We start from the raw sequence: 125835 nt of genomic DNA on the forward strand, positions 1-125835 counted from the left end.
AAATCAGCAAATGGTCAAAGCTCATTAAAGGGTCTTAGTTTTCTTCACCAGGGTCTCATGTTTTTACCTTGTGAGGACTCAGCCGTTTTTTACCTGGTGAGGTCGTACTGTTTCTACCATGCAGGGTCATAAATGATGTACCTGGTTTGGTTTTACTTTCTCCTGGGTCAGAAGATGTATTTTTACAGTGTTCTCCACAGGATCTGATTTAAAAGGGGCGGATTTAAGCCCGCATTTCTGACCATGGACGCACCGATGCTCTGAGATGCGATTTCAGCTATTTAGGCATAAAATTCATTGAAATCGAGCCCATTTATTACGCAGACAAATTTCCAAAGTTTCGTCGGGACGGAACTTGAGCATAATGATTCTTAGCTACGTGAAGTGGTACCGTAAGCGCCTGTTAATGTCAGAGATGTCAAATCTCCGGAAAGTTCGGTCCTGAGATTCGTGCAGATATGCAATAAGAATCATAGGGGGTTGCGTTAGGTTTTCGGTCCTTCTTTGGAGCTTCCTGCCCGCATCCCGCCCTTCGTTCTAAGCCCGATCGCCTGCCAGAAACCATCCCGCCAACGAAACCGCTACACGACCCGGTCGCATGTCGCACTAGAAAATCAATACTGGTAATTTATGCGTAGCTCTGGCAATACATTCCCGCGCTTCGGTTTGATTGGAGGCCATTGCGCTGTTGCATTAATTACACTGCGTGGTCCTGCATACGGAATGCGGTGATCGGTAACCAAGCTACGGGATTGATCGTCAGTTCGCTGCTGTTCCGTTTATTGTTGTTGCCGGCCCATGATACGCAAAAGAACGTTGTCGGGACAATTTTAAAGGGGCGGAAGGAAAATTCAAGAGGGGCGGGATGGTTTAAGAGGGGCGGGCCGCCCTTTTTTTAATGGTGTGGAGAACTGATGGGTAAGTCAACTTATACCAATATTTCAAAGATGTTGCGAACATATGGAGCTAATCATCCGAGGTCTTGGTTAGAGGTGGGGACAGCCACATCGCAAGTTTAAATGCCCGCAACTGCTTGTCACGATCCAAATAAATAAATCGCTGCTGAATTTAATCCAAAATATAAGACAAATCAACCACTTCTCTCGATCCCGCGCGCGCGCTCATTCACCATTAGCAGATCGCCTGGTGAAAGACTTTGCCTACTTCACAAAACCAGAGTCTTTATATAAAAGGACATCATGACTTGATTTCATTGTTTGTTATGACCATGCGTATCCTTCATCCTAAGATCAGGCTTTTTTACTCCTATGTCGTATACAAAACCCTGAGAAAAAGCAGTACAATCCTCTGGGAAGGGTGGCTGTTCCGATTACTTTACACACCTTGTGTAGTTTATGTTCAGATTTGCGATATATTACAATTAGACAGGTCTTTATAAAATCTAAGAAGTTCCTGATGTTTTGATCCTTTAAGCCACATCGATTTCATGGTACTAAACATTCTAGATTTGTTGTAGTGTTTTTATGTCTTTAGTACGAAATAAAATAAACTTGCAGCGAGAACGTGCGATTCGGCAATTCAAGCTTAAAAGCGGATTTCGCATGACTAGCGATTCAGCCTGCTATTTACTATTTCCCGGGAGATAAAAATGTGCCTTCTTATTTCCTGTTCAAAGGTCTGGCCCAGATCAGTTACTCTAAGGACTATTAAATGATGATCATGTTGACAATAGGGCTCATAATTGGCTAACACTCAGAAAGTCACGTTTGACTTGATAATGCATCAAGAAATGCATTGTGTTGCTCGTGCGAATTCGCTTTAATACAGAGCTACGCTTGGATTGGATACTTTTTTTCTACCGCTTCAATCTGTCTAAAGGGTGTGGATTTCACCAGGCGTTTGAAATATAGAGTATATTGAAAACAACTGGTGCCAGGATTCGTATCATCCAGTGTGGCACTATCAATCGTCCTGACTGCATCTGGAGTTGATCGTATTACATGTACTTCCACAGGCCAGACAGTTTATTTGATGGGGAGCATCCTAAAATTCCAAGATGTCTATGCAAAGATAGTCCAAGAGAGACAGTCAAAGAGAGGATAATCATACCAAAGACAGACCACAGGGGACTGAATGTTTAGGCCTACAGTAATTCTCCATGTCTTTATATCCCCCCCCCCCCATAGATACTGTTGGCCCGATGTCAGCTTGCCCATGGGGAGACGGTCCCATGCCCTGCTATTTGGTGATGGATAGAATGGTTCAGTGCTATAAAGAATCCAGACTTTCAATACCCTAGAGATTGAAAGAGCATGATATACTGTAATCGGACTTAAAGCTGAACTACATGCACAAAACCAGAGCACCCAATGCGGCAATAGTAAGAAATTCAAACGACCGAAAGGCCCTTCTGAATACGGCCTGAAACATGATAGACCTCCAATGCTTCGATGCGCTTGATTTCACAAACCAGCAAGCCGTGGGACGATGCGGACCTTCGCAGAAAATTCTGGAAGGAAAAAATAAAAAGGTCCTCTCATCGAGACTCGAACTCGAGACCTCTGGTTTTATTTTATCCTCAAGGCCACTGGGCTATTTGAAATGCCTGGCGTTTTATACGGCTTTATAGAATGTGCAAACATTTGTGTGTAATCTTTGTTCAACATCTTTGAGCGGTTTCCACTGGGCAACTGCAGGAAGAAAGTAATTTTTTCTTTGCTGTGCGTGATAATGTATGCGGAGTCTACGTTTTCTCTTAGCAATGTTCACCTTTGTCTTGGTATCTTCTTCTATGTACTTGAGAACATTTCTGGTTCATCTCTCAAAAATAAAGCATAATCGCCATTCATATAAGATATATTTGCTGGCAGCAGTTCACAAGAAAGCCTCCCTAACTCAGACGGTTAGAGCGTTCGTATTCTGAGCCCGAGTTCCCGGGTCCCGGGTTTTTTTCTGTTCCATAATTCTCCGAGACTGTCCGCATCGTCCTGTTGCTTGCTGGTTTGTGAAATCAAGCGCATCGAAGCATTGGAGGTCTATCATGTTTCAGGCCGTATTCAGAAGGACCTTTCGATCGTTTAAATTTCTTACTATTGCCGCATGGGACGCTCTGGTTTTGTGCATGCAGTTCAGCTTTAAGACATCACTTCTGTAGAATAGCCCACTTCATTACTATGACGGTGACATGGCTGCACATCAATAATCTGTAATACATGTACTATCTGCTTTCTGATTGGTTTACCAACGCAAATAGGCCCAGTGGTTATTGGCTTTGAACTTTATAGAACTGACATCAGTAATGTGACATTGGAAGTAGGCCTATTGTGAAATTATTGAGAAGAGAAAACCAGCTCTGACCATTTCTGAATTTCAAGGTCGCGCACAAAAACTTGTACAGGTTGTCCCAATAAAAAAAAACTTCGAAGACCAATTTTGATTTATTTTTCACTGAATTGGGTTTTGCTAATTACACATCACTTTCTTGGATGTCAAAAATGGTGGGTCCACGAGTCTGTAGGGTTGTTCTATAGGAATCCAACACAGATCGGGGAAGATTAAAGTTAGCTGTTAGCCACAGTTTTGAAGGTTCATAACATTCTGATCATGCTAAACTTCCACTTCGTCCGCGTGAAGATATCGGAATTCTCTGCCATCCTCTTCAGTATTATATCTCCATCGACGACTGGAAGTGGCCCAGCATCAACATGACCAGGACGAAATGCCGCTTCAAATCCAATGATGATGACCTGTGGACTACGCCAGCCTCACATGCAACATTTACAACGCGTATCACATCTGAAAGTCCAATCATTCAGCATCCGCCCTGCTCATCAGTATTTGCTGTTTTACATGCCTTTCATGCCTTCCATGCCTTCCGCGCGTTAGACTTAAACGACTTCATCACCGTAAGGTCTAACGGCTGCCGCAGGTATGTGCAGCCCACTGGAACCAACTGCAGAATTCCCCACATCTCAGTAATCCGCATCCAAAATGTTCTGTCCTGTTCGTGGGGTCGAAAATGGTCAACTATCAAGAAGTAATTCCTCTCCTTCCACGAATGGTTGCAGAACCTCAGGAACCCAGTGGTCAAGTATAGGGTTTCCTTCCTCATCCACCCTGTTTGTTAAGACGTGTACTTCACATTCTCCGGCAACTTCTCATTTTCCAAGGCGTCTATTTGGCGTATAATCATATAAGATTCCGCAAATTCTTTCAATGAGGTGACAACGCCATTTACCAAAGCTTCTTCGAAGTCGCGTAAGTACTTGATTTTCTCCGACACGAGCCTTTTCTGGCATTTGGGATTCATCTTGCAGAATAGAAGGTGTGAGAAAACGAAGCCTGCTAAACCAAGCATTTCATAGGCCTAAACTTTCAACACCCAACAAATCCTTAGATGAAAAACAGCTTTCATAAAGCACTAAATACAATAAATTTTTCTTTTGTGACACCCGTTATATAAAACTGGTCAATTCTGGTATGACACAAACTCCTTTTATGAAAAGTAATAACAATTAGGCCTACATGATCATGTCCATCCAAGGCCCAGTCAAGTCAATAAACTAAACCTAAATCTGTTTATGCTTGTGTAACGGAGTTAACAGAAGAGGCCCTTTTCAAATTCACATGTTTCGTCAGTTCGTTCGGGAAACGGTAGATGGCAGCAGGAGCCGGGCGCGCCGCCGGGTTCGCGCATGCGCAGGGGAATCGCGCGCGGGATTCGATCGCGTTCGTATGCTAATAAATTCCCGTTCTTCGGAACTTTGGTGTTTTGCTCCGTACTTAAATGCGAACTCCCGTTGTGTCTTTCAGGTATGTACCTTGGTATTACCTGTATTCTATGCCTAAAGACCCCTAGAATATGTGTATCACGACGAGCCAAGTGTTTCAAGTGTTTTAAGAGAGTTTTCGATGATTTTGTTGGGCGTCGAGTGCGCAGCGCGCGCAGAATTCAGAGTACCGTCAGAGCGCAAAGGTCGAGCCAGGTTTTTGGCTTCATAAGAATGTTTTGGCTCTTTAACGATATAGTAATGGGTGTTGTAGTTGGTAACAATAGCCCGTAGGTTTAGTAAAGTGTATTTAGAGTGCAGAATGTCTTGTTGTTGAGCCGTATAAGCCGCACTTACACCACCTGAAAATGGACCACCAATCTTGGTTCGGGAACCAATGCCGCACCATCGAAAATCCACCAAGCGCTTACACCAGCGCTGCAGCTAGTTATAAAATCCGGCTACAGATGGCGCGCAAACAATAAGCAGAAAGCGCCATTTCGAAAACGCCACCTGGAGCCGAACCATCTAACTAGCTAATTGCCGATCCATTTGCGCTTACACCACGACAAAGCCGAGCTTTCAACAAGCCGGGCGAATTTGGACCATCAAGCTTGGTGGGACAAATTCGCTCGGCAATTTGTATCGGCAATGGATTGCCGAACCAATTTGTCGCGGCAATGTGGTGGTGTAAGTGCAATTGGTCCACCAATATTTCGTGGTGTAAGCGCAGCTATAGTCGGGTTGAATGCGGGCCGATGGGGCCAAAACTGGTCACGTCGTAGTTAGTCAGTTTGGTCAATAGAGGGCGCGCAGCAGGGCGCGCAGCAGGTATTAATCCGTTGTCGTTGAGATTGGGTCACGTGTTACTGACGCTTTTATTCAGGCTTACTGAAGTCATGTTTAGGGTTATGTTCAACGTCTAGAGCTGAGTTTATCATTAGTTTTAGGGGGGATTACTATTATAAGCAACTGCTGTGGGTTTTATGGACCAAGACCCCGTGCAGTTGAGTAAATCCTTCCCCGGTTGTTTGTGTGGTTTTTAGCTGTTTCATTAGGGAGGCAGTAGTTAAATACTGATGTATTTCAGGAATGTATAAAGACCATGTTTGGTCTAAGATGTTGTGGCAACCGGGGTTGCCATGGTTACCAATTTATATCAAATTGTAATTTGATATTTATCTTTGTTCGTCTGCTAATAAATTCCCGTTCTTCGGAACTTTGGCGTTTTGCGCCGTACTTAAATGCGAACTCCGGTTGTGTCTTTCAGGCAGTACCGCCTCACATCCCATTAACCCCGGTAACACTGGGTCTTGAACAATGATTGGAGAAACCATGCATATACAATAGACTAACCAACCCACCTTGCCAAAGTGGGTTGGACATCCTGATACCCAGAAGTGATTCTTAAGTCAGATTTTACAGTAATTGCTTTTTACTTACGACACCTCGATCAGGACGGTTTGCTCCGTCATCCACTTGTGTCGGCCATTTGGTAAAATAGACCTAGTAAAAGTTATTAATGTGAGGAAGTGAGCGAAAACGTACGCAAATCTTAAGACACTGGTTTGACAATATTTTCACGGCCCAAAAAATATGGCACTTCACGTACCATACTATATCTGTAAAGGCTCAACAAATTCGTTGAGTACCATCACTTAAGATGGTGTCTTAAAAGACTGCTATCGTAATAAAGGCAAGGGTTGCTATACATGGCAACTGTCGATATCTAAGGTGCTCACTATTCTGTTCCAATCATGCCCATAGAAGAGGAAGACAGAAAGTACTTAGATTCGAAAGAAAAGGCATTCTTTATTGATATACGGCTTTTTCGAATGGTTTACAGTGGAGGTCGTTGCTACTATCTATCGTCAAAGTAGTTACTAGTAAGTCATATGAACGGGCGCGTTACATACTGGCACTTTACTATTATTTCACACGATCATTCTAAATACATTTTTTAGTGATGACCTCGATATTTCTCGCCTCAAACAATTATCATTATCGGTGGCGGGTGATAATGGAACTGTAAAAGCGATGGAGCTACGAGAGCAGAGGAAATTAGCTGGCGAACGTATGGTCCAAGAATATAGGAAAGTTTAGGCAGGGCTAGAAAGCAGTCATTGCAGATACACAGGAGTACATGTGTACCTGACCAAAAAATGGTCCGAAGCACCACTGTGAAGGTTGCAGAAAAGGTTGCTCTGAACGATTTGAAATTAAGCGGCATTTTGAAATAAAGCACACACAATCCAAAAAAACGTACTGCGCGAGTCTAAGCGTAACACAATTCGCAAGCAAGTCAAAGTACACCTTGCTGCGTACAGTGACAGTGACAGTAAGAGGCCAATACCCCAGGGAAGTACTGTTTTGTAGATTTCATTTCCCCTTTTTAGCATAACAAGTCGATGCTACAGCGAGCTTGGGAAGACACGCCCTACAAGAATAACTGACTAGATGTGTGCGTGATATATGTGTGGGAAAGTCCAAATAAACTGCTTTCATCAATAGTTGTACGACTCACTTTCAGAGTGCAGCACTGTGTACTGCTGCTTGCAAGAACGTTAACTCTCAATCGCATTAAAATCCATTAGTCCTTATGCCCTCTGGTATTCAAGATATTCAATGCGCTAATACCAGACCTGCTTAAACCGATCCCGGTTTGACGTTACCCTGCTATCCGTTCCTGTCTTTGAAAAATCATGTACGAAGGCTATTAGATAAAGACATAAAGACGGTAAAGGGTAAGGAGGACGTCGAACTAAAATCATGAAGGAAGGCACAAAGAAAGGTAAAGGTACAGGGTAATTAAGGAGAACGAAGAACTACCGGGTACTTCTGTAAAATGGGTCCGGTAATAATATGTTAACTTATATAGTCCGTGTTTTAAATTCATAACAACCATTTTCATTATGAATGAATAAATGAGACAGAAAACTTGTGAGTGAATATATGAATTTATTCATTTAGTAACGAAACGATACTGCTTGTTTAATGTGTACATATGATAAACTACAACACATGTGGAGTTTATGACTGACATATGCACCCCATATACTAGTAATTGACAGGGCATCTTGACCATCACTGTATTGACATTATACAGCTTTACAGACAACGCACGTCTTCACGAAAAGTAAAGCGTGCACTTTTGTATGCAATCTTTTTGGGTATAGTAGTGCTAATTGTCCGTCGTTTGGTTTGGTTCGGAAATTTCCGATGATTGCCGAAGTCACCTTGTGAGGGTTTAGTCATTGACCAATGAGAGGGTTTCTTTTCATTTACATCAAGCACGTGGCCTAGAAAGTACGTGTTCGGCAATCAAGTTGTAATTGAATCAAGTTTTATGAAGCGAGAAGACACAGCAGGTTGCCCCCTCCAACGACCCCAAAAACCGGTGTCTAAATTGAGATCCCGGATAATAAGACAGTTGAAGTTACTTGCCCCTAATGCAGTAATAAAAAGGGAAGTGACTACTTGGCAAGCCCGGCTTAATACCAAACAGCGACTTTTTCTTGTCCTGAATGGAGAGCCGAACTCATTAATATTAAAGTAAAGTCTCCAGCTTGCCAAACAGGGTAGATTTTTTACCTGTTTGGCAAGCCCGGCTGGCCGAACAGGGTGGCTTTTTAGTGCTGTTTGGCAAGCGGCTCTCCAAACAGGACAAAAAAAGATGCCTGTTCGGCGAGCGGCTTGCCAAATAGACCCGGCCAACAAAAAGATAATACGTCCTTTAAACCTCCAGCAGTTACTGAGCTAAGAAAACCCCATTACGGCGGCAGTAGTGCCTCTTTGGATAGGCTGAGTACCGGAAGTGCTCAGTCTAACCAATCCGACGGTAATTTCCAGCAACCGAGCTACCAGCAGCGTCGAGATAGGAGAGCTGAGGCCCGGAGAAGAAAGGTAATCGAGGGAAAGGCAAATCACACCTCATCTGGCGGTAGTTCGTTCAAGGGCACCCCAGAACCCAATAGACATCTGTTCATCTCTCGCGTTCATCCTGCCACGCATACCGACCATGTGAGAACATTACTAGAAGAAAACAAGTTCGAGGTGAGAGAACTTCACCAGGTGTCGAAGGCTGAGGCCAAGTTCAAGTCCTTTAAATTAACCATTCCCATGTCACAATTCAAAGACTTGTTCACTGATGAACTGTGGCCCGAAGGGGTACGAGTGAGAAAATATGTCGTGCCACGCGACGCCACGCGTGACTCTTTCCCAAAGTCAGACTCAGTTCATGACAAGTAGGTTTTCGAATATAAACCTCATCTTTACTGCTTGCGCACTGATGTCCTCGCTTCCTTCAACAGTAACGGATCCGGAATGGACCGCATTGATTACATGAAAGAACTCTTATCTAATGCCGTGGTCACACTGGGGTTTTAACACGAATTGAATTCGAATTAAAACGTTGATACGTATTGGGGCGATCTTTTGTTGATTCAGGAACACTTGCTTTTCAATGATCAAATTCCGCAGTACAGCAACATGTTTGGAGCGGACTACAGGGTTATTGGACAATCGGGTATGGACGATAACGTACCATTACGAGGCAGGCCGTATGGTGGCACTGCAATCGCCTGGAAGGCGAACTCAAGAGCCAAGATAGAGCCGATAGCTTGGAATTCCAAGCGGTTATGTGTGGCCAGGGTCCAGTATGAGGAATTAGGCACTGACATCTTGCCACATGCCTACAATACATGCCTACAGATCAAGGGGGGCAGGAGAATGTTAGAGAATTCTCCGCCGTCCTTCAAGAATTATCGGTCATTATCGAATCGAACCCGTCGAGGTATGTGGCTATATGAGGGGACCTCAACACAGATACTTCTAGAGTAAATTCAGCTCATACTCGCATTCTGGGCCAATTTCTTTAAACAGAGAACCTCAAACTTGCAATGACGCATAGGAAAAATACTGTTGATTATACATATGAAAGCAAGATCAATGGGGAACGCTCACTCATCGATCACTTCATTGTGTCTGATAATCTATTCGAACTAATAGGTTCTTATAACGTGGAACACAAAGGTAACAATCTATCTGATCATTCAGGTCTTTTCATGACGGCAAACCTCCCTGCCCCTCTACTGATGGAAGAGGAGAGAGCAAAAAGAGTGAAACTTAACTGGGATAAAAGTGGAGTTGATGATCTGTCTAACTACCGTGAAAACCTAACCACGAGACTCAAAAACTTAACCGCTCCATTTGACGCGTTGGCTTGTCAAAACCTATTTGTGTCTGGAGCACAGGCTCGAAATTGAAACGTTTCACAATGATATCATAAACGCGTGTATCTCAGCTAGCGAGGAGACAATACCTATAAGTAACAACGTTAGGCCAAGGGGAAGAGCTGGGTGGAATAACGAAACGAATGTAGTGAAGGAACGAGCAATCATGTGGCACAACATTTGGAAAGACAATGGGAGGCCGAGAGTTGATAGCCGATATTAGACGACGAACTAGGGCGCAATATCATTATGAGATAAGAAAGATCAAAAACGATCAAAAGAGAATCTCGGCCAATAAGTTGGCCAGCAAGGAGTCAGTTTGGAAGGAAGTACCTAATGTCATGGATAATATAGTGGGTAGCACTGACATCGGCAATGTATTCGCTGAAAAATTTCGGACCCTGTACAACAGTGTCTCTCATGACAAAAAAGAAATGGATGTCTTGATGAAAGACATCGACAACGAAGTCAGGAACAAATCGTCGATGTTTTGTCGAAGTGGCGAATCGGCATTTTTGTCACTTTTGAGAAAATGTCGTTTGAAATGTTCGCCTGCCAAGTTCCGTATTTACTTCCTGTTATAAAAGATACAGGAATCTTTTCGCATGTCTTTAATTGAGGTTTTTAGTAAATCCTTTTCACTAGTGTTGTTACTCACACTGTGACCGGAAGCTGTGCAAAACCAACCGGAAGTTGGTATACGTCGATTCGTCATTTTGAGAGAAAAATCCATGAGAGATTGGGTCTGATTCGCCACCGATTCGTCACTTTGAGAGAAAGGAATGTTGGGGCTAGACCGGATTCGCCATCGATTCGTCGCTTAGAGAAAACGCTTCATAACGTTATTGGGCTATTCGCCAGACCATACATTAGCGAGGTAATGTATTCTGTTGGCCTATACCGTGTTTTGGGAACCTGGACCATCTACCATCATGCACTGAGGTAATGGAGTACCATTCGATAAAGATTCCTTGCATTTAGACCGAATTCAGAATTTATATATTCTTCACTTTGTATTTACCTTAATTAACCACAAAACTTCGTTATGTAACAAAGAGGACAGCGCGTCTGATGTCTCATGAATAAATGATGGAAATTACCAAACACACAGAGTCATTTGCACTCATTTTGCCTAGAGTGACCACAGTTGAACGCAGGACGTAGTAAATACGATTAATAACCAGGTAAACAAAATTAAAACGAGTACTGTGACCTTGGATGAGACTATTCGCCACTTCGAAAGAAAAAAAACACCGTCCAAGTATCAATATCACTTCTGTCGAAGTGACGAATCGACGATTCGCCACTACGCCACTACGATTCGCCACTACGTTCGCCACAACAATTGTTTCGAAAATTACAGAGCAAAGGTCTGTGTCCGGTGATTGCCAGATTTCTAGTGTACTTATACACCAATCAAAAAATGTCGGTCAGATGGGCAAACTACGATTCTCCTAGTTTTAAAACCTCAAATGGGGTCAAACCAGGAGGGGTCCTCTCACCAATCCTTTTCAACCTATATCTTGATGAATTGATCACTAATATGTCCAATTCTGGAGTTGGGTGTCGGATCGGACACATCTATGCCGGTATACTTGCCTACGCTGACGACGTTGTCATACTTGCTCCTACTATCTATTCATTGAACAAGATGCTAAAAATTGCGAAGAGCTACTCGGTAGACAACTACATATCTTTTAACGCAAGAAAAAGTAAATTCATGATCTTCCCTCTCAATAGAAATATGCCTATGTTTGAGTTCATTACATTTGATGGCAACCAACTTTTTCGAGTTGAATCAGAATTACACCTAGGTATCTTACTTGGACCAAAGGTTGAGAGAAGTCGTATTGATATAGGGGCAAACGAGCTGTACAAAAAGACTAATATGATCATGGCATATTTTAGACATGCCGATTCATTTGTACGGTACTCACTATTCAAGAGTTTTGCGATGAGTTTGTACGGTTCAATTATCAGTAGAAATCTAACATATCTAGCTGGTAAATACGGGTTTAATAGACATAACGTAAGGAATTTCAACGTGGCAAACTGGACTGCGGGAATTCAAGTTGTAGAAGAAACTATGAGAACTGCACAGCAGATACGGGAACTGATTGAAATGAGGGACTTTGCCTTCGACAATATACTAAATAAGGAAGAGATAGGAGTAATCATAGAAATGTTGTGCACTACCTAAGTTGCTGTATACTTATTCCTGGTATAATCATGTTATTTCGTGGCACAGTGTGTGCTGTATAATATTGCACCTCCTGTTAAAAAGATATTTTGAAATTTATCTCTGCACTCTATTAACTCTGTACTGTGGTTGTACGACAATAAACATATATATAGGACAGTACATAACAATGACACGTGTTTCTTCACTGGTACGGGCGGAGGTAACAGAGGCAATACCACTGGAAGTTCAGTATTTCAGATGAAATTTTTGCACGCGAATCGTATACGCCGATGCACAGCACAGATCGATTTTCTTATTCCAAAACAATGCAGCGGGACCGATAATTTTTACGCAGAGTAGCCGCTGTTCGGTTTGAGATTTCGTCAGAACAGGGGCGAATCAAAGTGTGACGATACCCTGGTGCGAGACGAAATGCATTGAACAACAATCTGCATCGCTGCCAGAGATTATTTTTCTCTTTCCGCGAAGAAATCGTGCTTTGAACTGGCAAAAGGCCGCAAAAAATTTCGAGTCTGCTAACTTTTCCGTAGTACGCATCCGCACCAACATGATCGGTCCGGGGCTGCCCGTTTCGACGACTATTTCGTCAATGTCATCGGGAGTGGGAGGATGTCGACGATCTGGTCCCATTCATATGGAATAATCTTGAAAGTTCATTGGTCTCAATGTTTATTTCCCCGTTTCCATGACAAAATCCTATCGTGAAACCTGAAACCACTCGTCCACAACACAAGCCATTTCAAATTTCCGTAGAAAGCGCATGCGCACTAACTCAAACGCACGCGCTACCCTCAAACTATTCACGCTTAACATTGTGTGCTAGCCAACTGCTTCTTCGGTCAACTGCCATGATGGCATCATCCTAACTATATACCCCCCCCCCCCCCCCCCGAAGACACTTTAAGGAGGACTGTATGTTTTTCTGGGGTACCATTGGTTTTGCAGATCTTCTGATTTTTTCTAAAGAATAATCAATATTCGCTAGCAGGCTTTCTATGCTCCCAGATATGAAGAGGTTTCTATGTTCCTCCGGTTCTTTGTTCATCAGTCTGGTGTTCCTCAACAGTCAAGTGTCTTCCAGTCTCTTGGCCTGCAAAAACCCTTTCCAACCAATTTTTTATGCATTAACCATTCGGGAACATGTTGGTGGGGGAAAAACCTGATCCCTGACCCCTTGAATTGGTTGCCCAGGTACAACCACAAGCATTTGTCTCAAGGAAGCCACAAGTGTCTACCATGTCTTGGCAGCCTAGCCAATATCATGCCAGTGAAAAGGAAGGGTTATGATTTTTGAGGGTTGGGGTTAGGGTACCATCAAAGGAGTACCTCTTCCTCGCTACGGGTTAAACGTGTCACAGGACTGTACCATCATTGTTTGGAGGAGAAGCCATCTTGGATTGTGATCTCGTGAGAGAAGGGGAGATGTAAACACTCCAAAATTTGCATATATAATTGTTTAACCATATCTACCTTCTTTTACGATTGGGAGGAATCAAGTCTTTTAAGTTGGGGAAACTCAATGTATTTACATTTACCTGGTTGGGGATATGTTTGATCTTTAGGAATCTTCAAGTATAACATCTTTGTATAATAGATTGGGTCATGTGTGGTGTACCCCGCCACCTGACTAATCTATATTTCGAAAACACATGTTCTCTGGTCAAATCATTGTGTTATTCGTTGGCACTGTGCCACTTTTGCCTGAGGGGCAGGAACTACCCAGGGGATGGTGATTTTAATCACTAAGTCATGATATAACCCTTAAGCTATTTTAAAATACCATGTGGGGGAGAGTGCTAGGAGAAGTGAACGAGAGAAGCTACAGAGAAGATTAGAGAAGTTAACAGATGTAGAGAGAAGAGAATAAAGATAACAGAGAAGTAAGAACAGAGAAGCGATATACTAACAGAGAAGTGCAGTTAGAGAGAGAAGAAAAGGATTTAAGAAGAGAAGATAAAGGGAGATTACGAAAGGGGTTTTTAGGTTAAAGGGAAGGGCCCGCCAAAAAATGGGGAGTTTTGGACGGCCCGGTCAAAACCTTAGGCGGGAATAGGTTTCATTGATAAATATAAGGAGTTTCAAGGCCCCCAAATTACTTGTAAGGTTCAATAGATACTGGCCTTTCATTAGTTTACCGTTTGCGTATCATTTACATACTCTCATCTTGAAAAATATGACAATATTTACGATCACGTTATTGATTTTTGCAACATTTTCGGTAACGCGCCCCTTGCGGATCTGTAAGGTACCATTCGGATGCTTGAAAAATGTTAGTGGCGTGGCTCCATCTGCTACAGCTGTCACCGCGCCGGTGTTAGTCTCACGTCTTGGCGTCTGCACCACCCTTTGGGAACACCTCAATGCCGTTGGCGTACTGACGAGACCAGCGTCTCTGGAGGCTCCGACATTCGCCATGAGCAGTGACAGGTCACTTGGCTGGAATGGCCCCATCTCCTCTTGACTCATGTTCATTGCCGGCAATTCTGGCAAATATCTTGAGTCGTCATGGTTGTCAAACAAGTCTTGGATAATATGCTGCTCCATTTCTTCTGTACTGTTCGGATCAGGGGCCTCGCTCTCCACCGGCCCAGAAGCCACCGGCGACTCGAAATCCATACTACTATTCTCTCCATTTTCCATTTTCTCCTCTCTCCAACTCACTACTATCGTTATTGATTGCGTAACATACACTAACATTCTTTCGCTAGTGGAAACACCTGACAGCGCCGCCCGGCATGATACACGTGCTACTGGCATATTTATAACTCGTAGTAAATAAGGTTGTAAAAATATGCAAATGAGATGCCGCATATGGAAACCATGACGTCACTAAGCAGTTCTTATTTCTGCTACGGGTGGCGAGGTTGCTTGCTTCTTTAAGTGTGTAAGCACATGTCAGTGGTATTATACGCCATCTTGGCATGTACTTATGTATGCGATATTGCATGTGGTGAGGACCACTACTGGTAGAAGTCAAGTGAGAGCAATAAACCTAATTAGCAAGAATTTCTCTTCTAGTCAGTATATTGTTGAGGCTGTCATTCTAAAAGAAATCAAGATCAGAGGCACTAGGTCCCTGCAATATCATTCCTGGTATATTGGCTGACCATTTTAGCATTTCGATCCAGGGATAAGTTTTATTTTGGTTCCATATGATGGACGGAGGCATTTTACAAACTTTAATGAAGTAATCAGGGTGGTGAATAATTATGTTTTGTTGATAAATACTAAAATTTCAAAGAATTACTGAACAAAAGTTCACTTTTCACAGAAATTGACTCCAGAGACGTATACAAGAAGCAATATGTCAAGTTGTGGTATATTGGCATCAATCGCTTTTTCGCGTTGATTACCTTTCAAAGTGACTCAAGATCAGTAATGCCAATGTGACATTCAAGTGGTTGCTCCCCATATTTCATTGTTTCCAAACAATACATGACTTTTCAAGAGGGAACATAAAGATCAATCAGCGCTCCGAGACAATCAGGGGAAAGATTTAGAAACGGAAAGACTCAAACCATTTCACCGATGCCTACTGGTTCTAATTTAGGGGGGCGGGAAGTTGAGAAGCACTGAGAATAGGTTGCATCTCTTGCTTTAAGACACTGAGGCGAAGTATCCAAGTTATTCTTTTAAAGGAATCGGCGGCTTTTTACTGCAGTATGTGTGTTCTTCTTCTGGTTCATCAGTACACTATATTTCTTAATGTGTTTGATGATTTTCCAATTTTTTTTCAACTTTTAGATCGTAGAAGAACGTGTTATTCGTCATTTTTAGTACGCACAAGTCCTGGTACAAAATACCTTTCCCGCCACGTGAGTGCGCGCCGAGATCTGAGTTCACGTCACCCCGCTATATGATGCAACGTCATTCCATTATCGTCGCAGTAGCGGGGCAATCAAACGCCATCAGCCTAGGGTAGATCAATGTACATGTATAGTGCATTGTTCCACGAAAAGACACGTGGAGAGCTAACTCAGAGTCAACATCGGAAACGTATGATAATTCAGTCAGATTTTTTTTTGAATTCTTCCTTTTTGTGCACTCTGTTAATGGAAACTACCTGTGTTTTAATGTAGGATGTAACTGGGCAGCCGACAGCTTGGTTACATTGGCCCTAATAAAACCATTGGTCCTTCAAAGAGTCAAAACCTAGACCTGCTGATAATGACTATAGGTTCTGACCATTATGCCAGGAATTTTTCTCAGCACTGTCTTGGTACAAAAATACCCAGATTTATGTCAATGACTTCAAAAGGGCATGTCCCATTTACAATAAAATTATATTTGTCGGCAAAAGAGGCGCTTCCTCCACATCGTTCTTGCGGCGATACGTCGTGTAGCATATCCTCTATACTTTTGGGTAAATATTCCTGTTTTTAGCCATGGCCTGCCTACACACGACAAATCAGCAATAGTCAATGCTCACCAATGAGCCTTAAGTTTTCTTCACCAAGGTCACATGTATTACCCTTGTGGGTTCTCGGCTCTTTTTACCTGGTAAGGTCGTGGTGTTTTAACCCGAGATATAGTTTTGTACCTGCTGGGGGCTTTACTTTAACCTGAGCTCTAAGTATTTAACTGTTAATATCTTATTTTGTTAAGTATCATTAGGTCCCTAAATCTTCACACACCTTGTTTAGAACACCCGTCGACACAATATTATGTCATACATCGTGTACCAGAAGATCCGGTGATCATATTCATATCCCATGACAATTGTTCCCACAATTTGATGCTCAATATCATATGACTTGTGTGATATCAAATATTGCGCTGTTGGCAACCAGTTAATTTGACGCCAGTAACATGGCGGCACGTCTTGCAAAATCGTCGTCACCGACGGGAAAATCAGTCGTGTTTGCAGAAAGAAGATGGATAAGTCAAGCAATATTTCAAGGATGTTGCGAACATGTGTGGTTAATCATCTGAGGCCTTGGTTCGAGGTTGGGACAGCCACATCGCAAGTTAGATGGCCCGCAACTGCTTGTCACGATCCACATTTTTTAAAGGAATAAATCGCTGCTGAATTCTATCAAAAATATCAGACCAATCAACCACTTTAGCTAATCTGTTCACTCGATCCCGCTCATTCACCATTAGCAGATCACCTGACAATAGACTTTGCCTACTTCACAAAATGAGTGTCTTTATAAAAAGGACTTCATGACTTGATTTTATTTATTGGTTATGGCCACGCGTATCCTCTCTCCTGAGATCCGGCTTTTTTACTCCTATGCCATAAACAAAACCCTGAGAAAAAGAGAGGGGTGGTTGTTCCGCTTACTTTACACACCTTGTGTAGTTTCTGTCCAGATTTGCCGGCGATATATTACAAATTAAACAGGTCTTAATAAAATCTAAGAAGTGCCTGGTGTTTTGATATTTTAAGCTACAACGATTTTATGCTGCTAGACATTCTGTTGTAGTGTTTTTGTGTCTTTATTACGAAATAAAATAAACTTGCAGCGGGCAACGCGCGATTCAGCAAAGAGACTTCGAAAATTTAAGCTTAATAGCGGATTTCGCACGACTAGCGATTCAGCCTACTATTTACTATTTCCCAGGAGGTAAAAATGTACCTTCTTATTTTCTGTTCAAAAGTGTGGCCGAGATCAGTAAGGTCTATGAAATGATGAACATGTCGACAATATGGCCCAAAATTGGCTAACACTCAAACTCACGTATGATGTGATAATGAATCAATAGCTTTGATAATGATTTTGCCGCGGGATTGTGTTGCTCGTGCGAATTTGCTTTTAATAAAGAGCGACGCTTTGATTGGGCACTTTTTTCTACCGCTACAATCCGTCTGAAGGGTATGGATTTCACCAGGCGTTTGAAATATCGAGGGGCGGGGTATATTGAAAACAACTGGTGCTTGGATGCGTATCATCCTGTGAGGCACCTTCAATCGTCCTGACTTGATCTGGAGGTTCTGTTATGATTTCAACAGGTCAGACAGTCTTTTTTGATGGATGAGCATCCTAAAATTCCAAAATTTCCACGCAAAGATGGTTCTGTCAAGGATGATGTATAATCATATACCAAAGACGGGACACGGGCACTTAAGGCTTAGGCCCACAACAACTTTCAATATACTGTCTTCTCCCACTTAACCGAGCGCCAGGAAAATGGCTCGAAAATGACTAAGTCCAGAAACTTGGCAGTCTGTAGTTTTTTACGGGTGGGCTGCAAACATTCAATATGACAGCCCATTATATTGATCAATGGATATAGGAAGACAACCTTGTAAATGTTGTCAATTCAATAACGCCTAGTCGCGGCCAGGGCCAGTAATCCCTGCAGTTAGGGTGGTGATTATTGAAGTTACGTAAGTCTATTACAAGTCCATGCAAATGGTTGACCGATCCAGAGTCTTTCAAATGAATTTATTTTATCTGATCGATTATGGAATCGTTTTCTTGTGGGGGAAATCCAATGAAGGGAACTTTCGTGTCAAATGTCATGGTTGTTGACTACCATCTTGCTTTGACCACGTTCTTCTGGTAAGATGCACGCAATCCGATGGATTTTGTGGGTAGGCCTAGCAGGCACCCTGATGATCTTAACGTATGGAATTGAGCATGGAGATGATGTTGACATCCCTGACCTTGATACCACTACTGATGATGATGATGATGATGATAATGATGATGATGTTGATGATGATGATGATGATGATGTAGATGATGCTAACCAAGCTGTATCGGGTGCACGTAGGCACCAGAAAAGCTACAGTCTCAATCAGAAGATTGACCTTATCGAGACATACCAATTGGAGCATGCTATAGGATTACATCATGCTGAAACTGCGACATCCTTTGCTAGACACCACCGCATAGCACCGCAGACATTTAGACGTTGGATAAGCACACATGATGACTTGTTTGCCCTCAGAGATAGATCAACTCAAGACCATAGAAGACGGAGGAGACAATGGCAACACGGCACTGATGCACAAGGTAGTGTTTCTACAAGCATTCTATTCCTCGCTAAATGAATTTCCTTCTTTGTTGGCCTATACTGACTGGAATAAGTCCGTTCTGTGTCATGGACGGAAGAATAAGTCGCATGATACATCAAAGCGACTGACCCTGACCATGCCTCTAACAATATCAGTATGATTGTTCCTGGGACCCTTATTCCTAGGACTAACATTTCGTTCATACCTGTGGTCATCACCAATCAATATTTCCTAAGATGTTAAATGTGTTAGCTTTTTTATTTCAGCATACTCGCCCGAAATGGAAAACAATTTGAACACCTGGTTCCTTGAGCGCCGAAGACTTGGTTTCCCTGTTTCCGGTGAGGATATTAAAGGGCAAGCTGGAAGAGAATTTCGACAGTGGTGGGCAGAGCTTCCGAACGAAACAAAGGCCGAAAGACAAGAATAGAGACCCCTGCGATACCTTTTCCATGCATCTGCACATTGGCTTAGCAACTTTATGGAAAGGTGAGCTTTATTCCTCTGTTGCATAGATCGGCCTTAACGTACGGAATGGATTGTATTCGGTGAATTTTAATAATATGCAAATTCCATTTCAGGAAACAAATCAGCTATCGAAGGAAGACCAAAGATTCAAGGGGGTTACCTGACAACGCCCAGGCTTTGGTTGCCGACTACCGGGGAGAGTTTGCCGACCTCATCAGAGACGCTGATTTTGATGTCATCATGAACATGATCATGAACATTTGATATGGTGCCAAGATCAACAATGGAAGCGACTGGGTATCAGAATGTTGACATTAGATCATCCCAAGGCAACCCGAAACTTGGATGCACGGTGACTCTAGTAGTTACGACAGATGGACGAAAAGGACGAGCCGAGGTATACTTCAGAGGCTTGGCACCAGATGGTGACGTCATTCGGCAGCTTCAGGCGGATGCTCCTGACAATGTGCGAGTGAGTATTGGCATAGAATACAAGTCCGTGGTTGTAGTACACGACATGTACAAGACGTCATCAGTGTTGTCATTGACGATCAGACATTCTAGTTAATGGAAGTATTTTTTAGGAAAATCAGAACTTCCATGACTAAAATTGTTGTAGGTTTGTCATGGATGCAACCAAAACATTGTGCGTGTCTGACTGTTCAGAAAAGTAATGTAAATGTTCATACCTGTTGTTTGCTTTTCCAGGTAACTGGTAGTCCACAGGGTTGGGCCCGACATCAATCGCTAATCAAGTGGTTGCAGGCCCTGATTGTGCCATTTGCAGCAGGGGCCACGTTCCTGTTACTTTTAGACAGGTATCCGGCGCATCGAAATCAGCAGTTTCGTGATGCAATCACCGCAGAGAATGGGACAGACACTTTTATCCCAGGACAATGTACTTCGCTGCTGCAGCCCTTGGACTTGACCGTAAACAGGAGCTTCAAGTGTCACTTGAGGACCATTTGGCAAGTGTGGAAAATCGGCCACATCGATGATCAAGGACAGTGTGAGCGGATCAACAGGCGGGAAGTGGTCAGGATGATCAGCCTCGGCTGGGAAAGGGTCACACAACAGACGATTATGAACGGTTGGAGAGCCAGTGGCCTAGTTCCTGAGGACAATGACGAAGTCGGGGAGGGGGTAGATGATGTTATTGATGATGACGTGTAAACCCCGTTTGGATAATAAAATTGATTGGTAAATTGATAAGTAAATCTGTGATCTTCTTTAATTTATTCGTTGACAACAAGACTTCTTTATTGGGACATTCTGCAGACCTATTGAGCTGGCTTTATCATAGACCCCATATTAGACATTTCTAGTCAACCAACACTTTAGGCATAAAATGAGGACGCTAGTTGTATTGTATTCATTCATTCAGTACAGGACTACCCCATGTCAATGTTCATGTCTTTTATCCACTCACGTGGAAGGCAATGGCATTGCTCACGAAAAGGGAGTCAATTATCAGCTGTGGCTGTTCTTTCTAATGTTCGCCTGCCACCAGTCAAATCGGCCTATTCATTTGGACTTAGTCATTTTACGATTCAGCCACGCTCGGTTAAGTGGGAGAAGACAGTATTCATTCCCCTCATAAATGCTGTTGGCCTTCTGTGAAAACCCTGATCTCGGCTTGTCCCTGGAAGGACTGTCCCATACCCTGTTATTTTGGTGATAGATAAAGGGTTTAGATCAATAGAGACTACAGACCTTCAAAACCACAGAGATTGAGCGTGCATGATACAATTCCCTTTTATTTGTGATACCTCAGGACGGTTGGAGGTCATTCATGCTTTGCCCAGCCGCTTTGCCGGCCATCTGGTAATAAAGACTTAGTACAAGTGATAAGTTAGGAAGTGAGTTACACTGAGACTCTAAGACTAAGGCCAGGGAATTAATAAAACTAAGTGACCCCCACTGACAGAAACCAATGTATCTCAGTGACATTGTTTACTTCGAATACGTGTATTGTATAGTATCTAAGTGTCTCACTGACTCAGAAACGTTGTTGTGCGACCACCCCTAGTTGTTATCTACAGTGTTTATTGTTTGTCCCTCCAATAAGATTTGATATAATCGAAATCCCTGCTGTGAAATTCACTATTTTTGCCTAATTGAATGTTGGGGGCTAGGAGCCAAAAGTAATCTTTTAATTTTAATAAAACGAATCTTTTGTATCCCCCTTTATGGCTTTAAACCAGACTTGCTGATCTTTATTGAAATTTCTCTAAATTCACAGGCAATCCAGAATATCTACAGAGTCCTGATAAATGAAAGCTTCGAGGAATAAAGGGCTTTCATATACCAGTGTGAATATCTGCCTGATTTTGGTGATGGAACAGTGTGTCCTGCTTGTCCAATGGTAAGACTATCTGAGAATTATTATTATTTGCTGTCCATTGTGTATATGCACTGTTACTGCTACTGTAGAGTTGAGGTTGACTCTTCAGCCAACAGCGTGATAATGGTTCCAATGGTGGTCCTTTAAAGACTCTATTATGGGGGCATGTTTATTGGTCAAAGATTGAATATGTTCTGGTGGCCCACCTGAACAAAATTGGCTGCAGACAAAAGATATTCAACAGAAATGACAAGGAGGGGTGTCACTATGGGCCTTTGCTGACCTTTGCTGATGGGAATTTAGGTTAACAACTTGTTTCTAATGGCCGCTGTACACGGTCAATCATTTTCATCAAACTTTTTCATCAATCTTTTTGGTCAAATTTGTATGTAGAGGGTCCCGCCATACACGGTCAATCATTTTCATCCAATCATTCACAAAATGGCTCCCGTGCAGTCAAGACTGCTTGTGGCCGTTGCTGCGTCAGCTGCCGTTGCTGCTATGGCAATAGCCATGGCCGCATTGAAGAAGAAACGACGACGACGACGCCGATATTGGACACGGCCATGGATCCTTCGAAGAGCATCCAAAGGGGCATATGCCATGCTAAACGAGGAGCTCAGGCTGGAAGACCCCGCTTCTTACAAAAACTATCTGCGTATGGATGAAGAGATATTTGCTGATCGTTAAGAAAGAGCAGCTTCTGGAACCACCATACGGTTGGCTTGTGCACATCCTTTGCCGCAGCACCACTTCTTTTGGTCTTGTTTATCTTCTCCATTTCCCTAGCAAAGTTGCTACGTAGCCCGTTCATTTTTTTCTTCACGTCATCAACCGTGCAGTCACTCTTTTCCTTGCAGACATCCTCAAGTACCTCTTGGTAGGCCAGTTCCTTCTTAACGCGATTGTGGTACAGGGCATCTTTGGTGTTGTATAGGATTGGGTGGGCCCTATACGACTCTATCATGATTTCCACTGCCCTCTGCGTCCAGCCCATGTTGTCGTCTATGAGAGGCAAACTGTGGAATCTAGGCCTTGCATTACAAATTGCATAACCACCGTCATCATGAAGGAGGAATGGACGATCATTGATTTCGGTGAACCCACGAACAATTCAATTCAATAGGGTTAATTGTTCAATAAATATCCATGCCCGCTGTACACGGTCAAATTTTATCAATTCGTCATTCAAAAATAGGACCGGCTCTATTTCATCAATCTTTGATTGATGGAAAATATTTCATCCAATTTCCCACCATACACGATCAATCTTTTCGGTCAAATTTTTTTCATCCAATTTTGAGGGATCGTGTACAGCGGGCATACGTGTAGGATTGTGATTGCAAGAAGTGTTTATAAAAAATGTTGTGTCTGTTTGACTAAATCATATAAGTGTCAATTTTGATAAAGTATGTTTTTGTTTTTTTTTTACTGCAGGAAGATGATTATCCAGTGATAATTTCAATGGATGGTAACTTTGGGCTTGTGCGGAAAAAGTCGTCTGGTGTCAGTTTTTCCGAGCCGAAGCATGCGGGTCACTTCTTTTCTAATCAGAGTGAGGTTGATGAGTTTGTTCAAAAACATAACGGAAACATGAAGAAAGCTGGCTACGTAAGATCGTGTTAATCAACCTTTCAATTGTCAGCATCATTTTGAATGCCTTAGAAACTTATTCTCAATGTATTTGTTCGTACAATGCGCTTTCAAATAAATTACTGGCACTTAATGTTCTGATTTTATCCATTTTCATGATTCCACTTGTTAAATAGATTATGAAGTTTGCAGTTTTTTTATGTGCCACATTTATTTTCATTGTGGTTTAAAATTAGCATTTATTGAATGATAACCATTGTTTTCCATTGTACTGTTATTGCATTTTTAATCTTCAGGCTTGCAGCAATTTCAAGGGTGGAAATACTTTGAGGACAAATAGTCCATACGAAAAATTGGATGAGACAGCAGTTTTTGGCTCAGCATGTCGTCATGAAGTGCCCGTCATTATGTTTAGCCTAAAACATGGAGAGAGGTAACGGTTTGATTTGCTGTTTTCCTCAGTCAATATGACTAAGATGTGTTGTATCAAAGTGATATTTCAAAAATATTGTCATACATGTGACTGTTCGGAAATGTTTTGCATTGTGATTTTCAAGTACGGTTTAGCTGAAAGAGTGTTTGATGTGCAACTATTTTCCCTTTATCTAATTGGCGCATAACCGTAGTGTCACGTATAAATGATCATCCTGCCTTGGAGGAGGAATACTCCCTGGAGAAAATCACCTCCAAGTGCAGAGCAAACACTGAAGAAGAAGATATTTTGACACCAATCCCTATTGACTGTTCAACCTTTAACCTTTAATAACCCAATCACTAAAACTGAAAAGTTGCTGCCTGCTGCACACGCTGTGGGTTTGTTTTGTTGCAGATAGTTGCTGTAAGAATTTCAGTAAATATTCAGTTGCAGATCATGCCCCTGGCATAGGCCTTCTTATCATATTCATAATGATCTAACTAGTTTGGCTGGCATCTATTTCAGTAATCAGTTGCTGCCTTTTTCTGTATGGTGTTTTGATAAAGCTTTATGAAGATACATCTAGTCGCAGATCAAAAACCCATTCTTCGATACAATATTTGGATAAGAATTAGCTTCTTGATTTTTGGCTCACCGTAAGGGGAGTCTATATGATAGCGCTGTGTCTGTCGTCGTCGTCGTATCCTAACAGTGGCACGTTTCTTAACTGCTAGGGCTATGAACTTGAAACTTTGTACACAGAATTCCCTAGGTCAGCTCACCTCTGACACTGATTTTCGGTCCGATCTGATTCTCTGTTTGGCCACCAGGGGGCCAAATGTCGATATCTAAAAAGTGTGATATCTCGCTTATTAGTGACTTGTTTTCGATAAAACTTTTGTTGTAGGTACTCATAGCAAATATACATTTTATATTTTACGGGTTTTTAATTTGACCTTGTTTTCAAGGTCACAGAGGTCATATGGCGTAAATTGGCCATTAGAGTGTAAACTATGGCACGTTTCTTAACCACTAAAGCTATGAACTTGAAACTTGGTACATATAACCCCCTATATCACATAGCCTCTGGTGCTGAATTTTGGTTCGATCTGATTCCTAACTTTGCCACCAGGGGGCCAAAAGTGGAAATCTAAAAAGTGTGATATCTCGCTTATAAGTGACTTGTTTTCGATAAAACTTTTGTTGTAGGTACTCATAGCAAATATACATTTTATATTGTACGGGTTTTTAATTTGACTTTGTTTTCAAGGTCACAGAGGTCATATGGCGTAAATTGGCCATTAGAGTGTAAACTATGGCACGTTTCTTAACCACTAAAGCTATGAACTTGAAACTTGGTACATATAACCCCCTATATCACATAGCCTCTGGTGCTGAATTTTGGTTCGATCTGATTCCTAACTTTGGGGCCACCAGGGGGCCAAAAGTGGAAATCTAAAAAGTGTGATATCTCGCTTATTAGTGATTTGTTTTTGATGAAATGTTTATGGTAGGTTTTCCTAGCAAGGGTATATCACATATCATAGGTGTTTTTAATTTGGCCCTACTTTTCAAGGTCACAGAGGTCAAATGGCGTAAATTTGCCGTTTGAGTGTAACTGGGGCACGTTTCTTAACCAATAAAGCTATGAACTTGAAATTTGGTGCACCTGATTCCCTACATCATTTAACCTCTGACACCGAATTTCAGTCTGATCTGATTCTCGACTTGGCCACCAGGGGGCCAAAACTAAAAAAAGTAAAAAGTGCAATATCTCGCTTAATAGTGACTTGTTTTCGATTCTATTTTAATGGTAGGTACTCAGAGCAAGGATACATCACATATCCTACGGTTTTTGATTTGACCTTATTTTCAAGGTCACAGAGGTCAAATGGTGTGAATTGGCCGTTTGTGTGTAACGGTGGCACGTTTCTTAACCACTAAAGCTATGAACTTTAAACCTGGTACACATGACTCCCTAGGTCAGATGACCTGTGACACTGATTTTCGGTCTGGTCTGATTCTTAACTGGGCCACCAGGGGGCCAAAACAAAAAATTTGAATAATGCCATATCTCGCTTATTACGGATTAGTTTTTGGTAAAAATGTTATGGTAGATACTCTTAGCAAGGATACGTCACATATGATACGGGTTTTTGATTTGACGTTCTTGTCAAGGTCACAGAGGTCAAACGGCTTAAATTGGCCATTTTAGCGTAACTGTGGCACGTTTGTTAACCCCTAAGGCTATGAACTTGAGACTTTGTACAAAGGACCCTCTAGGTCAGCTGACCTCTGACCCTGAATTTCAGTCTGGTTTGATTCTCGACTTGGCCACCAGGGGGCCAAAAGTGAAAACCTAGAAAGTGTGATATCTCGCTTATTAGTGATTCGTTTTCAATAATATTTTTATGGTAGGTTCTCCTAGCAGGGATACATCACATATCATATGAGATTGGTCGTTTTTAGTGTAACTATGGCACGTTTCTTAACCGCTATAGCTATGAACTTGAAATTTGGTGCACATGACTCCCTACGTCATGTCACCTTGGACACCGAATTTCGATCTGATCTGGTACTCAACTTGGCCACCAAGAGGCCAAAACTAAAATTGGTAAAAAGTGCAATATCTTGTTTATTAGTGACTTGTTTTTGATGATATTCTTATGGTTACCATAATGGTACTTATTCCAAGCAACGATACATCACATGTCATACCGACTTTGGTTTGACCTATATACTATACATGTACAATGTTTCTTAACCTGGATGAATTCCAAAGCACCAAATATCTATACGGTGAGCACAATGGCCCCTGGCCGTTTCATTAAGGTTTGCATACAAATTATATCAACTCTTTAACTTGGAATCAAAAGGTGTTCCCATCACAGGCTAGAGATGGTTGGATCAGCCTGCATTCATGTTAGTTTGACAATTTCCTACCCTAATAATAATCATTGTCCTTTTCAGAGTTCAGGTTCTGGTAGTCTTTTAGATAGGTTGAAGCTGACAATTCCAATATTTCACTGCTATGGCCACAAGTTACCTAAAGGTAGGTGGTTTCACACAGTATATTTTTTTGGAAAGTGACCATCCTTGGTCACTCAGTATGGAAAATCATCCTGGTTAGTTAATATTTCGCATGTATCATAACAAACACACGCTCCACTGTATTTGCATTTGGCTTTGGAAGGAGTAAGTCAAGTGACATCACCCCAGCTGTGTTGTTTCAGAGTTCATCATTCTTTTACATGTGCAGACTGATTACTGAATGGGCTTTGGATCAACACCTTCAACTGACACTGCTCTTTGATTTCTTTATAGGTTAAGTACAGTCCTCGGCGAGTTGTTGGTGTTGGGTTAACAGTCGGTGAGACACTGTAATGTCTGTGGTCCTTTTTGCGGAGTTTCTCGAAGATAACGAAAGAAATGACCCCAGTCACAGGATAGATGTTCTTACTGATGCTATGATCTATTACACAAACAAGAAGGTCTCAAAGATCGGTATCTTTTAAACAGTTACACAGAGTGGTATTCAGGTGGCGTTGATGGCATTTAGCCTCAATCAGAATGGGAACTTTTAGGCTGTTTTGTGGTCAGGCCATATCTAATTGGATGCATAACTGTTGACCTTTAGCTTAGCTGATAGTATAAACTTCTTCTTGGCACTGACAAGACAAAGTAATGTGCTTATCCTTCTTCATGTAGCAGTATTCAATCACTTTTCAATTGCATTGTTGAGTACTTGATTCCTCAAAATGAAAATTTGTGGTGTTATTTGTATCCTTCTGAATACCCAAAAATATCTGTGATCTACCATCAGGTACTACAAGCATGTTATTTAAATTCAAAGTATGTGCTTGGAATATATCTGTTATGATTTCCAGGTCCGTATCTGGCGTTAAAGCTGACGAAAGCTGAGGATGTAATGTCAACAACAAAAAAAGGAATTGAAAGCTCTCCTTGATCAACTCAAAGGTATGTGCATTTCTCTCTTATTCCAGTAGCTGCAACACACTAAACACCAGTTGCAGCATATTACAAGCCTGACTCCTTAGATCAGTTCTCAGCAGTCAATCATCTCGGGATAATTCAAGCTTGGCATCAGCGAAACATGTAAAAGTTGATAAAGAGGGTCATATCATCTTTTCTCATCCCTGGCAGTTCAATCATTCATGACTGTTAAAGTTCAGACTTTGTGTTGTGTTTGTGGATCATTATGATCAACCAAAGATAACATTCAGTAATAGAGAATTTCTTTTTTCCTGGGCTTATGTCTGAAGCCTTGTTTTTGCCGATGCAGTGATATGCATGCTGATGCAAAATTCATTTTATGAGGGTAACTGTGAGTATTTACCAAGTGCATGCCATTACACAATCCAGACACATTGAAGCACATTTTCAGTCACAAATAGTAATGGCATGTCTGTGCACTTATTTTGTTCCAATAACAGTGTATCCTTATCTCTTTTAGTGTCAGAAAGTCAGGTAGAACTCTGGCTTGCAGAGGCACAGAATCCTGCTAGTTGTCAGCGACTGAGACGAGGTAAGACCCATTATCAATATCATTATCATCATCATCATCATTATTATAAGGAAATAGCATCAGTGGGCCAGTAAAAAGTTTGGTGGAAATCGGTGCATAAGTTTGGTTGCAATTTACCCTTTTGCTATAGTATGACTTTTTGTGAATTATTTTGTAGCTCCAGTTGCTCACTGGTATCAACAAGGCCAAACAACCAAGGATGAGATATTTCAAAGCACAAGGTCATCAGATTAAAAGTCAGTCCATTGGCAAACTGGCATCCACTGAGATGAACTATCAAGTGTGGTGGAAATTGGTTTCGTAATTCAAAACTTCCAAAACCGTAACCTCTGCAAATATACTTAAATTTCAGATCTGTCCAGCAAGGCCAGTATCTTACATTCTGTCAACAAACACAGTGTTGAGAGGGCTGCATCTTGAAATGGTAAAGAAATAATTATGCCAGTACATAGACTAGAAACATCCATTTAACCTTTTTGTTGTCTCGCCAGTTGATGAGGCGATAAACTAGTGCATTGTCTGTTGTTTTCTTTATCTTATATCATAAACAGTGGCAAGTTTGCAGGGAATCACTTCCCTTCTGAATGTTGTAATAAACACAAAGACTGATGACCTTTGACTGGAAATCTAATTTCAAAGATGGGACTCTTGGTGTTATTTTACATTGTTAGCTTTGGACCCCATGTTGAATTCCTGGTCCTGAGTGATGAAAATTCAGCTGGTTCAATTTTGGCTTTCATTTCAATGTCCATTCTTCAATCTATAGATGAATTTATAGAATTAATCTCGAATCCTTCATACCCTCACAGTACAGATGGCCAGGCTATTGCAATTAAACTGCAGAAAAACATCAACAGAACCAATCGGCATATTAAGAAGATGGCGGAAATCTTCAACACAAAGGACATGGATGAGAGTTTACCAGAGTCACTTGTTTACGAAGATGCGTTGAAGGGACATTACTTAGGCAGGAAGAAGCACCAATTGTAGGTCCTAATGATAGTGTGCCATTCTACCTTAAAGAACAAGCTGTTGACTTGTTTTGCCACCACTCCCGAGTTTTTGAGGAATGGTGCTTGTTGTTGGAGAAGATGGTCAATGTTGACCGCGTCTTTCGGAAGCAACACCAAGTTTTGTTGGCCTGTGCAACATCGGATTATCTCTCACAGGGCCAGATGGCAATGGTAGTTGCTGAGGCAATTTCTAAAGAAGAACTTCACAATGAATTATATGAGGCATGCAAGGGCAATGTGGAATTGCCATTTCCTGAGCAGACATTTATTGCATCTGTCATTAACAATCATCAAAGCATCACCACTAGTGAACTTGGCCTTCCTGAGGAAGAGGTCAGTGACTTCCTTGAAAGGGTGCAGTGTTTGGAGGAAGAGCAGGAGCAGCATGGTGATGATGGGGACGGATCATGAGATTATAAGACGGATCAAGTGCAGTTCAGGAGAGTGATTACTTGGATCTGATTGATTTGTAGCTACAATTTTTGAGGTCTTCATGTTTAAGGTAAAAAAAAATGTATATAAGGTAAAATGGGGTATTTGCAGCCCAGGTCTAATTGTAGCCCCTGGCAATGTTTTTTTATTCATATTCCGGTAACCGTGGAATTATTCAGCCAACACAAGCATGGATATGAAAGAGGTGACTCTTGAGTATCACAACATAAATAGTTTTGGATTATGCGACATGTTATGTAAGAGCTTTGGCTATAAGAAGTAAACAAATCAGACACATGCACAAAAAAAGTTGGGATCGAACTTTTTACAGGTCTGAATTTTCCACACTTACAGAGCATTGATATATTTGAAACTTGGTTCAGGTGATCAGTGTTGAGTGTAGAGAATGTTGTATGCGGCATTTATTGTCATTATTACAGGTAAATTTTCAGAGACACTTCTGACCAAGGTGTATTTGTAGCCCTTTGGTTCGGGGTATTTGTAGCCCCATACAAATAGCTCAATATATCCTGTCATAAATCATGAAAATGCTAGGTTTTTTTATTTTCATACCCGAATTATATTATTTGATCATAAATTTATCCAAATTAGATACAATGTTAACCCTTCACGTATCAACAATGATACATTTGAGGTTCCATACTAGTTAATCTGAAATGTTTTTCGAAATAATGTTAATATTTTCAAAGTTGTCTCTAGTTAAAGCCACACCATTGACTAGATGGCAGCTCATTTCTCATGGTACTTGTACATTGTATTACGATTTAGTGGTGCCAGCTATAATTGGGGTTGATACATGACTCATAACTGAAACTAAAGTTTTTAATGGCGCATGACAAGACCGTCAGCCAATTCAGAATGTCACAAGCTGTTGTCTGACACAAGGTGTAATGTACAACAGAGGTGATAAATAGAACTTTTACCCCAGTTTAAAATCAGTCTGATTTGAGACGATTAAAATTATTGGTAAATGATTGCATCGAAAAATCACTTGCATGTTCAATAAATATTGTTTTATTCCAGCAAAATCTCGTCGTCAACCTAGATTTTAATAATATTGAAAGCTTAAATTAAAATGTATAAGTAAAAAGTATAAATGGCAACTGCTTAATTGATTGATTCCTCCCTTTCCTAGAGGGTCGGTCCCTCCCTTCTCCTAGGACAGAAAAGAAAAAGAGGTTACGAAAGAACAAACAGATGAGAAAAAAGGCTCAATTAGTTGAAGTAAGAATCAATGATTTTTTTGAGGGAACTTATTCCTTTCCTTGTCCTTACTTGTATTCCCCTTTACTCTCATACAGTGATGCTTAATTTCTTTGACTAGATTATACCACCAATCGCTTTTGTTTCAATGCCAATTCTTTTAATCGATGGAGGTTTATTCAGTTGAACAAGAGATCCAGTTATGGTAGTGGTAGGTCATGGTAATCAATCTTTTTGTCTTTTTGCACTACAGGATCAAGTTGCTAGCTGTTCTTTTCAAGATGGCAGCCTTCTGGACAATGAAAGTACTCGGAAACCTATTGTGAGTATCTGTATTTTCAAAAGCTAGTAAATGTTGTGGCCATACTCTGCTGCTAAGGTTTTTTTTAAATCAGGTTAGATTTATAAATTTTCAAATGAATGAAGGAACCACTAATGTAGATCTTTATTATAGTAAAAAAAACCCTAAAATTCAGAATTTTTTGTGCACATTGAAACATGGAAAACATGGATTGCAAAGATTTCCGAAAGGTGTGGATTTCCTTATGCTCTGTTGACCTACCAAACTCAATTAGTCAGTTCATCAAAAGTGTTGACATGATATATGAATTAATAAGAGCATGTTGATATATGCTTTTAGGCACCTGTTGCTGATTCTTCTCATCAGGATGACTGCAGACAAGATACTGAAACACAGGAACAGTTAAATGTAAGTGTAAATTTCTTAGAATGAAAGACTTGGTAATAATCAGGGGCCTGATTCACAAAGCACTCTTAGATTTCCGATCTTAGATCACTCTAAGAGCACTCATAGGGTGAACTTACGTGAAAGGTTAGGGAACCCTAAGTGTTATTCATGAAGCTATCTAAGAATTATCTAAGCAATTGCTTACGCAAAGTGAATGAATAAGTCCTGAGTGAACACACGTAGCTTGCTATAGCAAACTTTAAAACGTCTCTCGTAATGAAAGGGTAAGGTATTTTAGCTCATTGCATTGCATGTTTATACACAATCGTGACAGATGGCCTAAGGGTTTGCATGGCAGTACAGAAGACTTCTACGTGGCATTCCAACGGCGTTTCCCAATTACAATGGCCTAAAAACGACCTAGAAAAACCAATTTCTCTCCGAAAGAAATAGACAAACTCACTGACCTGGTGCAACAGCATAACGAAGTGATTTCAAGCAAATTCAGATTTGGTTACTTTGTGTTACATGAACTTTGGTGTGTTATGAAACTTAAAATACCGCGCGCCCAGGGAGCACAGGGAGAGCAGACTTGAGAGTGACGCCGAGAAAGCAGAACGTGATTGAGAGCAAACGAAAAAGCTCGCAACGTTGAGACGGAGCCCCGGAGTTAGGCTGGGTACAAGGAAGCCAGCTCAGTGCTGAGGCCGAGTGCCGCCAACGGTTGAAACGAAATAGTATGCTGTACGAGAAAGAATGGTTCGGGAGTGTCACGAGACGTCCACGAGGGAACCGAATGTAGCTGCACGTGCACGAATGATTCTGGAATCTACGAGGCGTGTCTAGCCTGTATACTGATGTTACTCAATATTCTGAACTTAGTGCCGAAATCTAGCTAGTATCGAAGTCTGCTCCCTTTCGCGAAACGCAATAATGTCGACACGCGCTGAAACTCATTCTGAAGTGACTCTTGAATAGAATTCCTGTACATATTTTGTATCAAACTTATATTTTTTTACACTTAAAACCAGTCTTGTTCAGTTTCTTCATTCACAGAAGTGTCGCATCTTGCATAGAACCAACAACCCACTTGAACTCACAGGGGGAGTTCGTAACAATTACAAGAAGATATGTTCTATTGCACCATGCATCCGGACGAGAGAAGGAGTGGAAGGACTTGAAGCAAAAGGCAAAAAAAAGGGGTATGACGAAATGAAAAAGAGGCAGGTGACAGGAAATGTTCCATTTTCTGATGACGGCGAGAATGGTGGTGATGAGAATGCTAATGGTTTAAACGATACAGAAGAAAAAATCATTGGCTTGCTGAGTGTAGATCTTGTGTGTGGCCTTGAAGGTGGGGTAGATACTGCGGGTAAAAATGCTACTACCGAAAACACAGGGAAAATACGTAAAGTAAGTAAGCGTGTTCATACATACGTCAATAGGCCTATGAAAAGGCTTTGGCTATTCTTTATCATTACCAAGAGCAATAAATGGTCTGGCTCTGAAGGCTAGCTAAATATTTTTTTCCGAGAATATGAGGGCGGCGTGAATTTGATATGTTGCTTGGTTCATCATGGGGGAGGGAGTTGGGTCCGCCCGATAAAAAATACTAACATTAAGTTTGACATGTGTTGATTATTCTGCGTCGCTCGCTGTAGAAACTCTCAATAATACGTTCCTGGGCATCCGGCTGAGGGAATGAAACGAATTGCTGTGCCTTTCTCACCAGTGCCGAAAACAACCCTTGAGACATTAAGTTGGCTGATGTGACTGGCATCACCGTTACATCACCGATACATCCTGTACCGTTTGAACAAATCGACATCGTCATATTCATCAAGAGGGTGCAACCGATCCCGAAAACCCGTTCCCGACGGAGAGGTCGTCTGACGTCTTCTTCAGCAAATATTACAGCCGCCATTCTAGCGCGCGTTGCCTTACCAAATGCCCTAAGTGTACACTAAGATGGGTCCGGTACCTCACGTAGAGTTACGATTACACTATGTATTTGCGTAATTTTAAGGGTCTTTTGTGAATACCACTTAACTCCTTAAGTGTTATCTAAGGGTATGTTACGGGCCCGTAAGTCCTTAAGAGTGCTTTGTGAATCAGGCCCCAGGACAGAGATGTCCTTGACATAACGGTTTATGAACTGTATGAAAATCTGAACAATTGCCAAACATTATTACATCTACAAACTAATGACGATGATCGCATTTTCAGGGAGCTGTAGTGTCAACAAGTTCACCAAATAAGAGTCATTGTGCTGCTAGCGCATATACACAAGCATGGATATCAAAATTTGCCGTAAGTACATGTATTTTTATCAAGAAAGCATGTAACTAGATGAAATTCAATTTGAGGTCGTTAGAGTAAATAACAACTTAAAGTGGTGTATGTCTCCTTCAATAACTAAGATGATGGCATTGACGAGTTCGACGCCAATAATAGATGCAATGATGATGAGGTTTTGCTGTTCAAACAAATTTGTTGTGGCATTTAGTACATGAAATATGGTATTTAAATCCCGAAAAACATAGAGGCCAAATGAAACATTTGGTGAAGACAACGATCAAAGTTCTGGCTAAGTTATGTATGACATGAACACAATTGTTCTCATGAGTATCTTCTTTTATTACAGTCACACGGTGCGCCTACTGGTAGTTCAACTCTTACAAAAGAAGCCATAACTGTTCAAACAAGGAAGTTATGTCTGCAAAGTTCCACAGAGAGAAGGTCACCAGAAAAATGTCCGTCACAAGAAGTAAGTTCACAGAGTTGGCCTTGTTAAAAAAAACTTGAGTTTAAACACAGCGTTATAACAACTTCCCACAAATCAGTATAGATTCAAATGCAAGATGCATTTATTACTATTTGCACATCATCAGGCTGGACCAGTTACAGTGCTGTGGCCTAAGTGGGGATTAGCAGGTTGAAACCTCACCATACAGGAGCACCCCTAATACTTTACATGTATGTCTGCTTTGGGCAATGCTAGAGAGATTTTGGACACTGGTTGAGCAGAGCCTGGGTGTTGTGGTTACAGCTGCTCCTTTGCCTTTTCAGAGTTCCAAATTAAGACATCTGAGAAGTGACTACGAAAAGCTTGAAGACAAGTGTGAATGGCTAAAAGATGAACTTGTGAAGACAGACAGGCGCTATAAATACTTTTATGACATCATAAGAATGACCAAGACAACACAGATATAGTATATCAATTTGGCCAAATTTTTATTTGACAGATACCGGAAAGAAAAGGGGGGCGTAACCCCAAAATACATACATTTAATTAATTCAGCAGGGAAACCAGAAAATAAACAGTCACGTGACCCCATCTAGTCTGCATGACGCAATTCAGGTGGAGAAAAGGTCACGTGACCTAAGTGGTGTGTGACCTGCTGAGCCGCGAGAAAAGAGTGACGTAACGTCACCTGACCAGCGAGGGGTGCCCCAAACAAGTGGCAAAGCCACACCCCGGAGTTGGGAAGGAAGACTTTGGATGTGAACAAGGAATCTGTCAAATAAGCCCAAATACAAAAATTTTGACCAAATTGGATTGAGTATAGCTTACATGTAGCAGTACATGGTGTTGATGGCAAATTGCCAATTTACTACATACGTAATTGTATCTAGTGTACATGAATTCTTACTTGAGCAAGGTTTTAGTTGACTGACTATAAGGGAATAAAAATACATATAAAAGAATTTGATATGAAACGTTGACTGGAAGTTACCTAAGTAACTGACTGGAAGATACCAACAAGGCCCTGAAAAGGCCTAGGTAAGGTGGGCCAGAATGGTCCTCCTGCAAGTGGTACTGCCTGAGACAGATACCCCTTGTTAGAAGACCATACTGCCCCTATAAAAATAAGTATGCAAAATATAATATGGAATTGATAGATTTGGGATTTAAATAGATCAAATTGCATGGACCCGTTTGGGACCACGTTAAAATGGATACGAGACCCTGTGGTCCCTGATAAAAGTGGTGTAAGTTTAAGTTACATACATATGTGCAGGTGTGGTGTATCCTCTCTCACTCCTAGTCCCGCGTGAGATGGAGACAAAGGATACGAAAGGAAGAACATCACTTACATAGAGAAAATTGAAATTTAAAGAGATGGATGTACCAATTAGGAGTACAACTTTGAACAGAAAAAACCCAGATTACATTGGCTGGCTGCCTGATACACACACATAAGTGGTAGTGTCGCGAGCCCCTGCATGAGACAGAGGGCCCGACACAAAAGTTGCGGTATATCAATTAATACGAATGTATTTACGAAAGGCGTCAGAAGACCATCGACCTAGCAGACGTATTTGAGTGTCTGACTTGCCTTGCCGTGCTGCTTCGCTACTAGCACCGATCCTAAATGAATGGCCTTTGAACCTACTCGAGTCCAGGCCGCAGAAAGCCAATACAAGTTTCAACATGCGGTCAAAGTCCCTCCTGAGGAGGGGTGCACCGGACGGAGCCAAAAAGAGAGGCCCTGGAGTAGTCCCCCTAAGTGACAAATAATCTGTTAATGCTGCAATAGGGCAGGGTGCTGAACCTGAAGCGAGGTGTATAAACTGCGGTCCTTGAGTCCTGCTGGACTTGAACCTCAAGACGGAAATGGTGGCCTCGCCCCGTGCAACGGTGACATCGCCCAGCTGAATACAAGTGGAACTATATAACGGGTTACAGGTTTTAGGTACCATTTCCCCGATCCTAAGGCATGCATGGAAAGCGGTAGAAAACATGGCGCGCACTAAAAGTTGTTGGTACCTAAGGGGGAATACCCGAGGAACTGCAGCGAGCAACCTGACCAGAATAGGTTTTGTTATAGGGAGACGAATGTCGGAACTCCCCTTCAAATTCTGGGCAGCGCCCAGCAGTTTCTTGACTAGAAAGGATGAAGAAGGGTCTGGATACCCATGCCACTTCATAGTGAAGCAGACGGCCGACAGGTAGCTCGCTATAGTTGCTGGCGCATAATTCTTAGAATATAGATAAGCTACAAACAAGGTACAATCAGAGACCGATAATGGCAAAGAACAATCACAGTGTAACACGTATGTACAAAAATTTAGATATATTGTCCAGGCTCTATTGTAACTTTGCTTTGCTGACTCGCTCAGCACCCCTCCTACCAACACGTTCAAGGAATCAGCAACCCCCTGGGGGATATATCTTCCGGAAGCAGTGACGGGTCTTGGTCCAACCATGGGGCCAACTGGCGTGCCGCATTGACCTGAAACCGGGAAATCATATCCGGTAAGGTGTTAAGCTTCCCAGGGACGTGCTCGGCCCTGAAGCGGATATTAAGTTGTAAACAACGCAAAACAAGCTTACGAACCAAACACATAACCCGTTTATCCTTGGACGATTGCTTATTGATAATGTGGACAACGGCTTGGTTATCCGAGAGAAACACAATGCATTGGTTCTTCCAAAGGTGGCCCCATACAAACAGAGCGGCTACAATAGGGTAGAATTCTAGAAAGGTGATGTGAAATGATTTCCACCGTGAGGGCCAAGCTCCAAATAACCAGTGGGAGCCAAAAATCGCCCCAAAACCCAGACTCCCAGCAGAGTCGGTATGTAGTTTGAGCTTAGTGCTAGAAACCCAGATATCACCATGAAAAAAGGAAACACCGTTGAAATTAGCAAGAAATGCGTTCCAAACAGACAAGTCGGCTTTTGCTTCAGAATTCAAGCGGATATGATGAAATGGGCGGGAAAACCCGATGGTGAGGTCGATAAGGCGCCGGAGGAAGGCGCGACCAGGCAGGACGACGGAGCAGGCAAAGTTGAGAAGCCCAATGACCGACTGTAATTCCCGCAGGGTAACCGACGACCTGTTGAGAAGAAATGAGATTTGGGACCGACATTTTGCCAACTTGTCAGCGGGGAGGCGGGCTTGAAAAATAATTGTATCGAGTTCGATGCCCACAAACGGCATGACCTGCTCTGGGCCGAAAGTTTTGTTAAGAACAAGTGGAATGCCCACTACAATACATAACTTTTTGAACAGATCTAACTTCTGAGCACATCGAACTCGTCCATGAATAATGAGTAAAAAGTCATCTAAAATATGTACCATAGCAGAAATACCTAGTTTGTTTACTGCTATCCATTGAACAGCAGTACTCAGGGCTTCAAAGATGGAGCAACTGCTGCCACACCCCATGGGCAACACCTTGTCATAATAATATTTGCCCTCCCAGGTAAAACCGAGCAAGTGATAATCGGAAGGGTGAATAGGTATGATACGAAAAGCCGACTTGATGTCGGTTTTTGCAAGGAAAACTGGATTTGTAAGTGATTTAATTTTGTTAATGGCCTCCCAAATAGAGGCATAATTTACATGTTTGGATTCAAAGGGGATGCCATCATTGACGGAAGATCCTTCAGGAAATGAGAGATGGTGAATCATCCTGAACTCCCCCGGAGTCTTTTTAGGGACTACCCCTAAAGGGGAAACATGAAAATTGGGAAAAGGAGGGTTAGTGAAAGGACCAGCTATTCTCCCTGCCGCTAGCTCTTTTTGAATTTTGGAGGATACAATATCATGATGAATTTTTGAGGAGGTCAAATTATCACAAACTAATGAGCCAGGACTACCCTGGTAATTTAACCTAAAACCAACAGAGAAACCGTTCTTAAGATAATTAGTCTTAACAGGGTCATAGCCGTTAAGATAGGAGCACAGGATCTCACCTTTGACTGGGGAGGGGAGAGGCGTTTTCAAGGAGGGTAGGTGATTATTTTTGGGACTGTTGTTTGGAATCTGAAGGCTTGGCGCTGTCCTTTTTGAAAGTGGGGGTGTGTCTACACTGGAAGCTGGGGTGAGAACCCTGGCACTTGGTGCAAGTGTGGGGGAAGGCGCATTTGTCGCCTTTGACACACTTCCCGTGTTTCTGGAAGCGCCAGCATGACCCTCTGGGGAAGGAGGCAGAGGACTGGCCGGGACGAAAGGACTGAGCATGTGATTTTTTGACGGAAGATCCCTTCCTGTCAGAGTCTTTATACTCCGGCCGTCCCCGAGAATGTGCCTTGTACAAAAGTACATGGGCAATTTCGGACCACTCTAGGGGTTCCTCCTCCCGCCATCGCCTAAAACTTTCATCGTAAAAACGCCAATCCCCTCCGTCGTCGCAAATTTCTTTAATAAGGGCGGAGTAGCGCATAAGCCTCTGTGCATCTCCCGGCGTCTTCATACAGTGTACCGACGCGAATATGTCAAAACATGACAACCACTGGAAGATGGACAGAGGCTTATCCTTCCTCTCCCTTCCAATAGATAGAGTAATAGGCTCCCCGTCGCCATCTGTTGATATAATGGTGGACCTGGGCCTCTGAGGCTTGTCGTATGATGGGGTTTGGAAGTCGTGGAAATCCACGTACTTCCCCGCCCAAACCCTCTCCTTTACCTTGTCGGGCACACCATAATAGAGAGGCCTAGCAGCCGATATCATAGACCCATTTCGGTCTCTGGCAGAATACGACGGCGAGCCTACGGGGTAAACTGCATTAGCCACAGCTGTACCTGTTACCTGCCCCAGAAGGGGCCCGTTAAGGTGAATTGCAGTAGCGTTACAATGTTCCATGTTTCCAGGTTGTTGCACATGTAGATTCATCGACGGGCTGGCTGCTGTGGGGTCGCCCAAATTGGAAGCCGGCTGTACCGAATGTGACGACTGTATTGGGTTGTACGGATGGATAGTTGAGCTGAGTCCATGACCTGGCTGCATCGTAACAACACTCCCGTGGGGTTGCGCCACTGCATTAATGCCCCCTCCAACTCCGACGTTTGGGCCGTCATTGCGGACGTTATGCTGTCCTGCTATAAGGGTAACCATGGTTGACATCATGGTTTTCATTTCAGCAAACATGTCCGCTACTGATGGTACGCTTTGGGTACTGCTAGCATTGTCCGCCAACGAGGGGCCGTCTTGGCTACCAGATGACATGGCGAGGGCATCGCTGGAGCCAGCGGCTGCTGGTATATTTCTTCTCCTCCTAGCAGGCCTGGGCGCCTGGTTTCCTGTTGCAGGCATAGGGGCCGCCCGTTTCTTGCCCTTGGCTCTGGTGCCTTGCGGTTGCGCCGCCATACCTGAAACGAGGGAGCGGAATCCAGAACCTTGCATAAAATAGAGGTGAAAACTCTTTGATGTGACATACATGTAGGTATGCAAAACAAAGAGCATAAATGCCTGAGAAGGCCAATAGGACCCAGGCTAAAGTATAATGTAAGATGTCCATGGTGACAAAGAGCCACAAGAACGAAAAACGCCGCATGTTACAGCCGTGCAACAGAAAGTTAGCTCAGGGTGTTCAGGGGCAGGATATGCCAAGAACACAAGAGCGCAATAAAAGATTATTGCTCCGGGTGTCCAGGGGCAAAATATGCCAAGAACACAAGAGCGCAAAATTTTTATTGATTAATCCGACAGTGCATCCAAGGACCGAAGAAGCCAAGGATGTTACCATAAAAGGGATTAATAAATTGTTGGCTCAGGGTGTCCAGGGGCTCCAAAGAACCAAGGACACAAGAGCCTAAGGTAATTTGAGACGAGGCAAGGGAAAATTAAACCATGCCAAGTGAGGGGGGGTGCCTGAGGCGCCCTCTAATGTACGATAGATTGAGCAAAACCAGAGTAGCTCATGAGACGCATACCCCAAAAGGCTACGCAGCTGTAACTGGCCTACATGTATATTCCTAGCCGCGGGCTCCTACGGCACAAGATCTGACAGCACCGCGAATGCTCCTGTAGAGTTTAAGATGACCCAGGTCATTGAGGTGGGTCCCGTCAATATGATGGACATGCTGTGTCGACCGTGATAGACCCTTGTGGCGCCAGAAGATGACCGGCACTGTACCATTGGGGTTACAGAAATTACGGACGTATCCATTGGTCTGATGTATCCTGGCGTTGTAATCAGACACTGAAAGATGTCTGGTACGGGTCCTTAGTCGTTGGATGAGTTGGCCGACAAAAACCTTAGATAAGCCAGGTAATTCCCTGACATATTCATCAACCAACTCGGACACAGCATATGCCACATGCATGGGCTGAGCACCCCAACCCATCCCATCCAAGTCATTAGATCCAATCTGTAGGAACAGAATGTTAGGCTGGAAAGCTCGTAAATTGCGCCATACAGCCTGATTCTTGGACAGAGATGAGACGGTGCCCCCACTGATGTGATGCCAACGGATGGCACAGTCATCCAGATCAAACAAGTTGGGCCGAGGTTGGGCTGGGTGCACATCAACAAAAGCCTCTTTTGACGCGAAATCGCGTGAAAATTCCATCAAACGCCTCACGTAGCTATGTCCCACTACAGATACGCGAGTCTGAGGTCTTCGTTGGTAGTTACCAACGCCGGCAGCATGCACAAGATGGGCCGCCATAGCGCCAACTGAAGACAAAGGAAAAGTACGTGAGGGGATGGAATGCACTGCAAATGTACACGGAATACCGAGCAGTGGAAAAAGTCGGTAGAAAAAAGTCGATAATAGGCACTTAAGCAGGTGACACGTCCACCCTAAGTGGCTGTACCTGAAATGTACCCCTAACAAGATCGACAGAATATATAAATATTATACTACCGAGTGAAACGATTCCAGAAATTAGCGAAAAATCACAGAAGTTGTCTTGCTAATCTGAAGCAAGTTCCTGGAATGGCGGGTTCGCGCGAGATTCATCCGCGTGGGTAAATAGGCCGGGGAAAGACGGCCCCCTGATTGGCTGAAAGATCCCGCCGATTCCCAGAATCTGCACCGCTGCCCCTGATGATAACATGCAGAGTCAGCACAGTTATAAATAGAAATTAGTCACTCTTGCTTCAATCATAAAATCAATTATGCCTGGACTGGTTCGTCCGCATAATGGGCCTATATGAACAGTACAACAACGTGCAATTCATGGCCTCAGTGCGGAATGAACGATGAATTTGTACCCACTTTCGAATGGCGGAGCAAGTGTCGTCATATGCTGTCAAGCAGGTTGAAGAGAGTGTTTTTAGCAACGTATTTTTCAATACAGACTGTGACATAGACAACGTCATTGTTCCTATCATCAATGTAAAGCTGATGAAAGTATTAAAGTTGGAGACACTTGCCAAATATACAAAGCCGCCTGCCACACTGTCAATAGGTTCGCTGCTAAGCAATACAGTGATGAGAACTATGCATCCGTTGTCAACCGAGAGTTTCGGGTGCTGTCCTGTATCAATGCCACATTTACCCCATTCCCAATTGGAGTATATTATAAGGATAACAAACCGGCATTGGTGACTTCATTCCACCACCCTACGGACTGTTTTTTGGATTTTCCTTCCCATTTAAGTGGGAGGGGATGGGTGAAAGCAACGGTCACATTTGGCTTTCACCTCAGTCACCTCTTCATAAGACGGTTTTTGCATAACAACTTGAAGGCTGATAATGTTGTGCTGGATGCAAATGAGAAGGGCATAGATGTCATTCTGTGCAGTTGGAAAAATTCTTGTAGAATCGAATCTGCCCGAATTCTCACAGAGAAGCAAACAAAAAAGCTTGCAGACAATATTGTTGTCCCAGAGGTTTTGCGCAGAGAGAAGCCATTTTCAATTGCAAGTAACATTTATGCATTCGGTTGTCTTGGAATCTTGGTTGTGAAATATTGTAGGGCATATGAAATCACAGATTACAATTTACCAGCTCTGGAAAGATTCTGTCTGAAATGTGTGAGTCCAAGATCTGCAGCAAGGCCAGATGTTGAGCTGTTTGACGAAGACCTCGAATCATTTGACATATAATAATGTGTGACTCTAACTGAAAAGACAGTACATGTATCCCTCTGACATTGGCGTATGGTATTTTGGAGAACTTTGTTTTCCACCTGGAGGATCTTGACTGAGAATACTTGGCCTGTAAGGTCACATACAATTTACAAACTGTATGACGAGTTTGGGTCTTAACCCTTTAGCTCCTGCGAGTCTACAAATTTTTTTCCAGCATCTCCCTGTAGATTTCCAGGTATTCCTATAGTGTATAGACTTTTGGCAAAAGAGATACAAAAAGTTGAGAATGAAGTACTACAAGTTATTTTGAAGCTAACAATCATACCTACAATATGATATCATAAATTTTTCATTTTAACCCCCTGGTATCGACAGGATTAACCCTCTCAGCAATTTAGTGAAAATTCATAAAAAGGCCCTGTAGTAAACAACAGAATCATAAGAAGTTCCTACCTAATCAACAAAATCCATAAAGAAACCCAAATGTACGATAATCCAACCTAATATCGATCGAAAAACACAACCCGGCAGTCTCCTGTACATGAATACATGAATGGGTTGATATGAAGTTATGGTTTGCACATGTCACATTTGTTGGTCAAGTTGGACCATGAGAATTGCGAAATTAAAACACCTACAAAAATTTCCAGGGTGTGGTTTTATTGCTGAATTGACATGTAGACGATGGATATCTTTTTACCAATGAATACTAGTTGTATGTTGTTATTATCAATATGTCTGGCCTTCCTAGTTGGTCACAAGTTGTCATAGTGACTTGTCTAGTTCAAAGTGTTCTGTTCAATAAAAACACTTGAATTCACTTGAGTCATATGTTGTGTTTTCCTTTGAATTTTATTACACAGTGGCGAGTATTGATACTTTCAATTATAGCCTACAGTGGAAACCAACACAGACCAGAGCTACAAGGAGAATGGCATGCCAAATCAAAGAAGAGAATCTTTCTGTGTTCACTTGCTACCACACTGTGACCAAAAACCGGAAATTACAACAGATTTTTTAGGTGACAATGTGCATTTTGGAGGACAATCGGGACAAGGTTGAGACTAGTCCACAGTCTGTCTGGCTTTGGAAGAAGTCTTCTACTTCCGAAACATTGTACCAATTATTTGGCAAATTACACTGTAAATTTTGTCTCCAGTCAGCTTGTGGAAAATTTTACAGAGGAGGGTGTGTCTGTAGGAGAAAAGCCTAGATGTGCACAAGTGATGCATCTACACAAGTGGATTTTAGTGGAAACACCCTCAACTGACACTTTCACATTGGCACCTGCTCATGTGAAATATTTTGACAGCAATGAGCAAAAAAGCTGTTAAAATGTAGTGAAGTCCGAGTTGCTTTGAATATGGAGAGCCCTAGACCAATCACAAACATTGACTGTAGACAGTGGCAGACAGTATTCAGCACTGTTTGATTTTGGTTCTTACATTGCACCAGGAGTCTAAACAGACCTTAAATGTACACACAGGTATCCTTTTCCTGACAAGGAAATTATTTCATGTTGTGACGCTCTCCCATGAACTGTAAGTTGAGCGAACTATTTCAAAGTTGTGCACTAAAAGCTCTTTTCTCCACTGACAGTTGCCTCAAGTACAGCAATGCATACATAAAATTGTAATCAATGTTGACAGAGACCATGACAAAAATATCACGAAGAAATCATTGAAAAATAAATCTTGCTTTATTTACAGAAAACAACATTACATGTATTCATGTCACAAATGATTTTGAAAAGCGATTTTGTGCAGTAACATTGTCGCATAATTAAACAACTCATCATGTCTGCATGTCTACTGGCTTATTTGGCACTTGAAGAAGTCCGATAATCTCTCAGCATGGCTTGTGAGTGTTCACTCGTGAGGTGGCGGAGTGGTTCCCATGTATCATCTTGTGGACCGTCATAGCCAACCCACTTCACTCGATATTCGAGAACACCCTTATTTTTTCGGTGCTTGTAGATCTTCTCGACTATACCTGAAATATGTTTGGAAAAAGTTGTTAAGAGATACCAGAACAAAAATTGCATTCATTGACATTTAATGATGAGTTCTGCTGTATTTGCCAAATCCCCTAAGACCTTTCTTGCAGCAACCACAACAATATGTTTTTGCTACAATATTGAAGCTGCCTGTATATCACTATTTCATTGAAGGAATTCATAATTCTTTGTCATATATTGTACCGGTAAAATGACTTTTGATGCTTATTATTGCAAAAAAAGGGATAATTTTTTAGGCCAAATATGTGATTTAAACCATTTCACAAACACTTCGTCCATACTGGATTAAGATTGGATGCATGGAATAATCTACCATTGGTTGGACTCTAGGAATAAGAATCCTAAAATGTACCTTGGTTCGAAGCTGTAAGTTTGGCTACATCTTCGCTTAATTGCTCATCCGCATCCTAGAAGAGTGAATAGAAATGGTTTGAATAAAATGTTTCAATGTTTGTAGTGAGGTTAGAAAGAATAGCAACAAATTGCGATCAATATAATGTAGCTATTTAATGAAGAGATTTAAAACAATGATCAAATCAATGTTTTAAACATGAATAAGGATAATTTAGAAAACACTTCTGCTCCTACCAGTTTCGCTGACTTCTTCTTTCTCATGCCAACCCTGGATTTTGTGTTCTTCATCCGAACTCCCAATTCCTCCTCCCTGCTGACTCCTAAAGATTAGAAAAATAATGATGAGCACAATAATGGTTACTTCACATGGTAAAAGTGCTATTCAAAAGTTGCCTTTATCATGAAAATAACTGTTGGCCAGTGCCAATCATGTTACCACTGTACCTAAACTAATAGATGTCTCTCACCACTTAATATATATAATCATCTTTATTCATGTAAATTAAATTACATTACAAATGTGCAAAAGTGCAAGTGCAACAAAAGTACAAAAAGTGATGACAAAGAAATGAAAGACCCTCCCAATCCCTACATATAAGGCATAGACATTTACAGGGCTACCCAGTACAGAGTACCCCAAGAATTACATTCATATTATCGATATCTATCCTCGAAAGTGTGTCTCCATACATTAAAAAATCTCTGATAACAGCAGCAGTTTGCTGCAGTCTATAAAACTCCGCCTTTAAAGGTACCTTGAAAGTTGGAGGAACGTGGTTCCTGGGTATATCTAACTCACTAGCCAAGTGTGAGGGTGTATTTGATACATTGGAGCCACTGCCATTCAAAGAAAGCGAACTCGCAAGATTAACATAGATATTGGAATTGTTTACAGCCTTACGATAAAAGTTTAAAAATCTGTTTTGTAACAATGTTTTTATTGAACAGGTATCTCATATTAGTGGCAAAAGGGCACAATGAGTCCGAGGGTGAAGTCTGCATAATTTCCGCACCGCTTTTCTCCATGCTGTATATAATACGCCTACTACTTTATTATTTAAATCCTTCAGGACTGTACCATAGAGTGACATGCAATATGAGTAAAAAAGTTTGATTTTTGTTTCAAAATTGCAAACATAAATCTTTGATATGAGGACATTTACCCGCCTATTGAAATCTGATACTGTTTTATGTATGTCTTGATTATTTACCCTCAGTCCAATTAAGTTTCCTAAATGGAGAGCAGTAGCTTCAGCAGTTACAGGAATACCCTGAAAAGTGATAACTATTGGTATAAGATTTCCACCACCTGGTTCCAGACAGAAATATAACAACTGACAAGTTTAGAAGGGGCAGTGTTGTAGTTTTCTGCGGCATCTCGCTTGATGAAAACAAATAAAGGAAACAATGTTAATATTTTCCCACACAGCACATTGTACTTACTTGGGTTCACCGACTTCTTGAACGCACTGCCCTTGTTATCCTGAAAGACATTGTAAAATGATCGGTATATCAGTATGTAAACAAAAGTATCTTCGAAGTATGCTGCATTTTGTGAATTGCCCAAAGTACAATTTCAATGGTTCACCAAGACTCTGATTGCATTGAACAGATTATGAAGATGAATTGTGTCTTTTTCTAGATGAAGGTTATTAAAAAACAGTGCAAGAAAAACAGAACAGGCCATAGTTAATTCTTCTACTTCCAGATTATGCGAAAACACAAAAGTGCACATGTACATGTATGAATGAATGAGGAAATGACACACAGGGTAGGTCATATTGTCACAGGTAATCAGACAAAAAATGAAAATATGTTACAGTATGAGACCAATGGATCTTTTTTCAAAATTGCTCTTGGTGATAATATGTTGTAAAGGTACAGATAATATACTTACTCGAATGGAAGATTTCTTTGAAAATACTGCTGGTCGTGGCATAGGCAAGGGTAAAACTGGAGCAACTCCAAGCCCACCTCCCGCAAGGTAATTGAGCATGGCTGGATAAAAACAAGTAAGAAAGAATTAATTGCACCGCAATGATTGAGGAATATCTCTAACAATAATCGTAAGCAATGCTCTGACGTAACTGGGACGGCGGAGTGGTGACCATTGCACTACAAAACCTAACGTTTTCAAATAACACCTCAATATAAATGCTTACCTGTAGCACTGCCACTGGGTTGAACTTCACTGGTGTTTGTCAATGGTAGAGATTCTTCTTCATCTATGCTGAGGGTGTCTTCATCATCCATCACCGGTACCTGTGGCATACTGCAAATGTAACACAGTGTCATTGTTTTACATAAATGCACGAACCAAGTACTTCAACCCTTAATGAACAAGAGGCTAATAAGCAAAGATGTCAAATGTCGCATGATACCAGCTTAAAATCATTTTTGGGCAAATATTTGTGCCCATTTTCTCAGTTTTTGTAGTAAATACATGTTTACTGGCCTCGAATTTAACAAAGGGCACCGCAATAAGGTGGACATTGCCCATTTAATGACATTTGTGTTATGATATTTATCACATTGACCGAAGTATCTGTCACCATTGAAGATCAGGTCAGTGTGATGATGCTTCTACTACTAGCAAATGTAGTTAACAGGGACCCTCACCTAGAGGTCATAACGAAAGACCAACGACAACGACAGCTCATCAAGTTGATCTCAGCTCTTGTTTATTGTCTCTCTGTCTCTTTAGTCATGTAAACTGAAAATACAAACGTTACAACGTGTACTACTAGTACTAGTGCAATAGGGAAAGGTTATAAAATAAATTGTCACATTCAAGTCACATCCACTGTCTTCAGACGTTTTCGTTTTGAACAGATGGTGCTGCCATCTACACTTAGCTGGCCCAGTTATAGTATGACAGGTATTTCTTCAAATTATAGGCCTCCAACACACTTACAAGTTAGCCAACACATTCAGTACTGAGAATATGGTATGATGATACAAAATAGGCCTGTCTTACAAGGTTTAGTTATAAACAGGATGAAAACGATCAAGACTTCAACCCTGTACATCACGTGACCATGCCAAACTGAGTCCTGGACCACACCTTACTTTCAAAGTAATTATTTATAATACTACATGAGTCAATAGGTTTTCTAAACCACACTTATAGAATGATTTAACTTAACTCTTACCTCCTATATATGGACTGTAAGTAGCAGTTAGCTGTTCAAAATTACAAGCTTTGTCCATACAAAAACTATTCTGTGTCAATTTCTCCAAGAAGCCAATGGTTGGTGACCACCAAAACCAGTGACGCCATAAACAACCCCTAAAACAAAAGAGCACTCAAGGTGCCAAATATAAAAATGACTGCTGGTCGTTACAGAGGTGTCGGATGACATTTCTTCAGCAGCATAATGTGGTTGTTCAGGTAAGGTACTAGATATGAAGAGTGCATGTAAAAGCACAGAGGTACATCGGTTGCTTAGTTTTTTGGTAATTAAAGCCCAAGGATCCAGCAATGGTCTCGCACACAACCACGCCTTGTGAAAGTTCCTCAAAACTGACATGACTTTGGAAAATTGAACTTACATGTTTAACACAAACTTTAAATACGTAATCACTGCCAGGAGTTCTGCCATCTTTGCCTTCCCCGTGCTCCCCATAGAGCGTAGTATTTGCAGTCCATCGGGTAGGCCATGAACAGTGACCACCCCTTTGTGGTGATCGCTGTAAGGGAAACGAGCCCTACCAGTGGAAGCGCCTGTCCAGTTATACAAAATATATGAATTAAAATTGACAATGAATAGGATTCAACAAGTGATGCAAATCAATTCATCTTTGATTCAATTTGTCACTGATGACATCGTTACAACCAAAATATCAAAGGTAGTGACAAGCAATCTTTACCAATTTACCTAGGTACTTAGCTTTTTTATGAAATAAATTACCGGAATTCACATAAAATTCACAATGGAAGATTTTTTTATAAAATAAATAGAAATGTGACATACTTTGGGAAAAATACACATACTGAAGTAGCATGAACATGGTGCGTCAATATGCAATATAAGGGCCTCTCGAACCTTCTTTTCAAGGTCTTCAGTTTCACCCAAAGTGCTGGTTCCAACTGCAGCCTGGGTATACAATACATCTGAAAGTTAAGGACGACAATAATTTGTAAGATTTTAGAATATGGCAGCAATAAAACTTAAAAAGACAAACCATAAGCTTTAAAAATAGGAATAAACTGATAGGTTCAAGACCTAGTTAGCATGTGTGCCTGAACACAATCATTGTGCAATAAGGTTAATAAGTACCATACGAGCTCCTCTACACAAAGCAAACCATTTCCTTTTCAATGACGCATAGGTGCAATTAGAAATCGACTAGCAATGATTAGTGAACAAACTTTAGACAGTGCTTACCAGATCTATAGTTGAGACGGAAATTTGTCACATTACTGGGGCACTCTCCCAGGAAGACTTTTCCTTTCCCATTGCCCAGGGCCACATCTTTCCCCGACTTCACGTCTCAACTAAGGAGGAAGACATCCGTTCCGTAAGTCCCCAGTTCTTGACACTTCAAAATTGAAAACAGCCAGGATTGAGAAATAAAAGAAAAAGCTCTGAAAAGAAGCAGGGTAGAACTTAAACAGGTCATGTAAACTTTTCACAGTATGCCTAATTGTTCATGCAACTGAGTATTTTAGACAATCTGAGAATATTTTTGGGTTTCAGAATTATGCAATAATATTAATAAATATTGTTCACTGACTGCAACAGAGAGATCAGGAGCAGAAATCTGATGGCACACAAAGGTTGTGGCATAAGGCTGCATTAAGTTGCATTGAGAGCACTGCCACCAATATCTTACTCACAATTTCAATGGTGAACACATCAACACATCTTAAAGTACTACACAATTGGGTGTCATACTGGGTAAGCAATTTGCTTAAAATGTATTTGAAGTAAAATAGCAGTACTTACAGCTTCATCCAATTTTCTCCAAAGAAATTCTACCCTGGCCATCCTCTCCCTTTCATTCGTTGGTCGTACGTCCAATAGTTCCCTTTTATCTTGGTAGCCTTTTTTGGCCGTGGCAGAAAGGGCATTCCACTCCTTGGCCCAAGTCCGAAATTGTTCACCAGGAGAGGTTTACCTGATGGATAGAAGATTGACAGGTTCACAAGTTATCCTACGTCTTTTCCAGCACCAGAAAACTGTTGCTGGTCATGGAATACTACTTTTAAACTATTGAACACTAATTTTCTGAAATGAGGAGAAATATTCACCTTTCATGGTTTTATTTTATCTTTAATAAATATGTTGTATGCGCTTGGTTTTCTCTTCTATATCGTGCCGAGGCGAACAGGTGTCTTTGAAGTGAAGGTGAAGTACTGAAATTGATAAAATGAAACAAATCATTGTGCATGTTATTCTGCAGTCTGCAATTGTACCATCCTCTTTTAAAAACTCACATTGAAAAGTGTACAATTGCAGATTTCTGGTAAAGGCATTGTTTTTGTAGTTAAGGCAATCATCAACAATATATGGTTATCATATTTAAACGGTGCCAAGAGTATCATTGAGAGTGGTGATTAGATATCCAGATGAAAAAGAATGTCAAATGTTTCTAGGACAAACAGGTCTCAGCAATCCCACAGAAGTGATATTTTCAGAGACAGCTGTCACATTATTTGGATTTAACTAAATCCTAAAACTTCAAAAACTATTCTGATTTAATATGAAACATACCTTCACATTCTTGTACATCAAACCCAATTCTTTCGCAACCTCTTCAATTTTGCTATGATTATACTTTTGGTAGTTTTCAAACCATCTTTGTAGTACTGAATTAATTACTTTCGCTGATGATCTGTGAATTTTACTCGAGATCAGGAAGAAATATGCTGAAATGAAGAAGTGTGTAGCGGTAAAGGGCTTATATATTTGTCACCGTATAAACGTCGCAACTCTGAACTCAAACCGGAACCCAAAGACTAAACCAACTAAGATATCTTTTTACATTATTTATTACCCACGTCACTCTAACTTCTTATCTTCAACCGACACTGAAACATTATAAAATTATGTGCACAACAAAGTATCAACAAGAGTTGATATGAAAGAATCTTACCACACTATGAGACCAAGGGTGAAGGCAACTAATCGTGATCTAAAATGCTCTGGCACTTTTCAAGAGAACGTCTTGTTTAGCTACAGAGTGCGGAGGATGGATTTCTGGATCTGCCAGGACTCACTCAAAACATCTAAACATCATCATTTATACTTAATTACACACACCCCTAATGGGTAAATAGCCCAGCCCAAATATCAGGCTCTGAGCCAACTAGCACTCAATATTTAAAGAAACAACCAATCAGCACACAGCTGTATCAATACAAGATTACTAGACAGGGCCTAGGGCAGGGGCCTAGTAACCAGCTGCTCATCAGGAAGTTCATAAAAGGGGTCAAACAGCTTAACAGAGAGAGATTACAAAACAATGGAAATGAGCAATTAAGAAGAAAGGTGTTGTAACTTATAATGGTTAACGATACTGGGTGTCTGGGTTCACCAGGGCCTGGGAAGAACACAGAAATAATAATTATAGCTAGGTTTAGTAGGCAATTCCTAATATTAATAATAATAATAATAATACGAGTCTTATATAGCGCAGTATCCAACCATTAACTGGCCGCTCAAAGCGCTTGATAGGCCTCTTTAAAAAGCAAATGTTTCAGTTGTCCCTTGAAAGATAACAGAGAGCTGCAGTTCCTAACAGTTGAAGGAAGTTTGTTCCACAGCTGAGGGGCTCCAATTGAAAATGCTCTACCACCGACTGACATGACATTGGTCTTTGGGATAGACAGAAGAACGGCCGATGAAGAGCGCAGAGTTCGAGAAACGGTATGAACGGAGAGAAGTTCTGAAAGGTATTGGGGAGCAAGTTGGTGAAGACACTTGTAAGTAAGAAGGAGAACCTTGTACTTGACGCGCTGTTGCACAGGAAGCCAATGTAGAGACCTGAGTACTGGGGAAATGGAAGATCGTTTCTTGGTCTTGGTAATTAGGCGAGCGGCAGAATTTTGTGCCTTCTGTAGGGGTATAATTGTTGAATTGGGACAACCAAGGAAAAGGGAATTACAGAAATCCAGGCGAGATATTACAAGAGCCTGGACATATAACCTGGTGGTATTGGAGTTAGATATTTTCTGATTTTACGAATGTGAAAATTGGTGGCCCGTACACATGTGTTAATGTGTTCTTTGAAATTGAAATCACGGTCCAAGATCACACCCAAATCTCTTGCAGAAACAGAAGAATATACATTTGCATCAATGATACGGATGGCGGGGAGATTAATAGTGCTGCTGAACCTGCGGGAACAGATTAGCAGAATCTCGGTCTTGTCGCCATTACAGCTAAGAAAGTTGTCACAAAACGGATCTTGGAAGTTGACTGAAGGCTACCGCAGCTGTTGGCAATGATTTTTGGTACTTAAATGCATGATCGAACATGTTCAGGGGGATAACGTTATTCCCTCTTAACATGTTATAGCCTATATATATTTCATTTTAAACTGCTTAAGTTTGAAGAAACCAAGAAAATCAAGAGTCATGACATGACATAATATAGCCTAGAGTGTATATAGAGGGCGTCTCCCTCACAAAATGCCGCATCTCCTTGGCCTACCATGCAGAGCAAATAGGCCTAGGCTATGCGACCTAACTTCACGACAATTTTTAGGCAATGTCAACTCTTCGGTATCTTTGATCAATAGAATCCTTCCTGGCAAAGAGGATGCGTTGGGATGCCTTATATGGTGGGCGGTCAACAGTACACACAACACACACGTGCACATACTACTGTACAATTATAACCTGTACGCTAGCGCTACCAGTGTACCACGTGGACCAATATGTCACAGTCATTCCGTTCTACAGATCGAAACGAACTTTTGAACATTTTGGTTACTTTAGTAATAGGCCAAGACTTATGGAATAAAAACTTACGAAGTAGAGTGCAGGAGTAAAAACACAGGTAAATACACGGTAAAAAAGCGGGATTTGCGAAAAGCACTGAAGAATAAACCTCGTTTACGGTTTGTTGATTTTGGTATTGCGCAACCCGCTAGTGCGCGATGATCAGGAAGGTTATCCACGTGCTCGAAAATAATCAAAGAAGGAATTATTACCATAAAAATGAATTGGAAGTATACAATCTTTAAAACCAAACTCGCAAAGAATACTGCCAAAATTCAAGGAATGAAATCAGTGACTTACGAAACTATGCCTCACATTCAAGAGACATTTAACATATAAAATATTTCCGTTCATTCGCCAGGAGGTTTGCAGAAAATATGTGGTATCTTCTTCAATAGAAATTGTACATCGTTGTTACAGTCGGGTCGGTAAACGTACCCGGACGCCCCGGACGAAGTGCTCAATCGCACCCCAAATCACCCACAGTCAACACCATTCTTCTTGTGTTGTCAGTGGGCGGGAGGGGGGGAGATGTCAGGCTATTGAGGGCTGTTGAGCTCTTATCAACTACACGTGCTTGTGGTCAACGTAACTAGCTTTCGGGGGAGGGGTGGCCAAGGTGGTATCCAGTAACGGGAAGGAGCAGATGTGATACAAGACCACTTTCCCTACCACTACCACCCCCCCCCCCCCCCGCCCCATCACTCCTCACCTACAGCCCCGTTCCGGAGGGTTCGTATATCTGGCCTATAATGGATCAGGGTGCGGCTGTATACGTATGATCGGGGTGGTGATTCCGGTTTGTCTAAGGACACAATATAAGGGTTGAAGCCGGGCAAAAGACCAGCAAGTCCATGGAGCGTTCCATCTGTTACTGGAATAAATAATTGATTATTGACGCTACTACTAAGGGGTAGCGCCAGGTCAACAGCGGCAACACACACTGAAAAGGCTAGTAGGGGGCGGAGGCGGGGATGGGGGTGGCGGGGGCAGGGGCTGGCGGCATTAGCCTTGATCCCGATGCCTATGTAGGACATGGGCAATGCAGAAACTAATTTTATATTCCGGGTTAAAAACAGGGCCGTATTTACTAGATAGGGGGTGGGTGACTGACCTCAGGCATCGCCGACCGAGAAACGTGTTTGTCCTGAAGATTAATGGTTTTGTCTTGGTGTCTCAACCGCTCCAAGAGATCATGCCCTAGTCCCATGACAAAAATATGACAAAAAATATGGACCCGAATGATGGGAGGACCACGCATCGCCCAGTGGTCCACCATGCAGTCAATAAAAATCATGACGAGATATGGCGAGACGGTTTAAGAGCTAACAATATATCTCCGCGGCCGAGATATACGCAGGCGCATACATTCATGTAGTGGATCATCGTTAACAAATGTTCAACAAAATATCTTGGAATATGAAGATACGTATCCTGAGCGCTTCATACAGAGAGACGAACCCTTACAGAAAACGCTTCGTTACGATTAACATATCCTGAATCGGGTGCATCCACGGTGATCTCAAATAATAAAGTGAGGATAGATTCCAAGAACGGTTGCCAAAAGTGGGTGTCATGATTAATATTATCATATAGGCGAGCTCTGCAAATCGGCAAAATGGTTCATGTGCACGAACTTCTGTATTAAGAAACTTCGCGGTTGAACACCGCATAAACCAAAGATAGACGGATGTGTGACCATAGCAAATCGAGTCATGCAGACCATTGCATTATGAAGTAGGCATAGTTTTCCACTAGGCGATCGGCTAACGGCGAAACAATGGGTTCGGGAGCACAAAGAAGCTGATACAAATGGCTGATTTGTCCGATTTTTTAAACGGAATTCCGCGGCCAGTTAATTACATGTACGTGGATCGCAACTTACATCTGCGAGCATTCAAACCGGTGATCTGGCTGTTCCCACCTCCAACCAAGACATGAGTTGATTAGCCAGACAGGTTCGCCATATCATGGATGTGGTATTGGTAAGTTGACTGGTCCATTTAGTTTTTCACGTTGATCATCAATTTCTCCATCAGGGGATGAAGATTTTGCACGTTGTGCCGCTCATAGTGGTTGCCAACAGCGCATTATTTGATATCCCACAAAGTATATGATATTGATCACACGGGCTGGTCATGGGTACGAAATTCTAACACAAGGACGATGTTCCGAAATATTTCGAAGTTAAACACGACCATGAGGTATATATTTTTGAAAATAATTGACTGGACTGGACGAGTATATGTATAGTGTTTGTCAAAGAGTTTAAAAGGTAAATATTGTCCGTTTGTTATTGCATTTCAACTCTTAACAAAGGTTTGGTTTTTCAAACTTGGAGGGAGGGTATTTGCAATCTGCTGTTTTATTTTTTTCTCCGGTGAACTCATCGTTGACAGTTTAAATCACTTTTGAATTCACTTCAACTACGATCCATGATTGCTTGCACCGTGAGTTCAGGCCTTATACATCAAAGTAATTTTTATGTTCATGGTACACCTAGTATATCGGACACCAGTGCATTCATTATTTATTGAATTATTTTTATTTTTCATTCCGGGAACCATTACCAACTGTAATGTTTACTAACATTTCCAATGAGACCATACATACTCTGTGGTTTTATGACAACGATTATAGTGATCATGAAAACGCCTTTCACTAAGAAAATGATCTCTGAATCCTGTTACAAAGCTGTATGCTGTTTCCTTACCACTAGAATCATCTGAAAGAGTAAGAAGCGGGAGTTATAACATGTGAAGCCAATACTAACACATTGCAAGGACACTTATTACACTAGTCGACTGCCAAACCATGTGATGACAAATATACGCACATGTAAAACGTGTGAATACGAGTAATAATATCGGATTACTTCAAAATGCTTTGAACGTCACCCATGAAAGTAAACAAATGATATTTATTTGACCATTTTAGAAATGCACCAGTTTCGAAATAAGTAGAAGGTAAGCCTGTTGGCTCATCACGGTGCCGCTTACTTGATGAATCTTAATATTTTAAATTGTAAGCTATGTATCATGCAGTTTTTTATTGCAACATTGTTGAAATGTTCATGGTAACGCCTTCCACTTAATAAGTACAATCGAAGATTGCTGTCGTGGTGTGTATAAGTAACCCTGTATTCGTCAAATTCGCGTTAGTTTCTGACTAAACCGCACTTTTTCGAAAGAAATATCAATGATGGCATTGCATTGTTGCCAAATCCTCGAAGGCATTTTTGAAATTCCTTAAGTGGGTTGTGTGAGTATTTCGAAGCCTTTTGTAAACCAAGTAGACCGTTGCGTACATGCCAAAATAACCCAACTAAACACGAAAAGTTAATAGAGGTGAGTTTTTCATGAATCATTTCTTCTCATCATTGCTTCTATACGATTTTCATCACAAGCATGGTGGCTGAAGGTATCGGTTTGACCAAGGATAATACATTCTTACTCAGAGAGGAAATGACGATAAAAATGAAATACACAAAAGGTTAGTTCATTTTGAGGGGCGTAAGGCCCGCGCCTATTATTTTTATCTGATTGTACCCCTCCGACACTGTAATTGGAGGGCCTTGTTTCTATTGTGTTGCAAAGGTAAACCAATACCTTACCCGCCATGATAAAGTTAATCCAGAGTTTTTCAACTAAAGAGTCAGGCAACTAGGGACCGTACGGAGCAAATTCCGCACAACTGGACTTTGAACAATTACGATCAGCTGAACATGGCCGGTACAAACACCCCGTTTTAAAGCAAACACCTGCTTCAAAGTCACTCATCTCTATAAAACTATTTAGATATAATGTCAACGATAACATTTATATCAAAAACGATATGTTTCGCATTTTGCTTTTCAACTGTTGATGAGAAGTGATGGCACTGGTTTGAGAATACTTTTCGAAATACGTTTTTCTACTGCACATCATCACATATTTTTGTGGTTAGCAGTTTAGTATATTCATATCTTATTAATTTTGACCGTCTACAACTAGTTTTATAGCAGGTTTAATTTCGCGTTCGCGGTAAAAAACGAGAAAAAAAACATGAAAAAATGCAAAACGTCTCGTTTTTTGTGGTTAGATGTTCACAAGTTTAGAAATCCCATTTCATGTCAATTAATTGTTTTCTAATTTAATATAACTGTTATTTAATGGGATCTTTGATAGTCTTGCAATTTTGAAGCCCAGTGTCTAGTTTATTGAGCTTGTTTTGGCACATATAAGCACAAAGTGGTGTGAGGTATACCGTTCCAATATTATTGAACAGGCACTTTGGCTGAGACCTTACAAACATTTATGATGGGTACATCAATTTTTGAGTCACCTCATCAGAAACAATTTACAGTATAAAAATATGTTGCCATAGATTACAACCTAATTATCTAAAAAAAAACGAATTGCAAAGAGATGAGAGTGCATGTAGCTTAATTGTGGTTTGATTATTGTTATCTTTGGCAATTAGCAGCTGATCGACACATCTGCCAAATATTTAAGATCGTTCTCATCAATTAAATAAAATTTGTATGAATTTGTAACCCGATAAAGTATATGTGTACCTCAGGTGCAGAGTAAACACTTTTCGTGGAATTGTGGTTGTTCCATCATTGTTTTGCACCTCAGCTCAGTTTTTATAGCTGAATTGAAATGGACTTCATGATCATCATGGCTTCCAGTTAGTTGCCCGAGAGAGCTGTGGGATCAAGGAAACTGGCCGTGACCCGATCGCGACTCTTTATTTGAAAGACTCTGGTTAATCTAAATACAGTATCGTCTAAAACAAAACGCTAGGTTTTGTATTAATATTAAGGTCCTGTTATATTTACGTCGAATTTTTCTCGGAAATCCTCCATCCTTGGAACTTCAGAAGCTTCTTTGGCAATCTGTGCGTACTTCAGCGGTTTATCAATCTGAAGTAGATCAATCGGTAATAAGAAAATAATGTGATCTGAAAATAGGGTGAGAGTGAGGATACCATGATTATCTCTGCACATTTGTAGCATAGTGAGTAGCTTGATAAGTATTCTTTAACTGGTGCATACAACAAGCTCTAGAAAACAGTTCATATTTTAGTTGGTGATGTATGAAACACGCACTTGATGTAGGAATACGCTCAAGTCGTAATCGTCATCTTGAAGCAACTGGCCTGATCGTACAGAATGTATTTCTTCAACAGCAGCCCTGCAGCGAATGATCAGCGTCTCTTTGATCAAGTATGCACGCTATAGACGATTGGTGCCGTTACGCAAAGCAGCCTTCGGAGATCCCCCCCCCCCCCCGACCACAGATGACCATCCCTCTCGAAGACGAATTTGGGTAAACTTCTAGCATGTCTTGATCAGAGAGACCCACGGCGCTTACGACACCAGAGATTAATAATGTGACCGATTGTCAGAACACCCCTCCCCCTATCTCTTATCTATATGACAGGAATAACAGAGGCATGTTAGATGAAAACTAAACCATATAATTATTACGCCATGTCCGTCTGAAGTAGACGGGAATGAGGACGTTAGTTGGAATACATGCGTTCATCATTTGTTGTGCCTAATTAAGCCTGATCATGAATAAGTCCTGTCAAACTCATACCGTTATCAGGGCAAATAATTGCTGTACATTTTTTCATGCTATCAAGCCAGGGAGCATCCAGGGAGGTGTAGTAGTCAACTTCATTTTTATTCAGTTTGACAGCAACCTCGTCGGCATAACGTAACGTTCATTTTGTTTTAGACCGGTATTATTTACCCGACCGTCGGATCTACATTGAAGGAAATCGGTCTTGTTGACCCGATCGTCAGATCTCGAGTGAAGAAAATCGGTCCTGTGTACACGACGGTCGGGTGATCAATACTGAAATTCTTCACTCCAGACCTGACGCCGTCGTATCTCGAGTGAAGGAATTTGGTACTATTCACCCGGCCGTCCGGCGCAAGTCTGCTGACAAGGTTACCCAACTCTCCGCTAGGGGCATGATACTGCCCCTTAGGGGAAACAATGGCGGCGGATGTAGGTTAAGCGGGCCTGTCGGTTGGACAAAAATTCACCAATTTTGCCCAATTTCAATCAAAATTATATTGTTGTCGGGCCAATAGCGCGGAGAATCTTTTAATCTTGACTCGAGACACGACTGTTGACCAGCAAATACATCATATTCTAGTCGGGTCAATAGCGCAGAAAATCTTCAGTCAAGACACGACAGTCGGGCGAATAATAATTTTCTTTGTTTTATGTATGTCCACTGAATCTTGACAGGTGTAAAAGGAATGGACGTCCTAGGAATGCAGATCCCCATACAATAGCTGTGTATTGTCAACGAATGTGGTTAATGGATTGGTTAGGGTTAGCTACATAATCTTCAACAGAGGAATTCGGCGACTCTATTCACTTTAACAGAAGGACCAGACTTAGATTCCGGGGGGACTTCCATTTCTTTTACACCGGTGTGAGTATAATGCCTATTTAGTGAGTCCGACCGAGCTGGTGCAATGAAAAGATGAATCCGATACGAATCCTGTTTTCTTCAAGGTAAATAAGGGCGTGTGCTTGAAGGGGTATGGCTTCAATGTTCTTATTGACGGGTCACTCTATCATATCACATCATCATTTAATTTACCAGGGTCGTAAACCTGTTGGATTTTTGGCATTGTTTTGGAGTCCCCTATTGACTACAGTCCACCTATATGTAGGATATATTACCTGTCCTGGCATACATTAGACACTTTAGTACAAGAGACCACAACATTTAGTCCTATCCGACAGACTCTCAAGTATTTTATGCATTGTACGTGTTGTGAAGAGCCTGGAATTTCAGTTCCTATAAAGCCAGTCAGGTTTATCAAGGAAGTGAATCCTAGGTTCTCGATCCCCGGGATCGACCCACCCTGTGCCTTATTGCGTGATAGCCAGCAGTGTTAACCACAATGCTTTGAGGCTCCTTTATCACAGGATAGATTTTCGTTTTTCACCGGGTGATCAGAAATAATTCTGATCATATCCTATTGCAATGGTTGATTATTTCCCCTCTCAGTAAAGTATACCTCTCGCCAGGATACTTTGTACTTGTTTTATCACGTGCTCTTCACATACCAATTGATGTCGCCACATAGCAATTTGATCCGATTCATCGGGCATATATTACCGGCATCCGAAAATAACAAACTGCTGTGTATAAATAATCTTACAATTAATTCCATAACAATTTCCTATATTCCATTATTTCCAAATTTTAATTTTGATGGAAACTGTAAGGCGACCATGTTGTGTTTCTCTTCCGACATGTAAACATGCATCTTTCTTTCGTTGACGTTTACATAATACCAGAACAAAAAGTATTTAATCTTATTTTTGCTGAGCCATGTAGCTTTAACATGCTTAATGAGCTATCCCGAATCGCGTGTGTGCAAAAATCATCACTTATCACTTTTTTAAAACTTCACCCAACAAACGAGTTGACTCTGGTGACATTGTGGTTTAGAAATAGTAGGCATGTGATGTAGAATGTGTGTACCATTATTTATTGATATTGTAGATGTCGACACCATTAGCTCAAATGTCATATCTTCAATATTGAACGCCCTAGGGTTTTTAATAAACAAATGTTAATCACGACATTAGAATTCGAAATGAAAAACATCCAAACTTGGGGCGCCCATGCCGAAGTGTCAAACGACTGGTTGTTTCATCACGGTTTAGTCGTTAAAAGGTATCGGGTTTATCGACAGAGGAAATGGAACACACAACGCATACACACAACGTCATAATAGAAATCAACAGGGGCGAATGGCCGTGCAGAACGTATGCCCCCCCCCCCCCTCATTATATTTCGTTCCCCATTGACAAGGATTCATGTTGATTCTTATGTTCCTTCAAGATCGTCCTGTTTCATTGTGATCAGACGTCGAATAATCATTCAGAGGCCAAGTAGCAATGCGAAATATGTCTCTCTAACAAGAAGAGATAGCGGCCCATCAACGGAACAGCTATTTCCTCATTGTCAGAAGCTGAGTTTGGTGTTTAATGACATTCGATTGGGAACAGACATTACTAATTTTAAGGACCATCTTGAAAAAGATAAGAAATAACCCGAATCCTTGTCAAAGAGAAAGGTATTACAAACGCTCTCATGCCAGGTCGAAATAACACTAGAGTCACGCTTCCACTCACTCCTGCACAACTTGACATTTCCATGTCAACTGTGCCCACACCAGAAAATACTCATGCCGGGGTGGCAAAAAGGACGATCTCTCTTCTTTGTCCATAAAATACTCCAATGCCCTACGAATGCAGCTTACAGTCAGACTCCAAAACATGGGCGATTAAACTAGCTATACGTTGCAGTAGCTAGCCTAGATGAAGGATAATCTGACTTCACACCGGCTCAGACGGTGGATCTACATGAGGCAGCCCTTCCCAACGGCCGGACGTCGTTAGGCCAACCACCTCTCGCAGCCCAAACAATAATAGTTCGAAACCAACAGCAGAGTAAAGTGTCGTAAAAAAGAATGACCAGACACCTGCCCGTTTAACTCTGGTGACACCAATTACGAGGTACAAATTGCTTTTCAAGCTATGGCTGCCAACATCTATAGGTCTACTATAAATGGTCATTATCAGGATACTACGAATGTTTTCGTTTCTTGCACTTTCAACCTCTTCATCTGTAGACTACTTCAAACAAATTTAAAATGGCCGTGCGTAGCCCCTGGAAACATATTTACACCATCGCCTACAGCGATCACATGTGGGCAATTATGACACGACTCATGTATTTGGTCGTTACATGCCCCTACTGTTTCTACATGACACCAGATTTTGTGGCTCATCAAATTATTGCAAAATTGAGTATACCTCTCTCAGGGTACGCAAAGATACGAGACAATTCCACCAATGAATATTCATAGGTCCAAACCTATAAATTAGACGCGAGGATGTTTTTAACTATCAAGTACGGTAGGTGATAAAGCTTGGAACCAGTGAAACCTTGAAACCAGTGATAAACCTTGGAATCAGTCCTAAAAATGCATAAAAACATGAAATAATGCCATTTGAACCTAAGGTGGTTACGAATCAATACTTGGAGCTTATTTTTACATGATCAGATCGGAATTTGACGGTGATCATACAGGGTGATACAGAGAAGATTGACTACATCATGCAGTACCGGCTGGCACTTATCCGCAGAAACGTAGATGAAGGTTTATTACCGAAGGTTTTAGCCGGGTTTGGAGATGAAAAATGTGAATAAATTCCTTCGCTGTGAGCGATTTCGTACATATTCATGTACACATCGAGGGATGTAGTGATATTTTCGTGATGTAACCAGTTCTAAGCGGACACATTTTTTAGTGATTCCCGTGTGCATGTTTGTCATATCTACTGAGCTTTATCAGAGCATTATGTATACAAATGATTCTTCTAATAAAAACGTTTTATTTTAGTATATGGAATACAAAACAATCACAAAAGCTTACTTTTGCTTTCATCGAAGAGCAATAATTATATAAGCATAACCCGTGTAGTGGGCATAATTCGGGTGGTAGCTAGAGTTGAAAGGCAGGCCTATATTATCATAGGTTGTGCCACTGACCGTGTTTTGTTTGTCATCCGTTCAGTATGTACACACATTTTTCCAATTTGTTAGATACCCCCCCCCCCCCCCCCCCGTGTACGCATAGGTGATACAAAGTAATGTACAGCAAATTAATGTATTGGAGTACGCAAAATGGCCCCTATATCGTGACCATGGTTACTGAAATATAAAAACCAAACTTTGAAGAAATCGGCCCGGTAGTTTCTGGAGTCACCCAAAAGGCCAGGTGTGGGGGCGTTGCCGGACACGCATTTATTTCTTTATTGACTTTTGTCTTTTGCATGATAGGACCCAGCCGGCTACCACCACCCTCGGCTAGGCCTATGAATATGATTATGATAGGAACTTGTCGGCGCGGCGGTGGGTCGATCAGATATTCCGGCATGCAGTCATTATTTGTGGGAAATTTCCTTTTTAGAACGACAAAATTGCACTCGCCTTGCTCAACACGCAGTCAACAAATTCAACTTGGACAATCTCGCAAATTCGCACGAACGGTGTGATTCTCTCTGTGATGACGTCATTAGCAACGCGTAGAGAAACTTCCAGCGAAATCGCAAATGAGTGCTTTAGCAAGTGAGTTCTTGCGTTTTCCTGACAAATGCAAGAATAAATTGGCCGCTGACTTTGACAAATGGTGCCGAGGAAGCAAGTTTAAAAATGCATGTCGAATCGTATAGTCGAATCGAGGGCTTAAAAAGAAGTTGCAAAATGGTCGATCTTCAAAAATTTACTGACACTTGCTGCGAAAACATGGCGGTCGGAGTAAGACTGAGACGGGGAAAAATCTATATAAAATCTTTAAATTTTAATACTTTTCATGTATGATTAGCGATTTGAACTATACGTTGCATCAGGAGAGTATATTCCAAACAACCATGCCGAATTTCGAGGCAAAACAATATCGGCAAGTGTGAGTTTATTCGTCCCCCTTCCAGTATTATTATATAGATTTGCAAATGGCGGCCCGTCATGAATATAAGTTTATTTTTTAACGACAACAACACATTTCCAATGCATTCCATGATGACGTCATCCTCCACAAAAAGGTTGATTCTGGAACTACTGGCAAATTGCTAATATGTAAAGTCAAGAACTTAGTGAGCCCCCCTTTAGGTCGGGGGAGCTCCCCCGAACCCCCCTACGAGCATATGTTAAGTGCAAGCTCTAACAACTACAGCTGTTACAATGGGGGGACACCCCCCAAACCCCCCTCCGTCGACATAGGTTTTTACCAGTGCGTTGGGGGGAAGCTCCCCCCAAACCCCCCCGGTGGACAGTCAACTAGCCCTTCTGTGTCATACTGCTGGAGGGGGGGTGCGATGGGACCATCCATATAGTTCCTTCCGACACATTTTTGTTTTGGTAATGTAATACATTGTGATTGACCTTATTCACGGGAATCGGGCGTTTCCAGTGATATACGACACAAATGGGTTGTCCTCATGCATTCACTTTCGAAACGCATTTTAAAATAGATGTTACGTCCTGTTAATGGGGCACGTCATCATCGCGTACATTTGGGAAAAACTCCCTAACGAGACCGGAGCAGACGGCTGAAAGTAGTTTATTTATTGGCCGCTAGGGTACAGAATGTACGTCGCTCACCCGAATTTTTCACGCAACTATAGCTAAATAGAGCTAGTTCTAGTTTGTGATTCAATTTGATACTTCAGATTTGGGCAGTAGACCAATATAACTTAGTCGTCAGTGTGGTTTTAAGCTGGAAAAACGTATTTGTTTTTCTTAAAGTGCCTTTTTTGGACGGGTGTGTGCGATTGTTTTGTTTTTATGTCACGTGACCTCGATAATGTCGACACAAAATTGAAATAAACCACCATTTTCTGTCATTATTTAGGACGGATATTTCTCTGATAAAAATATTAATATAATTGGCCAATTTCTTAGGCATATGATGTAGCGAATTCCCATGAAGATTTAAATAAATTTCAACCAATGGGATAGCAACCACCACCGGAAGATCGCGGAGAAATCGGTAAACTCAACGGAGTTAATTCAGAAAAATACCAAAAAAAATTGTTTGTAGGATATACAATATTTACTCTCTTTATTTCTCATCAAATCAGTATATACTCCCACACACACGTGTATCTTAAGAGCCCCTCCTAAAGGGGGGCTTATCAATAAAGTCAGCTGGGACGAGATTGGCAGTTGGGAGGGTATAAATCGTGGAAGGAACGCGCCCGATTTCACGCGGTACTTGCACAGTGATTCCACGGTTACTGACTATTCCAAGGTTTATCACTGGTTACATGGTTTCACTGATTCCAAGCTTTATCAACTACCAAGTACATATTTGGACTTGGAGAGGTATTGAAAAAATATTTGCTGTGGCAAGTCTACATACAGATATAAAGAAATTATTCGATGAAAAGATTAATTTTAAATTCTGCTAATTCGGCAATAGGGGGCGTGTTTTGAGATTGTTCTGCCAGTTGGCTGAAAAGAGTGGAAATATCAATGTCTGTCCAATTTGTCGATTATCAAAAAATTTCCGTTGTCAACTACCAGTTTACTTTTCACCATTTACTTGCCCGACTGTCTGGAATATCATATCAAAATTTCAGATTCACAACCCCACGCAGTATTTGATGCGTCGCGGTTAAACATTGACAATTGAACTGCTAAAAGGCTTAAAAAATCAATGGTGGTCTTGTCTCATACCAGACACGACAATCCAAACATACCGTCTTTGGTCAAATATTTTTTCACCAGGTAAAAAAGTACATGTGTCACTATATTAAAAATCCACGAAGCTTTCATCCATAATCAATCCCGGTGAATTTTTCCTAGCCCAGCCGGAAGAGTGAATTAATACCTTCTAAGCCAGAGGTCCTGGGTTCAATCCCTGGAATGACCTGTTACATTTGGCGCCAATCGTGGTTGAATGGTAATAATAATCTATTTCCTCGATGCTGGGCATGAATTGGCTGATAAATTAACTCTTTGAATCTCGGAAGAAGAACACGATTATGAAGACACAACTTTCCCGAACGGGGGAGTATTTAGTGGTGGCATAGTATATAGCCCTGGCTAGTGGGAATTTCCCTTTGGCCCAGTCGGTAGATGGAGTGATAACTTATTAACCAGAGATCATGGGTCCAATCCCCGGCATGACCCAGGTGCTTTTCGTCTGTTACAATAATCATGCAACAAATAGTGAGTATTTATCATTGTTATGAGTGTAAGTGCTGTGAGAACATTACGATGTAGTTTATAGTATATTTACCGCATTATCGGATTTCTTCTTCTTTTATCTCATTGACATTATTCGGACATCGTCAACGGCAAGAATATTCATTGATGTTATTATCAACTAAGCAGACAACCATTTTTAGGTGGCAACATGGGGTTGAAAGAAAATAAGACTAGAATGTGCTATTTAATAAGATCTAATTTAGTGATCACTCTTTGAGACAACAAGAAGAGCGAAACGTGGATTTATAGATGATCCCGGTGATAATGAAATAATTGCGAACTTACACCTGCAGGCGTGCTGAAACTAATAAACGCACCGAAGAACATTATAGCTCAATGTAAAAAATATTTCAGACGCAAACAAGTTGCTTTTCCATTCCCATGCTTTCTGCTCATTTAGAAAGAGGGATCACTAAATTAGCTCTCAATATAAAGAGCCTGTTAGTTTCTCTCTTACTTCTTTAGATAGTGCTGTATTAAGTAGAGGAGTGCAATAATGACCCTGAAAAGGGATCGGAGGCATGTGCCAGTCGAAGATGACGTTTTATGATCAATCAGGGGTCAGCACTGTGTATGGCCTCGATTTAAACATTCGTTCTGGGCATGGGGTGTGGTTTTTAAAATGTAGTGAATCTAAAATCGTCCATTTTACCTAATTGTGAACAAAAGAGCATCTTGGCCTACAGATTTTCTTTCTAAGATATAGCAAGACGTGTTCACCCGGTTTACGAAACTGTTATCATATGCGTCAAATTCTTTTCGGCTGATTTATGCCTGTGAAGTTGGCAAGCTGTGAAACAATTAGGCGTGATGAATGGCGATCACAAAAGGGCATCCGAAATTTGGGTAGTAAGCGGTAGTGCCCCCTATCATCACCTAGGTCATTCAAATGCCGCCACCACTGTATTGTTTGTCAGCATCACTCCGAAAACACGAAACACGAAAATGTTTGGCCTTGTGAATCATATTAGCCTCGGAGACCAAAACGAGAGCGTACACGCACATTAACTACACTCCGTCATGCCACATGATACAGAAAAGTCAATCAGCGTTGTGAATCATCGGGATCCGCTTAAAAAAATCCAGAAAATATCAGGCTTCGCTTCCCCCTGCGAGACACACCGATGAACTCAGAATGATATAAATTAAGGAATTGAACCCGAGGCGGAGGACCTTGGTTGAGTTACCAAGACACTCGAGGGTGGAGCTAAAATACAGTCCAAACCCGAGCCGATAGGCGAGGGTTTGGACGAAATTTTAGCTCCACCCGAGAGTGTCTTGGTAACTCAACCAAGGTCCGAAGCCGAGGGTTCAATTTCTATTCTAAAATACCTCAAACTTAAAAAGATAGGCCACGAAAATAACTTGAATATGTGCGAATTTGGCAAATTCCATCCATCGCCTGCCCGGAGCGCCGGTAGCGCCGTTGTTTACATTATGTTACGGCAGCGTGCATAGGAAGTCCGCATCGGCTCGCTCAAGTGATGCTAAAATCCGCGCAAATGGGCTATTTGGAGCGTTTTTCTCAGCAAATATGTGTAGTGCTCATTAAAAAACTTAGGGTGGTTGATGCTTCCTTGGCTGATTTGTGTTTGAAGCAGTGTTTTGAGAGCCTAAAACTTCTGAAGTGAGCTGTGTGCATGGTTTCAACATTTTAGTGCAACCCGAGGGAACTTTGGTAGAGCATCTTGGTTGCGTGTCCAAAACACTCCACTCTCAGAACGAGGCTTATGCATTTTCCATTTAAAAGTTGACTTTACGGTACCAAGGTATTTTAGAATGCATCTTCAAGTGATTTCTCGCCAAAACATCGATAAAGTTAGCGGACTGTCCCGAAGGTTTCCGAATGAGCACATGGAATATCTGACAAACATAAACAAAGATGGTGATTGGTTGAAGCCAAAAGCACGTGTTTAAAATCTCGTGCAAATAAAAATGTCGCGTCCGGGATGGGCAATGTCATTCTTGTAACACTTCAAAATACATGAACTGCATGAATTGTTTACTACTTGTTCATGGTCGGGTCGTCCCTATATGTCCAGGGTTCTATGTGTTCAGCATGATGAGGTTCTATGCAACTTGACTAACTTTATTTTTTCACGATAAACGTAATGGTGTCATTGTTGTTACCGTTGTCGACAAAGATGCAATCTACAGGCTTAGAGATGCGCTGCACTTTCCTATCTTGAAGTGCAAAAATGGGACATTAGTTGAAAGCCAGGAAGCATTGTGCAATTTATTAGTGTATACACACAGAAGGTGCATAATCATTGGCCTGTAATGATCTTCTGAACCGATCATTGAAACGGCAGGCGATGTGTGGAGGATGACGTCATTGTCTTTACCGTTGTCGTTTATCGTTCGAGTTCTTAACCTCGCTGCTATCCCCCGAAAATAAAAATTATCGAATTTTAAAGAGATAAGAGTTTTAGATAGATATCTGTATCAGTATTAAAAACGACAGGGTCATGTTACGGCTTTTTGCTACATACAGAATCCATATCGGATCTCGGATCTCGGATTTCGGATTTTGGATTTCGGATCTCGGATGATCCTTCCCGTCTTTCGTAGAACACAGCTCTGGAGCGCATTCCAACCACCTGCGAGCAGGAGATCATGAAGGAAACCTTATTTGGTAACCAAGGCATTCCGAGCTGATGGCGGTATATAAACCCAGGGCAAGCCTGGGAAAGACATTCAATTCATTCAATTCAATTCAATTCAATTCATTCATTCAATTTTATTCTCGACTTGTATGGATTATTACTTCTCCAATATATGAGCTGCTTCAATCTTGTGGTTATTCAATCTGCTTCTTCTTTCAACCTTCTACAGTGTACATTGTACTTGAAACATTTACATACTAGTACAGAAGGGTACTAGAACAGCTGGACGTGCTGCACACTGTTCCACATTGATGGATTTAAGACCATTCAAGCACAGACCCGGATTTACCGTCATTTAGCTCTCCGTAACAATACGATATTTAGAAACAAGGAAACTATTACCCAAAAGGCATTAATAGTCTATTACAGAATAAACGATTTTGCGCGGTGGGGCAAGATTAGCGGTGAGCGTTATTGACTTCGCCAGGCGCCAACATGCTGACTTCAATAAAGTTAGCGTTAGTGTTTATCGTAGGACTTCTTAACCTCTCTAAAGTTAGCGTTAGTGTTTATCGTATGACTTCTTAACCTCTCTAAAGTTAGCGTTAGCGTTTATCGTATGACTTCTTAACCTCTCTAAAGTTAGCGTTAGCGTTTATCGTATGACTTCTTAACCTCTCTTATGTCAAAATATATTTCTACTATATTTCTTTGTTGATTTCGAATTTGGTGCATATAAACACTGAATAGCTACATAAAGAATACATTGATTTGGTAGATTCTGTAGAAATATGTTCGCTTTTTATAAAATTGGCACATAGTAGAAGCGTTTTTCTGGGTTCTTATTCATATGGAAATGGTATATTTCCATGTGGTTTTATCTACGTGGTGTTGCTGATATCTGTTCATCGACGTATATATGGCGTAAATCCGATTGTCTCAGCCAGTATACGTCGATGGTGCATTCGACTATAGATCAAAACCAGTTTACAAGCGTTAAAAGTTCAAGAAATGCCTCTCTCTCAGAAAGCAGGCAAGTGACTGGTTTGCTGAGGCGAAGAGTCCTGTGTTGGTGAACAACCAGGATGTCGGGGAAGAAGAGAAGGAGTAAGGTGATGAGGGACTCAGTGCCGAGGAATCTGAGAAAATTGTTGCAAATTCAGATTTTAAACTTCGAAGCCGAGGCCGAGCAAGAAAAATAAGCAGTCGCCACAGAAGAATTTAGACTTGCTCAATTGGCGGAGGAGAAAGCGTTTATGAGCTTTAACGGCAAAGGCGAAACGATGATTTGGAGGCTAAAAGTGAAAATCTCCACTGGCAAAGCAGAACTGTTGGCTAGATTTGTGGTCCCTGTTGGAAAACATATAGGTCAAAATCAAGTTGTGCGTTTCTGAATCCGAGGGCAGTGTCAGTAGGATCCTACTAGAATTGTCCTCCGAAGAGAACAGTTCTAAAATTTCAAAATCCCAGGTCAAGGTATGACATAATCATAACGTAAGTCATGTAATAGGTCTTGTCAACATGATATAAGAAATTTTCTGATTACAAGGGGTAAAAGTTATAGGTGATGTCATTTTCACTGCTGTTTTAGATTTTACCAGAGAGAGGCCTACAAAGTATTAAATCCTAAATTCAGTTGAAAACAATTCATTTAGGAAACATTTAAGTAATAATTTCAAAAAAATTGCAAAGGGGCTCTCCCTTAGCAGTAGAGGCTCTATGATGTATAAACGAGGCAAATTATTAAACGGATGGAAGATTTCCCCAGTTAGATGACAGACGAGTCGGATGATGGTGAAGCGAGAGAGCGTGTCAACGAGGTCAGGACACTTAGCACTTTCGCCAACATCTTTTCATCAGGAGACCTCTTGACCCCCTATCCTCGAATATCAGGGTCTGTCGTGTGCTCTTCTCCCACACACATAAATCAAAAACTTGGTAATTTATAGGTGCCAAGTGAAAAGCCCTGAAGTTCAGGATGCTTTTGAGTTTTAACTGCAAAAGCAAAAAAAAATGATTAAATTGAAAATCTCCACCGCCAAAGCAGAACTGATGGCTAGATTTGAGATCTCTGTTGGAAAACCCGTTAGTAATACGTCAAAATCAAGTAGCGCGTTTCTGAATCCGAGAGCAGTGTCAGTGGGATCCTACTAGAATTGTCCTCCGAAGAGAACAGTTCTAAAATGTCAAAATCCCAGGTCAATGTATGACATAATCATAAAGTAAGTCATGTAATAGGTCTTGTCAACATGATAGAAGCAATTGCCTCATTACAAGGGGCAAAAGTGATTGATGATGTTATTTTCACTGCGGTTTTAAATTTTACCAGAGATAGAAACACAAATTCGAAGTATTAAATCCAAAATTCAGAGGAAAACAACTAATTTAGGAAAAAAATATAAATTTTGGTTGAGTCTGTCTGCAGTTTGGCAAAATGAATATCCCAGTCACGTTGGCCATGGGCTGTGCAGTCGAGATCATCCGACGTGACAATTTTGATTGCTGCTCTGGTTGTTGGAGATGATTCAGTTTGGGCCATTTAGAGTTGAATAATCAGATGCCCATCAACCATCTTCCATCCGACGTTTGCGTGAGGGGTGAGGGCAGCAATCCCTCAACGAAGGACTCCAAACCTCGTAGGATCGTGCCGAAGTCGACAAAGGCTGCTTCATGAGCCCAAGTCCCTTCGAACGTCATTTGATCATTCCTCCCAGCCATTGGGTTGGATGTGGACTGGAATAGTTCCAGAACTGTTCAGACCTAGAACTGTTCAACTGTACCGATAGATCTGAACAGTTCCAACAATACAATAGAAGGGAATGTTCTGTCACTGTTTCAACCAACACCACATTTCAATGGTTAGCGAGGTCTAGCCTAAATAAACAGAAAGATCACTGTCATGATCAATTATAAAATGACACACATTTATCAATAGGATTATCCACCGAATACAAAATTAAATCGTGCCTATTTCACTGATTACCTCACCTGCCTATTTCAATTATGCAACCTGCCCTGGTACTCAGGATTTTAGAACTGTTCTCTTCAGAGGACAACTCTACTTTGAGTATTTAGATAGAGATTCGCATAAACCTAGGGTGCAAATTACTGACATGAGTACCTTGGTTCGCGGATGTCAACGGCAATGGAAGCCTTCCAGGACATTATCAGAAAACAGAATGAAATAACCGAGTCGCTCGCTGGTAAAAGAAAATTTGAAAACGTCGTTGCCAGCACGAACCATTCTGTACAGTCTTTTCAGGCGACCCAATGCAGTTTAGGTTCCTTGTGCGAGCATTTGAGCATGGCGTTATCAGCAGGACTGATAGCCCCAAGGATCGCATTTACTACCTCGAGCAATACACTTCTAGGGAGCCTCAAGAGTTGGTGAGAAGTTGCATCCACATTGATCCGGCAAAGGGCTACAAAAGGGCTATGGCGCTCTTGAGGTCAAACTTTGATGATGATTACTGCATTTCTAATTCCTACGTTGAGCGATCAGAGCAATAAAATGGCCAAATATCAAAGCAGATGATGCAGTAGGAATAAAGAAAGTACCTTGTTTTTGCTTGGTTGCTTTATAAAATGAAAGACATAGAATACATGAGGGAACTCGATCGACCACCCCAAAAACATGAAGTAACTAAATTCTAAACTTCCGTTCAAAATGAGACCTCAATGGCAGAGCCGCGCTCTATTAGACATTTCCGATGACAACAAAAGGGCGAAATTCTAAGACTTTGTCAGGTTCGTTGACAGATAGAAAAATGAACCCGTGTTTGGGTTAATCGTTGACAGTAAAGACGTCTCCCAGGAGAAAACCAAGCTGAAGTTTAGGAATAATTATCCGGCAAAGAGTAGCTTTGCAACTTCGTATAAGTGTAGTTAGGCCAAATTCTGATTCGAATAGTGACAGAAGTGATGTTTGAAAAGCAGATAGTGAATCCACTACCATGCCTGTACTACAAACATGGCAAAGGTGTTCATGGCTTGGATGTTTGCAAACGCTTACAAAGCAAGTCAAACGATGACAAGATCAACTTTCTTAGATCGCACAGGCTGTGTTAATGGTCATGTGGACATAAACTGTACTGATATGTGAGGTAGATCCAAAAATTGGACACTACCATATCGGAGGTGAGAAACTGTTGCACGTCTAGGCTCGTTTTGGAATATGCAATGCCAATCGTGCCAGTCACAGTCAGGGCTGTGAACAGTAACAAGAAGGTTGTCAGGTACGCCTTTCTCGATTCAGGGAGTTCGGCCTCCTGTTGTACCAAAAAGATTAATGCGAAATCTTAAACTTCGAGGACGTAAGGTCAGAGTAAATCTATCAACATTGTCTGTAAGTCTAAGTCCACTATGAGTTACTTGATGAGAGGCGTAGAAGTTAGTCGGCTAGGATCTGGAGTCTTCGCTAATTTAACTCCCCGCGTTGTTTACTCAGTCTGAGTTACCCACCAGTTAGGACGACATACCTAATATAAGCAAGAGGGCATTGACAAATAACCCTACTTGAGAGAAGTGATCATCCCAGAAATTGATGCAGACGTTGACTTGCTGCTTGGTTATAACGTACCAATGGCCATGGAACCTTGTGAGAGTATTAAAAGTCGAGACAATGGTATGCATGCAGTTAGAACTGTCTTATGTTAAACCAGGCAATGAGGCAGGAAACATCAATAGTTTTCGCGTCTCTGTGAATAAGTTGTGCTTTGAAGATGAGCAGTTAGATCAGAAAGTTAATCGTCGAACATTTGGCCACTGGTATATATGAATTGTCACAAGGTGATAACCAAGTTTTGGAATCAGCTTGAATTGGCAGGTCTGATTGCACTATGAGTGATCGCTGTGCTCTCAGTCGGCGTCAACACGAAAATACATGATTGTTTGGGTCACGTTTTTCCGTGATTCACGAACACCCATCATACCAGCAACATTTTCGTTTCATCCTTCGGTTCTATTTGTGTCCGATCAAAAGTCGAGGTTCCTCAATGAGCAATGACGTCGGCGGAATCCCCAGACACAACAATAAACAATAGTGGCCACGTGAGATGTGTGAATTTGCCCACGAAATTTGCCCACCGTTATGCCGATTGCGACCCTCATGAAAAGTGAATTCAAGTATTTTTCAACCCCCAACAACAACGGCGGGAAGGGACTAAACCAAATGTTTGTAGCTGTGTAAATGTCAGTTGTGCGGATATTTTTGTTTTCATGCGGAAGTTTTCTGAAACCATGCTTGTTTTCGAGTCGAGGGTCATCCAATCACGGTTTTCATTGATTCGGTTTACATGATTGAACATACCCGTTTTTTCTTGATTTGGCAAATACAGTTTTATCGTGATCTATATATTCTTAATGAATCACGCTTTGTGCTGATTTACTGCTATCATGATTTTTCCAGATTTGTTTATTGGGATTTGATGGGAACTCGATGCCGAAAGGCCTTAAGAGATCACCATTTGCTCTGCCTAACCAGAACGACGCTAGCTCATCATTATAATTAATTCAGAAATCTCATCCTGTTTCCAAAATACAATAGATAATACAGAAATATATGATTGATTCATCATCTTATGTCAAATAAATAGTATATAAATTTAAAATCAACTATCAAACTGCCAAAGGAGAGCTCCTCAAAGATAATTTGTGAGGAGCTTCCCATCATTGTACAAAAACCAAACGTTAGGACTGGGAGGTAGCCACGTGATTTATCTGCATAATTAATTCATAATACCCCAACCGTATTCTCAGTTGAACAGCTGAGTTCAGGGGATGCTTGGAACAGCCTGTACCAGCACACGTGCTTAACCTACCGGTATCTATTCACACCAGTCATGGTGTTTACCTTCTCTGGCTCCTGCATCAACAATTATTAAAACAAGGTGTTTTTTGTTGAATGGATTGAATATTGGGAACACCAAGGATGACCAGACTGTGTATTATGTGTAGGAAAATACACCTGGGGACCATTGCACTCGTTGTGCATCGTTGCTTTCTTTGCGCAAAGTCCAGTAAGACATCTAAATGTGCCCATGTGATATTATGCGTTGCGCCCGGTACCCATTAGGCGAATTGATTTCACCAGGATCGAATGAAATGTATCCCAACATGAAGCGATCACAGTCCGCCAAAAGCTGCTTTTGATGAGCACGTTCAGAAACTTAAAACATGAACAAATCAATTCCTGACAACAATAGACCTGGAAGATGCAACAGACCTGAGAACGTGAACATTCAGCGGTAAAAGACATACACGTAGGCTCTAAAGTCGTCGGATGTCGTTTATCGTTGCTCCCATCGCGACTTAGGGACATACATTACTTAGAAGATGATCTGCAAAGAAGAGTCCTCTAAACTAACAATCAGGTTACATTGCCATTGCAATTGCCCCCCCCCCCCCTCCCATATTCTCTAGTCATCTTTTCCATCTCTTCAAACAAGTACTTATCCACGGGTCAATTTCTAGTTAATTTATAATACCCCAACCGTATTCCCAAAACAAGAGGCTTTGTTCGGTCCATCTGAGTGTACATATAATTTCATATAATGAGTGCGATTACAAGTTGAAGGTTGTTACAGAGAGTAAATCTTACTCGCTGCGATGGGTCATTCGACAGACTCAACCCAGTAGACAACCAGTAACTACTGCAATCTGGACCTTTATATCAATCCGTTGAAGTTTAGTTTGAGACAAACCAGTCCATTAGATGCAAGGTCACAACCTAGGACAACTAGTAAATGCAGTCTGGACCTTTGTATCAATTCCTTTGAAGTACAGGTTGTGAAAAACCAGTCCAGTCGATGCATGGTCACAACCTTGGGGCAAACAGTTGAGGCAGTAGAGACCTTTACATCAAATTATATCAAGTGCATTTTGAGACAAACCAGCTCAGTATCAAAATGCATGGTCACAACCTTGGGGCAAGTTGTAAAGGCAATCTGGACCGTTACATCAATTCCTTTGAAGTGTAGGTTAGTTGTGACAAACTAGTCCATCAAACATGGTCCAGCCTAAGCCGGTACAGCCATGCAGTAAGTGCCGTCGGCTTTACATCAGGGACAACCAACCACTTTCAAGGCGAGGATCAAGTCCAAGGGGTATGATTTTCTTAGCCCGCATTGATAGCGAGTCAAAACTTAACAGATACACTGATTTTCTTGCAAACCAACTGCTACATATTGTTTTTTTTTATTCAATCTTTTTTGAGTTTTAAAAGTATTAAAGTGAAAATTTAATTTTTAAAGAAATCTTCCCCTAATGACTTCCACTGGACCGCGACAAATTCAGCGTTCAATTACCCAAATCGTCTGTCGGTTATCGAGCGGAAACGGAATTCAAGATGGCCTCCGTGGCGGCCAAATTCCCCTAGTATTAGTCACATGACTCCTACGTCATTGGCGCAGGTAAAAGTAAACACGACCGACATGGCGTGAGTTGTCTAAGTCAGAGAAGAAGGGTAGGTTTTATGGCAGTTGATAATGAATGCGACCAAAACCACTGAGATTTGGAGGCATATATGTCCGTGACAGGACTGACACAAAATCAACTGGAAATTGACAAAGATCAGGGATAAATGGCGTTGTAGTTCTACCCGCTGCAGATGGGTAACCTCCAGACAGAAGTTAGGAAGAAAGTACCTTTAAGTTATAGCATAGTCAAAATGTACGAGAATACAACTAGACTGGCACTGGGAGTGCAGTGGGACCCCCCCCCCCCCCCCATAATCCCCTACCCGCATCACGCTCCAGACCAGAAAATTATTAGACATCAATGACTTGGCCCTGATGTGTCATGATTATGTGATCTCCGTCATGAATGCATCTGCTGAGAAATAAGTTTCAACAAATAGCACGTGGTAATATTTACTGCAGCCTAAATATAGAAACAGACAATGACAGTTGGTATTTCTACTCATGAGGGATCGATCGTAAACAATGCCATGTTTTATTTCAGCGCATGTGCAGTACATCGATTCGGATCGTTGATGATCTAGCCTCTCCCACCAACAACCCCCCCCCCCCCCCCACACACACACCCGGACCGCTGAAGCGAGAGAGGTCTCTCTGATAATTGACGGAACAAGTGGAAAGTTAACGGACGATCGACGACACTCACATCCACGCACGGGCCACGGCATAATGCCCCCGATTTCTGTCGGGGGCATAACAAAGATTTAGTAATTTTTAACACCATGGGTTTGCTCTATATAAAAGAAGATGAGCCGTGATCAGCCATACCAAAGTTGTATGCATAGTGTTCAATGATTCCTTAACAGATCGAGGCTCTTTTCCCCAGTCAAAGACTTCCAGTGGCCCCACTGGCGTACTTATATACTCTCAATGGATATTAAAATGATTTTGGATGGTTGGTTATGACTTCGAAACAAATTAGTGGTAATTACTTTTATCATATACCCTAAACCTAAGTGAAGTGATCCGGCAGACAAGACCATGAAAACCTCCCAAAAATGTCCCAAAAATGCATTCAAATTCAACCAAAATTACGGACAGTGCTCCAGGGACCGGCTTCTGCATGTATAAGACAATACAAACCCCACTGCTCTTCATAACTTTGCAGACTTTATTTTGAGAGAAATGTGCGCAAGATGCATGAAACATTTATCGCATGACATGAGCGTGCAATACAAACGTTCAATAAAAAATATTTTATTGAACGAGAATGCTCGAGATCATTTCTCGTGCAATCCAGACTCTGACTGTTGAAAGACAGTCGACTTTTAAGTCATTTTCATTGTCGTCCTTTTTCTACATTATTGCGTTGGAATTCAGCCATGTCGCGAAGTCACGACGATGTCATGAGGTTGTGACGTCGTCAACTCAGGTCTCAGTAGGGAGGGTTTTTTTTGTATTCATGCGCGGTCAACTCCTAACCGTAATTCCTAAAAAATCATTGATTTCTTGGTCCTCATAGTATGCCAGTGTTGATTTAGCAGTTGTTTTGGCAAGGACATGGTTTTTTTGAGTTTTCCGAAAGCTAGAGCGCTACTCAATAGGCGGTAAACAAGAAACTACGCATTATACTGTTGTTGCCGACGTATGTGTACACTGAACTTGGGATGTGCGTCGGCCCCGTGTTGAAATGACGTCCAGTGTCAGTTGGTGCGTTTTTCGCTGATTTGTGCAAAATTCAACATATCTCAAAAGTTCAATGGTTGACCCTCGATTTTTTTTGATTTTTGTGTTGCGTAAGCAACTGTCTTTCACGGGAGGATGGTCACAGTAAGAATTATTTTGGAAGAAATGTATAATATCTGGGGTTTTCCGTGATTGTCCGGCCGAATTGGCAATATTGCCCGAAAGCTCTCGACCTGCGGTCTCGAGTTTTCCGGTCGTAGAAAATCATCTCGTGCAATCTGGCTACCCGGATCAGCCACTCGTGTGGTTTTCTTATTGTATCGAATCGATAATTAAATCCACTCGAATCATTAATGAACAAACCACAGACTTAATACCAATATGAAAACTAGAGGCATCTACAAGTAAAGTAATTTGTTCCACTAACAATAAAATAAGACGATCCATGGCCATTTTAAAGCTGCATTCGTTATGTGATGATTCTTAACACAGCTGGTCTTCATACAGTCAAAACGGTCACAATTCAGATTTTGGCACAATCACTTCCAGTGAGGCTATCGATGGAAATGGATTGTGGATGCTGGTTGCCAGTGGATTGACAACGGTATCAAATCAATAAGAGGAGATTCCGTACAAAGGGAATTTATCCATTAGTAACACCCATAAAGGAACATTTTACCACAAACATGAACATTGGAAGCAGTTACAAACACACAGATCAATGGTTTGAAATTAATCACAATAGTGGCTCCACACAACGTCTATATGGGGAACTTCCATTTTTGCGGAAAAGCGACACCAAACGTCTATTTGAGTTATTAACAAAAAGCTGAAAACACGACAATATATGTTTATTTGAGATACGAGCGCCACCAAACGTCTATTTGAGTGTATGTCTATTTGAGATACGACACAATATGTTTATTTCAGGTACGTCTCCGTTAAAACGAGCGCCACCAAACGTCAATTCGAGTCATAACACAACATAAAATGTCTATTTGAGACAACCTCTATTTATGCGGAAATAACCGCCCCTGTTGTCAAAAAAACGATCAAAGTTATTCGGGAAGAAAGTTTTCAAGAAACTGCACACAAAGGCCAAGGGCACAAAGAAAGCTAAAGAAATTCGCCATGGTTTGACTAGTTGCGGGGGGCTTCAAACGGGGAAGAAATAGTTACAACAAGCCCTTTCAGAACGGACCCACGTCCTAAGTTAAAAAGTTGCATCTCTCAAAGGACCGACACATAAATTCTATATGTAAGTCAGCCTATTTCCAAATTCACAATATTGGTCTTACCAGAAAAATCCTTACAGTTGATGCCACAAAAACCCTTGTTCATGCCCTTGTCACCTCTAGATTGGATGGTCTGAACGCACTGCTACTTGGCCTGCATCCAGAGAGTTCAAAATAGTGCTGCTCGTGTCATCACTGGTGTTTGCAGGTCAGATCATATTACTCCAGTGTTGAACGACCTCCACTGGCTCCGTATCTGCGACAGGATAAAGTATAAGATTCTACTCCTTGTATTTAAGTGCTTAAACAATTTAGCCCAAAATTACATATCCTCCCTCATAGAAGTCTACCAACCTAGACGCAGTCTCCGTTCCTCATCTGTTGGCCCACTGTTGGTGCGACCAAGGAGTAGGTTGATAACGTTTGGCGACCGAGCCTTCTCCACTGCAGCCCCAAGGCTCTGGAATCAACTTCAGAATGTGCCAGCATCTCGGTCTTCAAATCGCATCTTAAATCCTATCTCTTAGGTCGCTACCACTCTTTTGTAAAGTGTCACCGATCATTCTGAGTGGATTCTGGCACTATAAATCATTTCAATATTAGTATTACTATTATCACGTACAGACGGCGGGGGTCAGAGGAACACAAGTTACCAGTACAACGCCAGAGGTACCGCTACATCAAGCAACGTCAGAAGAGGTCGTGGCAGAGGAACCAAGACAAGAGGCCAAAAAAGGTATGTTGCAGTCAAAGTCAGTAGCCTCATCGGCACCAAACCGATTATCACTTCCAGGGTAATTCGCAAACATTTCTGTGGAGACAGTGGCGATGGAAATAAGGTCTTTAGGACTTTGCCATCCGCCTCCTACAGACGGACCTGTAGGGGGTCGTCTAAAAGAATGTCTAGAAAATTGGAAAAAAGTCACAAACGACCCGACAGTTCTGGACGTGGTAGGCGGTTATCAGATTCCATTGTGGAATACCCCAAAACAAAACAGACAACCCTTCAGTCCCAGATTTTCCACAGCAGAGACAGAACAAATAGACATAGAGAAAAGGGCCATCACAGAAGTAATGAACCCAAGCACGGACTTATTTCTGAGTCACATCTTCCTTCGGCAGAAGAAAGATGGAACTTACAGACCGGTTTTCAATTTGAAGAATCTAAGTGCATTCATCCCATAAGAACACTTCAAAATGGAAATCATCCCAATGCTGAAAAACCTCGTGCAGCCAGGGGATTGGATGGTAAAAATAGACCTAAAAGATGCATACTTTTGCGTCCCAATGGCAAAAAACACAAGAAAGTTTCTTTGCTTCCAATGGAGGGGCAAGACATACATGTATCGGGTTCTTCCATTTGGCTTAGGCCCAGCACCACGGGTTTTCACCAAAATCTTGAAGGCCCCAATAGGCCTATTGAGAAGACTGGGCTTCAGGCTAATGATATTCCTGGACGATCTCATTCTGCTACACCAAGACCCATTGGTACTACAGCAGCAACTCCAGACCTGTCTTTGCTTACTTCAGGCACTAGGCTTCATAATAAATTGGACCAAGTCAATCCTGAATCCAGACCAAGTGATGAATTCTTACCTAGGTTTTGCAGTAGACTCCGTACGAATGCAACTACAGTTACCGGAGGACAAGATTGCGAAGATACAAGCTAAATGCAAAGACATGGCGGCGCAAGACCAGACAACAGTCCGAGAGCTGGCACAACTAATAGGGAAATTAGCGGCGACAACGAAGGCGATTCTCCCCGGGCCCCTGCACTACAGGAACCTGCAGATGCTGAAGAGCGCAGGCCTTCGTTTGAAGAGTCAATGTTACGAGACCACAGTGACGCTCAACCCCGACTGCAAAGCAGACTTAAAGTGGTTGATAGAACAGCTTCGAAACCACAATGGGAAGGCAACAATATCGACCAAGCCAACGGGTGATTTCACAATCCAGTGTGTGTTAGGTGTTGGGTGTTAGTGTTATTGATCTGTAACAGATCTGTTAACAGATTCGCTAATCTGGGCTCCTCAAACGGTGCTCAGATTCAACAGGCTGTTAACAGGGTGTTAACACGGTGTTAACTGGGTGTTGAGAAAAAAGGTTTTTTTAGATTACCTGGTAATCATTCAATGAAACTGCATGTGTACAAATCACTGCTAAGGTGGCATCACAACTTTTTCCATTGCGACCACAAAAATAAGCATTTCCTGCATGGTCCGGCCTTTGAATGCGAATGATGACCCCATCAATAAACAGAATCACACGTCTAACGCGACCCTCAACATCCTCAAGATCCTGAGCAAGTTCATCGAATTCATCTGGTCCTGGTAGAGATATGTGCTGCGGGGCGATGTCCATGAAGAATGATACAACCTGTCGAATATCGGCAAATGATGTGGAGGTTGCACGACGAAATGCAAGTCCGACCAGCCTGTAGTACCCCCCAGACGACACATAATGCAAAAATGTCTCTATCATTTTTCTGGATACGTCATGGCGAGCCTGTCCTCGGTCTCTCCAGGCATGAAATTCATCAGCCAGCTCCTCCACTTGGGGCTCTGTTAGCCTCATGTGTTTCTCTGTAGGCTCTGTGCTGGTAGCTGCTGTCCTCACATGATTTTCTTCCCTGTTGATGGCTATGGCTTGGAGAAATGGCTCGAACATCATTTTGACAAAGAAAGCAAATTTCTTCACTTCTAAAGAAAATGGCCGCTAACAGAACACCGAGTTGTGAAATCATGACGGTGTTACACCTCCTTAACCTCTAGAGGTTAGTGTTGAAAGATTTTCCTAAAGTTTGTATTGGTCAAGTAAAGTGCAAGGTACTCATCTACATTGAAACATAGTGATTCTCTGAAAACATTAAATGAGAGATAATGAAATTATCTTAAGAAATATTGAAATTAGAAGAAAAACTCGCTGAACAGATTTCAGGTTGCTGAGATTAAGTCAAGACCTCATGTTACATATCTGTGAGGTGTTCGTGTTAGTGTGACAACTCTGTTGAAATTTTGCTATTTTCAACAGATCTGTCACACTAACATGACACTAACACTAGTGTGACACCGGTGTTTGTATCGATTTCAGAACCCAGTGTTAGTGTAACAGATCAACACCTAACACACACTGGATTGTGAAATCACCCATTGACATTTACAACAGATGCCTCGTTGACGGGATGGGGCGCGGTCATAGAAACATCGAAGGATGTAGCGCAGGGACGATGGACCAAAGAAGAGACAAGACTCCATATCAACGTGTTAGGGTTGAAAGTAGTGGAGATTGCCCTGAAATCATTAGCACGACAGGCAAAAAATTGCCACAGACACTTCAGGCTGGACAACTCGTCAGCCGTTGCCCAGATCAACAAATTAGGAGGGAACAAGATCCCGAGACCTGCTGAAGATCACCCAAGAAGTATGGGACTATTGTATTCAGAGAAACATCTCATTGACAGCAGAGCACCTCCCAGGGGTGAAGAATGTGGAAGCAGACCAAGCTTCCAGAGTATTCAGCGACTCCAGCGACTGGCACCTGAACCAGAAAATCTTCCGAGAAATCGAGAAAGTTCTAGGCTAGCAGACCACCTGTTTGCCAGCCGACACAACAGACAGAAACAGCAATATGTCAGCTGGAAACCAGACCCAAGAGCGATAACATTCAACGCGTTTGCACTAGATTGGGGAAGGTTGGAGGCATATGCATTTCCACCATTTTGCCTGATCGGACGATGCTTGGCAAAAGTCAAGGAGGACAAAGCGAACATGATCTTTACGCAAGGGCCCAAAGCGCCGCATAGCGGCAAAAAAGCGAAGCTGGCGAAACATTATAACGGGTCACCGTCACTTATTATTGGACTTATAGCGCATTTACGGGGTTGCAACTATTTTGCTTTATAGTGTCACCAGGAAAGAAAAGCATGCGACCTAACGCCGATCTACATGTATTTGTATAAAGTGATAATTGGAAGGTATATAGTAGGAAATATCAATAAAATAATCATTCCATGTCGTCTTTTGAGGGCATTTTTGATTGTAAAAAATATATGTGTACGTCACCGTAGTCTCTGCAATGATAATTTTATCAGAGCAGTCTCGCGCAAGTAGAAGTTCTTTACCTATTAGTTCTTCACTTATTAGTCTCAATGTCTGGCGCAAAGCCAGACGTTTTCCATAACGATTTCACTACGATGTTTGACAAGAAGGAGCAGTGCGCGAGATATGCTAATGAGCAGACTTCCCTCGCTTGAGTTTCGGAAGAATGTTCCATATCGCGCTAAGCTGACCACTACTGACCATGACAGGCGTGCATTGGACTGGTACAGGTTGGAACTGAACATTGAATATGCTGGTGGTGACGCTTTCTGATGAGAAGTTGGTCGTGACTGATGCAGTATCCTTGGACTTGTCCACAGCATCGTTCAATCATTGCTCTCTAAGCTGGCTTGATTCTGTACTTACCCAAATACTGAGACCAAATGCCTGTTGACTGTGCTTTAAGAGAGACTGGCGCCATGCCTAGTCTCTCTTAAAGCACAGTCAACAGACACCAACCCCCTCAGACTCAGAAACCACAAACGCCCAACCCTTCCTGCTACCTTAATACTTCTGGATCACACCAGTGTGGCAAGGACAACAGTGGTACCCGACACTACTAGAGATGATTGTAGATCGACCAATACTACTTCCCCCGACAGCAAATCTGCTGACGGATCCCAAGGGGGACTAGTCCTCGACCACACAATGTACCTGGCGGCATGAAAAATCTCAGGGGGCAAGAAGAACACCAGGGTTTTCTGAATCAGCTGCAGAACTCTATAGAAGAGGCTGGAGAGAGGGAACTGAGGCTGCTTACGACTCAGGTTGGAAAAAGTGGACTGGCTGGGGTGTCGGACGGGATATTAATCTATTTCAGGCCACTGTGGCAAATATAGGCAATTTCCTGTCGTCAGAGTATGAGACAGGAAGGGCATATAACACAGTAAATGGCTACAGATCAGCCATCTCGGCGAGACACCCGGAAATAGAGGGTCACAAGACGGGACAACACCCTGACATTGTGAGACTGATGCATGGGGTCTCTAATTGCAGACCACTGGTACCACGATATATGGACACCTGGGCAGTGGATGTAGTCCTCACAGCAATAAATTTACTGGGGTGCAATCGGACCATGAACATCAAAGATTTATCTGCCAAACTAGCAATGCTTATGGCACTGACAACTGCATGCAGGTGCTCAGAATTACTGAGTAAAATAAAAATTATCAACAAAGCCAGGGAGGGTAAGAATGTGGTCTTCCAACTGGATTCTGTGACAAAGACCTCACGACCATGAAAACCATTGTTGAAATTGACATTCGTACCATAATATGACACAAATAACAAACTAGATGTTGTGCAGTGCTTGGAATTAAATGAGACTAGGACAGAAAATGGCGCATCACAGCCGAACAGAAACAGTATCTGTTACTGGCTATGGTAAAACCACACCGCCCAGTAGCAAAATGCACAATAGCAAGATGGCTACAGTTCATCATGACAAAAGCGGGCATTGACACGGACAAATACAAAGCCAATTCGACAAGGGCGGCGACCACGACCAAAGCCAAAATTCAAGGCTTGTCAGTGAAGCAAATTATGAAGAAAGCGGACGGATCAAGGGCAAGCACATTTGGTAGATTTTATGACAAAGAGATTCGATCGTAGGCCCAAAATAAATGCCAGTTCCAAGATAAAGTATTGGAATGGATGTAGGTTAGCTTTGAACATTCAACTATTACATCTATTTACGGTTTATGAAATTAGATTTAAAATTTTATAAGTGTGCGAAGCACACGAAATGAAATTATAATTTAATGAGTAAACCTAAATAGATGTAATAATCCCACCCTCCCTACCCATATTGAGATTGAAACATCCTTTCTCACTTTATCTTTACAGTTAGATCTGGATAACACATCTGAGACAACAACCACGGGAGAAGGACAATGTGAATTCGGCAAGGACTGGTTATGACACTTGCGGAAAAATCAGACGTTTATTTTAAGAGACAACGGTCTCACATGAAGTCAGGTTGGACTAAGTTCAGTTATTAAGGCGATTCATTAGCCGAAGAAGAGACGAGCAGTCTGGTGAAGTTCAGTTCAGTTGATTTATTTGGACATGAGGCGATAAGCCTGTAGTGATTTTAAGTTAAATTTAGTTATTGACACGCAGGAACGGCAGTAACCTTAATAGCCAGTGGGCTGGTTATCTTATGTTATTTACTTCATTTGTTGAACTTTGAAAAAAAGAAGAAGATTGTTTATCAGTTTGTACTTCTATAACCTGTATATATCTTAAAACTAGCAACTCATAAGGGGTGGACGGGGCGGTTATGAGAACCTAGTATGTTTTTTGAGTAAACTTGTTGGTCCAATCATGATTGAAGACATGATTGGGTCTATTAGCTAGGTTTGAAATTGCAGCGGACTCCAAATGAGGATGGGATAAGAGGAAAATGCAGATTCGTTTTCGGTTGAGACCGGAACGAAGTTTCAGCTGACCTGTTGAATTCTGGAGCGAAATTCAATTATTACATCTATTAAGGTTTACTCATTAAATTATAATTTCATTTCGTGTGCTTCGCACATTTATGAAATTTCAAATTGTGGATGGTCGCTGGTGGTTTACCAATGGTATCGAATTAAATCAGAGGCGATTCCATAAATGGGGCATTGGTCCAATCGATTATTGATAAGCAGATCGCTCGATATGTATTCTTGTCCTTAGAGGTCCTACATGTATAGGTAGGCCCGATGTCTGTCAGATATCTCTGCTGTCGTATGTATAAAGCATAGTTTTATGCAAATCTCATTACCAAGTTGTGGCTTAACATGGGTATGTCATTGATTACCTATGACTTTTTCGAAACGTACTTCACAGGCAAAGGCTATATAAAAAACCTCATTCAGAGGCCATGGCTATACAGGAACCACAGTCAGAGCTCATGTATATGTGGAAACCTCATCACACGTATTAACAGGCTATGGTGGTGCATCTTTTTCTATTTCAGGGAAGCATGTTTTGCTGAATCTACTATGTCTCATAACTAACATTGGGTCTCGAAGGATTGTATATATTATCCGATAAGATTTTGCGAGTTGACAGCCATTTTTAATAGTGCCATTTTGTTTTAATGATCCGAGCTCCCATTGCAATATATTCAAGGTGTTTTGCTTTATCAAAGGCATATAACCATGACCAAGTGCAAAACCCCTCTTGAGGCTATCAATAGTGGTGGTATCGTCACAAAATGTATAGTTGTACTTTGTGCCCCTAATTAAACTTTTGAGAAAGCAAACATTTTCATTCATTGGTATACACACAACTTTATTGTTCACAGACACTAAAGGGGAATTTTAGGTCTAAAATTGCCAAGTTGCAGCTGATATTACCAAAATATCTCAGCAATCAGCTTACCGAAGGCAATGAGCAGATTCATTATTCTATGCTTAACAAAAAATTAAAAAGAAATGAGCGCACAGAAGACAAACGTTTACTTACCATGTACAACCATGTACAGGCTCAAGTGTGATTTGAGAAATATTCAGCAAGACTAGTATAATCCAAAATTACTCAAAGTGGTCTTATTGATGATTTGGAAATAAAAGAGTTATGGATATGATCGATTTCTGCTCAAAGGAATGGTTGAAATATATATTTGCCAGTCGGTTTGAAAACCGTAAAGCTTTAAGGGTTATACGAGAAATGTGACAAGATATAGACACAATGATTGCTGGTTGTTTCTTAGCACTCCCTAAAGGGCTTTTCATGGATTTTGAGCCCTTAAACACACTGTATCATAGTAAACATGGTAAAGGAGCCGTGTGAGTGTTTGGGTCATGGGCCGGGGGCGGGGGATTTCTTTTAATCACATCTTTTAAAGTAATACTTCGTCTATTCCACAAACAACTGGTTCTGGGGTTGAATTTACAGCAGCCATTCGCATGTGTTGTTGTTCCGACTACAGCCACTGTTTATTCCCACGGAAGATCGCTGGGAACTGGACTACAAGGGTTAGGTCCAGTGAGAGGCATCCAAACACCTATTCCCTTGATTATAGCTCAGGCCAGGAGATGTATTATCGCTACACGAACAATTATTCAAAATGGGAATGCTTTTTTAAAGGCGGCTGCTGTGAAGAGATAATTTACAAGAGGCACAAAGTAGCTTGCTACAGTTAACAGAGGAAAATCTCGCCAAAGATCCTCATAAAATCACCGCGAGTAGAATCAATTTGGAGCTTCGTTGGGGGGGGGGCTAAAGTATAGTATGCCAGCAAACTCTGGCAGCACTGGGACGCTGACTGAGAACTGCCGACTTTTCCGAATGTTCGTCATTCAGATAATCCAACCTGCAATTGAAATTGCCAGTTCTCTTGCAGCGACCATATTGATCGCTGAACTTTTGATGGATTTAGTACTGCCTATGTGTCATCAAGGATGCGATACAGGATATATTTGGAAACATGTGGAATTTGGAGGCCAGTAATTGAATCGAGTTCAGGCTTTTTAGTCTAAATATATTATACACCGATCTTTGGACGCTCTCTCTCGATGTTCACCCAACGGTGTCTGCATATAATGCCTCGCTTTCGATTCGTGAAATGGGAAGATCCAAATGCACATCACGAACATTCATGTGACCTAGGCCCCGGCCTTACTCGCGAATATACAGTATATTAGACCTGTCAATGACAAATAGCACCCATGTCTCCTTCTCTGCATGATAAGTGGTTATTTGTGCATGAATGGGCAATTCCCTGCCCTTGACCACTCACTAATCTGGTGCTATCGTTCAGTTGTTATGAAATGGTGCTTCTAGATAATCTCTAGGCAGCATGGTCTCATGGAAAAGTCATTAACAGGCTGTCATGGCATTATATATGTAAGCCTCATTCGATCCCATTTCTTTATAACGGAAACTATACTCACATGCCATAGCTTTTTGGGAACAACATTCACGGGCGACGGTTTTATACAAATCACATTCACTAGCAATTGTTTTATAGAAACTTCATTTCGCAGGCCATGGTCATGGCTGCAATTGAAACTATTCACAGACCATGGCTCTATGGAAACCTCATTTATAGGCCTTGGTTAAATGATAACCTTTATACAAACCAATGCTTTCTGGAAGCCTCATTTACAGACCATGGTTTCATGGAAATCGCACCATTTACATGTACAGGCCATGGCTTGAAAACTTCAAAATCAATGGCAATATGGGAACCACTATAATAACGCGATCAGACACCTTCGGCAATAACTGGATAAATTTAGGCTTTGGCAGATTAAACCTGGGGGACCTTGGAGTTTCCGTGATTTTGCGCTCGATGACCTTTGACCAGTTATGTCCCAGACCTTTGACAGTGCTTATTTGGGGCAAACCTGGCTATCTCCCAATATGGTGATGCAGGACATAGATCTGGTAGGAAATGTTCATTAATGCACTCATTCCATTTTATACCCCAGTATTGTGACCTTTTCAAAATATTGATGCCTCGATCGGTGGTAAGTCCGGGTGCAACCTACACGTCACACGTATATCAAGCTTATTGGCGATAAGGCCATCGACCTTGGAGAATAAGTGGAACACACAGCCGGCAAACAAACAGAAAGAAAAATGGCCCAAAAACATTTAGTATGGAGAGTGTAACCCCCCCCCCCCTTCCCGTACGATGGTCCTCTAGGTACTCTCTTCTCCGATTGCGATCTGCGATTGAGAGATTGTGCAGAGGCGACTGAGAAATACATGCTGCGCGACAGGGCTGTATTCGTTGTCACAGGCGATTGAGAGATTGCACAGAGGCGAGTGAGAAATACATGCTGCGCGGCAGGGCTGTATTCGTTGTCACAGGCGATTGAGAGATTGCACACATGCGAGTTGGAAATACATGCTGCGCGGTAGGGCTGTATTCAATGTCGTAGGCGAGTGAGAGACCTCTCCTCATGATCCTCGCATCATGAATGATAGTACACCTGTACAGTGTGTACATTAGGCCTACGGTACGTATAGTGTGTGGTGTGTACCTCGGTGTCTACTGTACAAGTGGTTGTTGCTGCACTACACTATGTTGTTGTAATGCCACTTATAGAACCTGGGGGCCTTGGACGGCCAGTGAAGTCTCTTCCATGTAGATAAACACAGGTGGGGACAGCTAGGAAGGTCGGAGCTGAGAAATGAATGCTACGCGCCACACTCAAGTCGCATTTCGGTCTCATGGCATTTTTGGCGGCTTTTAACTCTTTGAGATGGCTTGTGGTATTCGACTCGACGACGCGATGGCTCGATGACGCCGGCTGTTATAAAACGCGGATTCCGCGGAAATCCGCGGAAAAATCACAAAGCCGCCAGTAAATACGCGCATATATTTAATGATAACTCACACAACGTAGTGAGTGTAATGGTTACGTATGTGTATAAAGTGTAAACAAAATTCATATATCCATCATGTCCATCGAATCTGAAAAAATTTGTGCAGACCCATGACAATTCTGGTTCCGGTACAGTTTGTCGCATTCCATACGGGCCGCGCTTGCCGATCCTGCTTTCACGACGCACCGCAACCACAGTTACCATGATTCCCATTGTTTCCTTCCTCGTGACGCAATTATTTCATGACGTCATGAGCCATTGACCATTCACGCAAGTAGATTTATTCACACCGGCACCACTGAAGTGTGGGTGTGGGACATCATGTATTTAAAAATCGCCTGCTGGGACATACAGGACAACAACGTCGGCGGAGACAGTTCTGACATTTCATTGCAGACGAAGTAAACGTCCTCTTCTTCTCGATTTACGTACTTTACTTCAAAAAAGTCAGTTTTATCACTACTAAATCCAGATCCAGTCACGTGATTTCTAGTAACTGCCAAACTCGACCCAGTGCCGGTGTAATGTTTTTGAGTGTTTCTGTTTTTGAGTGTTTCCCCTCATTGTTTGGGAACGCTCAAAAAAAGATTGACAAGTTTTTCTGTGTATCCCCCTATTGAAAAGTCGTGGTCTCTCTAGCTGACACATGGGAAACAACCACAGATGTTACATCGGAACTGTGAAGTAATGATGTAGGTCACGTGGTCAGAGTGCAGGAGTTAACGTACCGCCTGGCTATCCGATTTAGCATCTACCGTTCCGGAACGACATCAGCGCCTCTAGTGTCAAGATCGTAAATTTGCCATTCTTGATTTTGGCGCCAAACGAATAAAAAAAAACGCGTTAAAACAATTAAGAATATATCAGCTACAAAAATTCGTTATTAACTAACTGGTGAAGAAACATACACAAATATCTAGGCTAGCAGGTGGAAAATTCAATTATTATTGCACCACAAAGAGCTGCTTCTGTCCGCAGATATGAGACAGCTACCGGGGCGGGGACTATTTCTTTATGGGGCCTTATTGTTCAGTGTCTCCAAGGAATTCTATTTTTAGAGTCCAATGGGGGGGGGGGGGGGTTGGGGGGGCCTTCCCCCCAATGTACTGACTAAAACCTGTCACTTTCAGAGAACGGGGGAGGGGGTTTGGGGGACTCATCCCCCAATGTACTGGCTAAATATGTCAGAAGGACGGGGTTTGGGGGGGGGGGGCTCCCCCATGTCAAACAGTTGTGTGAGTTCACTAGAGATTGCTCTTTACATATTAATTATATGATACAAATAACAACATAAATCATAAATCGGAGGCAAGAACTACCAGTTATCTGCATATTTCATCCGTCATATTTTAATCCTCTGGAGCGCCATTCATGCCATTCCGATCGACTCTTCCCTCTTTTTTTCTTGGTGTTGATAAACTTTGCATGTTTTCTTCGATACCACCGTGGTTCCTGATTCCCTAACCGAAAATATTACGAGGCTGCTTTCAAGTGTGATTGATGCCCGGATTGATGTACGTTACGGTATGCCTCCTTCAAATATAGGTCGATGACGAACTGAATTCTGGTCTACGAAAATGTTTTAGGACAATCTCCTTGCAGCTCGAACCTAACCAACCATATATGCGACTGCACATTGGAGTCTATTTTTAGCAATCACAAAAACTTACTTCGCGGCCCGTCCTAGAGTATAAGTTTATTTCAAACTACTGTACAAGGTGCTTGTGATTTACGGCGCATACAGCGCACCATATAACGGGGATTCCCAAAGACCTTGTCACCAGGAGTACTTCATGCGCACAACAATGCACACTATTAATATGAAAAACTCTCACCTGCGGTTCAGGTAGCCACCCTGTAGCCAAGTTAGATTTTTCCGCGGATTTCCGCGGAATCCGCGTTTTATAACAGCCGCGATGACGCGATCGTTGCTATGGATTTTGCTAAAATACGGAAAACCATGATCCTGGTCTCCGGGCTACCGCTCCAACAGCAGAGGTTTTAGCTCGGCCTTCCCATACCCAGCTACGGTATGTGGAAGGATGTGCCCCCCCCCCCCCCCAGCCATGGCCACTGAAGATTGGTCCCCGCGGTTGATTTTGATATTTAAAGAACTCGCGGAAGTTTCATAGCATGCAAAATGACCGGAGATTGAATTGACACACAAGCTTCTAGTGGCCAATGTCAGATGTCATGTGGTAGTCTTGAATCTTGAATCTTGAATGGTACTGTGCCTGACCGCGTTTCGCGTATTGATGGCACAGGGGTAGGTAGATGTTACTGGTGGCGCTGGCTAGCCGAGATACAGGTGGTATCGATCTCGGCTTGGCTCACTTTGTTCCAGTCAACCACGGTTCGTGGAAAAAAGGAGTTTTTGAAGTCTTCCGTTGCGGTACGGATCACAAAAAGTTTGTTAGCGTTTTTTGCTCTAGTTCTTTGGGGTCCTGGTGTTATGTAGTCTTCCTTGTTAAGACCAGTTTCGTCGTTTACGATTTTATGCAGCATTTTAATTCGATTTTCTCTCCTGCGCTTTTCGAGGGTATCCCAGCCAAGATTTGTGATCATATCATTTACACTGCTGTGCCTGCTGTAGTCACTGCATACAAACCTGGCAGCTCGTCGCTAGATTCTTTCTAGATCTTTTATGAGTTCTGCCTTGTGCGGGTCCCATATGATGCTGCCGTACTCCAGTCGTGATCTTACTAGTGTCTGGTATGCAATTGCCTTAAGTTCTTTTGGTGCGAATTTAAGTGTCCTTTTGACAAACCCAAGGGTGCTGCTGGCTTTTGCACAGGTTTTACTGATGTGGTCGTCCCATGTAAGAGAGCTCGAGAGGGTGAGGCCTAGGTATGGGGAGGAGCCGACTTCTTGCAGAACATGACCATTCAGTTCGTATAGGTATTGTAGACTGGAGCGCTTGGAAGGGGTTGTTCGGATGATGTAGCATTTATTAGCATTAAACGACATCCCCCACTTGGTGGCCCACTTCTCTAGTTCAGCCAGGTCATGCTGAACAATCGGTACAATCAGTCTGTCAACAATCGGAATTTCGCACATGTGCAGTTTTTTAGACTCAGTCACTCAGTCCCTCTTCCGTCCCTCGACATCTGCCCCCCCCCCCAAGACATCAGCCCCTTTAGGACATTTAATATTGCCTCCTAGGGCATATCCCCAGATATGGACATGTCCTGGTTGGACTGCCGTGCTGAACGGATATCCAGAGCCAACCTTGTCTCCAGGAACTCGCGTGTCATTTTAACATTGAAATTTCTGCTTGTAAAGAACCTGGGTAGGAGGTTGATCTGAACCAGCTATATTTAGGTGTATTTAGCTGTATTCACGGTAAGATTCCAGTGGCTTGCATAGCAACATGGCGCATGGATTTATCAAAAATGCGAACTTGTAGGAAACGAAAAATGGTCGGATTAGATACGGTGAAAACAGCTGGAAAGGGGTTGGTAATGATCGGTTCTTTTTTATTTTCCTCCACTTATGATTCTATGTATAAATTACAGTCCAAGCAGTGATATTCTTTAAAAAAATTCCAACTTGATCGCGTCATCGAGTCATCGCGTCGTCGAGTCATCGAGTCGAATACCACAAGCCCTTTGAGATCGCATCACTTTTTTTTGTCGCAATACCAGGAACGTGCGACTTTTCTTGAAAAACACCATTTTCAAAAAAAACAATCATCAAAGTTACTTGCAATTTATATCCCCTGAAAGGTCTTTCTGAGTCCTTTTCTTTGCTTCATAGCATTCCAATTTAGGCAAAACACCTGATTTACAGGATTTTTAAGAAGAAATATAGTTTTCACCCCTCACCGAATTCCGAAATAATTGGCAGAACTAGACATTCCACTAGCCACAAAAAGTCATAAAAACAACACAGAAAATTAGAACTCCCTAGCAACTAACTGCATAATAAATCATTGTTTAAGGCATCCCAAACTTCATGGGCTTTAAATCTCAATAGCATTCCGCGAAGTTAATATTTATAGCTCACAAGGTCATTTGCATAAGATATTGATGACGTTTTAGTCACGTGACAGTCGGACATCGACACTTATTTCTACGCATTTGAGCTCATTTCAAAGTCAATTATCTTTGACCGTGCATTGTTTTTAGCATGAATGATACCATAGTGTCAGAGAGAGAAATATTCAGAACAATTATGTAGTATTTCCAACACTCGGACATTGCCAGATTGAATCTAACTGCCCTAGTTAGAAAGCCTGAATCCATTACGAAACCGCATGTTTGTCTGACATTGCCTGTAATTCAGCGATGGGGAAATAGAGGGCAGCAGCTGCAGTGACCTCATCATCGCGGAATGCTATTGACCTGACAGTTTGACAGAAAATCGTCTTCTAGCTATTACCACCATATACACCAACCATCACCCGACCATAGTAAAAAAAAAGCTGTTAGTTTCCTAGAATGATTGTAGATGTATCTCGGATCGATTCCAGACAGTGCTGAGCACAGCTAAACCGCTAAAAAGTAGTGTATGCAAACAGCATGGGTCGTTCAACGTTACTGGTGCCTGATTTACCCAAACGACTTATGCCGTTCAACAGTCTCAAAGAGTTAATATAAAATGAAATGAAATGAAATGCGCGAAGTATGTATTTAGAACTGCATAGGCTTCCCGTACAGGTTCTTGGCTTCCCATACAGGCCGTCTGCAGTCACAATCCGTGATCCATTCCGTAATCCGCGGAATTCCGTGTTTTAGTAATGCCGACTAACTACATGTACCTCCTAATACTCCTCATACTAGAAATCATATCATTGTCTAAGACATTCGTGGTGCAGACTTAGTTTAGTTTAGCTTATTCGTGGCTACATGTATACATCAATAAAATAATCGATACAGTGAAAAAAATGCACTTGTAAAAAGCATACATTGGTAAAAATGCATGCACCAACGGTAATCATACAGGTCATAATGACCATTTCAATGGCACCAAGAAAGTGGGGCGACAGAACGGATATTCCTTATGATGACGACATGTGCATCAGCCAGGTGGGTCGGCAATCGAAGGAACGAAAAAAAGTGACGAAAGTAATTTGTCAACCTCGAGACGATACATTCAGTCAACAAAAAAAATCAATACTAGGTCTAAAAATATATTTTTCTTACTCCTGAGTTCAAGAGGTAAACAATGCCATAACCTTGGAGTTCAAATAAAATAAGACGCACCGAACGTGCAACAATCGTGCATGGAGGTCAACTCGGTACGACAGGGGAAGCAGAGACAGCACTCGCGAACATTCTACATATTAAGGTATGTCCGGAATTAGAATGCACCGTGTCACTCTCAGCTGCACTACACGCTCAACGTCTCCCACATGAGTGTCAAATATTTGAGCAGCGAATCCCAGCCTAGGCAACTTGATTTTTTCTGCATTTCTTACTTATCTTCAATTATAAATATCAATGACATTGTGGATGTCAACATCTTTATCTTATCTATATATATATATATATCATTGTATTATTTCAGAACGCGCTATCTTCCAATACACACACTCATGTATAGGACGAAATACGATCAAATTTTATTGTTTGATTTTGATATGCCATTGACGTTACACCAAATATACATTGTACTTGCGTCTTAAATACAATACTGCATCCACTCACCAATAAGATCCCGAGCCCGACAATACCCGATTTGTACCACCGCCTTGATGGGTAGAGTCTAAACAGCCTAACACAATAGTAGGCCTTTCACAGCCATAAAAGGGGTGGGATCTCTATTCAAGAGTTAACAACGTAATCGTCATGAATAGTCAAGACTCTACAGAGGAGCTTTTCATATTACAATTAAAGACCAATAACGCCATCGATCGAGGCGAATGGCACCAGAGTCTACAGGACTGTAACTGAACTGATTTTGAAGTTAAGTGGTGTAAAGGAAAGACGGCAACCTGGCAGCCATATTGGATATTGTGTCAGGTCATACATCTATAGGAAAGCTCCCCTACACTAGGCCATCACATCACAGAAATGTCAGGCGTGTCACTCACTCAGTTCTGGAGTTATGGGGCAGAACGCGAAAACAAAGATGGCGGTCTGGTGGCCATGTTCGACTTTGGATCGGGTCCAAAATCGATAGAGAACCTCCCCTACACTAGGTTATCACACCACATAATTTTCATGTATGTAGCTCAACCGCTTCTTGAGTTGTGGGTCGGAATGCCAGAGAAAAAGATGGCGGCCTGGCGGCCATGATAGCCCAAATCGATAGCGAACCTTCCCTACACTAGGTCATCACACCACAGGAGTTTCAGGTCTGTCATTCACTTGGTTCTTTAGTTATTGGACGGAATGCCTAAAACCAAGTTGGTGGCCTGGTGGCATTTTGAACTGGGAAATGGAGTCAGAAAGGGTTAAAGTGACTTGCAAATGAATGAAATGGAGTCAGAAAGGGTTAACGTGACTTGTAGCTGAATCGGGAGCCAGCATTTGAATAGGGAAATGGACTTATAGAGGGTTAAAATGAGTTAAGACGAATAAGGAACTGGCATTTTGAACCGGGAAATGGAGTCAGAAAGGGTTAAAGTGACTTGCAAATGAATCAAATGGAGTCAGAAAGGGTCAAAGTGACTTGTAGCTGAATCGGGAGCCAGCATTTGAATAGGGAAATTGACTTATAGAGGGTTAAAATGAGTTGAGACGAATAAGGAACTGGCATTTTGAACTGGGAAATGTGTCAGAAAGGGTTAAAGTCACTGATAGTTGAATCGGGAGCTTGGTAGGAAAGGGTTAAAACCACCAAGTTGAGTTATCGGACTTTGGAGGGTTAATATTTGAAAGAAATTTGAATTGGGAACTGGGAAATGCTTAGCCCATTTCCTAGTTCCTTATTCGTACCCAACTGCGAACTGGGAACTGGGAACTGGGAGCCAACTTCACAGACCCGTTATGGGGCAGAATACAAAAACAAAGATGGCAGCCCGGCGGGTATCTTCGATTTTGGTTCGGGATAGAAATTAGATATCAGTGAAGCCACCTGTTCTTGAGTTATAGTCCGGAATGGGAAATCCGAATGGCCTCCGGGCGGCAATGTTGAATTTCGGAGCACGACCAAAATCGATAGGGAACCTCTCCCTATCCACCCCATTACACAAAAGAAAAGAGCAGAATGCGAAAATCTAAGATGGCGGCTGGCGGCCATATTGGATTTTGAAACGCGCCCAATATCAATAGGGACCCTCTGACACATTAGGCCTACTCACCCCCTAAAGATTTTACGTCAGCCGAACATGGGGTTCTTGAGTTATAGTCCGGAATTCAGTAGTGTGGTGTGGGCCGGAAGCGAATTTTTTTCCTACGAGGTTTTTGCATATGGCGCATGCGCACTTGGCGTTTGAACTTGCGCCATGGGTGACTTGTTCATTTCACCGTGAATTCGAATTGTAGTCCGCAATATGTCGATAAAGTGCTTTTGTTGGTAGGTATCTAGTTATTGCGAGTGATATTCATTTAGTTGTCGTATTTCTGCATCTATTTTTGTAGTTTTAAAGGTTGATGCTTCTGAAGTCACACTAGAAATCTTGATTTTAATCGATTTTTTTTTCGTACTTAGATAAGTGAAGCGCTTAGGAAAATTATACACGCCTAGGCCAATCATGCCCATTGTATGTACGAAAAAACATGAACATTGCACTCGTTCAATTTGGATTGTGTCCTTAATCATTGCACTTGACCATGATGTCGGTGTCAATAATAGAAGCTTTTAATGCATGTAAGCACCCTGATGCTGCATGCCAACAAAATTAAGCTTTTCCCAATGATTATATCTTAAGAAAACACATAATAGTACAATGGAAGTTTTGTTGATGACGCCCAACACTATTAATAGCCCTTTTCACATATTAAAGATTGCAATTGTATTGTCCGCTTCATTTGTTATGGCCAGCATTGCAGCAAATAAGCTGTAACAAAGACAACCAGTGAACAAAAGACTATTGTCACAAGCGAAAAATACCACATTTTGTGTGTGAATCAAACTTATCTCTTGCAAATTCTTTTCAGACTGTCCTTCCTACAAACTATGATCATCATATCTGCCACTTTGAAGCCAAGGAGGGAAAAGAATCATTTGAAGTCACTCTAAGGTTAAAATTGTCTACTGAAGAAGAAGCAAGAAAATGGTTGTCAGACTTCCAGGAATCAAGCTTTACTACATTTAGGAAAGCACAAACATATCCAAATATTGCTGAAAAGCATGGAAAGATTGAATATAAGGTGTGTGGCCAATGTTCTAAAAATTCTGGTAACTGCTTATAATGGCTGTATCACTAATGATTACTTTGCGCAAAGCCTAAGCATGTTGTTGCTGATTAGTTAATGGAGGCTTAATCCAACATAAGCACTCCACTGTCATTTGTTCTGTCCTTCACACACTCAAGAATTGTGAACAGAACACAATGGAGGGACCAGTTTAGCCTCAATCTGCCTTAATCAGAATAATTTTTCAGCTTCTATTATTGCCCAAGCAGTCAAGACACATTGAGTTTAAGTTTCTTGCTTATATGTTTTGCAAAATCATCTATTTTGGTTCAAAGAGCTGGTAAATAGATGATCGTTTTTGTGATTGAACTTTGAAATATTCTTTCTTCGCAAATACTTTCAGGTTGATCTAAGATGCCAGCACAACACGATTCCACGGTCAGAAACCGCAGCTAATCGAAGAGGTAACAAGAATACCACCTGCAAAGCCAAGCTACAGGTGTCCATTCTGAAATTTAAAGAAGCCTCACTGAGTCAGAACAACAAAAAGAATAGAAGGTTTGTTTTACAAAGTTGAAATCAAATTGATCGATAAAGAAAACTTGACAGTTGCTGTGGAAATGATGAAACTGATTCCAGGACCATACTTCACCATTTTAAAATCCAGGACCAAGAACTTACATGTAGATGTCTACACCACCACAATATGCACACGTTAAATTTACTTAAATGAGCTGTCATACTTGTATTTAAGTGACCAATAATGAAATTTCCTCACTTCAGGTCTGTGGATCCACATCCTCGTGATGAACGTCTCATTGTGACCCTTCATCATTGTCACAACCATCCTATCATAGCCGCGGATGATTTACGTTACAGAGATGTGTCACAGGAGGTGAAAGATAAACTACTTGAACTATACAAGCAAGGTTATACACCCTCAAAAGCACTTGAGCTTCATAAGTTCGATTTACAGATCGAACATGGTGATGATTACATTATAAAAAGTGGTGACAGAGCAATTTGTCCGGACCTTCAGTTTTGTTACAGGTAAGCTCAGAATGAAGTACAGGGTGTCACAAAAAGAATATCAGTAAATGATTGATGGTATCTAATTCTAAGGCATGTAAGGGGGTAGATATTTAAAGGCTAAGAAATATTTTCATGATCACCTTTTGTCTTTCAGGTTGTAATATAAGAAATTTGCTGCTGAATATAGAGAGACGAAAGGAGAACATGTCCTGAAAAGACTTGAAGAGAAATTGAAGGAGTACGACCAAGCTGTAGGTGGAAGTGATGCACGGATGAAAGTTTTGGATCAAAAAGATGTGGCAATTGCAATCGTTACCCCACTTATGCATCGTGTGCATGAGCACATTAAACATGCAGGGGAGTTGGCATTCATTGATGCTTCGGGTAATATGGATAGGCAGGGATGCCGTATTTTCCTGATATTGACTCATAGCTCTGCTGGAGGAGTTCCGCAAGGTGTCTTGGTCACAACCAGTGAGAATACGGAAACTGTGACCCATGCATTAGAGATGCACAAATCACTGCTGGAAGATAGATCGTACTTTGGTAGAGGAGCAAGCTTGGGTCCAGACGTGTTCATGACTGACGATAGTGCCTCAGAAAGACAGGCGCTGCATAATGTTTATCCTGAGGCAAATCTTCTTCTCTGTGTTTTCCACATTCTCCAAGTGTTCTGGCGCTTTCTGTGGGACTCAAAAAACAGTGTAAGGAAAGAACACAGACCTCCTCTTCTCTCCCTGCTGAAGGGGCTGGTATATGCAGATAGTGCTGAATCTCTTGACGCTGAATATGCAGAGGCTGCTCACAATGAGATGCTGTCGATGTATGATAATGTTACCAAGCATCTAGAGGACATACATGCTCGCTGAACCTACTGGGCACTCTGCCACCGTTCCAATCTTAATGTCAGAAACAATAACACTAACAACTTTGCAGAAGCGGATATGAGGGTACTTAAATATCAAATTATGGATTGTACCAAATCGTACAATGTCATACAACTCGTTGATTTCCGGTCAACTCGCCTAGAGGCATATTAAGAGAGACGATTACTGGATATCTGCAACAATCGACTTGATCGGGCCCTGCAGTCCAGGTTTCTACCAAATCCACAGACAGGTGCGAAGATAGACCAGGAGAAGATAACGAAAATTGGAGAGACGGCATACATAGTTCCCAGTGAAACAGATCCAGAAGTATTAAGGTAGCAGGAAGGGTTGGGCAATTGTGGTTTCTGAGTCTGAGGGGGTTGGTGTCTGTTGACTGTGCTTTAAGAGAGACTAGGCATGGCGCCAGTCTCTCTTAAAGCACAGTCAACAGGCATTTGGTCTCAGTATTTGGGTTTTGATTGCCATGACTGTACCCCTGTAAAAGTCCGAGGAGGAGAAGTTTGGAATGATGAAAGCATTGAAGAAGAAGAAATGTTATTATTGAGGAAAGCAAAATTTATTATGAGACTAGAAGGCAGTGTCCTGACTTGATTATTTTGAAAATGGCGGTCTGAACACATTTAAAGGTGGAACATGGCATTTTATCGACTTTGAAGTGTTCCGCAGTTAAAGGGAGACTATAGGCAGCAGCTAGGTAGGCAAGATAAAGTCATACAAATTTGCCAATAGGGGTCAGTCATATCTCTAGGCATGGCGCCAGTCTCTCTTAAAGCACAGTCAACAGGCGTTTGGTCTTAGTATTTGGGTAAGTACAGAATCAAGGCAGCTCAGAGAGCAATGATTGAACGATGCTGTGGACAAGTCCAAGGATACTGCATCAGTCACGACCAACTTCTCATCAGAAAGCGTCACCACCAGCATATTCAATGTTCAATTCCAACCAGTACCAGTCCAATGCACGCCTGTCATGGTCAGCAGTGGTCAGCTTAGCGCGATATGGAACATTCTTTCGAAACTCAAGCGAGGGAAGTCTGCTCATTAGCCTATCTCGCGCACTGCTCCTTCTTGTCAAACATCGTAGTGAAATCGTGGTACAGTGGGGCGTCCTCGAGGATTGCAGCTGGTCGGACAGACGTGAGGTGGAATGTGGGCGGCTGCACTTCTTCGTTGATGTGCGATGGCAGATAGCACAGTTGTTGCGTTGCATGACAGCTGAAAGTGAATGTGATATCATAGAACTGAGGCGTTTGCCATGAGACTATAGGTGAAGTAGAAGGAAGGAGTGAAATGGGCCATCTTCCAGTGACTAATATACAGAGTAAGGGCACTGGGTGTTGTTAGATTCAGCATTGAATGTATTCCTCGTACAAGCGTGAATAGTGTGGACATACAGTGAGAGGTGAGAGACCCCTATTGACTACTTCTTGTAACTTTATCTTGGATAGTGCCCCTTTATCAAGACTGAAACCCACTGTGCGGGGCTAAGAAATTACCTTTATAATCCTAGTTGGATAACCACTGTGTAGATGATTTGAAGAGTGCTCTGTGGATGTGTGCCTGTAATGTCAATGAAAGTATGATGAGGTGATGACGATAGTGGAATGACGAAATATTGGAAAGAGATCTATTCCTAGAAGAACATATGTCCTGTTTTGACTAGGTGGCGCATTTAGAATCAGCAGTGAGCACTGTGTGTAACATGGTGGAGGCAGCGGAGATAATAACTGTGTCGAAAGTATTGTTATAGGGCCTTCCCTAGGCCCATGGGGTTAAATTTACAATCCACGATTGAAAAGACGTAGTTTGATCGCATTCAACTATAAATACATTGAACAGTTGTGTTCCTTTAGTCAACCGATGACCTTTTGTTGGGCCATGATCGGGGATTGTAAACTGTAAATGTATTATGGACTGGGAGACGGGGGAAACACAAGTGAAACTGAAATAGACCAAAACAAGTGATTTTGGGGCTTTGGTTTAGACGCATGCCCCACATGCGCCATGCAGGATTATACGGTTCATGTGAACTTGTTGACATCTACATGATCTAGTGCTGTTATTGGTCATGGTACATGGTAGGCCTAATTATCATGGCTATATGTTTCAGGAAATGCTCGGAGTAAAATGAACTGCCGATGAATAATGATGTTGTTCATGTTTACCATGTTTGCTAGTACATAGCCATAGGGTATGCACTTGCCAGTGCACTTTCTGCACGTCGTCATGGTCATGTACGTGATACCTTGCATATTTTGTTTTTTGAATGCGCATGCTTTTTGGGCAAAATCACTTGTACCAACACTAATGAATAATGTCTTCTTATCCCAATGACTCCATACACAGTGAGGGCATTGTCCCATTCCCATCAAATGGTAACTTATTGTACCGTATTAGGGTGGAAGTTGGGGAGCAGATACCTACCGTTGCACGCCTGTCATAATCAGTAGTGATGAGCTTCGCGCGATATGGAACATTCTTCAGAAACTCAAGCGAGGGAAGTCTGCTCATTAGCATATCTCGCGCACTGCTCCTTCTTGTCAAACATCGTAGTGAAATCGTAATGGAAAACGTCTGGCTTTGCGCCAGACGTTGAGACTAATAAGTGAAGAACTAACAGGTAAAGAACTTCTACTTGCGCGAGACTGCTCTGATAAAATTATCATTGCAGAGACTACGGTGACGTACACATATATTTTTTACAATCAAAAATGCCCTCAAAAGACGAAATGGAATGATTATTTTATTGATATTTCCTACTATATACCTTCCAATTATCACTTTATACAAATAGATCGGCGTTAGGTCGCATGCTTTTCTTTCCTGGTGACACTATAAAGCAAAATAGTTGCAACCCCGTAAATGCGCTATAAGTCCAATAATAAGTGACGGTGACCCGTTATAAATGTTTCGCCAGCTTCGCTTTTTTGCCGCTACGCGGCGCGTTGGGCCCTTGCGTCCAGACGTCACATACACAGTAGATGTATCAGTTGGTGCATGTACATGCTGGAGAGGGAAAACAGGTAATTCAAAAGGGCTTAGGCCTATGCCATAGATATTTGCGGGTTTTCTACATGACAATACAGTAGAGCAGAAGCAATTTAGTCAGTGAAACTGAGGAATGCAATTGTAGCAACTTAAAGAGGAACTATAGGCATGAGCTAGGGGGTCAAATTGGTAGTCTTTATGTGATTAATATGCACAGTTAGGTGACTGGGTCGCATTTAATTCACCGATGAATATATTCCTCGTACACGTGTGAATAGTTTCGATGTTCTGTGAGATAGGAGAGACCCCTACCGGCAACTTCGAGTAACTAAATCTTGTCTACCTAGCTCCTGCCTTTAGGGCAGAGACATGTATTCATCCACGACCGGAAGTGTGGCACAGAGCTTATCAAAATGTCAAGTTGTGGTAAATACATGGCTGGGATGGACCAAAGTGGAATTAATTCTCAATCTGTGGTTGATTCTTAATCTACAGAGTCAGGCCATCACAGAAATATGCTTTTTGATAATATATTTAAGAAAATGTGGTCTCACTGGTCAGTTTAGAACTTGTATTTTGACAGGGCCATATCAATGCCCCAGTGACGTTTTGATGGATATAGTGTACGGAAATCATTTTTACTCAGGCAATCGGTATTGGAATGTTTTTAAACTTTATTATGCTATTGGCAAAGGGTTCTTCTTGACACATATAAAATTTTGTGCAGATTGATTGGTCCAATGAGTACTTTTTTTACCAAAACTTATGCACAACAATGTACACGTAATGTACACATGTTTTAATAGAGGACTCTGGCCTTTAGACCCCCTTTAACTGTATCATAGGCATTGTATTCACACTTCTAATCTGTATTCTAATATTTTCTTCATTTCTATTCAGGAGGACCATGTAAACACCAGTACCTGGTGGTGAAGATGTACAGACTTGCGTCGTGGAATTTCATCCCTCTGAATGATCCAGCCATGAGGCGTATTTTCTTCATGGTTGCAACTGGGAAAGCAACACCACTGAATGGCGACTGGTTTGAATCACTCCACTCAGGAAGGACAACCCTTGCCGATACCAACACTGTTGTTGAGGAGACGGGAGGAAACAGTGATGATCCCATGGACATTTCTATTGAGGAGTCGGCCTTGGTGGTTCCTACTGCTGGGGTCCCTACTGAAGGTGCTTTGTCTACAACACTTCTTGATTCTCTCCACTTGCAGAGAGATCTTCAGAATCAGTTTGATCGTAGGAATCAGCAACCTCCATTCAACGATGATCATAATCCATGTACTGATAGTATTTATTGGATGAGTTAAACAAAGTATTTGACAAGATAAAGACAAGTTTCCTTGAAAACAGAGACTACTTTGAAAAGCCATTGAGAATTTTTGTTAAACAAGCCAATTCCTTGACCACAAACTCTGCATTGTCTTCTGCATTACAGTGCTTTGGGAAGTACTCGGGGGCTGCGATAGCATTGGACAAAATACGGAAGGCAAAAAAGGAATTGGTGAGTTGCAAGAAGATTGGGGTCCAGCCTGCCGGACTTGCTAGACGTAAGATGCTGGGTGGTGGTAAAAACCGAGTTGGTAGTGGTAGGCCAGCTACTAGAAGTAGTTAGGGAGAGACAAGCAGTAAGAAGTTGAATGAAATGGCCAGGGCCATTGTGCTCACCTCATGTGGAGGAAAGATGGATAAAGAGCATGGTATTGTGTCATGTAGTGTTAGGTTTGATGTAGGTCCAAGCAATTACAATTTCCCCAAAATGGCCAATTTACAGTACATTCGACCTCTGTGACCTTGAAAAGTAGGTCAAATCAAAGAAGACCCGGGTGACACATTGAATGGTTGTTAGAATTAGATGTACCTATGATATAAAATTGGTGCCAATCGGGCAAGTCATTACTAGGAATAATGGCATTTTGAAGAATTTAGGATTTGGCCCCCTCCCTGGAGGCCAAACGGCAAATCAGATCGCACCAAACTTCGGTACCTGAGATCACCTGACCAAGGGGTACATGTGTACTTAATTTGTGATCAATAGTCATTGCAGTTAAGAAACGTGCCATAGTTACGGCCTGACGGCGAATTTACGCCATTTGACGTCTGTGACCTTGACAAGAAGGTCAAATTAAAAACCTGTGTGACATATACTGTATGGTGGTTAGATGTACCCATGATATCAAATTGGTGGCAATCGGGCAAGAGGTTAAGGAATAATCACATTTTTAAGGTTTTTGGATTTTGCCCCCTGGTGGTCAAGTGGTGAATCATATTGGACCAAACTTCAATCCCTGAGATCACCTGACTAAGGGGGTAAATGTGTACCAAGCTTGGTATCAATAGTCATTGCAGTTTAGAAACGTGCCATCGTTACATCCTAACGGCCAATTTACACCATTTGACCTATGTGACCTTGAAAAGGAGGTCAAATCAAAAACCCGGAGGATATATGATGCACCTTTGCTAGAAGTACCTACCATATTTTTTTCAAAAATTCACGACTACTATTGAAGGAGATATTGCATATTTTCACTTTTAACGTTTGGCCCCCTGGTGGCCAAACCATGAAACGAATCAAACCGAAACTTGGTCTCCAAGGTGTCATTACATAAGGGTACATGTGTACTAAGTTTCAACTCAATAGCTCTAACAGTTACGAAACGTGCCCTGCTAACGGACAACGGACGACGACGGACGACGACGACGACGACGACGACGACGACGACGACGACGACGGACGACGGACGCCACGGTATGGGATAAGCTCACCTCTGCTAAGAGGTGAGCTAAAAAGAGCAGCACTCCTTTCTCTTCCCAGATTTTGCCTAGGAGAAAAGCTCCTCATAATTTGAGAACATGTGTCCAAAGAAATGAAGCATAAGGTGAGACGCACTCTGCCAAGTGATCTGCAATACTGTATTGTTCCATAGGAAAGGTCGTACATGTAAACCAGTTTATGCGTCTTGTTAAAGTTGCAATTCATTCATTAATTGGCCATTAAATTATGTACACCTTTGATTTAGATTCGTTCTCTCCATGCATATTAACTGAGATTAGTATGCAATCAGTATGCAAAAACTGTAAAAGACCCTTATGGGGCTGGCAGTGACATCTCCTTCGTAACATTACAGTAATATTCTGTGCCAGAATGTGAGTGTTTTATATTGTCACTTACTTGACTGTGACTTTTGTCTTTTTCAATACAGTGTATCTTACTTTTTACAACATTTTTCCGCATTTGTTTTAGAAATGTTAAAGGGAGACTACACTAGTGTGCATTCGTCAACATTCCATTTTACTTTTACAACATTTTTCAGCATTTGTACTTGTTTTAAAAATGTTTTTAAAAAGTAGACTACACTGATGTGCATTTGTTAGCATTGCCAATGGAGCTTGAAATTGAGATTTCTCTGTTCATTGTACGTTATACCTGTTGTGACTGTTTACTTGGTTCTTAGCTTTTGGTGTAATGAAATATTTACGGTATGAACCTCATACTGTCCTATTACCAGAATTACCAAGCCAGTAACCTATACATAGGACTTTAGATGTAAAATAACCTTACATTTTTTGCTATCAATAATAATAATAGTTAATCTGCAAAAATACTGTATTGTGTTTCTATTTTATTTAATACTGTAATATCGCTGAGGAGTGGGCTCCGCTTTTTCGGGTCTGTGCTGAGGGATGGAATTGACTTGACTGTGTGCTGCCACTTAACACCTGTTTGGGTACTGTAGAACTCGCCTCCCCCTTTCCCCAGATCCTATGTCCCCACCCAGAGTCTGGTGTTCAATGATAAAACACCACTGGTGCGCCCCCTTGCCCAATGACCACTGAGGACTCCAACCTCCACCGTTGTCGTCATACTTCTGCCGAGAGTGTCTTGCCCAAGGACCTATACTCCAAACTTCTGTCAAGTGTCTTGCCCAAAGACCCACATCACACAAACAACCGCACGCACTGATCGCATAAATTATTCAATTCATGACGTCATATGCAAATGAGACAAAAACCTCGTAGGAAAAAAATTTCGCGGGCCGGAAACCACCCAAGTACATGATGCCCCACTATAGCGAGGGCATAATAATGGAAGAAACGAAGACAAGATATCCTGCCTCTTTTGCCTACTATAATGCCCGGATGTTTAGGCTCTACCCATCGAGGCGGTAGTAGAAATCGGGTATTGTCGGGCTTGGGATCTTATTTGTGAGTGGATCCAGTAAACTGTACCCACTGGTTGTCGACAAAAAGAGAAACGAAATAGTCCAAATATTGCGTGGCCATCCCTAGTAGACTGTTACATAAAATCTCGGAGCTTTGAACTCAATGATTTAGATATAATAGAGATACGAAGACAATACTGACATAAACAGCGAGAGGTTGTGCCCTTCATTTTTTCGACAGATATGAGAAGTTGGTGATGGCAATGATTTAATTAGAGTTCTTTTCGAAGTTCGTTGTTCTTCTCCACATGTTCATATTTATTAGGTTTGCATTGAATACATTGTCGTTATTTAATCGACTAATTCTGGGTATCATATGGTCCCTTGTTTTGTCCTCAGGATATCAAATATTTTCAATTCTGACCAAATACAACGAGTTTTATAACATGCTTGATGTTGGCAATCGTTAAAGAGATCCAGTCGTGGCATAAGTCTTTCTTTAGACGAGTTAAACGTGGTAAAAATAAATATATTGGTGATTACTTCTTATGCAGCTCATTGGCTACGGAAACATAATCAACTACCTGAGGGGACCTCGAAACTGCTAACATTTTTCAATGGAAGCTTATTTCCGCCTTAGGATTTAACCGGGGCGTTTTCATAAGCGTTTCGCTATGTTTCCTTTAATGAGAATATCTCATTAGATGCCAATAAATGGTATATGTATATGATACCATAAGACACTACATGTAGTCCATTAAACGAAGACCACATACTTAATTGCTTACAAAAAAACTTAGTTCTCAACTGTAAGCGACAAAATATGGCGCTTTTCACATCAATGTTGTTATCTAACTAGTTTTATAGAAATCAATGAATTCAAATCGACCGTTGATTTGTGTTATATCTAGTGCAGTGGTACGGATTTGGCCCGAATCAATGAGTGACCCGGGATGGCACTGCCCCAACACAAGTGTTATTGTTTTCGAAACGGGTCGTTGCTTGGAAACCAAACGTTGATTTGTGATTTGTTGGGTTTTTTTTATTCTTGTGTCGTCATTGGTCTGCATGGGGAGGAAAAAGAACTACACCTTCTGGTATCAATGTCTTGTTTTGTATTGCGCAACCCTCCATACTGGTCACGGCAAGTCTCCATTGGTACCACAGCTCTCCCGGGCAATTTACGGGAATATCACGATGAAGCCCATTTTTAAACTAGGCTAGAAACAGAGCTGAGGTACAAAGCATTGATAGAATGATAAATATAATTCGATGAAAAAATATACTCCGAACAACCAGTATACATGTATATAAATGTATCGGGTAACAAGTGCTTAAAAAATTAATTTATGGTATTGATGTGACAGGCTGACAATGTTAGAATAGGCAGTTGTGTTAGTAAATTTTTATAAGCCGAATGAAGCCGCATGCAATCGATCGGTTTGCCATGAACTCAACCGATAAGTTCTGGAGTAGGGCTCATGGTAAACTTGTGCAGGCACATACCATTCTATCTTATGAGATGACTCAAAATCAGTGTACATTATGACAAAACACATGTAAAGTTTAAGCCAAACGGCGTTTGCAACAATGTTGATACGATAAACCTTACCCATGTAAGTCGAAACAAGCTCTTATTGGGAAATGAACCATTTTCTAATCTTAAAAACCAAAAAAGTAGGTTTCAAAATAACAAACTGGTTAAAAACCCGATTAAATAAAAATTGAATGATTAAAAAAGAAACACTTAAGTCCTCTGGTAGTCAGGTTCAGATCGGGGTTATTGTCAGTAAAATTTGATTTCAATCAAAACATGTCAACTTTTGATCACAGACTTCGAGATATTTGGAGTTTTTCCGACTTTTACCACGAACGTAGTATATAAACCTGCTGTAAAGCTCGTTGTAGTCGGTCGAAATTGATAAGTAATGAATAGTCCATTAGGTGACAACAAGTGAAACTATACGATACCCTAACATAGCACATTAAGCACCGACAACTTACTGAACTGCTAATAAACAACAAAAATATGCGAAAATGTAAAGAGGGAAAAACATTTTTTAACCTTTTTTGGTCAACTGAGATTGCTCTGAGAGTGAGAAATTAGAAATGTTGTAGAAGCTTTTTGGTCCGCCAAAAAATATGGCGCTGAAGTTGAGAAATAAAACATTTTTGTGGACATTTCATTTCTGGTCAACTGAAAAATATGGGGGTGAGACTAGGAAATGAAACGTTTTGTTGACGCTTCCTAGTCCTCCAAAAATATGGCTTTGAAGTTTAGTAATAAATATTTCTGTGGACATCTTTTGGTCCTCTGAGTAAAGAGAAATGAAACTTTATTTGGATGGTTTTGGTACAGTTAAAAATATTGGTTTGAGACTGAAAAATAACGAGACGTTTTTTTATCCACGGAAAATATGGCTGTGAGATTGAGAAATTAAACATTCTCTGAAGCTTTTTGGTTCTCAAAGATAATGGCTTCGAAGTTGAGAAATAAAATTTTCTGTGGACATTTTTTGTCCACTGAGTTTATTATGTGGCATTGAAATAGAGCAATTAAAAACATATTGGGGCACTGAAAAATATGGGTGTGAAACTAGGAAATTAAACATTTTCTAAAAGGTTTTAATTAAAGTCCTAGAAAAAACATGGCTTTAGTTGAGAAATAGGAATTGCTGTGGACAATATTGTGGTCTACAATAAAGTAATGTCACATTGAAAGAGAGAAAAGAAGAAACATTTTTGTGGATACGTTTTGTGCGCTGAAAAATATGGGTTTGGAAAAATAAACTTTTAGTCCACTGATTAATGAGAAGTTGAACATTTTCTGGATGCCTTTTTGCCCTCAAAGAAATATGGCTATGAAGTTGAGAAATATTTTTTTTTTGTATACATTTGCTGGTCCACTGAGGAAGATGGCTACAAGATTAAAGATATATTGACAATATGTATTTATAATTTACTGGACGCCATGATGAAGCCCACTTTAAGTCTGCTACCAACGCAGCTAAAATGCACTAAAAATTAGACATTACAACAATAATTCAACGTTCACGTACGAGTTTCAGGGGCTTTGCAAAATCTCCCGAGTATAAATTGCTGACTAGTATTGACGTGAACGATCCAAAAATTCAGACAGTAGTGTTAGTAACTTTTGATTAGCTGCTAAAAACCAACCCGCAGCGTGCATTCATTGATCAGTTTGCATTTTGTTATAAAAACAAATAGTTTGCAATTACATGTATTTGCAAACTTGTGACAGACACATACTGAAATGACTCAGAATTAATGTACACGTCTTGAAATATATTTCAAAATGCTTAAGCCAACCGCATTTCAAACAATGTTAGTACGATATACCATTCACGCCTTAAAGGGGGACTATAGGCAGGAGCAGCGGGGTTAAATTGGCCACCTTCGGGTGACTCATATGCACAGTAAGGGTACTCGGTCATGTTAGATTCAGCACTACATATATACAAGCCATTAGGCTAATATGGGTCGTCGCAACACGGGAGGATGCACGGAATGTCACTAAAAAACCATCTCGAAATATTATTCATTACATATTTCGACACTTCGACACGCATCTTTTTCTAGTGAACAAACAGACCTATATCATCGCTTATGGTGACGAACTCGGATATCAGTCCGCTAGAGAAACCCGGCCCGAGAACAACCCATTTACCGCCATTTCCTGGACACAGCACACCCTCGCCGTGCCAGGCTAATCATTCCACATTTTACTATGCTCCAATGATTATCCTGGCCCCAAATGTTAATCACTATTACAAGAAAATTGTAATACTTTATCCAGCAAAAATATCGCATTTTCTCTCGATAGAAAATTTCAAAATGTTTAGAAATTGAGATTCCATTAAAAAGATCCGTCATATTCGGTCAGTACCCTTTTTTGATAATGTTTGTCTGCACTATTTTGCGAAGGGCTACACACTTCGCGGCATGCGATTTGGATATTGCCTGTTCACTCAGTCTGCAGCCAATCAACAAGCAGCCTGAGATTTGAATTTGTTGTGATTTCTTTGGCGTGCAAATTGGACACAGCAGACGGGCTAACCACGTGACATGGAGTCTGGAACATGTATAGGTCACGCCTGCTGATTTACAATCATTAACATTCAATTGTAGAAAGAATAAGTCGGCGCCGTCAGCTTGAATATACATACTCCGGATGCTAATTTTTGAGTTACGCTCCGCCTCTGACAAAGTTGTAAACACGTCAGGAAATGGCGATCGCACGCTGACATTTAGCGAAAATTCCCAACTTCCATCGGTGATTATGAAACAATAACACAACGAAAAGGAGAGATACAGAAATATGTATCTAATAAGAGTCTTAGTTACGTGATACGCGTGAGATATTTGATTGTCTGTGGTTTTGTTGGGTGAAATAAGCGATTTTATTGGGGCATGTTTTCGTGTGCGTGGTCACGTATACAGAATGGTGTTTTGCATAGCATTCCCGATCGGCCGAAGCCGCTGAGCTGAAACAAATCGATTCACCGCCTACACTTTTACTCCGATTTTGCTGAAAATCGGTGACAAAGAGGCTTGATGTATTCCGCACAATTCGTAGGAAGCGAATTTCGAAAATAATGATGAAAAATGTTTTTTCTAAGTAAAAATGGCCGTTGCTAGGCATGGTTGCTAGGCCATGCTGCCACAGACATATCCACGGAAAAACTGCCAATAAGGTTCTGCACTGCGTTAGCGACGACCCAATATCCATTGTACAAGCCTGAATAGTTTTGACGTACTGTGAGATGGGAGACAACCCGAATTGTCGACTTTGTGTAACTTTATCTTGCCTACCTAGCAGCTGCCTAGAGTGTCCATTTAACGCTGTTAAATGTTTGCCGAAACAAACACATCGATGAGAAAATGAACCATTTACTAGAAATTAGACTTCAAATTACAAAACTGTTAAAGGAGCATTGGTATTATCAACAGCATTATTACCAGACTGTCTGCCGTCCCCTCCGTCACCTTCTATTCCACAGTCGGAGTTCCCATCATTAAATAACGGTTTAGTTCAAAACCAGGCAATTGGCATTTGGCAATGTCAATGTGCCAAACGACAACTGCACGACAGATTAGAGATATCCTACAGTGCACTTCAGGTAATTTCATTAAAGATGGATTGATGGACTCAACCAAGTCATACAGCAATGAGATAGTATAGTCCGGGAGCTGAGTGACTTTAGAAATCGTTTTCCTAATTTCTGTGATGACAATTTCTTTTCAAGAATATTTCTTAATATCTAAGAGTCAAAGTTCTCTGTGGACAATAAAGTGCTTTGTTCTTGAAATTTAATTCTCTCCTTCCATTTCGAAATCTTTTCCAAATTTCTCGGTGGACAATTTTAGTTTAAGAATATGTCAAAAAACATTTTAATCGAAATTCTCTGTGGAAATATTCGCTTTCAAATTTCTATCTCTTCCCTTTTGAAATGTTTTCCGAAATTTTTCTGTAGACGATTTCATTAAGTACATATTCTACTCAACCTTCAATCATATCAAAGCTTCTTGCTTCTATTTCAAAATTGATTCCCAATTTTCTCTGCGGACAACTTCCGTTCAGGATGTTTCATAACGCATATTCCTATCAAATTTCAAAGCGCTTTCAAAGCGCTCTCTCTTCAATTTCAAACTCCCAAAATGTCAGTTCAATAATATTTCAAATAGAACTATCAGCAAAATTTTCGGTGTGGTACTATACACTCTTCAAATATCTCTCATCCACTTCAAAAAGTTTTTTCCTATTTTCTCTGTGGACAATTTCAATTCAAAAACATTTCAAAAAATTATTCTAATCAAACTTCTTTGTCGACAAAATCACCGTATAATGTATTCCCTCCATTTCAAAATTGATTCCTTATTTTCTCTGCGGACAATTTCGATAAAATTCTTATGAAACTTCTTTGTAGACGATTTCCAGTTCAATAACAAACTATAAGCAAAATTACTTGACTGTGGAGGCTCTTTAAAATTTTCTCTTCCGCAAAAGTCATATCACTTCTATACATCGAAATCCCTTGTCAACTTTCACTGCATTTTTGTCGATAGGAAAAAAATTACCGAATGTGCTCAATGCCATTTCTCTCAGTGGACGAAATCAATTTTTAAAATTTCCAAAAACATATTTGTTTGATATCGATGGCATGTTCCTCATCAGTGGACCAAAGAATGTCTACCAAAATGTCATATTTCTCAACTTTAAAGCCATATTTCTTTGACGACCAAAAAGCGTCAATAAAAATTGTTTGATTACTCAGTCTCAAAGCGATATTTTTTAGTGGACCTAAGAACGTCATAAAAAAAGTTTATTTTTCCCAACTCATATTTTTTCAGGAACAAATTTCGTCGAAACGCTAAATTCCTGAAATAGAGATATTAAAATTTCAGTCGAAATTTTAATTTCTCTATTTCAACGCCACATTACAATGATCACTCAGTGGACCAAAAAATGTCCACAGAAATTGTATTTCTCAGCCTCAAAGCCATATATAGGACTAAAAAGCGTCCACGAAATGTTTGATATCCTAGTCTCACACCCATATTTTCTAGTGCCCAACATTGTAACCGAACTTTTTTAATTTCTTTATTCTTTTATTTCCGACTTCAAAGCAATTTTTCTTTGAGAATCAAAAGCGTTTAAAAGGGGTGAAATTTCTCAGTCTCAAAACGAAATTCTTCTGTACTTCCTGAGAAAATTAATTTTTCAATCACAAATCCATATTTTTCAGTGCACCAATAAAATTACCACAACATGTTTCATTTCCATATTCACGTCTTGACCCTCAATGTACTGATATTGCTTAATTTCCAGACAAGGCGCGTCATTACCTTGGCAAAGAATACAGCAAGCATTTGTATGCAATCTATTTCAAGCTATTACTCACTCATACGGCATCGCTGTACACACAATGGTAACAAGTTAGCGTGATGCCACTGACATGACTGATCATCACTGCTGCTCGACGCAAGGGCCCAACGCGCCGCGTATCGGCAAAAAAGCGAAGCTGGCGAAACATTTATAACGGGTCACCGTCACTTATTATTGGACTTATAGCGCATTTACGGGGTTGCAACTATTTTGCTTTATAGTGTCACCAGGAAAGAAAAGCATGCGACCTAACGCCGATCTATTTGTATAAAGTGATAATTGGAAGGTATATAGTAGGAAATATCAATAAAATAATCATTCCATGTCGTCTTTTGAGGGCATTTTTGATTGTAAAAAATATATGTGTACGTCACCGTAGTCTCTGCAATGATAATTTTATCAGAGCAGTCTCGCGCAAGTAGAAGTTCTTTACCTATTAGTTCTTCACTTATTAGTCTCAACGTCTGGCGCAAAGCCAGACGTTTTCCATTACGATTTCACTACGATGTTTGACAAGAAGGAGCAGTGCGCGAGATATGCTAATGAGCAGACTTCCCTCGCTTGAGTTTCTGAAGAATGTTCCATATCGCGCTAAGCTCATCACTGCTGATTATGACAGGCGTGCAACGGTAGGTATCTGCTCCCCAACTTCCACCCTAATACGGTACAAGTTACCATTTGATGGGAATGGGACAATGCCCTCACTGTGTATGGAGTCATAGGGATAAGAAGACATTATTCATTAGTGTTGGTACAAATGATTTTGCCCAAAAAGCATGCGCATTCAAAAAACAAAATATGCAAGGTATCACGTACATGACCATGACGACGTGCAGAAAGTGAACTGGCCAGTGCATACCCTATGGCTATGTACTAGTAAACGGCTTGTGGTATTCGACTCGATGACTCGACGACGCGATGACTCGATGACGCGATCAAGTTGGAATCTTTTTAAAGAATATCACTGCCTGGACTGTAATTTATACATAGAATCATAAGTGGAGGAAAATAAAAAAGAACCGATCATTACCAACCCCTTTCCAGCTGTTTTCACCGTATCTAATCCGACCATTTTTCGTTTCCTACAAGTTCGCATTTTTGATAAAACCATGCGCCATGTTGCTATGCAAGCTTACCGTCAATACAGCTGAATACACCTAAATAGAGCTGGTTCAGATCAACCTCCTACCCAGGTTCTTTACGAGCAGAAATTCCAATGTTAAAATGACACGCGAGTTCCTGGAGACAAGGTTGGCTCTGGATATCCGTTCAGCACGGCAATATTAAATGTCCTATACACCATTCCAGAAATGGGGCGCTGAGTGTCCGAAATAGTGATGTCATAAGGGGAAACTAGGCCTGTGGTGGAGGGACAAAGGAGATAGTCATGGTTGACCAACACACTTGGATGCCTTTAATGACGGACAAGGGGGAAAAAGTTAGTTCCAATGCAAGCCACCAATTTCGGAAAGCATGTATAGGGGCTGATGTATTGGGGGGGGGGGGGGGGGGGAGATGTCAAGGGGCGGAAGAGGGACTGAGTGACTGAGTCTAAAAAACTGCACATGTGCGAAATTCCGATTGTTGACAGACTACCACATGACATCTGACATTGGCCACTAGAAGCTTGTTTGTCAATTAAATCTCCGGTCATTTTGCATGCTATGAAACTTCCGCGAGTCCTTTAAATATCAAAATCAATCGCGGGGACCAATCTTCAGTGGCCATGGCTGGGGGGGGGGGGGCACATCCTTCTACATACCGTAGCTGGGTATGGGAAGGCCGAGCTAAAACCTCTGCTGTTACAGCGGTAGCCCGGAGACCAGGATCATGGGATTCCGTATTTTAGCAAAATCCATAGCAACGATCGCGTCATCGAGCCATCGCGTCGTCGAGTCATCGAGTCGAATACCACAAGCCCTAGTAAACATGGTAAACATGAACAACATCATTATTCATCGGCAGTTCATTTTACTCCGAGCTTTTCCTGAAACATATAGCCATGATGATTAGGCCTACCATGTACCATGACCAATAACAGCACTAGCTAGATCATGTCGATGTCAACAAGTTCACATGAACCGTATAATCCCGCATGGCGCATGTGGGCATGCGTCTAAACCAAAGCCCCAAAATCACTTGTTTTGGTCTATTTCACTTGTGTTTCCCCCGTCTCCCAGTCCATAGTACATTTACAGTTTACAATCCCCGATCATGGCCCAACAAAAGGTCATCGGTTGACTAAAGGAACACAACTGTTCAATGGATTTATAGTTGAATGCGATCAAACTACGTCTTTTCAATCGCGGATTGTAAATTTAACCCCAAGGGCCTAGGGAAGGCCCTATAACAATACTTTCGACACAGTTATTATCTCCGCTGCCTCCACCATGTTACACACAGTGCTCACTGAGCCTCATGGAATAATGTCTTTCACCGTTGAATAATTTTTCATATTCCATGCCTACAACTTCAATTTCTTCATATTCCATGGCTAGAAGTTCAATACTAATATAATATCCAAGATAAAATTACAAGAAGTAGTCAATAGGGGTCTCTCACCTCTCACTGTATGTCCACACTATTCACGCTTGTACGAGGAATACATTCAATGCTGAATCTAACAACACCCAGTGCCCTTACTCTGTATATTAGTCACTGGAAGATGGCCCATTTCACTCTTTGCTTCTACTTCACCTATAGTCTCATTGCAAACGCCTCAGTTCTATGATATCACATTCACTTTCAGCTGTCATGCAACGCAACAACTGTGCTATCTGCCATCGCACATCAACGAAGAAGTGCAACCGCCCACATTCCACCTCACGTCTGTACGACCAGCTGCAATCCTCGAGGACGCCCCACTGTACCACGATTTCACTACGATGTTTGACAAGAAGGAGCAGTGCGCGAGATAGGCTAATGAGCAGACTTCCCTCGCTTGAGTTTCGGAAGAATGTTCCATATCGCGCTAAGCTGACCACTGCTGACCATGACAGGCGTGCATTGGACTGATACAGGTTGGGACTGAACATTGAATATGCTGGTGGTGACGCTTTCTGATGAGAAGTTGGTCGTGACTGATGCAGTATCCTTGGACTTGTCCACAGCATCGTTCAATCATTGCTCTCTGAGCTGCCTTGATTCTGTACTTACCCAAATACTAAGACCAAATGCCTGTTGACTGTGCTTTAAGAGAGACTGGCGCCATGCCTAGAGATATGACTGACCCCTATTGGCAAATTTGTATGACTTTATCTTGCCTACCTAGCTGCTGCCTATAGTCTCCCTTTAACTGCGGAACACTTCAAAGTCGATAAAATGCCATGGTCCACCTTTTTATGTGTTCAGACCGCCATTTTCAAAATAATCAAGTCAGGACACTGCCTTCTAGTCTCATAATAAATTTTGCTTTCCTCAATAATAACATTTCTTCTTCTTCAATGCTTTCATCATTCCAAACTTCTCCTCCTCTGACTTTTACAGGGGTACAGTCATGGCAATCAAAACCCAAATACTGAGACCAAATGCCTGGTTGACTGTGCTTTAAGAGAGACTGGCGCCATGCCTAGTCTCTCTTAAAGCACAGTCAACAGACACCAACCCCCTCAGACTCAGAAACCACAAACGCCCAACCCTTCCTGCTACCTTAATACTTCTGGATCAGAGGTCTAATATCTCGGCAAATATAGCGTTTTTGTGTCTCATTCAAAAACAACAATATGCTTTGCATCGAAACTTACGCGCGCAGTGTCCAGAGAAGGTAAACAGGGCCAAACGAGTGAAGTAGGTTTTAAATCCAGGTCACATAGCAGAGCAGTGATCTAAAAAGCCTCCTTTTGATATGTTGTAGGAAATGAGATTTTAAATTGGTTTCTACGGAATCAAGGCAAATCAAGACAAAATACATTATAAAGTCATTTTCGACCACACTGCCACTTAAAAACAAATAAAAAACACGCTGGTCTCACTCAGAGGCACCATGTTGCTATCTGTTGGTAATACATTTATAGGGTCTAAATCCTACCGTTCAAGATGTATGCATACATTAATACTTGTACTCCTTTACAGAGCTCCTATGCTAAAATTCTAACCTCTATATCACCTACACCCACCACTGGAAAAACTTATAAAACTGGGTTTCTATGGGCAGGTAGGCCTACTCTATCACTCAACACATTCAAATCATTTGTAGCTTCTATGTTAAGTAAAACTAAATGAAACAGGGAGAGAGAGAGAGCGATTTACTTTCCACAGAATATTTTCCTTATAATAAATTTTGAAATATTCGTGAAATAAAAATTTTAATTAAGAAATTTGGATAAGGATTTCGAAATTGACGATAGAGAAATTAGATAGTGATTTCGTGAACTGTGATATTGCATATTTTTAAACATGAAAATTAGTAGAATTAGCCATGGATGTCTTTATGAATTATATATAAAATACACTACAGGAGAACTAGATAAATATCACTACAAAAGAGTCAACTATTAAAGGTGTCAATAACGAGTAGATGCAAGAAACTGATATTATAGGTGAATTTATTAAACATGTTGAAAGACACTTGCTTTACTATTTTCATGCTATAGTTTCACCGGTCTAAGTCAGCTGGATTATATTTTTCATGAAATCGAAAACAGACCAATCCGAGACATGACGTCGAGTAAAACCGGACAATATGGTTTTGCTAACGCGATGTCAATGTAAAACATGAGGAATCGCATCAGGCGGCAATAATATCGTATTTTACCTTTGTTGATTATTCAGGAACGATATTCAAGAAATGATCTCATGTTGGTGAATCTGGAATGAATATTGTTTTTTTTCTGGTTTTTATCATGCGCATGCATCCGCTTAATAGAACGCCGGTCTTTTGTTTGAATTGTAACTTTCAATTATTTGTCTTTTTTGCGGGGGAGGGGGAGGGGCTCAACATTGAAATAGATGTCGTTTTTTTCACTATCTTTAGTGTACTTATCAGTCGATCTATTTGTTTTAAAAAAAAACACGAAGCCACACCAGGGTCTTTCAAATAAAGAGTCAGGTCACGACAAGTTTCTTTTGATCCCACAGCTCTCTCGGGCAATTAACTGGAAGCCATGATGAAGCCCTTTTTAATTCAGCTACAAACTGAGCTGAGGTGCAAAACAATGATGGAATGACACCAAAGTTCAACGAAAAAAATTTACTCGGCACATGAGGTACACAATGATTTATCGCGTTACAAATACATAGAATACAAATTATATCGATGTGAACGATCTTAGAATTCAGGCATGTGTGTTGAGTATCTGCTAATTGCCAAACATAACAATAATCAAATCGCAGTTAAGCTGATCACTGATCGCTTTACAATTTGTTATAAAAAATCCATAATTAGGTTGTTATCAATAGCAAACTTGGCACATGTAATGTAAATTGTTTCTTATGAGGTGACTCAAAAATTGATGTAAACATCATAAATGTTTGTGTTCTGGATTTTTTACCGTGAACGCGAAATCAAACAAGCTGTAAAACTCGTTGGGCATGCGGAATTGGCTTGGGTGTACCACATGACCCAAGAAAACCCCGTCCCTACGCGCGTCTTTCGAAATGGGTGGTGGCTTTGATGTTGAAGTCATACGTTCCCGTGTTGCCTGACTCTTTATTTTGAAAGACTCTGGTCACACCGACCTTTTAGAGCGTGATGATCTGATGACATGTTCAGTCATTTCTTCTGGGGGTAAACTAAGTACCATTATTGACCCTGTTCAGAGTCAGGTTTCAACCTAGCTATCCCCAGTACATACATGTACTACCAAATTGATTGAATACGCAGGTTCAATAGAATCTTTGCTCAACCGAAATAGATGCACCACTTTCGCCCCACAATTTCAAAGATGTATATTAAGTATGAATTGAACATATTGGTTATGAATAAACAACAAATTGGAGCCAAACTCACCGATTTCCTGTGAGGTATAACTCTCTTTTAAATATTCCAAAAAGCATATACAATGTACTCCTTTCTTACTCATGAACTAAATGGATAAATAATCTTATACATGTGAAACTTGAATTGGTTCAAGTGGTCAGCTGATGATTTCCTCCTTACCATGCAGGCTATCACTGATAATAGCAAAACAGGTTAGAACTAGATCTGACTAAGCACAGACATTTTGTTTAATCTTCAAAAAATGTCTTGTATAAAATTTTGTTTTATCTACAGCTCATCAGTCACACTGTCTGTTGGCGTGTGACGTTGAGCAAGCCAACAAGCAAGACTGCAACAGATGAACATGCCGAAAGGCCTGGTGCAATGGCAGGCTGGGGTCAAGAAGCGCAAAAGTGCCCATGCCGCTTATGCATTGGGTTTCCAACATTTCACTAGAGGTTACTGGCCACATTCGTCTGCTGCGGCGTTTCTTTCCAAATTGGTTACCAACGCCACCGCTAACCGGATAGCATTTGTACTGGCCGCTATATATTGTTAGGCCACCCACTGAGCCCTCTGCAACGCCATGTTATTTTTAGACGGAAAGCCCCCACGCCAAGAGTTACTTTGAGAATGGAAACCCCTCAACCTAATGGGTGATGTCATTGTCAGTGCAAAATGGTAGGTGATAAAGTATGGAATTAGTGAAACCTTGGAAACACTGATAAACCTTGGAAACACTCCTTAAAATGCATAAAAACATGAAATAATGCCATTCGAACCTAACGTGGTTACGAATCAACATTTGGAGCTTATTCTTACATGATCAGATCGGAATTTTATGGTAATTTAGAAATCTGTCGCATATCCGATTCAATAGTCTATATTTTAAAACAACCCAGTTGTACCTCGCCTCCAGTGTACAGTACTGATCTCCCAAATATGGGAAGACACGCCCACCACACACCCATAATATGGACCAATAGCGCTCCGCTTATAAATACGCCACCACCACGCGGGGCCTTTTCGATCAGACGAGTTGCTTGGGAAGTTGGGGGCCTGTCATGCATTATGCATGGATAAGGTTGACGACTATGTCTAGGCCTAATTGTCTATGATTGACTGATATTTTATAACAAACGATGAATAAAAGAAGCCTAGTCATGTATGTTTATCACCGAAGTTTGCGGATGAAAATTTCCTTCGCCGTGAGCGATTTCTTACATCTTCCAGTACGCATCGAGGGATGCAGAGATCTTTGTGACGTCACCAGTTCTAAGCGGTTTTTTTTATTCACGTGTGTGTTTGTCCTATGATCTCGTGCATCTAGTACCGAGCATAATACTTTATCGTCTATGAAATACAAAACAATCATAAAAACTAATTTTTGCTTCCATTGAAGAGAAATAAAATATTTTAACGACCACAGCGCATTGCCAATTGATGACGTCATCCTCCACATTAAAAATGTTGGCTTCTGAACTAACTGGCAAATTGCTATCAATAAAGTCAGCTGGGACGAGACTGTCAGTTGGGAGGGTATAAATCGTGGAAGGAACGCACCCGATTTCCCGCGCTATTTGCACAGTGATTCCATGGTTTACATTGAATATTACAAAGTTTATCAGTGTTTCCAAGGTTTCACTAATTCCATACTTTATCTACTACCGTGCAAAATACTCGATCACCTAATTTCTACATGGATTTCCAAATATTAATGAGATTTCTTCGATAAATCACCAAATTAAGTGCCAAAAAAGAAATATTTAGGAAACCGGGTGCTCAAATGTTTTAAAAGATATGAATTCATTTAGGATTGGTCAACCACCAAAAAATCAATTTACCAAATATCGTCGCAAAGTGGGAAAATATCTTTGAGAGAGGTATGTTCAGCGAAGATTGCGAAAATATCATCTTTCGAAAAATTGATCAAACTCGGTTGATTTTGCTTGGAATTTGATGAAATAAACACCAATTTTTTCTTTCAATAACTAACAATTTCGCCATCTTTGATCAATCGCTCTCCCCGAACAGTCGTGCATGCTACAGAGGTTTTAGTCTCTGCCACAAATATGGCGCGAGTTAGTACCAAATTTTTACCGATAGGTGACAGTAGCAGCGCAACGCAGAGAGAAACGCTTTTTGAGCGCTGCGAACGGGGGCGCGGCCAACTGACTGCATTAGGAAAGGGGAAGGATATGTCTTCTAACAATTGTGGCAATAATAAGTTCTAAAGTAACGCACTGAATAAATTGACTTGAGTGACTCTAATTGTATGAATGAATTGTCGTCTGCTATGACTGCAAGTGAACCTGCATCGACTATTGGTCAGGAGTTTATGATGGTTCATTGTATTTGAGGTTACACCCTGTGATGTAAGATGAACTGTGTGGACAAAGTGGTATAAATATAGTTAGCTCAAGCTGGTAAAAATCAGTAACCAAATATTTACTGATGATGTCCACAGTGTCACCTGCCTTGTGTGTGGTCTCACTGTACTGTAGTATTGGGGATGGAGCGCATCACCCAAGATAACCACAAAACGCAAACACGATTCCCCGGGAGAAAAGAGCGGAGTGGCCTGGGGATTGACATTGACTTTGTTATTAAGCACAGACCGATGCCCTTTTCCTTAACAACCCATCCCGATGTCCATCCCAGCCCACGCACGCAGACGCCTGACCACTGATCGTCACGCAAAGCACACTGTCAGCAATAAATCCCTTGAGATGCTAGAGGGGAGGACCAAGGCACTTGCCGAAAGCCAAAAATATGTTAATTATCCGGCGGTAAAATATCATGTGAAACTTGAATTTACATCAGAATATTTTGAGGCAGCATCAAGATGCAATTGAATGCAGAACCAACCTCATTTGTTAATTTTTTGGATGACCTGCAAGGATTTGTGTGCGGACCAAACAATGAAGGAAAAATGCGGTAACGTGATTTTATTAATCCTGGGATGATTCTTGCAAATGCCCTTGTGAATTCATGATGATATGCATAGCCTCTTAAAAATGAATTCCCTTTTTATGCTCTGGACATAGTTTCAAGTCTTCTAAAGGCGATTAAGCTCAACTATTTTTACATTTTCTCGGGCGGTAAAAATGTAACTTTTCCGGCCTGTCCTGTTTAAAAGTCCGGCGCAGATCAGTTTGCTAAGTTTGATGAACATGTTGATAAGGGTTCCATTCATAAACTCGTCTATGACTTGATGATGCGTCAATTACTTTGATAATGATTTAGGTGCAGGAAGGGTATTGTGTTGCTAGTACGAAATTCGCTTTAAATTGATTTGAACCATATGTCCCAAAATGTTGTGAAGCAGAGAAAGGTATTAAAAAAACGGTAGTTATATTATTTCGGGCCCCAAAACCTTGAAGTTATCGAAAATTCGTGATTTGACCGACTAGTATTATAAATCTACTTATATTTTGCCGTAGCCGTGTTCCTCCCAGGGGACACCTTAAAAAATTATAAGCGTGCAGAGTGAGAGTGCCATTTCACTTTTCACTGGACAATGGCCTAAATATTTATAATAGGTGACTCACGAGGATAGAATCACTATACAGTACGCATAATACTTAATAGGAGAATCACACGAAAGCAATTGACCTTCTTTATGAGTTTTATTTTTGTTCACCTGTCGGGACATGGACTTCATTCGGGATGGGAGATAACACACCAAGGAGCACTTGACTTTTATAAGTTTGACTATGTTATCAGTAGCCAAATAAATCATACCAAGTTATTGAACACAAAGGATCAAATATCACCATAGAAACCGATAACCTATAGAAAAATCGAATGTCAAATACATGTACAGGCCAGATAAAAAATCACTGAAAACGTGAGATCGACCTTTCTTTCTTGCTGTGCGTCGGGAGAGGGCGTATTTTAAAGATACATTTATATAAGTGAAGACGTCATCAAAACCAAGGCCTGGTGGTTCAGGGCAAATTAAGTCACTAAAGCTCGCAGCACACTAGCCGCCAACTTTGGCGACAAGAAGCGTTCAGCTGACGCCTCTCGACGCCGAAATTGGCGGCCAGTGGATCCCGGTCAGAGCACACCTGCCCAGAATCGGCGTCCAGTAGCGTCTTTTCCGCCACTTTAGGCTGCCATTTTGAAATCATGTGATATCAAGACGCATACTGATTGGCCATAGCCTCGCCGCCGACGCCAATTCAGGCGGCAATCCGTATCACACCTGGCTTCTTCTTGCGTTCAAACGCGGCGACACGCGTCAAAAATCAAACATGTTAGATGGCGTTTAGTTGCGGCAAGTGGCGGCAAGTCGCGTTCGCCGACGCCGTTCGTAGCAGACTAGGGATTTTTCAGGCGTTCAGGACTCTTGCGGCAAAAAACGCGTGAACGCCGAAATTGGCGGCTAGTGTGCTACGGGCTTAACCCAGTGTTAACTTTCACTCAGCTTTATCTCCTTCAGTTAGCGCGGTAAACTTGATGCAGAGCAATGCCACGCAAGTGGCCAACATGTGTCAAACAACCAGCCCAGGGATGTAGAAAGAATAATATCAATACGCCTCCGTCTCAAAAACCATTGAGAAAGAGAACTATGTACTTTAACTAACGCTTATATATGTTTTTAAACAGGTGCACACTGACGCTTTCTCAACCACTTGTTTCCTCCAAATTGCCAGTGGATTTGAACTGTGAGGGTGTGAGGGCGATTTCTCTAGGTATAGTAGGCTACTCTAGAGACTGTTTTAACCCGCGCCTTTACATGTTTTTTAAACGTATTGACATTATTGACAATGGTTTTCTAAATTACTTTTCTTTATCTCACGAGATAACCACTACATTTGATCTACGTTGATTGCTTGGAGTCTTTTGTTTGGTTAGGTGCTCTTGAGACGCTCGTTTAGGGATGGCCGCTTGATAATAAGCTATTAATTGGGTGACCTTGTCATGAGAGGTATGCGTACGTAAACATCGGGCGACAGTGATAACACACTGCTGTCGATAAAACCTGAGAATAAAAGTGGTATCGATCGAACCTCACCATTACCTCTCATGATGATCATAATTGGCAGAATCCAGCCCTTTCGTTTCTGACCAGAGAGAAAATTGACATGGAAGTGTTCGCTTCTGCGTGATCAACTGAAAAACTAATGCAATTTAGCCTTCTGTGTTTGTGCCCAAGACTCACATTAACTTTTATCAAACTTGTAAAGCATATTACATATTCTGAAAGTGTCTGTTCTGTTCATAAAACCAAGCAGATATCGTGATATTCATGGCCAGCACTTTTGTTTCTGACTATACTCCATGACATAGAGAGGATAGGCTGAAGGAAAGTCCAACTTCGGAATTCTCAGCCTGCTGTGATTGTACCTAGGATGCCCATCTACGTTTGTCTAATGTGTAAAACATATTACATCTTCTGAAAGAATCTCTTCACATTAAAACCTTGTAGACATCGTTAGAATTCGCAGACTGTGTAGCACTTTTATTTCTGACCATATTATTGTTACCCGTCACAGCAAAATCAGGCACAGGTCTCTCGAAGCTTGGCAGGATGAGACGGACTAGTCGTTTATTTCACTGTAGTCTGCCTCTGGCATAACCATCAATGGGAGGCCTATCAGACTCGTATGATATCCCGACAGTCGGGCGAGTAAGTGATGACATTTAAAATCTAAACTGGTTGTTGTTCACAGATATTTTTAGAAAATCATACAAGTTTGATTTTTTGTCACGTTTCACCCCCCCCCCCCCGCGCCAAGACCAATTGGCAAATATAAAAATCGTTTTTTATAAAATGATTTCTTTATATCTGTAGCAAATATATTTTGAACATCTCTCCAAATATTGACCTTAAAAACTCGAGTCTAATTGAAAGGTCTGAATCCTCAAAGCAAAGAAATCTAATCTTGTCTCAATGAGATAGACTTTGGGGGGAGGGGGTGGGGGGTTAGGGGTGAAAATTTTGAGAATCCAGCAAAAGTTAATTTTCCTGTTAACATAACATCCCATAACTCTCCTACCGAGGAAAGTGATCTGGAAAAAGCCATGATTTCTACTCCAGCCAAAAGCACACAGTTCAGCACCACCTCAATGCAAGTTAAGGATAAACGCAAGAGTATCTATGTTGCTTGTGAAACGACTTTCATGACCAGGGGCTTATATAGTTTCAAAGTGATTGCGTATTGACTAGTTAGACAATACAATGAAACCTCCCATAGCGGACACCTCTTTATTAAGGACAATCTCTCTATTAAGGACACATTGGATATTAAATCATCAGCAATGCAATACTCTAAACGAATTACATATAGAATGATTTAAGCACATTCTAAATATCGATCAAGATGACCAGGGCAAGAATTTTGCAAATTTTATCAAAACTAGACCATTGCGGCCAATGCAGCAGGCCTGGGACGGAACGAACTCAGATATGATAGAGATTTTCGGTCATGCGCAAACAGGACGCCTAACATGGTATACATCATCAAGTCAGGTTGCAATTAGCATTATCGCAGCTGCCTAGGTATAAGAAATTGATACCGAACTGGCGGTATCGGTTGTCTCACCAAAACCGCGAG

The 125835-nt window shown here is 41.4% G+C and overlaps 4 protein-coding genes and 2 long non-coding RNA genes across 8 annotated transcripts; 3 read left to right on the forward strand and 3 right to left on the reverse strand.

The window, feature by feature from the left end:
* The first annotated feature begins 21927 nt into the window (after positions 1-21927).
* On the forward strand, positions 21928-26957 carry LOC135499073 (uncharacterized). Its single transcript, XM_064789712.1, has 4 exons — positions 21928-21964; positions 23381-23554; positions 23833-23969; positions 26922-26957. The coding sequence occupies exons 1-4, from the start codon at positions 21962-21964 to the stop codon at positions 26944-26946; spliced, it is 339 nt and encodes a 112-aa protein (XP_064645782.1). The 5' UTR covers positions 21928-21961; the 3' UTR covers positions 26947-26957.
* Positions 26958-27412: 455 nt separating this feature from the next.
* LOC135499227 (uncharacterized) lies at positions 27413-35067 on the forward strand. The gene is made up of 10 exons (XM_064789888.1): positions 27413-27455; positions 27839-27929; positions 28426-28497; positions 28850-28921; positions 29307-29483; positions 31420-31471; positions 31807-31875; positions 34081-34164; positions 34499-34621; positions 34924-35067. Exons 5-10 carry the CDS (start codon positions 29377-29379, stop codon positions 35065-35067), a joined length of 579 nt encoding a protein of 192 aa, XP_064645958.1. The 5' UTR covers positions 27413-27455; positions 27839-27929; positions 28426-28497; positions 28850-28921; positions 29307-29376.
* On the reverse strand, positions 35009-41717 carry LOC135498830 (uncharacterized). Of its 2 annotated transcripts, XM_064789300.1 has the most exons (3): positions 41457-41717; positions 39390-39956; positions 35009-37091 (listed from the first exon to the last, which is right to left on the reverse strand). In XM_064789300.1, the coding sequence occupies exons 2-3, from the start codon at positions 39952-39954 to the stop codon at positions 36118-36120; spliced, it is 1539 nt and encodes a 512-aa protein (XP_064645370.1). In that variant the 5' UTR covers positions 39955-39956; positions 41457-41717; the 3' UTR covers positions 35009-36117. The 2 variants fall into 2 exon arrangements, with proteins under 2 accessions (XP_064645370.1, XP_064645369.1); XM_064789299.1 differs by lacking the exon at positions 41457-41717 and having other exon boundaries at positions 39390-40281.
* A 2609-nt stretch (positions 41718-44326) lies between these two features.
* Positions 44327-50946, reverse strand: LOC135498971 (uncharacterized). 2 transcript variants are annotated; one of them, XM_064789547.1, is made up of 14 exons: positions 50717-50946; positions 50254-50358; positions 49949-50120; positions 49388-49587; positions 48974-49113; positions 48552-48723; positions 48152-48288; positions 47619-47712; positions 47162-47271; positions 46897-46997; positions 46443-46482; positions 45234-45319; positions 44998-45052; positions 44327-44620 (listed from the first exon to the last, which is right to left on the reverse strand). In XM_064789547.1, the coding sequence occupies exons 8-14, from the start codon at positions 47657-47659 to the stop codon at positions 44445-44447; spliced, it is 609 nt and encodes a 202-aa protein (XP_064645617.1). In that variant the 5' UTR covers positions 47660-47712; positions 48152-48288; positions 48552-48723; positions 48974-49113; positions 49388-49587; positions 49949-50120; positions 50254-50358; positions 50717-50946; the 3' UTR covers positions 44327-44444. The 2 variants fall into 2 exon arrangements, with proteins under 2 accessions (XP_064645617.1, XP_064645618.1); XM_064789548.1 differs by lacking the exon at positions 48152-48288.
* A 4069-nt stretch (positions 50947-55015) lies between these two features.
* LOC135499146 (uncharacterized) lies at positions 55016-119433 on the reverse strand. The gene is made up of 3 exons (XR_010449264.1): positions 119300-119433; positions 57770-57853; positions 55016-55672 (listed from the first exon to the last, which is right to left on the reverse strand). It is a non-coding gene; the product is annotated as an uncharacterized LOC135499146 (long non-coding RNA).
* On the forward strand, positions 97194-98222 carry LOC135498647 (uncharacterized). Its single transcript, XR_010449117.1, has 3 exons — positions 97194-97375; positions 97764-97918; positions 98144-98222. It is a non-coding gene; the product is annotated as an uncharacterized LOC135498647 (long non-coding RNA).
* Positions 119434-125835: the final 6402 nt, after the last annotated feature.

Source organism: Lineus longissimus, chromosome 14 (assembly GCF_910592395.1).
Source record: "Lineus longissimus chromosome 14, tnLinLong1.2, whole genome shotgun sequence".
In the NCBI taxonomy this organism is placed as follows: Eukaryota; Metazoa; Nemertea; class Pilidiophora; order Heteronemertea; family Lineidae; genus Lineus; species Lineus longissimus.

Coding starts and splice junctions, on each gene's coding strand:
- LOC135498830 (XM_064789299.1), bottom strand. CDS start 40,050: ATGCTCTTTGTTTTGCATACCTACATGTATGTCACATCAAAGAGTTTT. Junction 37,092..39,389: donor CCTTCTGGGGCAGGTAACAG/GTACAGCTGTGG, acceptor TCCCGGTTTCAG/GTCAATGCGGCACGCCAGTT.
- LOC135499073 (XM_064789712.1), top strand. Junction 23,555..23,832: donor ACATGAAGAAAGCTGGCTAC/GTAAGATCGTGT, acceptor TTTAATCTTCAG/GCTTGCAGCAATTTCAAGGG. Junction 23,970..26,921: donor AGCCTAAAACATGGAGAGAG/GTAACGGTTTGA, acceptor TGTCCTTTTCAG/AGTTCAGGTTCTGGTAGTCT.
- LOC135498971 (XM_064789548.1), bottom strand. CDS start 47,659: ATGAGCTGTCGTTGTCGTTGGTCTTTCGTTATGACCTCTAG. Junction 47,272..47,618: donor TCTTTCGTTATGACCTCTAG/GTGAGGGTCCCT, acceptor TTACATTTGCAG/TATGCCACAGGTACCGGTGA. Junction 45,320..46,442: donor CAAGAAGTCGGTGAACCCAA/GTAAGTACAATG, acceptor TCTAATCTTTAG/GAGTCAGCAGGGAGGAGGAA.
- LOC135499227 (XM_064789888.1), top strand. CDS start 29,377: ATGGCGGAAATCTTCAACACAAAGGACATGGATGAGAGTTTACCAGAG. Junction 31,472..31,806: donor CAGCCTTCTGGACAATGAAA/GTACTCGGAAAC, acceptor ATATGCTTTTAG/GCACCTGTTGCTGATTCTTC. Junction 34,165..34,498: donor CATGGATATCAAAATTTGCC/GTAAGTACATGT, acceptor CTTTTATTACAG/TCACACGGTGCGCCTACTGG.